General features: G+C 41.1%; 3 protein-coding genes and 1 long non-coding RNA gene across 5 annotated transcripts; 1 reads left to right on the top strand and 3 right to left on the bottom strand.

Annotated features, from left to right (window-relative positions):
• Nucleotides 1–728: 728 nt before the first annotated feature.
• Nucleotides 729–17,166, bottom strand: LOC101476997 (uncharacterized). The gene is made up of 10 exons (XM_004552000.4): nucleotides 17,061–17,166; nucleotides 8,397–16,428; nucleotides 8,251–8,317; nucleotides 7,050–7,107; nucleotides 6,840–6,948; nucleotides 6,544–6,675; nucleotides 5,897–5,986; nucleotides 2,774–2,917; nucleotides 2,312–2,496; nucleotides 729–2,197 (listed from the first exon to the last, which is right to left on the bottom strand). Exons 2-10 carry the CDS (start codon nucleotides 16,425–16,427, stop codon nucleotides 2,029–2,031), a joined length of 8,985 nt encoding a protein of 2,994 aa, XP_004552057.3. The 5' UTR covers nucleotide 16,428; nucleotides 17,061–17,166; the 3' UTR covers nucleotides 729–2,028.
• Nucleotides 16,746–118,465, top strand: pou6f2 (POU class 6 homeobox 2). Of its 2 annotated transcripts, XM_004551996.5 has the most exons (13): nucleotides 16,746–17,029; nucleotides 29,884–30,042; nucleotides 41,888–41,985; nucleotides 44,739–44,899; nucleotides 47,574–47,761; nucleotides 63,586–63,683; nucleotides 69,571–69,790; nucleotides 86,090–86,436; nucleotides 99,166–99,303; nucleotides 104,531–104,740; nucleotides 106,496–106,649; nucleotides 110,544–110,712; nucleotides 115,022–118,465. In XM_004551996.5, exons 5-13 carry the CDS (start codon nucleotides 47,590–47,592, stop codon nucleotides 115,527–115,529), a joined length of 2,016 nt encoding a protein of 671 aa, XP_004552053.1. In that variant the 5' UTR covers nucleotides 16,746–17,029; nucleotides 29,884–30,042; nucleotides 41,888–41,985; nucleotides 44,739–44,899; nucleotides 47,574–47,589; the 3' UTR covers nucleotides 115,530–118,465. The 2 variants fall into 2 exon arrangements, with proteins under 2 accessions (XP_004552053.1, XP_004552052.1); XM_004551995.5 differs by lacking the exons at nucleotides 16,746–17,029; nucleotides 29,884–30,042; nucleotides 41,888–41,985; nucleotides 44,739–44,899 and adding an exon at nucleotides 46,559–46,747.
• vps41 (VPS41 subunit of HOPS complex) lies at nucleotides 18,287–40,226 on the bottom strand. The gene is made up of 28 exons (XM_004551999.3): nucleotides 40,013–40,226; nucleotides 39,687–39,725; nucleotides 34,099–34,206; nucleotides 32,555–32,632; nucleotides 29,928–30,002; nucleotides 28,866–28,928; nucleotides 28,711–28,776; nucleotides 26,878–26,997; nucleotides 26,646–26,792; nucleotides 26,492–26,558; nucleotides 25,239–25,336; nucleotides 23,835–23,964; nucleotides 23,584–23,699; nucleotides 23,364–23,482; nucleotides 22,928–23,009; nucleotides 22,705–22,797; nucleotides 22,494–22,621; nucleotides 21,741–21,885; nucleotides 21,599–21,640; nucleotides 21,459–21,509; nucleotides 21,237–21,374; nucleotides 21,104–21,158; nucleotides 20,883–21,023; nucleotides 20,647–20,783; nucleotides 18,989–19,088; nucleotides 18,856–18,900; nucleotides 18,683–18,762; nucleotides 18,287–18,571 (listed from the first exon to the last, which is right to left on the bottom strand). Exons 1-28 carry the CDS (start codon nucleotides 40,031–40,033, stop codon nucleotides 18,491–18,493), a joined length of 2,565 nt encoding a protein of 854 aa, XP_004552056.1. The 5' UTR covers nucleotides 40,034–40,226; the 3' UTR covers nucleotides 18,287–18,490.
• Nucleotides 69,653–72,957, bottom strand: LOC143420314 (uncharacterized). The gene is made up of 3 exons (XR_013100139.1): nucleotides 72,738–72,957; nucleotides 72,487–72,638; nucleotides 69,653–69,783 (listed from the first exon to the last, which is right to left on the bottom strand). It is a non-coding gene; the product is annotated as an uncharacterized LOC143420314 (long non-coding RNA).
• Nucleotides 118,466–125,281: the final 6,816 nt, after the last annotated feature.

Raw genomic sequence — 125,281 nt, forward strand, 5'->3', positions numbered from 1 at the left:
TCAATCAACTTGAACATGCTGTTCAACTGTTTGTTAAGCTAAATGTCTGTTAGAGGTCAGAGGAGAATGGCCAGACTGCTCTGAGCTGACAGGAAGGAAACAATAACTCAAACACTTATTACAAGCAAGTTATGCAGAAGAGCATCTCAGAAGGACTGCAGCGGCAGAAGACCACACTCTGGAAACTGACTATACAAACAGTCTAACCAAAATCAGAAAAAGGGTTTCTGGTCTTAGGAGTTTTCATTAGGATCAGAATTTGACATAAAAATAAAAGCATGGATCCACCCCGCCTTCCAGTAACATTTCAGGCTGCTGATGGTGTGAGGATGTGGGACTTTTAATAGCAACTGGGCATCACCGAATCACCACAGAATTGCTGCTGACCATGTCCATTTGACCACAGTGTTCCCATCTTCTCATGGCTGCTTCCATGTCACAAAATTCAAATGATCACAAACATATTTCTTGAACATGACTCTTAATCAAGAGCTTGCTGAATTAAAATGGACCAAAATCTCTGAGGAATGTCGTTGATTCTAAGCCACAAAGAATTGAGGCAAAAGACTGGTAAGATGTACCCAATAAAATGGCCAGCGAGTGTATACTGACCTCGTTATTTGAAACTCTTTTAATATCAGAAGCCATGACTATAACAGCATTTACATGACAGAAAATTAGGAAAAATCCATACAAGGTCAAAAGCAGCTAATCAGAAACACCAAAAATGTTTTACATTTTACTTTTATTTAAATAAATATTTACATAACAGCTTCGTATAAATCAAATGTCTTTTTCTTACACAACCACATCGTTCTAAAATCAACCGCTTTAACAAGGAGGAAGAAGAAAATAAGAGGTGGATTACGATGATACTGTTAATCTGAAGAGAGGCGGGTTAATCTAAACCCCTCATGTTGATCACTGAGCAAATATCCCTGTTTTCAATCATAAAGGCTGAACCTGGTTGATATTTACCTTCACTCAAACACCATTTAACACGTGACACTTAAGAACTTGCCCATCTTTCATTATAAATCTTGTTATACTATGCATAAATCTACATGATAATTTGATATACATTTTAATTCATTGTTACTAAGGAATAGGAAGATGATAATCTACACTATTGGAATAAAAAAACAAAGCCAGATGCTACTTAAGAAGAACATGTGGCTAAAAAAGTAAAGAAAATAAATCAACAACTTAAGTCACACATGATTCATTCAGGCACAAACAAAGCAAAAGACAGCCTTGGTGAAATTTAAAGACACCACTCATACAGTTTAGGCTATAACGCCTCGCTAAACGGTGTACAGTATATGGCTCGGCTTGAGGGAAAAAAAGTCAGGTAATGTGATCTCAGAAGATCGGAGCACACAAATAATGCCCAAGCTACAGTTCTAACCCACATCTCTCTAATCAAGGTGTCGAAATTGTTTCTGAAATACTACAATAAAAACATGACAGTGAAATCAAAGTGTAGGAAACACAGCTTAACCCCTCAAAAGAAATTGTGCAGTTGTGCCCTTCAGGGATTATCGACGTCGCTTAAACACATCTGGAGACAACGGCAGCTTAACACACTCCACTACAGGAAACGGGTGTAAAAATGACAAAAACCGACTGAGGAACAAACTTGCAAATAACCATTTGTTTAATGCAGCAGGTTGATGGTTACGCTTCACGAGGATTCAAAAGATAAAACGATAAAATGCTCTTTGTTTTCTATTGCTGTCAGGTCATGCATGTAAACTCTATTCTCCTAATAAAACCAATTGTTTACTTAAAAATGTATAAAGAAAATACTCTTTTTCTTCAAAATACTATGCGGGGAAGGATTAAAGGGTGAAATATCATGTTTCAACAACACCTCGTTGTTTTCATCCTGAGATTTGAACCAATGTGTAACCCCTCCGAGGAGGTTTTTCTTTTTAAAACACACGTGAAGATTCAGTGTTTGGTGAGGATGTCCCACTGGTCGGTGAGCGTCTCAGATGAAGCCATCGTTACGGTATCCGAAGACCGTCATACTGCTTGGGTTTTGGGTTGGTGCGAGCGTGTCCCGCTCACAAAGTTATAAACCAAAAACTGGGAAGTGCCAAAATAATGCGTGGCGAAGAGTTTCCCGTCGGGAGTGGGGTCGGAGAAGGCGATCTCATCTTTGCTCAGGTATGAACCGTATATGAAATTATTCCTGTGCAGAAAAACAAACAAATACGAGTTGCATTAATATGACTTTGATTGTGTGTGTGTGTGTGTGTGTGTGATGATGACGATGAAATGACTGGCGGTTTGCAGCCGTACTGACCGGAGGCACTCGAGCATGCGCGAAGCGATGCCCTGACGTCTCATCACGCTGACCACCCAGATGCGACTGATGCCGCAGATGGCAGGCTCTGGCGTTGTGGAGCAGCACCAAGCTCTCTGACGTTCAAACATCAACTTCTCTCCCTCCGAACCCTCTGGCATGGGCTCTTCAATCACCCTGTACCCCTGTGAGCATGCACAATCCTCAGTAAACGTCACAGAATAAACGGACACTTACTGATAGCAGCGGTCGAACATCTGTTTATTGTATTATATCCATTTGGTCTGTCTAAATGCTCAGATACCTTAAAACTGTTACATGAGGAAGAAAGAAAGATTAGAAACACAAAACGCAATATTTTAGTTCATATTTTAAGCTATTTTAAACATCTGTATCAGCCAAGAATTTCATTTAATTTTTACATGATGATCATTCACAAATGTGCTCATCATCATCTCTTACCTCTTGTATGTGCTCAGCTATGAGACACCCAGCCACTTTCTTGTCATTAGAGATAAAGAGGAAGGTTTTGGTCTTTGAGGGACACTTGGTCTCCACCTGCTGGAAGCCGAGGTCATTGTCCACCATCTCCCGGATCTCCTCAACCTGAGGAACAGATTATTGTACATCCAAGAATCAGTATGCTAATGCAGGGATGATAAATATTGGAGCATATCTAAGGATACAGTCCAAGTGAGACTTGAGCACTTTTTTTTTTTTTTTTCAAAGGCAGGGCAGACTTGGAGTATTGGTGTCACATTTACAAATGCAAGCTGAAAAACTGAGATACCCGGTTTTAAATTTCAGGAAAATATAACGAGCTAATCCAGATCCAGGCATTCTTGTGATGTGCTTTTCAGCCTTAGCAGAGGTTATGCAGTCTGTCTGCTCACATTTCAGCTGTTTACAGCTCTTTAAATTATTAAGTGCATAAGGGTGAATTCTCTGCTCAGACTCAGACAAACGCAGCAAAGTTGGCTGCTTACGTCACACAGAGACCCACAAACATGAATGAGCATTTTACTTGCTGAAGACAAAAACTGAGCGATGAAAGACCCTACAACAGTAAATAGCTTCAGTAAAAGCTTTGAGTTTCAGACCTTAGGCCCGAGCCACACAGGCCTAGAGACTGGCAAGGGATTCCCAGGTAACTGCTCGTTGCTAGCGGAAAAAAATTACCCAATCAGTTGGCGAGTTGTTGAAGGCTATTGCTGAATGAAATGCAAACACTCACCAAAAACTCACTAAAAAAGAAAAGAAAACATCCACCTTCAAAGCAAAGCCTTCACCCTTTAAAATATATTGGTTGCACCTCGACCCAACTAGAAAGAATGGCCCAGGACAGAAATCTCTTGAGATCTACCTGTGGCACCCCATACCCTGGGAGGGGTGGCGGGCAATAGTAGTAGTAGTAAATTACGACTTTTACTTTGAAGGGGAACATTCTCTGTTTCTGGTTTGTGTCCCACTTTCTCAAGTTTAACTTCAGCTTAGTGCTCAGTTATCAATTTGCAGGCAAGTCAACGTCTTCCTGTGTGATACTGCAAATGTTGGTATTGAACCAATACTAAGTAAATACAGAGCCAATACTAGCGATACCAATACTGATACTATTAACTTAAAAAAGCAGCTTATGTAAGGAACAGCAATGTGTCGCGATTTATGAGTCGAATCATCACTAATTTATAAATTCTGAACACATTTTAATGGCCACTAAATTGCTGTGATTTTTACTTTCCAAAGTACAAGCCACTTAGTAATACACACCTTTCAGTTTTTCATGCATTTTGAAACAGTTTGGTGTTTTTTTAGAAATGTAGAATTTAAATGCCTTCTGTTCTTTAAATGTGCTATAGGCTAGGGATGGGTATCGAAAACCGGTTCTTGTTGAGAACCGGTTCCACTGTTTCAATTCCTTGCAATTTTTTGCCATTTTTGCAAACGATTCCCTTATCGATTCCAGTCGCCCCAAATGACGTCACCACATTGCGGAGTGTCATTTACCTGGCAGGAAACATGGCGGCTCAAACGCTAAAAAGTTTGGTTATACTTTACGAGAACGGATTACAACAGGGCGCCTTGCAATACTTGCAAAGTAGATATTTCATTTAAGGGAGGAAACACTACGAATATGCAAAAGCATTTGCTCACAAAACACGTGATGACCTTAAATGAATGTCATGTTTTTAATTCCGCTCCGGACTCGTGAATCTCAACCCAGCAGCAGCGGTAACGTTTGCACGTCCTCTCCCTTTAATGCAGCAGGTAAATCATCAACTAACAGTGCATATTATGTTAGCGCGATCTGCCTTATTACAAAACCTGCCATTACTGTGCATTTAGGTGACCATGATGAGAGAGACAGAGTCTGGCTGGCTCAGATGCTGGCAGTTCTCGCTGCAGTCTGCCGGTAGCGTCTCCTTTCAGGCCAGGATAGACGAATGTCACCGAGCAGTGACTAAGTTTGTGGTAAAAGGCTTGCACCCATTTGCCACAGCAGATGCCCCCGATTTTCGGTAAGTGAATGTGTTTAATTGTAGGCAGGGACATTACTGGATATTCTTGTGTAATTGCTACAGAATAATTTATGTTATACTTTGTTATTGCTACAGAAGAATATTTATTTTATTATTTTACATTTACAACTTTTTTTCATGGGGACCCTGTGACACCCCATTGAAGAGCCATAGGCTGGATCTCTTAAGACCTCACTGTTGGGTTTGTAAGGCCATGCTACTCCTAAATTTCTATCTTGTTCAAAGAGAAGATATAAAACAAAGTTCTAAGCTAATCGACCTTAGTCGATTAGCTTAGAACTTTGTCTGAAACTCCTTTTTAAAAAAAAGAATCGATAAAGAATCGAATCGTTAAACAGAATCGAAAATGGAATCGGAATCGTGTAAATCTTGTCAATACCCATCCCTACTATAGGCTATAAATAAAATTTTAGTGCATGCTTGAGGTTTGTGTTTTTTCCATTTCCCCCAAAAATAATTTAACGCAATGCAGTGTGACACATACTGAACTTAGAGAGTGGAAACAAAATATCGATCATATCGTGCTAGTATCGATCTGATACCAATACCAGTGTTGGGATCGACACTATCAACACATTTGGATTGACCTGCCCACCTCTAGTGATCATGGGAATCTACTAGCAAGCAAAGCAATTGCAAGATTTTTGGTGCAGTACCTTCTTTGCAACACAAAGCAACCACTTGGCAACATGTCAGGGAATACACATTTTTCCCTAGTGGAGAAAAGTACCTATTGTTACCTTTTGCTAGGCCCGTGTGACTGCTACCTCAGACAGTCACTCCCTGCAAAGGATTCTCAAAAGAGTATTTTATTTAAATGTATTTATACTTATTATTCTGTTACACTTGAGGAGGTTGTTGCAACCTGTAGAATTACAGCAGTCTGTAATTCAACTGCATGCTGGCTATTTCATGTTAACTCGGTGGCAGTAAAAGACGGAGCCAAAAAATATAAAAACTGGGAACTTCTTGTTTTGGGGACCTAACTATCAATCCAGACATATAAGCCCTGAAGAGTTCACGCTAGCAAACGCTGGTGTAAACATACCTTCTTCAGAGCATATTTGGGATCATCTGGCAGGACGAGAATGATCTTGCCATCTGGAAACTCAGACAAAATCCTCTCCTTTTTCCAACCCTGACAAAAAAAAGGAAAGCAAAAAGAATAGAAAATATTTAATTATGTCATCTAAATGTCCTAAGTAGGTATTAATCCATTTTCTATATGCAGTCACTCCCAATCTTGGACAATTTTGGCAAATAGGCGCAAAACATTCCAGGTAATAAATCTTCTTATAAGCCGACAGAATCATTTGACGTAAACCAAATAAAATTACATTTTCAATTTAACTTTATTTACTGTCTCTTCTGCCACCAGAAAAGTCAGTAAAAATAAATCACACTTGAACTGAATAAACAAAGAGCTGTGCTGACCTACTTTTCTAGAGGTGGGAAGTTAGAAAATGTCCAACGGGCAATCCTAAGGAGGAATCTTATCAAATACCTGCAGTCTTGCTCACTGTAGTGCAGCATAGAGTGGAAGACGAGGGTCAAGACTCCCTTTATCAAGAATCCTCAGTTGTCCCTGCACTGCATTGTATATTTTTTGTAAACCATATCTATAAATTTGTTGGCATTTATTGCTCTGATCCAGGGAGTCAGTTTAACAGGCATAGGCATGTGACTTTCCCTCACCACATATTTGACGGCGCTGATGAACTGGTTGTGAAACAGCAAATGCTGAGATTCATCCTCGGGGTTGGCAGCAGAGTAGAGCATCCCACACACACTGCAGGCCACTGCTCCAAAATGCTTCTGTCCTGCATCCTGCGAGAACAAAGCAAAGCAATAAGCTCACTCTCAAGAATTCAATTTCACTTAGTTTTCCAGAGTGACAGAACACAGAAAGAACCCAACTTATGATCCATGTTTTCCATTGCAAAAGCGCAGGATTTAAAATGAGGTCAGAGGAAACTATCTCGTTCACTCACAATAACTGTTTGGGTGCCATCTTTGTCAGCCTCCTTTAGCTTCTTGACTTCTTTTTGCAGGCAAGCTTCGGAGAGAGGAGCCCCGCCATCCTGTGGCTTCACAGCTTTGCTGCGATTCAAAAACACATCGGGTTACTGAAGGTTTCAACCGCTAAGAGGCAAAAAAACCCAAAATAAAACATGTCAAACAACTTTAGAAAAGCTTCTTACTCTTGACAAGGCTTTCCTGGTGTCTGCTCTGCTTCCTTCAAGCTTTCTGCTTTACTCTCTGGAGAAAGATCAACGTATAAAAGAAAGGATTTTACACAGCAACATAATTATACACACATTTAAGAAGGTTGTTGACAAAATACAATAAAAATAAAAAAAACTTAAAATATAAATTCCTAATTTACTTAAACAACATATTGAGAGTAAAATAAATAAATAAATAACATTTAGCGCTGATCTTGGAAAAGTTAATGCTTTGAAACATTAGTCAAAGATCCAAGACTGGACTTATATGACAACATGTGCTGCACTCGCGGTTAACTGATGAAAGAAGCTGAAATCTGAGGTGGACATAGTTTTATTGCCGTTTTTACCCTTTAAAGGAACGTGACCTTGTGGGTAACCTGTTCAGGTCCAGTGTTCGGCGACGTGAGACATAACACTACCAGCACAAAGCTGCAGACGCAACTAAGTGCACGCTGACAGGGGTGCTTACCTTAATGTAATCAGTATTTAGAGGCCTGAATTTCAACCTAACAGCTATCCAAACACTGCATGTTGTGTTTGCTGTCCTATAAGCAGGCAGATAAGAACCACGTTTATGCAACAGTGTCGGCCTGCCAGGAAGAATAAGCTGGTTAAAGATGAGAGATGTGAATTTCACTTTTTTAAAACATTTCTATGCATTTATTTTGATTAAGGTGAAGTAAGAAACAACCTAAAAGAGCAGGATTTAAAATGTGTGTTGCTTGCCTCATTATTTTGATAAATTATTCTAGTCTATGGCCTAATTCAAATCTGAATGATAAAAATTAACTTTTTTTTCTCATAAAAAATTGTGGATCGTACACTGGTAGTGCAGCCCTCTACCATAACTGAAAATACAGACTCTCTGGATGCTTGATCCAGATTAACTGGAGGTATTTTCAAGAAACCAAGATGATGCCTCCCAACTTTTCTTTTTTCCATTTCACATGTATTTGTGAAGCTTATGTTTTCTATTTTTCCTCAAAATAATAAAGAGTCTGAATCTGAATTAATCACGTCTACGTTGGGACACTTCTGGTAGCACTTTCAGGCAAACCTCTCCATGACTTTTTGAGTAATCCTGCTAGCAGACACTGGCACAGACAGGTAGACAATCTGGACGAGCTGATGGAGGTAAATCTGAGTCAGGATTGCAATTAATATACACAGATACCTGTAAGCTTGTCAGACACTTTGGCGCTCTCTTCAGGTGGAGCTGATGAAAGTGGATGAGCTGCATTCTGTGTATGAAAGAAAAAAGGTAAGTAACATGTACAGCGCCTGTGACACTGATCATAGAATAATTTATTTCTGACTTACCTTGCACTTGTCGTTTTCTTTACATGCGGGATCTGTGGGTCTCTGAGGCACTGAAATTGCACCAGCCTTAGAGGCAGCAGGCTTCATCCCAGATGTGGCTGCAACAGCAGGCCGAGCTGCAGGTGAAGCAGATGGTTTCAGCTGTGTTAGATTTGCATCGGCACCTGCAGTCTTCAGCTGAGGTGAAACAGAAGCTGCAGGCTTGGACTGAGCTGGAGCTGAAACAACTTTAGACTGAGTTGCAGTCGGGACTGGAGACTTTAACGGAGCATTCGCTGAAGAAGCAAGTTTGGATGAAGCTGCAGTTGCAGCTGTGGCCTTAGACTGTGTTGCTGGTGCAACAGCTGGGTTTAACTGTGCGGGCTTTAACTGAGCTGGAGCTGCAACAGAGGGCTTTGACTGACCTGAGATCTGCCCAGCAGGCTTGGTCTGAGCTTTGAGTTTTGCCTGGTTGGCAAGTTGCGCTGTGAGCGTGGGCTTTGATAGTAGAGTGGGTTTAGGCTGAGCCGAAGGGTTTGACTGGAGGCCGGGTGGTTTCGGCTTTGCTGGTAATGGGTCATCATCCAGCTCAAAATCGTCAGGAGAATATTTCGGCCTGGGTCTGTATGGCTTGTACTCAACTTCCATTTTCAGTTTCTGAGCATTAAGTCCGTTGGGCATGGGAGGTGGTATTGCTGGGAGGGTTCTCTTGGTTCCTGATCTTGTGACTTTTGGCGCGGGCTCTGGAGTAGCTGCTGCTTTAGTAGTCTGAGCCTTGCTTTGCCGTGTAGTTCTACGGTTTTCAGTACTAGGAGGCTCCGTTTTAGAGGCTTCAGGTTTGCCAGTTTCAGTTTTAGGGGGTTCAGTTTTAGGAGTTTCAGTTATCGTTGGTTGTTTTTTGGAGGTTTCAGCTTTAGTGGGTTCAGTTTTAGTGGGTTCAGTTTTAGATGGTTCAGTTTTAGCCAGCTCAGCCTTAGGCTCATTCTTGGGAGCTTCTGCCTTCGGTGTAGCAGGTTTGCTAGATGCAGAAGGACTCAGTTGGGAGGTTGCTGGACTGGCTGCAGGTTGAGGAGGAGGTGTGGTAACAGGGCTCACTGGAAAAAGAGAGGCAGCAGAAAAAGGTGCCTGCCAATCCATGTCTGAGAACATCTGATTTGCTTGGTCAGACTTTAGTTTCTTCACACGTGCCCACGACATTTTCTCTCTCTGCAGCTCGACCTGTCTGAGTCTTTGATATCGAGTCAGCTTCTTTTTCTCGTGGACTTTCAGCGGCACTGAAATCTGCGTGATGAAGAAACGTCTCTTTGGAGGCTCGGCGGAAGGCTGAGTTTCAGCTGAATCAGCCGTTGAGGGCTGGGCTGGGGGGGCCTCAGGAGCAGGGGTCACCGAAGGAGGGGCGCATCCCTCTGGTCCAGCAGGAGTTGGGACATTAACCGTGTTGGCATCTTGCGTGTTAACAGGCGGGCGTTCCTTCTTGCTGGCTTCACTCTTGGCTGCTGCTGCTGCCGCTTGTTTTTCTTCTTCTATCCTCTTCAGCAGCATGCTGTCTGTGGCAATGTCCTCTGCGATCTCCTGACACAGGGCTAAGAGATTCAGCTGCTGCCTATTTGCACTTCTCTTAGCTGCCGCAGCCTTCTGCTCAGCCAGAGCTGCGAGGCGAGCTTTGGTTCTCGCTTGCGTGTTCATTTCTTGTTTCTTGGGTTTTTCTGGCTCTTGAGCTTTCTTTTCCTCTTCGGTCTTTTCAGCTGTGCTGTTTTGCTTCATGTCAGGCCCACTAGTGTTACATATGTACTTCTCATTCACCTTTTCCTCAGGCAGGCCTGCCTCGGCTGTTTCTTGTGGCTTTTCTACTACTGCAATGTCACTGTCTTCATCATTCTCTTCCTCCACCACTATAATCTCATGTCCGATCTCGATGTCCTCTAGAATCTGCACTTCTTGTATGTCCAGGTTATCTTGAGCATCCTCTATCACCACTACATTAATGTCTTCAATCAGGCTTTGGGGTTCAGAGTCATGGGAGGTATTCATGTCCACCATGTGAGATGACTGGTGGTCAGAAGGCTGAATAACCTGAACGTCTTCCTCCACAGGTGAAATGTTTGTCTCCTGCTCTGCTACCTCCCCTGAACTAGCCGCCGCTTCAGTAAACACAGTTTGCTCGGAACCATTTAAAGTCCTCTCACTCTCCACCTTCTCCTCCATCGACTCACTTTCTGGATTCACCTGCTCTGAAAGAGAGGCCGCCAGACCTGATTCGGTTGCAGCTTGAGTGACGATATCAAAGTGAATTTCACTCTGTGGGACTGGCTCTAAAATCACATATTCCTCAGATGCACCACCTGGTACCTCAAATTCAGTGGAGGATGTAGTCGTTGTTGGTGGAGTTGTTGTTGTTACCGTGACGCCCGCAGCTTCCTGAACGCCAGCATCGTGCTGCACCTGCTCAGAAAACTCAGTGGCTCTGATGCACTCTGAAATGCCATTTCCTTCACTTTTCACTGTCATTTCACTCTTCACTTCTGCAGCATCTCCTGAACCTCCATCTGCCACGCTCATGTCACTGCCAGAACTGATCGGTGCAACTTCTTTCACATCCACGGTAGCGTTAATCTGCTCCAACTGTGCTGGCTGCGCTTGTACTTCCATTTCAACCCCTGCCTGGCTGTCTGGGACACAAATTTCCTCCTTAGCAACTTCATTTACCAGCTGCATGCCACCAATTTCTCTGTTGTCTTCATTACTGGAAAAGTTTGTTTCCATCTGTTGAGCCTCTGTGCATTGTATATCTAATATAGAAACGGCATCGTGCTTCTCTGCTGCCGCTGCAGACACATCACGATCATCATTACTCTCTGGGCTACTAATGGGCTCGTACACTATCTGGTTTTCATGGGGCCCGACCGCTGACTGATTAACCATCTCAATCTGCTCCTCAGAAGGCTGAATTACGACATTGTTGTTGTCGGTTTGCCCACAAACAAAAAGCATTACTTCGCTGCTATCCGCTCCTCCTCCTTCAATGTTACCAACAGATCCGTCAGCCTTGACCTCATTAAACATTTGGCTCCCCGTTTCCTCTTCTAACACTGAAGCTTCCCTTTCTGTTGATTCACTTGTTATATCCACGTCAGCACGAGGCCCTCTCTGTTTCTGAATTTCTAATAAGGCTGTAGTGTCTTCATTTATTTCCTCAGTAACATTACTTTGCTGTTTTGTTAGATAAGGACTCCCTTCTGCAGTAGTTTCTAAAATGTTAACACATTCAGAAGCAGGCTCTTCCTCATTTCTAGTCTCACAGCGTGCAGACATAAGATCTTCCTGAACGTCACCGACCTCCTGATTTCCATCGTTGTGTACTTCAACGTCAGATCTTTCTTCTCCTGATTCTGTTGTCTGCACTTCCATTTCTCCTTGATTCTCAACAGCGCTTAAGTTTTCCTCGTTAACCTCGACATCCTTTTCCTCGCACTCTGTCCCGGTCAAATCTTTTTCCACTTCAGTGTCTGTAGTGAGTTCGCTGACCTCTTGACCTCTCTGATTTTGTTTATTTGTCAGATAAGTAATCTTCTCTGGTGCTTCTACTGTCTGTATTTCCATTTCTCCTGGACTCTCAGTAACACTGACACATTCAGCATCGACCTTGTCATCCTTTTCTTCAGTATTAATGAAATCTTTACCTGCCTCAGTGTCTGTTTTGAGCTCAGTGGTCTCCCGATCTTTCTTACTTTGTGTTTCTGGCACATTCTTTAGATCAGAAACCTCCTCCAGTGTTTCTGTTGTCTGCACTTCCACTTTTCTTTGACTCTCAGCAGCAATGACACAGTCGGCCTTAACCTTATCATCCTCCTCTTCACTCAGAGCATTAATAAAGTCTTTCTCTACTGTAGTGTTTATAGTCAGTTCACTGACCTCCTGACCTTTCTGGCTTGGGTTATTTGTTGGCTCAGATGTCTCCTTTGGTGCTTCTGTTGCCTCCATTTCCACCTGACTCTCAGCAGCAGTGACACAATGTGCTTTGTTGGGGTGATTTGTGGGATTCCTTAATCCTTTGTGGACTTCTTTAGATATGTCTCCCGTAGGTTCAGCGGCTTCCTGTATCTCCTGGCTGTGTGCTGAAATAGAAATATCTGCTATTAATGTATCCTGCTTTTTGTTTTCATTCTCTGCACCAGTAACAGGCTCTGTATGTACGTCTGTGCTCCGTTCACAGACATCTTTGCTCGTCTGATTTTGTATTTCCGCTGCAGGTGTGCTAGAAATCTCCTCTGATGCAGCTGCAGACTCCATGTCGACTTCATTTAGGCTGTTCTCACTTTGTATTTCCACTGAAATCTCTTGTGTCGATTTAGCCTGCTCTTCCATTTCAATTTCTCTCTCTGGGACAGCGACGGGCTGCGTATATGAATCTTCTGTGTGTTCACTGACATCCTGACTCTTCTGCTTATGCGTTTCTGCTGCTGGTGGGCTACAAAGCTCTTCTGATGTTGTTGTGGTCTCCATCTCCACTTCAGATAGACTTTTGCCGCATTGTACTTCCACTGAAATCTCTGCCTCTGATATCGATGGAGCCTGTTTTTCCATTTCATTTTCATTCTCCGAGACACTGATGGGCTGCATGAGTATGTCTGTGTTATGTTCAATGACATCCTGGCCCTTTATTTCCAATGCAGGTATGCTAGCAACCTCCTCTGGTGTTTTCTGCTCCGCATCCACTTCATTTTGACTTTGCACCAGCTGGATTTCCACTGAGGTGGATTCTTTAGGGGAGTCTGGTGTTGATGTCACTGACTGTGTATGTACATCTGTGCTATATTCTGTGATAACCTTGCTTATCTGACTTTGGATTTCCACTGCAGGTATCTTAGAAACCTCCTCTGAAGGTGCTGCAGACTCCATACCCACTTCACTCTGAATTTTCTCACTTTGTGCTTCCACTGAAGGGACCACTTCGGAAATCTCTGGTGTGGTTTTAGCCTTTTCTTCTTTTTTGTTTTCATTTTCTGCAACAGTCACAGAGTCGATCTGCATGCCTGCACCATCTTCACAGACATCCTGACTCGTCTGGGTTTCTGTTTCCACTGCAGATGTGTCAGAAACCTCCTCTGATGTTGTTGCAGTTTCCATCTCAACTTCATTTTGACTTTTCTCACTCTGTAATTCCATCATAGAGGCATGTCCGGTAAATTCTATTGGCGATTTAGGCTGATCTTCTGTTTTGTTTTCGTTCTTAGGGACAGTCACAGACTCTGTATAAACTGTGTCTGTAATATGTGCACCAACATCCTGATTCTCCTGGTTTTGTATTTGCGCTGCAGGTATGTTAGAAACCTCCTCTGATGTTGCTGCAGACTCCATCTCCACTACTTCTGGACTTTTCTCACTGTGCACTTCCACTGAATGAGCTGCTTCAGAAATCTCTGGAGTTAGTGTCACACATTTATCTTCATTCTGCACAGTTTGGAAATTTTCAATCATTGAGTCTTCTGTAATCTCTTTAGGGATGTCGTCTGTATTGCATTCATTGATTTCATGATTTTTGTGACTTTGTATTCCTGCTCCAGGTGCAATGTCAGAACTCGTCCCCAATGTGGTCTGTAGCTCCACTTCTGTTTGACTTCTCTGGATTTCCACTGAAGCGGATGGATATGAAACCTCCATTGTTAATTTTGTCTGCATTTCGACAGATTGCACATTTTCAACAATTTGATCCATGTGTGATTCAGCTGTGGTAGATTCACTGTCCACCTGGCTCATCTGATGCGTTTGCTCAATGTTACAGATCTCCACTGATGTGGTTTCAGCCTCTACATCGTCTGGTGTTTCCATTCGTTTTTCCATAGCAGCAACACATTCAGCTTCTTTGCTGCTCTCATAGTTTGCAGTCCTCAGATCTTCCTGAACTTTGTCACTCGTGGCTTCGCCGTCTGGCCTCTCCTGGTTTTGTACTTCCACTTTAGCTGCTGGATTACTAACCTCCAAAGCTGATAAGCTCTGTGTTTGTATTTTCTCTTGGCTCTCAGACCCATCAGCACATTCAAAGGTTTTAATGTTGTCAGATTTATCATCCATAACATGAACCTCTGTGGATTCGGCTGTAGTAGCGTTGCAGATTTCCTGGGTCTCAAGAATTTGCACTTCTGTATTAGAAACTTCTGAAATCACTATGTTCTGTGTTTCTATTTTAGTTTCAGTCTCAGCTCCACTACTATGTCCAAAGCTCACAGAGTGTTTGTCTTCCATAATTCTACAGTTTTCTCCCACATGATCCTCATGAAAGTTTGTAGATATGTCTGCAATAGGTTCAGGAGCATCCTGTTTTTCCTGTCTTTGTATTTCCACTACAGAAATCTCCTCTGATGCTGCTGCAGTCAGTATATCCATGTTGATCTGGCTGCTTGCTGCAGTGACACAAATCATGCTCGTGTCTCCTTCTGTGCTCTCAGAATCTTCTTTAACTCCATCATCAGGCTTTTCTGCAGTGTTGTCAAAAAGTCTGTGGTTCTCCTGATTTTGCAGATCTACGCTAGGTGCTATCTGACCGTCTGGAACTGTAAAACATTCGGAAATCACTTCTCTTTGAACAGCCTCGCAATCAGGAGTCAATATTTCAGTGCAGCTGTCAGTCATCACACAGTCATGGCTCAGTTGTCTCTCAACCAAACCTCCAGGACAAGAGACAACCTGAGTCAACTGGAAGTCAGCTTCTTTTCCATCGCTTTCTTGAAGATCTTCCTCAGACCTTATGACCATTGTTTCCACATCAACACACGTGTCGGTAACTGCAATTGGCACGTCATCCTGCGTGTCTACAAGATTTGATTCCCCGTCGGAAGTAGCGAGAGCTCTGACAATGTCTGCTTGAGTCTCATTCTCTGGAATACCACTTTCCACAAGCAGCTGTTCTGATGCAGAGTTGAATTCGTTACTAAGGGCTGCAGATATGGTGGCAGATTCAGTTGATCCCTTAGCTGTACACTGAACACTCAATTTATTCTCTCCAGAAACAAACTGTGTGGTTTCATTTGTTTTAGTTTCAGTTCTCAGACTCTCTGACATGCAAGACTGTTTTTCATCTTTACACTTTGGATCCACCTCTCCAGCAGCCAAACTTAGTGTTTCCATTGATGATGGTAGTGTTTTATCATCTAAATCCTTTTGAACGAACTCTTCCTCATCCTTCTTTTCAGCCTCGGATATGAGATGGTCTGAAATGTCTCTTGATGATGCTGGTGTTTCATTATCTACACCCTTTTGGCTTTCTACATTTTGTAATTCTTTATGTTTACTTTCATTAGCTGAAGACTCAAATTTGGTGTCTGTTACAGAGACCGTAGTTTCCTTTGACACCTCCTGTGGTGCAATAGCTGATATTTGTGGTCTCTCTTGCTCAGTAAAAGATTCTGCAGATTCTTTTTTAATGTTCTCATTTGCCTCATCTGTAGTTTCAAGACATGGTGAATCTGTGAATATACCATAATTGTGGTCCATCTGTATGGGGTCCTTAGGTGGAGAAGATAAACCTTGACTCGTATCCTCGGAGACAGAAGGAGACTCTTCCGTCTTTCGCTTGGCTTTGACTCGATTTGAGTATTTTCTGATGCAGCGGGCCTTGTCTTCATCATCCCTTTCTCTGAAGAAGTCAGCCTTACTACCATCACTACTCAACTCGTCAGAGTCCATGGAGGCAGTTCGCTTCAGGGAGGTTTTGGAGTTCGCTTTCGGTGAGGGAGCTTCTCCACAGGAGGCACTTGTGGCTTTCTGGAGCTTGGCTTTTTTGACAGGTGGGTCAGGGGAAGTTTTGCTGGAATCCTTCAGAGGCGAGCTCTGTTTGGGGGACTTGGCTAGTTTATGTCCCCCTTCCGGTGAAGCACAGAGTTTTTTCTTAGTCCGTGGGGCTGCTGTCTTTTCTTTCATATTTCCTGTGTTGTTATGTGACTGATTATTGGCGGCTGGTACAGTTTTGGATGGCGCAGCCTCTCCGTCCTCATCCAACTTCCTTATCTTGGACTGCGAGTCTGGAGGAGCCGATCCTCTCTTTGAGGCCGGCATTCTGCAAAATATTTCACAAAAACATGATAAAGCTGAGGCGAGGACTTACAAGGAAAATAATCCTGTAGTTACAAAGTAATTCACTTTTTTTCCAGCATCATGGATTTTCTCAGTAAAATGGGAACACCTCCTTTCTTGGAAATGATAAGCAATGATAAGGTAATTATAAGCAAATCCATCAACTATTACCTATTTCTTCCACAAGCAACAAAGCTGGCTAACGTTTGACATAAACAGTGATAAATCGTAAACTAGGAGGCTAACGAGTCACACAATGTACGATCTACTTTCACGCACTAATTCCCCATCTACGCGCCTTATTTCATTAGCTGTCTGGCAGCCAGCAGGTTTTACTGTCACTCGGAGTTCATCAGACACTCAGAAATGGTCAGTTAGCTAGCTGAGCGTGGCTAGCGTGCTAGCTGGAAGTCCACAGTGATGGAAGCTAACAGCTAACAGCTAACAGCTAGCAGCAGCAGCAGCCAACTCGCAACAAATGAGCGAACCGAGCCTCGCTGCTCCAAATCAGCCTAAAGAGCGGCGGGACACACCGAACACAGCCCCCACACAGTAGTCCTCACGATACTAAAGTCAGCGAACAGGTAAAGCACGGCATTCGTCCATGAAACTCACTTTGATGTTTTCTTTTTCAACAACAGCTGTTTTTTTCTTTTTTTTTCCGTGAATAAAAATTAACTGTACTTCCGGAGGGAAACGGCGGATATGACGTAGAAGCACTCATTGCGCCCGCAAAATCGAGATTTGTAGTTTTTGAAGAGGAAAATTTAATCACCCAATTCAGTCACAGCTTTAAAACGGTTTCTACTGATACTGATAATTACAGTCTAATTATTATTATTATTATTATTATTATTATTATTATTTACCGAACGTACACACAACATAAATAATGACTCAAGTGCACACATATATATTTACATATATATATTTATACTGTTTACACTGTATTTGAAACTCTATTTTTGTGTTTTGCGAATATTCTTTTCGTTGGACTGAACGGGAGAGCATAATGGGAGAGCATATTCTGATGCTTGTTCAGAAATTCTTATAATGAATGATGATTTAAAAAATCTCTACTGTGGCATATAATTTCTTGAAATACGTATTTAATTCTAATGATCATTTAAATGAGACTGGATACTAAGGAAGAAGAAAGGGACTTGTATCAATTCGAAAGGATGTGCAGCATGTTCGTGTTATTAAGGACAGAAATGGAAATATACAAACATATGAAGAAAGTGTGCAGAGAAGTAGGAAGTATTACTTTGAGGAGCTAATGAAGGAAGAAAATCAAAGAGAGAGAAGAATGGCTTGAGGACAGTTTGTGAAACAGGAAGTGCAGAAGATTAGTAGGGAGGAAGTTAGGACAGCTGAGAGGATGAAAAGTGGAAAGGCAGTTGGTCCAGATGACAAACCTGTGGCGGTATCGAGATGTCTGGGAGATAGCCCGGTGCATTTTTAATTCAGTTGTTTAATGCAATCTTGAAGAGTGAGATGAGAATTGAGAACACCTTTAGTGTGCTGGTACTGGTTTTTAAGAACAAAAGTGAAGTGCTGAAGTTTGCTAAAGTTTATGAGCCGATAACATTTTAAACTCTACTTTTCAATTCAACTCTATTTATATAGTGCCAAATCACAAAAGCACTCAGCTCAAGGCCTTTCAGCAAGCACTTGGTGACAGTGGGAAATAAAAACTCCCTTTTAATAGGAAGAAACCTCCTGTAGAATCAGGCTCGGGGAGTGGCAGCCATCTTCTACCTTTGAATACATTTCTACCCAATTAGCTTGAAGTGGATTTTAACAAAGATGTGTATAATTATCAGACACAAACCACAAACTGCTTTAATTCCATTTTAATTTTCATACAGGTTATCACACACACAACAGAAGCAAGCAGACGTAAATGTACAGAGACAGTCAAACATAAATATTTATGATTTTTGCAAGTTTAGAGTAGAGTGACTGAAGGGAAGTAATATTTATTGACCAATGCGCTGAGTTGACATGAGAGTTCAGTAATAAGACTCTAAGTACACCGTTTATTACTTTTTCATCTCAAGTATTCCGCTTCCCGGCCCTCGTCTCTTCGCACTGCAGATGTTACAAAACTGCAACCCGGGAATCTGAGACAGGAAAGAGCGAAAAGTTACAGGAAGTCATATTTGAGCTTCTCAGATAAAATACCCCAGAACCAATGTGTAAAGAGTGATACAGCATATAGAGATGTCACTTACTGTTCCTGAAGATGGCAAACACTCCTTATGAAACATGTGCCTGCAGTGGAACACCACCACGTTGAAGGTTTTGGCCATGTCTGAAACACACGTTGCAAAAATTGGCAAAGAAGAGTTTTCAAATGCAATACAACATTAAAAACAGATGAATACACCTACATTACATGACTCACCTGAGGGTAAAATTGTAGCATGACATGACTCACAAATGTTCTCCTCTGAAAAGAAAAGCAGCAACGTTCTTAAGAGTCCAGTTTAATATAGCTAATCTCAAAAGGAGCTGCACGAACACCAAAGCGCACCCACCATCAACCCTGACGCCTCTCATCTGTGTTCGATGCATCTTCTGGAGCAGGGAGAGGGAGTCGGCCACCAGGATCTTTTTGCAGCCTTCCCTTAAAAGAATCTTAGAAACAAGAAATCAAACGAGCTGTCAACAAACAGGATAAGAGGTACAGAAATCGGTGAATTGAGCAATTTAAAACCACTCTCGAATGAGGTCAAATTAAATTCTAACAGTATAGTCATATGAAAAAGAACATACATCTTTACTGAATTAAGAAGATGAGAGAGCAGCCAGGTGCTGTTAATCAAACTCACTTGATTAACTGATCATCAGTGAGTGTGAGCATATCTATAGAAGCAGAAGTTTGAGCAGTTTGCCGGTCTGGAGCATTCAGGTGTGTTAATGCTTAATGTAAGTTAATGCCAAGGAGGAAAGACATCAACAATCATGACCTTAAAGTTCAGTGTTGGAAGGTTTATAAACCAATTTCCAAAAGATTTGAGATTCATCATTCTACTGTTAGTGGAAAACATTCATCACAGCTGCTAATCTCCCCAGGACTGGACGTCCCAGCAAATTCGCTCCACAGAGCACATAGAAATAGCAAAAAACCCAATATCTACATCTTAGACTCTACGGGCCTCTGTTAGCGTGTTAAATGGGCACGCCACATGGGCACGCCACATGGGCACCTTGCAGTCATTGTTTGACCATGAACTAATCTGTAAACCAAAGTATTCCAGAGTCAAATGTGAGGCCAACTGTCTGACAGCTGAAGCTCAACTGGAACTGGGTCATGCAACACGACAATGAACCCAAGCACAGCAGCAAATCTACAAGAGAATGGCTGAAAAAGAAGAGGATCAAGGTGTTGCATTGGCCCACTCAAAGCCCAGACCTCAAGCTGACTGACATGCTGCAGTGAGTCCCTAAAAGAGCTCTGCATAAACAAATGCCCACAAAATTTAATGAACTGAACAGCGCTGTAAAGAAGAGTGGGTCAAAATTCAAGCACAATGATGTGAGAGACTGGTAAAGTTAAACAGAAAACAATTACTTCAACTTATTGATGTTAAAGGTGGTTCTACAGGCTGTACTTATTCACAGCACTGCAGTCAGACAGTTTATTAAAACCTCCAATGACTACGCCTGCAACTTAACTCAAACATATTTAAAATGTCTCTCTGGTTTTATATCTCTTTATACTCTGTATATGTCCCTTGATCTTAGAACCAACTATATTATTGAAAAGAACTGTCTTTTAAGCTTTAAATGATCGATAGGATCTTAAATCACGATTGCCCTACCAAGGGGTCTAATCCGGACTAGTGATTGGCTTTTGCAGAGTTTAAAGTTGAGGAGGACATACTGTAGTTTGCACCAAGAAGCATTGTGATGCGAGTTGTCAAGAATAGATTGCATTCTTTTCAGAACTACTTTCAGCTTTCCATACCACACCAAAGTAAGATGGTTAAGCCAAGGAGTTGTGGCAATGTATTTCTTTGAGAAAGCAGACTGACAAAATGTGGACAAACAGAAGAACTGTTGAAATTTCCTTCACTTATTTCTTAAGATATTAAAGCATATGTCCTTTATCTTATAAACGGCCCAGTAAATTTGAAATGGGCTGAAGGGTGTGGAAAAAATTTCAAGATAATCTCCGGGACGCATGTCTGACCTGTAGATTGTAGTCATGAAGGATTTTCACGAGGGAATCTCTGAGGTTTGGGATCTCCATGCCTTCCTTTATGCGTCGGATGAGCAGAATAGGATCAACATGAGTGCCGATATTATTGAGGAGACCGGTGATGAATGCTGGAGTAAATAAAGTAAAAAGCAAGAGATAACTAAAGTTCAGATTTATTGATGCACAGGTTTACCATGACTGACTCGATAGGAGATTTGGTGACATACGTGGTTTGTCAATAGAGTAAGAGATGAGATCATCCCACAGCTCTGCGTCATCCTGGTCTTTAGCAAACTCTATGGCTTTGTCAACATCTGCCAGCTCCTCCATGATCATCTGCAAGGCTCGTCTACAGTTTCCCATCCTGCCTGAGAGAAACATGTCTGATTAGCTTCTTCCTTATCTTTTCAAATGAGAGTACGAATCTTAATCCTTAATCAACACTTACTGAGCAGGAAAACTGTCTCCTCCACAAAGTTTCTCTGCTGGCAAATCTCAAGAGCCTAAGGAGGTCAACAAAATGACTTATGTTACCCAACTTCACTTCTAAAGACGAGAATTTATGATTGGATGACATGTACCTTTTCAAGAGGGCAGTGGGTGCTATCTCTCAGGAAAGGTAGCAGATTTGGCCGGTCGTATTCGGCATATAGGCCTATCTGTCTCTCGTGGTACTTCTGGCCTTTGTGGTGGTCCCGTTTGAACAGTTTGTGGAGGTACTGTGGGCAAAAGGCTGGTCAAACTCCCTGCATTATAACATCTGTTTTGAATTCAGTAACCTAAGGTGCTCAAATATAACTCACCACATGCAGAAGTTCAGGTCTGTCTGCTAGTTCTTCCACCACCTTGTCTATCTGTTGGAGTCAAAACAAAATCCATCACTTAGAATCATTTGTTTAAATCAGGAAGATAAAGAAGATTCAAAGAATTCAGGGGTACTTACTGATATCTTGTCTTCATTATCGAGAAGCATGTCAACAGCTTTCTGACAACATGAAGTCATACAGTTTAAATGGTTTAAATGTATAAGAACAACATCTATAAGTAACAAATGAAGGGGAAATCAGTCGGTGATGACTTTTTACCTCTTTGTCAAAGTCCATGAGGAGTACGATCTTGTCCTCGATGGAAGAGAAAAGGTTGTGTTTGTGGATCAGCTGGTAAACATCTTTGTGCCTCAGTCTCAGGTAGATTTCTAAGGCTCTGTCGTATCGCTGGTCGTAGGTGTACCTGAAACAGCATCGAACACCAGCAACTCACAACAAATTTAACATGATATTTAAAATCCCCATATACCAGTATCATTTCCTAAATGTTGCCAATATAAACAAAGGCAGTCGAAATTTAAGCAAAGTGTTAAAGATGAAAGACATTTTTTTAAAATTTCACCTTATTTGACCTTGAAGAAGAGGTCAGAGGTCCAAATATATCATTCTATATACTATATGTTATTAATACAAAAAGTAAGAAATATAGAATATAGTTTTAAATAGCTCTGTATAGCCTTATGATCACTTTGACCTTCAGATCAACCTTGAAGAACAGGTCAGAGGTCAAAAGTGATGTTTTAAAGACGTTTTTAAGATTTAAAATATCATGTCATGTCAAATCTTCATATGGTACTTTGTATATGTTGAGAAAACACAGCACAGGTGTAACCATAGCAGTTTCTAAGTTATATTAATGGATTGTTGACATTACCGCAATCTACACCCTTACAAAGTTTTATGAGAATTCATTGTGTTTACAGACTGAATGACACGCATGGAATTGCTCCTAAAAACTTAGCCTCCGTGCCGTAATATTCAATATTCAATATTCAAGTTAAGACCACTCACAACTCAGCCAACGTGGTGAGCAGCGTGCTGTTGGTGGGATCCCTCTTCAGGTGATCGGTGACAGCCTGAACGATGGCCATGTTATTATAAAGATCTCCCGGCCATTCCCGGATCAGGGTGGCAAAACCCTTTACAGAAAAAAGCAGCACGCACTATCAGCCGTCGTACGTTCATCACGCCAAGACTGCACACGGGTGGGGGTGTAACTTACCTCATAGTCAGTTTTCAGGAATTCATGAAGGATCATTTCATAAATGGCCGGCCTGAGACGCAGATCTCCTCTTGGCAAATACTGACTGATGGCCTGAAACATGACAGAAGTGGCACCACATACAGCATAAGAGACACAACTTTCCACAGGGCAAGCGTCGCACTTCATTGCAACGTTATAACCACTTTAGTGATGCCTTCAAAGCACAGCCGTTAAAACCTACCTTGAGCTGTCCAATGGTCTTGAACCTGTACACTTCATTCTCCCACAGTTCCATGTTTTTCCCCAGGACCTTTTGACACTTTCTGAATAAAAGTAAATAAATAAATACATTTAAATTAAAAACAAAACACTTGAATCATTTAAATGATAAAAAGAAGATTCTGATTTTTACATTTGGTCTTTTGAAGAGAAAGCATAAGTGGTCCAATTATATGAATAAAGATACAACATTTTAGTTTGTAATACTTCAAGCTCTAAGTCAAAGGTCAGGGTCACACAAATTAGGAAAAAGCGTTATGTTCTATGGGATCACCTCCAAATTTTAGAGCAGTCACTGAGGGACTTAAGCACTTTCTTTGGTTGAGCTCCTAAAACATTATCTTGTTCTTTACATATCTCATGCCAACACTGCTCACCTGCAAACATGCAGGACTTACCTCGCAGCGCTGTCATAGTCTCTCGTGTTCACCAAGTGGTTGATGTATTCCATTCCAATCTTCTGAACGTCGTGCCTCTTAATGTTTTTGAAGCTAATCTCCGCGGCCATCAGTGCCTCCTGATGTCATGGTTAAAAGCGCAGTAACAGGACACAAAATCAAACTCTGACCTTGCAGCCGTTAACCTTTAGCAACCCTCATGAAATTCAACAACACAAACCTCGTATTTCTTCTTTTGGACCAGCCAATCAATATGGTCGTCCTGGTCTCGCTCCTTTGCCACAACGATGTCTTTGGGACTGATGATATAGAAGAGTGACTCTCCCTCTGAATGCTCTGTTGATGAAAATACATTTATTCCTCTGCGTACTCCCACATTACAGCTGACATTTGATAATCGATGCATAATGAAATCAGGCTGCAGTAAAAGGCAGCGTGACATTTCTCTGGGAGCAGATTTTACAGTCTCACCGAGGCGGTAGTCTCTGCACTCATTGTCCTGGAAGTTGCGCACCGTCAGCGCGTCTGAAGAGATCTCCTCACAGCTCTCGGGGAGAGGCTGGATGATGTCGAGACGAGGCCGCGCACATAACTCCTCATCCTGCGAACATATGTAATGATTTTATATCTGACTTAGGTTTTTGAACACCTACACATTTGTTGTGCACACTTTTGCAGACTTTCAGCTTTAATTTAAGGGTTTAACAAAAACTTTTGCATTAATTGTTTAGAAATTACAGCTATTCTTATACAATCAACAGTAATTGTAAAACAAAAATTATAATTTTAAAAATTTGGATTGTTTTTAACACCTGGGTAAAAATCCTTTGTAGTCAAAGACTAAAAAAAAAAAGAAGGGTTACTTTTGCAGTTTGCTTTGGACCGCTGTCCATTTTCAATATGAAGTTCTCTCCAATCAGTTTTGCAGCATTTGAATGAATCTGAGTATAGAGTGTTGTCCTGCACACCTCACAATTCATCCTGCTACTTCTATCAGCAGTCACATCATCAATAAACACTAGTGCCCTGGTTCCACTGGCAGTCATACATGCCTATGCCATAACACCGCCTCCACCGTGTTGGACAGATGATCTGGTATGCTTCAGATCATGAGTTGTTTCTCTTCCCATCATTCTGGTAAAAGTTCATTTTGATTTCATACCTCCATTTCTTTTTTATGACTCTTTTAGATATTTTCCAAAAAGTCTAATCTGGCCTTCTTCTTGAGTGTAACCAGTGGTTTGCACCTTGTTGTAAACACACTATATTTACATTCATGAAGGCATCTCTTGATGGTAGACCATGACAACGACACATTCATTGCCTTGAGAGTGTTTCCGACATGGTTACATGTCGCAAAGTTCTTTTTCATAACCATAGAAATAACTTATCATCAACGTCTTCTTTGGTCTCTCAGCCTTTTGGTGCTGCTCAGCCGGGCAGTGGATTCCTTCTTTTTAAGAATGAACCAGATTGAATTTAGTTATTCCTAAGGTTTTTGCTTTTTAGCCTAATGATGACCACTTTGGCACATCTTTGGACTTCATATTGAGAATTCCACTAAAAAGATACCACATAAAAGTTCAACGCTTGGAATCAACTACAGATCTTTTATCTGCTTAATTTCTCATGGAGTGATGAGGGGTACAGGCCTCACCTGGCAATGAAACTCGCTGTCACTCTGAAAATTAGGTACTATGAATAAAACAGTAATACAACCTTTCTGGAAAACCCACTGATTTAAAGCTTAAAGTATGCACTTCCATCTTGACTGTTGAATTTACAATCCAGTGTCATAGACAGATGCAAAGATGCACAAAAAATGCCTAACACCTTATTGACTTTCTTGTATGTTAAAAGAAAAAATATTGTTACCATTTGATCAGAGTTTTCCTTCACAAAGAACAGAGTGACCAGCTGATCTGCCAGTGGTGCCAACCCACAGATGAAAAACTCGGTCTCAAAAGCAGAAACTAAAAGAAACAAAATATCAACAATCCACATTTAAAGAAAGTGAGTGAGAACAAGGTGAAATATTTCTTCCCTTTAATGCCTCACATTTTTGTGTAGTTATACGCAAGTGTCCTTCTGTTTTCATACATCGATTGAACTTAAAAGGATACGTGCATAACGCAGCCTTTAGCTTTACAACTACTAAAGTAAGCAACTATTAAACTTTTTTGTTTCTCAGTTAAAGACTTTAGAAAGCAGAAAAAGGAGATGAAATGCATTTATTTCATTTAATTGTTTTTCCATCTTAAAAGTATGCACAGACTGAACCTGAGCGCCATTTCAATTTATCTAAAGCCATCTGAACAACAGGACCCTTTCTTCTTGCAGCACTGCCTTCTTCTGCAGTTGACGTGGTAGAAATTTCCCATAATATCATATTTACATCTATACTTTGTGCCCCGATCAGCCCCAAGCTTTAAAACCAAGCCACTCCCAAAAAGTTTTTGCAGTGTGAGCCTTTGTCTTGCCAGAGGAGCATGAACTGCAATTTAAGTTTTCAGGCCTTGGGAAACAACGTCATTCACATTCCCTGAATTTTTACAATCATCACTATATAAACTGAAACAAAAAGCCCCACAGAAGTACCTAAAATTCCATTTTCAATTCAATTAAGTTTAATTTATATAACGCTAATTCACTGCAGTCATCTCAAGGCGCTTAACATTACCAAGGACGCCAAGAGAGGGCTCTTTAATTCAGCATTTGGGCCATGTTAATAAAAAAAATTGATTTACAAAGAGATGACAAAAGAACCGAGAAGATAAAACTGAAGAGAGGCTGCTGCCATCGGAGAAGTATTGCCATGAGAGTGTTTTTGGTCTGCAACAACGCTGAGCTGAGAGGTATGTGTTAAAGTACGATGCACGTAAATGCCAGAAGTTTTCCTCAGAAGCACAATCAATAATATAGGATTAACTAGGATGATCAATATCGTAACCACACGATTTCAACGATATGTAAAATTAGAGCTAAATTACGAGGCACAGAGGACGTTTGCAATCTCTAACTTATGTAAAAATATTACTCAGTGCACAGATTTCATTAACTCTGTGACTCAGAGTGTGCACATTTTTCAGTGGTCTCATATGTGGAAGACGAAATGGGGTGCTCTGTACCTATTTCCACATAGCGGCTGGGCAGGTCTCTCATTTCAGTTGGATTTCGCTCTTTCACAACACAAATCTGAAGAGAAATAAGAAGATTAGACTGAACGCACGCCACAGCCGGCGCCTGTGATTAATATTAACACGAGCAGGAAACAAAGCAAACCTTAATGGAAGAACCCCAGCCGACAATGAGAGTGGTGTTGTCCTTCCAGCACAGGCTGCACGGGTACATGTCGGGCCTCAAACTCACATTATCCCTCAACACATTGGTGATCCTCTGCTTTGTGCTGATGTCATATATTTTTACTCCCTGAAGGTAAACAAGCAGCATTTTTACATACGAAGCTGTGCATACAGAAGGATCGGGGTTTGCTTAACTGTCGCGGAGATCTCACCACATTGTTGGCCCATGCAATCAGGTTAGCTCTCCATTTGATATTAGTGATTGTTCCCTCGCCCTCATGTAGAACTGAAGTCTTCCAGCGATTCAGCCAGTTTCTCTCATACAGAAGGAGCTTGAAGGGGGGAAAAAAGTAAGGACATTTAATTCAAGGGTGCAATATTACACCCCAGCCTACAGAGGGCAGTAGATGAACAGTGTATTATACTGGAACAAGCAGTTAGGAAGCTATGTCTGATAAAATCATGAAGTAAAGCCCTATTTTCCTCCACATGTGCAGACTTAATCCCACTTTGGAGCATTTAAGCACAAAGAAAATAAAGATGGATGGCTCAACGTGAGTCAACCTGAGGGAGAAGCTTCACCAGCTCCACTGGTGGACGAAAACATTAAACATCCACATGGCCGAGATCATTTGTGAAGATGGTGTTGAAAATATGAGGCATTACAGTTTTGATTTAATACATAAGTTTTCTTCGTCCCACTCCTTTTTCAGGCAATTTTTGTTTTTTGTTTTGTACATTTTATGTTCAATATAGGTATTTGTTGTGCCTGAAAATGAACAAATAACCAAATGAATGAATGAATCCTTCTCATCATAACATGGATACACGGCATTAACATAAGGTGCCGTGGATAACAATTTAAGATACACGAATAAGTAAGTTCATTACTTTTTGCGTGCACCATCTTTACTCTTGTGCCGTCTCGAAAAAGCTGTGAAAGCTCCGAGAGAGCTTTGAGTGATGTGCGTGGCTTGTGTGCTTTTAACCACAATGCAATGTGGCATTGACAGCCCTGAGAGCTATTTCATGAATTAAAGCTTAAGTTAAGTTTTCAGGCCTTGCACCGCACCTTCTGTGGAGGACAAAGTCGTTCACATTCCCTGCATTGTTGCGGTTCTCACTATATAAAGTGATACAAAAAGCCCCCCAAAAGTGCATATTATTACCAAGGCGGCCGGGAGAAATTTGTATAGGCTCTTTAATTCAACATTTGGCCTATGTTAATAAACAGTTTGCTCGACAAAAAGATGATATGACAAAAGAACTGGGGAAACAAAATTGAATTTCCTTTGACAGAATGTGGCTCCCGTTGAGGGGTATTGATTTTCATCACAGGCAACTTGTGGAGGCCTTCACAACTTGGAACTGAGAGAAATCAGTGCCAATTGAAAGAAAATAGCAAAGTAACAATAACAATGGAGTTTTGTGGTAAAAGTTTTTCCTCGCCCCTGTTGTATAAATGTCAGCACACTTTATTTATAGGTGGTTTGTGCAATGGCGCCACATCGGTGCAGCTTGTAGTAGTGTAATAGGCAAGCGCTAGTAGGTAGCTGTTTTTACCTCAAAGATGAAGAAAAAAAACAGAAAATGACAAATCTAATGTCTAATATGCTTTTCACCTTCCGCGATGACATACCCAGCGGAGGCAACTTCCAGAGAGAGATCACCATATGTGCCTGGAAATCCTAAGACTATGTACCCTCTTGATAATGACATCTATTTGCTGTGCTTGTGAAGCATTGCCTTTCAAACACTGTTGAGCGAACAGCACTTTGTGAAAATGGGCAGCTCTCCCGAGAGCACTCCAGCGAAAAGACAGAAAAGTAAGAGCCTTTCACACCAGACAAAGGCCTGCGCGTCGCCCTCAGCCGAGCCAAAGCGAGACAGTGTGCAGGATTCGGTTTCACCCGGACACAATCAGGACGCATTATTGCGGCAGGAAATGTCTTGAAAATGGCGGTTTTAAAAAAATAAAACCCCAAAAAAACAAAACAAAAGTGGGTGTAACAAGCGCACAAGTAAAAAGTACTACTCAAACCTACCTTGTTGCCCCCGGTGACAAACTGCTTATAGTTGGATCTGGTGAACTGAGGGTGTAATGCGACCACCTGTGAAGAACGTTTAACAGTTTAGAAGAGCGAAATCTATTCATTCTATTTTCCATCCTATAACACTGCAAGTCTGCAGAAAAACTTACTTTGATGGGACAGTCAAAGTTCTCGTGGAAGCCCTCTCTTGTGTAGAGGCCGAATACTTGAACCTGGAACAGAGACGGTGCAGCAGAACAGCAAGCAAAGGTGAATAACTCAAAATTTCTCCTTTAATTGCTGCCTCTGCAACTATCTGAGGCCAGCGGGGGAAAGTGTGGTCAGAAAAGACTTTTGATTGGCTCCCTACTTCTCCGCTGGGTCACCAATTAGTGGGGCCAGTTGATTCTTCGAACCCTGCAGGGTTTACAGCAGAAATCCTAATCGTGGACTGACCACAGCCTCAGTTGGCTACAGTAGCCTTTAATGTACCATTAGAGTACATGACGCCCACTTTTCCTCTACCTGAAGCCCCCCCACCACCACCAAAAAAAGATGGGGAAATAATATAAAACTCTGACGCTATCTCATCTCTTGAACCGCAGCAGTGGTTAAGGATTAAGTTAGATTTCAAAGGATTATCAGCCAGCTGAATTGGTGAGGGCAAACAATTGCTATAGCATTGATTTTAATTGTCTGCTCCACTTTTTTTGCGCGACAAGATCTTGTTTTTGCCACCAGAGTGCTGGAAGCAGGGGGAGGGCGATATCAGAAAGCATATCTTGACTGCAAAATCCATGAAGGATGGTGGTAATGATGAGAAGAGACAAGATAACAGCAAGGTGGAGAACATGGAGAGGGTATCCATAGATGGGCTGATGGCTGACTGACAGCTCAACGGATCTGAGTGCAATCCTTCCCTCCCACCCCTCCCCACGCTTCAAAATTGTTACAAGCTTTTTATAAATTCCCGCATCATGAAAAAAATATGGGGCTTATGTGTAGATATGGAGAAGATAAAACTCCAGGTTAATGCACCGAGTGCGGAGGAAGTGCCGTCTAAAAATTCGCTGCTAGTTCCAAATCATTATGATAAAGTTTCAGGCTGATAAGGCGAGTTTATATGAATCAGAGGATGAATTATGAAAGATGAGAAGCACTGATTGGTGATTTCATTTTTTGCTGCAGGCCCAGAGATCACTAGCCAGCGGTGATGAGTGGAGAGATCTCACCTTCCCATCCTCGGAGCAGATGCCCACATGCTCTCCACTTTCATCCAGACTGATCTGGTTGATCTTCACTGAACTCTGCGGAGACACAATATCACGGCATCGTTTTTTTAAAGAGGTGGGCGAGTATCATAGTGGATGGCCAAATGTTGCTAGCTGACATTTTACCCCAACTAAGTGAAATGCCAGGAAAAAGAAAAAAAAGGCAATGGATGCATGGTCCCATATGTGTCAATGCATAGAGAGTGCATTAATACTGAAAATGTTAGGGGTCCCTCTGCTGCAGATGCTTTTAAATTTAGGGCTCTTAAGATAAAAGGATCAACTAAATGGCATAAATTACAGCAAATGTTACTTTAAAAACGTCCCTAAAGTGAGGACGGTGCCTCAGTGTAGACTTGAAGAGGAAAGAAGTTGTTTTGCTTATCATAGATTTCCAATTTTTCCAAAGCAGTTGCTTCAGCTATTTGGTAATCATATTAAATCCAACAGCTAGAGCACAGCTGTGTCTCTCCTGTTCTGTGAAACAACCTCACTGTTTCGGGTTATGATTTTTTTTAAAAACTGGCAGTAAGTTTCTCTGGTAAGTAGCACTTGAATCAACATGCTCAGCAGGCGCACGACATTTGGAAACACGAGTGCAGGTACAGTAATGTAAACCCACTCCTCCCTGCCTACCAAATCAGCCCTGATTACTGAGTTTTTGTTTTTTGTTTTGTTTGGGGGGGTTTTTTGGTTTTGTTTTTTTGACTTGTAAATTAAATTATTGTTCAGAGTTCATTCCCTCCAGATCAGTGGAAGTAATGTAGTAAAATAGTAGGAGTAAATTAGAGAGAGGCAAGCTCATTTCTGGGTGTGAAATCTTCCTTCAGGGTACTACGTGAAATCTCAAAATATCTCCTTTTGCTTCCACATGGGATCTAAACTGTATTATTTTGTCTGCAGGGCCCGAGTTAACACTGTTGACTGTTAGGTATTTTTTTCAGGAATATAAAAGTTTCATCAGCCAGGAGGAGAATTGCATTTTTACAATGAAAAAAAAAACCCAAAAACACCTCTTTGGGTATCTGATCAGCCAGTTGTGGTTTTCGACTCAGTGTTTACCTTTATTATGATTCCATACATACTCCACTTAGACCTTTAATGATTTAACAGCAGTATCAGTCTTGACCACAGCACTGTCTGTCTCACTACTAAAGCTTTCTGCGTCATTCATATAACAAAATACAGTTTCTGAAGACAGCAGAACTAAAAACAATGGCTAAAAATGGGGTTGCAAAAATCTATGTTATCCAGTCGTAAGCTTCCTCGAGCTGTGACCTCAGTAAACACTTTCTTGATGAGTTTGTGGTCTAATTTGTCAGTTTCCTATCTTATTTGTGTAGCTTGCCATCACCAGTGTGTGAATGTGTGTGTGAGTGGGTGGATGACTGGTTGTGTAAAGCGCTTTGGGGTCCTTAGGGACTAGTAAAGCGCTATACAAATACAGGCCATTTACCATTTATTTATTAGCTAATGATGTTCTTTGGTAAACTCTGGCTCCTTTTAGAGTCAAGAATGATAACAAAGCATGACGTGCTTATTTTGTTATTAACAAGTGTGCAGGGTACTTGATTGCTCTGGAATATCCATGTTTCTTTCATGTTTTAAAAAGCTAAAGGAAAATTTATAGTGCTGCTTTGAATTACTAATGCTGATGTCTCTTACATATTGATGTGTGCTGGTGTGCATGACTCAGGAGTGAAACTGAACTGAGCATGTTGGAGCTAATACATCTTAAACAGCAGCTACTAAAATGTTGGAGCTCCAACAGGTTAGGAAATGCATGGAGGAATGAAGACTTCAGTCTAAACACATACTCTCAGAGCTCGTAATAAAACAACTGTCTACACTGGCAGGAAAGTAGCTATTTTATTAATAATAATAATGATAATAATGGATTGGATTTATATAGCACTTTTCAAGGCACCTTACAATGCCACTATTCATTCACTCTCACATTCACACACTGGTGGAGGCAGCTACAGTTGTAGCCACAGCTGCCCTGGGGCAGACTGACAGAAGCGAGGCTGCCATTTTGCGCCATCGGCCCCTCTGGCCAACACCAGTAGGCGGTAGGGTAAAGTGTCTTGCCCAAGGACACAACGACCAGGACAGAGAGCCCGGGAATCGAACCGGCGACCTTCCGGTTACAGATACGCTTCCCAACCCCCTGAGCCACGGTCGCCCCTAGTTTTTTTTAACTTTATTTTAACATGTTTGTTTTTTGGCTCAATTCTTTATTTCATGTGTTTAATATGTCTTGGAGTAAAAGTAGAATTGAATTCCAAGTACAGCAGATGAGTATCACTTTGATTTTACAGGTATTTAGTTACACAAGAAAGTAAATTCAGATTTCTAACTGATGACATCACTGGATGAAAGGTTAAAGTTACAGAAATCTCAGCGTTATTAAAACGTTTCCTCTCGGGACCATGACTGCCAACTGATAAACAAATAGAACAACAATATAATGTAGTTAGTAACATAAACAGCAGACTCTCATTGCATCCACTGAGCTAACAAGGCTAAAAAGTGTTTTAAATTAAAGTAATTGGTTAATGTAACCCAAAGCATTTTAATGTACTCACAATCTCAAACTTCTGAGTAATATTTCCTTGGATGTCCAACAGGAAGACCTTTCCAAAATGAGTACCTAAGGCAAGAAACTGAAAGGAGACAAATGTAATGTAAATTAAACCAGAAGACACCTGAAATCAATTCCAGATTTTCCAGAAAAAAAAAAATCTTGTGTTTATGACGGCTGTGGGAGAGGATAAAAAAAATATTTCCTGGATCTGCAGTGGCATGGGCAAAGTGGGGATTGGGTGGGCTTGGAGGCAAAACTGTGAAATTGCAGGGGGTGGAAAAGCCCTATTTATTAAAGCAGACAGTGTGAAATGGCATTTTTTTCCCCTCAAATTAAAATGCTTAAGCATAATAAATGCACTGTACATCTGACTTCTTCCCATGCAACCCAATCACCTCCCTGCCCAGCACAAGGCTATTATTTCTACTGAGCAGCAACTGGTTTCCGTGTCTTGTGCTTCGGCAGAAGCGCACGTGTGCATATGTATGTGTGCGTGCGAGTGTGTACACGAGTCCACTGGGACAAAAAAATTATAGAAACCGGGGGCTTTGGCATTAGATTAAGTGTGTGTTCTTCCACCCCAGCCCCTGCTCCATGCCCTCCTCCTAATCCCCCTCCCTTCTAGACCAGCATGTGGATGTGCGGCGAGGCCAGCATGCTTCAGTGCAGTCTATAATGAAATGCTTATATTTACAGGCACAGCTGAGCATGTCAGACAGAGCCCCTGCAATCTCCCCAAATAAAATAACCAAAAATAAATAAATAAAGGGTTCAACCTTGTGAGGCGGAGCGACTTTTAAAGGGATTTATCAGAATGGAATTGTTCAAATGAAATTCCGATTCAGACACTTAAAATATGAGGCAACATAAGGCAGTATGTGCTGTCGGTGGCTTTTAGGGTTGTGGGAGTTTGCCACAGAAGAGGAGGGTGGGGGAGGGTAGTGGTGGTGTGACCACACAGGTAGCTGGATGGCAAAAAGTACATAAGCATAGAAATCCCAAGAAGAAAGACAAGTCAGATCAAATTTTAATTTTCAGCAAAGCAGTCTCTCTCTCTGTGGCACAGTTGCTGTTTTTAGGTTAAAAGAAGGAAAAAAGGGGGAACAGAATCCTCAAAGTACAAACAAATACACGAACATCAATAGTGGTTAATAAAACATCAGGTGAGGAGACATAACTGGGTATGACTTTTGCTCTGCTCAGGCGTGCAAGTGTGCCGCTGGTGCCACGATGATTAACCATCTCGCCGAGAGTGGCCCTCTTAAAAAACAAAGGGAGACGAGGAGCAAAAAATATGTAAGAGTGGGAATAAAAAGAGGAGAAGACAATGGTGCCTGATGCCTTCTGATTCACCTCCCTGAGAGGGAAAAGCAGGGGAAGGTGAGAAAATAATGGGTCTGCCTTTACAGATTCAACAGAAGGGAAGAAATCCACCTTTGAAGCTGACGTCTCTCAAATGTGTACCTAAACAATGTGAAATGTCTGCGCGAGATGGGTGAACCTGACACGGAAATGCCCCTGCGGGTGGTGGATCATAACCTCTACCTTGTCATGGACGGTCATACAGCTGGCTGCATCGTTCTGGAGAATTTCTGTCATCCCGTTGGAGAGCCTCTCATACTTCAGCTTGGGCTCCTCCTCACTGTCCTCCTCCTGGTGAAGAAAGCAGTCTCTTAATGATATTTTCCAACCGCTATTCTTGTTCCCTAAAACCCCCCAAATCATCACTGCAGTGAAAAGAAATATGCAAAATCTCCACCCAACCTGATGTTGTATATTAAAATCAGATTTTTATGAAACACGTGCTACAAAATATGACAAAAATCCCTATTTGTCCAACGTTACATCTTAAAGGTGCCTTATTTAGTTTTTGACCACTAGGGGCTCTATGGAGCAACATTTTTACACGCGAGTCCCTGATTTGCATCTTTTTTTATGCAAGCACACAAAAGGGTATAAAAAGATGTGCACCACAATACCAACAGACATAAAGACCATTTTACACCATTTTTATCCTTTTTGACAGAAAACAAATGCAGAGATGTGTGAACTAAGATAACAGAGGAGAAACACATCATTACTCTAGAAGACAAATTGAGCTTGTTTTTATGAGAAACAGTGAATGTCACTGTTACAAAAACAATCAAGAGGGCACCAAAAATGGTTAAATACTTGTTTTGGTTATAGTGATATGACTAATGTAAGCAAAATCACTTGAAGGTCAGTGAATTTACCTGTGCTTCTCAGAAGATACAAATAAAATAATAGATATCATAGTCTGTACATAGGCTGCAAGTCACCTGCCAACACAATTTGAAATGAATTTTATAAAGCAGTTTATGTTTAAGTAAATGAAATAATAATTTTGTTTTTATTTTCACCACGGTATTTAAATGGGCATTGAGAATCATTTAATACATTTGGTATTGGAACTACTCAATTTCTGGTATTGTGACATCCCTGCTTAATGTTTTTCTAAACTGATTAGAATTGGAGTTTATCACTTATCACACTTATCATAATGAAGTACTAACAGCCGATCAACAAATTGCTGCAAATTATTAGTTTTTGCATGAATTCCTAATAGCTGAACGAGACGATGATTACGTGGAAACACATTCATCTTCATTCAATTTGAAAATAATAAAATATTCATTTAAAATAGAGATGCACCGATATTCTTTCCCACACATCATTATCTCACTATAATCACATAATCATCTTATTATCATTATATGCCACTTCAAGCCAAATAGGGTTATATTAACCTAACCCTTAAAAGACACTGAGATAAAGAGTTGAATGATGTTTTTTTTAGTTATTATAAAGAGCATTTCCTTTTATTCCTTTTCCCTTGGTACAATTGGAGGAATAAATAACAACAAAATGACACAAACACCCAAAATTTCTATTGTAGCCCAATCAGGTTTTTTTTTTTACTTTGAATTATTATTCTGTTCATCAAAAGTGAGAAAACAGTTAAAAATATGACAACACTATAACAACAGCTATTTCAATCACTGAATTACATTATACTTAATGATGAAATGATGAATAAGATCCTCACATTGGAGAACCTAAAAGCAGACAAAATTGTCAAATGTTTGGCAGTTTTGCTTTAACCGATCTAATTTAATTCACTGCTATTTATCCATTTCTAATATGCAGGTAATGCACAAATTTACTGTATAAGCATAACTGGGATTCCTTTCAGCAGCATTTATTGCAGCTTTCAGTCTCCAATAACTGTGATTAATCCATTTTTGAAGCCTGTGTACATGAACATATGTGTATAGAGGGATGTATGCACAAAGACAAAATTTCCATCACCTTGCATGAAATGCTTGATAAAACAATAAAAGCAACATCTTTTCATGACACTGTTCATCCCCAGTGAAATACATGAATTTATAGTCTTTTCATAAAGCAAACTTAAGGTATTATACTGTGTTACACTTTCCAGCCTGAGTCAACATTTGCGGCCAGTCACAGCCTGAATATTACTCATAATTCAGTTTATAACCAATGCTGCACAGTCTGTGGCTGCCCAGAGGGTGCATCAACTCAAAACATTGTCTGCCATTATGTGCTACTGGGTTGGAGGTGGGGGACAATAGCGTGGAAAAAATGTTATTTTCAAAAACAATCCTTTCCCACTCAACAACGCCATATCTAGGCTATTTCCTGTGTATTCTGGTTGTGAGATTTCTGATGCGAGGGCATTTGTCACGGGTTTCAAAGGCGTATCAAACAACAAAGGCAAACTTCATCCCCACAGAGAAACTACCCATTTTAAAACTTTTGCCATCTCTTGTAAGTTGCTCTTTGTTTTGTCAACTACTCAGCTGGCCTTGATGTTGTAACCATTTTTGCCATTTTCTTTTAGTATTGGCTGTTAAAATAGAGCATGAAGGAAAACATTCAGCTTTAAATATACTGCACAGCGAGGACCACACTAGTTGGAGAAACGAAGGCGTGTACCCAGTATTATTAAGACAAACAACAAATCATCATGTGTCATAAACACAGTTTACACACAGGTGGCAAAGTAAGGGAAAGATCAACACATAGTATATATAAAAATTATATTAATCACATGCTGCAGCCTTTAAAGTCAACTCAACACAGCAGGCCATACACAGTGCTCTCCACCAAGATTGTCAAACCACCTCACTGAGTATTTCTGCTTCTAGGCATTGTGCTTGATCATAAATTATGATAGAAAAGACGCACTGCTACAGGTTTTTCGTTATCATTTTTTGCATGTTAACAACAATAAATAATTAATAACAGTAATCAACTGGGTATATTAAAAGATTACGTAACATATCGCTCACTTCCCACATTTCTTATTGCGAGGACTGACCTTTAATACAAAACAAATTCAATCCATTATTACAGAAAACAGCCACATGCATTATTAACACGGCTGGTTATTAGGTTCACACTGATCCACTGAATGATTCAGTTTATTTAAAATAATGCAAACAATATTCAAACCGAAGTCACTCATTTGCTGTTTGTTTTGTTTCTTTCCGGTTGATTAAGAAGGGAACGAATATCACTAAAAGAAGATTTTTGACCAAACAGTTTCAGGACAAGGTGCTTATGACACACTGTTACACAGTAATAACAGTTTTACAACTGTCATATATAAACTATCAATTTACATTTAAAAATATGATCTTCGATGAATTATGGCATTCAGAAACGTAGCATTTAGACACAAACTAATGAGCTATACATGTCACACCTGGGCATGTACAGGATAAAATACACAAAGTTAACATTATCATGTACCCTAGTTAAGCACACCTTGTATGTTTCAGTGCTTGCGTGGGTTCCTGCCTATATCAAACAAAATCAAGAGTCTGGTAATAATTTTTTTCCATCATTATATTTGCTTGTTTCAGTCCACTTGGGTGGATTAAAGCCATTTCTTTACAGCTCTGAAACCAATGTTTTCTAACTTTGCCCATTTGTTTGCAGGACTGTTCTTGTTTTTAAATAACTGGAGATCATACCTTTATCCTGATCATAACATCAGTGGCAGCTTTATACTGCCCACGATCCCAAATTCAGTAATAGACTTGTCAAATTCATACATCATCATTTCCTGTCAGTCTCGCAACCTGCAGTATATTAACAGTGGCTGTCTTGATGTCATTATCAACATCTATATTGAACTTAACTGCATTTATGAATTTCAATCCTAGCACGCATGCTGGTGGCACTCCCACCAAACTCCTGATTTGCATGGGTCGTGTCCAAAGACCTACGTTTATGAAACCAGCATATAACATGCTATAAAAACTTTGCTTAAACTGTTTTCCCAGCTGACATCAGCTTGGTCCTTTGTCCATAAAATGAAAGTGTGTTCATAATGCTGTTTAACAAATTAGCTTTTAGATTTTGGTACTCAAAGTGAACTTCTAGTGTTGAGGTTAAATTATTGAAAATTGCTAAAATGAATTTAATTAATTTGCTTTTTCTTTTCCAACAGTAGCACAAAGACATCATCAATTATTGACACTTGAGGGTGTGAATGATTATGTTGTTCCCATTTATTCTTTCTGGAAATAAAAGATCGCAGTCTAGGCTTACAGAAGCGTTGCTTCTGCCTGATTCTGTTCAGTCACTACATGGTGCAGAGATCCTGATTTATTGTGTGCTGTTTACACTGTCTGTGCAATATGTGATGACTGAATAAAACTAAACTAAGCTAAAATATGCATTAAACCATTTCATTTGCTTCTAAAGGAGTGGCAGAATCATGTAGAGCACTTAGAGCCTTATAGTGGTCCAGCAAGTTGCTAAAAATACAATGCATGATGTCTTTTCTTCCATTTATTACCCTTCATTCTCTACCTTTTATGTGCTTTCGGGACCACAAAAGTACATTTTTTGACAGGCTTTTATGGAACTCACCCTGGGGTTTCTTTTGATTTGTAACCATTTTTGCCATATTCTCCATCTACTGACAGCTGAGCTAAATGAGACTCCTCGTGTCATCATCTAGCTTAATGTTCAAGGTTCAAGCAAGACTCGCCCATTTGTCTGCTTTTAAGGGGAACGCTGTAGCTGTTAAATCTAACCATGTTAGTTTGTTTGAGGCAGAAAGAGGGGGAAATTGGTGCAATCAGTCAACTAATATGTTGCTTAAATCTATCGTTTTAAGGGTTTGATCCGCTGAGCATACTAAAAAGCACTTACAAATCAGGCTTATTATTGTATTATGTTATTACAAATTAGACTAATCTAACCAAATCATGACGTTGATGAAGAGAATGCCTCTGACTTTCCAGAGCCACTGCTCAGACAGATTGTTACCCTGCTCATCTCTTCTGTTAGTAGAGTGTAGAGCAAACAGCCCCTCGCTGCCTTCATCTAGCGAGGCTGCTGTCAAGCTGGTAACAACAGCAGCCAGCTACAGTATATTGCAATATTGTAAGCAAATAATCACCTGTTTGCAGCAGCCACTCAGAGGAGACTTGCAATCCCACAGTCCAGTGAGTGTTTGTCCATGACTACTGAACACATGGTGCACAGACAGACCACTATTTACAAGTCTGGTTTATTTTCTTGAGAAAAAAAAGTAGTAGCTTGAGAAAGGTGCAGGTGTCCAAAATGCAGCATATATCTTATATATGATTCCATCCTCTGCTACCGATGAAGAAAAATTCTCCTTCCTGTCAGCGTGATGTGTAATGTTATATTTTATTCAGCCCATGTGAGATCCTCCGAAGCACAGGTGTACTGTAACATGCCAGAGTTCAGTCATAATATTGATGGATCTGGAAAGCTATATGTAATTCATGAGTGTTTGACACCTCTCAGAACCTGACAAAGATCCTTTAGGGATCAAGCTGTGCTGATAAAGGCTATGTTATGTATTACAGCCCCTTCAGTAGGCAGAGATTTCAAAAAGCATCCAAACCTGACAGAAATATGAACACTTCTGTCACTGACAGTATATTATTGGTGATGCATGTCTACACTGACATACTGGTGCAACTGCATGACACATTCAAGTCCATTTTTTCCAGTTATTATTTTTTTAAATATATATCAAGATTTCTTAAAATAAATTCATCTTAGATGAGCTAAAATGATGAGGTATTTTTGATTCTTACCTCAGACTCATCTGTGGTTTCCTCACTTGGATGTCTGACCTAAAAGCAGAAAAATGTTGGGTTGCTTTAAAAAAATATATTAATGTTAAAGCTTGGTTTCAAAGGCCATGACTATTTATTTAGAGATTAAATATATACCAAACAACTGCAAAGCTAAATTAGCACCTAAAATGTTAGCTTTCCAAGCAGAGAATGGCTTGATGAGAAGCTAAATCAAATGAAACCACAGCAGACAGCTCTCACAGGCACACTTTGAATGCATTTTTGATGTAAGTGCGTTTAAAACAGAAACATTTAGCTAGCTAGCTTTAGCATTTTGAGCTTACCTGCTCCTCCACTTCCGCCATTGTGATATTATTTAGCGATATATCCAAAGGTAACAGCTATAATACTTTAACAAATATTTTTTAAAATATCCGTTAAATCTCCGCTAAAGGTTCGTTTCGTCTCAGAAACACCCGCTGTTACGTGACAGCAAAGTGATGTTTGTTGTCGAAACCTGCTTCCAGTCATAAGCTAAATCACATGACTTGAATTCGAGTATCAAGGCGTTATGGGTAATGAAGTCATTCAGATAGAGAAACGACAACGCGGATACTCCGACAGAATAAAAGGAGACGATTATTTAAAAAACGATGCCAGGTGACAGTTCATATGTTTTTCGTGGCAAATACTTGTAGCAAGTTTTATTGGGTTTTAACAATCCAAGTGTCTCTTTTCTTAAGTGTCAGACGGCAAACTTGTGAAGAAAATGTCTTTTTTTTCAGTTGAAGCTAACAGTCTTGAAACTGCAGCCAAATAACCCGCAGTAAAGCTAGGTATAACCATAAAGCACATCTTCACTGACAACATTAATAGACCAACCTTAAAAATTTGAACGGTCGCCAGATACAATAAATTAACCTGGACTAAAAGTCCTCCAAACTTTCCCCAAGGGGGATGATAAAAAGGCTGATTTCTGCTGTCATTAAAAGGTATTCAAATAAGAGGCTAAAAGGAGCCAGCTAAATCCACCCCCTTGTATACAGCTGAGTATTTTAATTTGTTGTATTAATTGTCTGAAACATATCAGTGGCAAATAGTGTAGTTTACTGCCACTAGCCAGATATACAGAAGAATGTGAGGTAAAATACACAAAATGTTCTTCTAATAATTGAGCACTAAATGAAGCAATAATCTCAAAATGATAACTTACAAGACTTTAAATTCATTCACAATCTCTCTTTGTCTTAATTAAGACAATTTGAATAAAACAGGACAAACAACACTAACTGAAATGATTAAGACTATTCGATTTAAGTATGTCCAGATTTGTCTGAACGTAGTGGCTAAATTAACCCTTCAGCTATTGTTTGAGTCCCCTGGTTTCAGAAGAATATTAAATTATAATTATATATATTTTGATACTTTAAATATGCATTTTACTGCCAAGACTGCATTGAAGATTCAAGACACTTTATTATCATTAAGCAAACATAACGAAATCAGGTAATACTTGCTAAGATGGTGAAAAAAAGCTTAGATAAAATAAACATTTTACATAAATACATAATATAAATATTATAAATATAAAATACAACATTTACTGACAAGCATTAAAGAGTAAAAAGTATTGGGACTTAATATTGCATGGTTGGACTGAACATGAGTTATTTATTTACAGGCTGTGCATCTGTCTGTGTAATGTATATGCCTTAGGGTTGTAATTGTGTGAAGCTGAGCAGTACAAAAGTGCACTTTACATGAGTTATTTTACATATTATAAAATGTACACAGTGAGGTATGTCCCGAGTTATGGGATGTGGAATTGGGTAGTGGAATATTGCACATGAGGGTTGTACATAATTACTGTCACATGGTGTTTAGCAGTGTTACAGTTGTAGGAAGGAAGCTAAATATGTATATGGGTGCATCTTTACTCTTGATGGTAAAGAATATGAATACTTTGTCCACTTGGTAATAAGCAGTAATTGCATCCAGATTGTGCGTTATTATGATGAGAAATAGCAGCTGAAAGTATTTATTGTGCCTCTTTTTGAAGTAAAATCTGTGGTAGATTTATATACAATTAAAAGTACAGTACTTTTCTGAGGTTGTTTCCTATGCCTGCCTTAATAAAGGAATGTGCATTCACTAATAAAGCAAACACAGTCAGCAAGACTTCCAGTAATAATTAGGCTATTTGTTTTATATATTTGCAGACTTCTCTGAACATGGTGGCTTCGGATATTGGTCGACTCGCCCGGTCCTCCGTCACTCTGCTGACAGCTGCTTGCCTGAGTCCAGATGAATGCCAAAGGTATGATTTGCCTCTTCTTTATTGAGATTGTCTCACACCCCTGTCTTGCCTCATCCATCCTCAGGAGAATCCTAATGCACTGATACCAAGGGGGAATAATTTTTTTTTCTTTACAATCTGCTTAGCAATGATTTATTGATTGCGGCTTCCACCCTCACAGAGAATTACCGATCCTTTTTGGGAAATCAGATTTTCACACCTTTCATGAGTGTGTATGTGGCGCAGGTCTCCAGAGACAGTGTGAGGGGAAACTGACTTTGAGGAGCAGCAGTGTGTGAATCTCTGCGGTGTCGCTCCTCTGCTGCTGCCAGTGGTACGCCCAATGGATGGCCCTGTGATTCTCTGTTTCTCTCTCCATCTCTCTCTCTATAGTTTTGCATTATTTATCACTCGATAAATACAGTATCCAAGCTTGATTTGTTTTCATTCCCTTTCAAACCTCCAAAACATATGCTTTGCCCGCTCTCCCATCATGCAACATGCAAGAGCCCCATCTAAAGTTTAAGCACCTCATGGACAAAAAAGTAAAATAGTAAAAACAACCCTCGCCCTCATAGGAGGAGTCAGATTAGTGCACCGAAAGCTTTGATGCTCCAGAATGTCAGCTCGGTGGATCGATCCAGCAGAAAACACACACACACACACACACACACACCTGACCAATCAGAGGCGTCTATCTGTTGTGGACCTGCTGGGCACTGTGGTTTACAAGCTTCAAAGAGCTCCTTTTAATACACTGCTTTGATAGTCCTCAGCCTTCACTGACCCGCCGACCGTCCGCTGGGGAGCGTTTTAGCTTTAGTGGAGGAGAGAGGGATAACTGTTGATCATATTAACGAGCGCGAAAAGAAAAATCATCTCAAGTCTCAGATATTTACACCCCTGACCCCACGAGTCCCGATAACAGTCTGTTAGATCAGCTGCAGATAAAATAATACAAATTGGCTGCATTTTTCCGAGAGTAATTTAACACTATTAACAGCACTTGTTGAGATTTAGATGCACAAAGGCATGAAGTGAAAGCATAGACAGAAGAACAGTTTGGTTAATAACCCTAAGGGGGAGACAAATCATCACCTAACAAACCACATTACACATCTCCATATGCTCGGCCATCACAGCACATCCACATATTCATAAAATATATAATGATCGCTTCAAAAAGTGTCGATACATTATTTCAGTGTAGACATTATATGTTTCATTTAAGGTGGAAAATAAAATGATTTACAAAATGTTAAAGAAACCTTATTTTAATCTTAAAGCAGATGAATACTCGCCGATATCAGGCGTTATTAATCTGAGCGTATGTGTCTGTTTGCATTACACAGGTCCAAAGAAAAATCAGATACTTAAAGTATTTACGTGCCTTTTACGTCACTCATAGCAGCAAATGAAGCTGTTGTGTGTGATTTCTCAGAGATTGGAGAACATTTGTCACCTCGGAAAGTCGTGTTAACTTACAGAGCGAGCTGATGGTTTGACGTTACATTAATGTTTAAGGACAAAGAAAGCATGAAAGAGAATTTTGTCTTTCGGGTGGATTATAAACCTCATTCTGTCGTGCGTTTTTCAGAGCAGGCTGGTGTCCTGCAGCCTGTCCCAGGTTGAAATCACCCTGCATATGCCTCCAGTATGTTGGAGATCATTTGAAGCTATTGAACTGTGCTTTAATTCCACACCTAATAATTACTCTAAACATGTTTTAACCTCTTGAATATTCTTCGTAATGCTGCTCAATAAAGTGTTTTGTAATTTTTTAAGTAGCGTGTGCCCATTGTTCAAACATAATATTTAGATTTTATACTTTTCTGGTTCAACTAATCCCAAATAGCTAGGAGAAATTAAAAATGCATCCCAAACAAGAGCTCGGGTCTCAGGAGGTTAAATATTTATATATGTACAAAATTAACCATAGTTGTTAAAGTTTCAACAGACTGTGTGGTTCTTTTGCACTTTTCTTCCACAATGCAACTTTTAAAAAAACAAAGAAGCTTCAGAAGATTACAGAATATTTAATCTCCAGGGTTTTTTCAGTCTCACTTCATAAGGCTGGTTTTGTGAGAGAAAAGTTTGTTTTGAGACATGTGGCTGCCACTAATGATCATTTTCATCATCAGTTTATCTCTAATATCTCTAACTTATTTCCTTTAATATTAAAATAATCACTAATTGCAAGGAAATACTGAGTGGTCCCACAGTGGGGTATATTACACGTTCACCTAATAAGTGAAAGAGACCCAGTTTAATCCCAGGAGGAGACACAAACCTCTTTGGTGTTGTGACTGGAAGAGCATCCGGCGTAAAAAGGAGCTACCTGCTGTGGCGACCCCTAGCTTTTTAAATACATGCACATGTTGAACATTTGAAATGTCTCAGAATCTGTGTATAGCAAACAAAAGGATACAATTCTTACATTTAAAAATTCTGATCAGCAAATTTTTGCTGAACTAATCAAACTAATCTACCATCAGACAGCTGCTTTTCAAATGGACTTTCTACCTTTGTTTATGTCATTACACAGTAACTATGTAACATCTTTTTTGTTCAGTTTTAATTTGACACTATTCCTGTTTCTGAAACATCTTCATTTGTTGCTTTTTTCCGCTGTTGATAAGAAAATAATGCGGTTTTGGAGTCACATATAATTTGGTATACTTTAAAACTACCGGAGATCATTTATTAATATAAAATGATGCCATGACAGTTACACAGGGTGTTATTTATTTATCTTTTCTTTCTTTGTGAACCAGGAGTGTTCACCTTGAGTGTTCGATCACATGCTGAAGACCGCCACCCAGTGACGTCTCACACTGGAACGGCACTGGTAAAACCACCAGCTCTAAGCTTGGATATCTGATGACACTCGGGACGCTCTGCTAACCACCGATTCTCCACCCACTGAGGGCTTTTGGTGAGCGTGAGGCGAAGAGCAGGGCATCAAGTGCTTTTTCTTGTTTCTGCGACCTGTTCCCGAGCCGAGGCCAGACTGGGTGAGGAGACAAACCTTCTCCAGTCTGTCCATGTCTGCTCTTGCCATCAGTAGCTCACGTTATTGCTAATCACAGGTCTCAGAGCTACTTATAATAATGAAGATAATCCGTTACATCCTTAGAAGCAGCAATGCAATTTCTGATGTCAACTTTTTAAATATCCCTTTTTTTAGTACGTATTATTGTAACAAGATTAGCGTTATCTCATTACTCACTCAGCTTAAACGAGTCAAAAACATGCACTTTGGTTGGAGTGACTGCAATAAAGCAAAGCTGGCTGTTTTGAAGTAATTAACAGCTGTGTGAGATGGTGAGAGATGTGTTGCCCCCTTATCCTGGAGCCTCAGAGGCCAGGGGAAGATTAGAGCTCTGATCTCATTCCCAGCACTTGTTTGGAGTCTGTCAGGAAGAGAAATGCCAGCATTAGAGAGGTAGCGCCACACTCCTGATATGATGAAATAAGGAGAAAAAGGGAAAGGGAAAAAGATGGAGGGATGGACAGAAAGGACCCTGCCCTTCTCTGAAGTGTCAGTAGCTTGTTTATTCTATTTTTCATCGTAGCTGCTGGGGCAAAGATTCCCATTTTTCCTTTTATTTCCCCCCCCCCCCCCCCCCCCCCCCCCCACCTCCTAACAAAAACCACTGCTCTCATTTTTTATAGGTCTTGCAAACTCTCATGCCCCAGTGAAAATTACATTGTGAAACGGTAGAAATTTCAGGGCTGCCTGTGCTCTCCGCTGTCCCTCTGAGCTTTCAAACAGTCAACAGACTGTGAAGAATAAATAATAAAAAACTATTGATTATTTTGATGACTGCAAGATTCAATTAGGTATTAATTTTGCCCTCCAGTGGACCTATCAAGCAACTCAAAGGAGAGGAGCTAGGAGGTGGAGGTTGGGGGGGTGGACCCACATGCATGCAGAGTGCGGCCAAGCTCAGACAGAGGGGAAAATGTGTTTACCTCGGCGGGCCGAGAGGTGCATTGATGCGCAGTGTCCCACATTTAAGTGCTGCACAAATGAAGCCCTGATGACTAGTGACATTGTTACCGGGGATATGAGTATTGACCAGTCGGCTCACGTTTTTTTAACGACAGCCTAAACTACCCCTATTGATTAACATTTTCATAGATTATCATGTGTCATATCAAAGAGGGCAGATTCTCGTGATGAGCACATTAAAAAGGCCCCTCTGGGTAGGAATTCATTGACCACCCTAATAGACGTTGTGGGGGTTGCTGATGGGTGCAGGGGGCGAGATAAGGCTCACCCTTCTTTTTCTTTTTTTCCTTTTCTGCGCCTGTATGAGCCGCATGGTCACCTGTCCTTTGCTCAGACGTATTTAGGTTGTACTCGATTCATAAATAAGAAAGAAGGCCGTAGTCCTGCTGCTCCGTGTCTGCGCCTCAGAGCCTGAGGTGGGATGAACGCTGTCTGAGGAGCTTTCCAGTGCGAAGACACAAGGAGGAAGGGACAGAGAGGGAGGGAGAGTGTGTGTGTGTGTGTGTGAACAAGAGAGGGAGAGAGAGGGAGGGAGGAGGTGACATCTCCAGGGTTTGTCTTAGGAAGCTACCTCAGGCTTGAACCTGTGGTGGCCATTCAAATGCAGGAAGGTTGAGGAGGCTGCTTCTGGTTCAGTAGAAAGCATGCAATAGCCAGTCCCTGTGCTGTGGTGGTTTTAGCAGGTTTTAGCTGCTGCTTTGACTCTTTTCAACATTTGGACTTTCATTAAACACTTTTTCCCATCTTTTCTGCTGGAGCTTTGTCTTGGTAAGAGAAGTTTTTCCTTTTTAAGAAAGTTTTCCATAAAATGAAAACAAAAAACAGACTTAAATAGGCGCAAGTGCTGCTGCTAAATTATGTATTTTTAGCACACTGTGTATTTTCCTCAGTTTAGGCTAATACTTTAATCGCGTCACGTTGATGCTTCTCATTTTTGTTTTGAAGTGTTGACAAAAGAAAAAGAAAAGATAATAATTGGGATAAAAATTTGGGAACATCGGCGACTTCATCTCTTGTTTAGATCAGGCCTTAAGTTCACGTTGTCCCACTCTGCTGCGCGGTGTCACCCTTAATCTCATCTGTTGTCGCAAACTATGTGAAAATTGATATAATCAGCGGTGTGTACTGTCGCTCATATGTTCCTTTTAGATGTAGAATTAGATTTATTTCATTTATTTATCAGCGCACAGTCCATGGACCTCTTTGTAGACTGCTGTCAGCTTAGTGTTTGCTGAAGATGAGGCACATGTCAGGTAGTAATGAGCCCTTGGAGATGGATGTATCACTGTTTTAGGACTGCAGGGTATAATGGCAAAGCCACGCGATCCGTAACAGTTCTTCACCAGGCAGCAGCCGGCAGTATCAGCGGGGTAGCACCAGCCTCAGATAAAAGAGAGAGCTGGAGAGGGAGGGAGCAGGAGAGAGAGGGAGAGTGATGAGTGAGCCATAGAAAGGAGAAGCTGGGTAGAGAGAGAGTGAGTAGAGGCATAGAGAAGGAGCCGGTGAGGGTGAGACCACGAAGCACATCTAACCAGGGGCATTTTCTCTTTTTTTCCCCCCCCCTCTCCTCCCTGTTTCCCACCTGGGCTTTCAGCTCCCTCTAGGATCCGATGATTACAGGGCAGCTGAGCAAGCCGCTGCTCTCCCTGCGCAGCGACATGAGCGTGGCAGAACTCCGGGCGGACGACAAAGCGGCCACCCCAGACAGCGATCTGAACGACGAGCCCCTGCTCCTGCCCTCCGAGGCCACGGACAGAGAGGGCACTCCCAACAAGCTTTACGGTAAGTCAACTTACACCTCACGTCCGTCCGTTCTCCTCCACAAAGCTGCTGGATGAGGTCTGGGTGAGAACTGGTACAAGCAGAGGGCTTCCAGTGCTGGGACAGGTGTCAGCAGCGGCAAACTAAGTGCAGCAACGAGCAAGTGCTTAGATTTGTTAATGGTTAAATTAGTGTTAATAGAATTCATTCACCTACAGACTTCAGAAAATGTGCACAAGTATTTAAGCTGCAGTATATTTTTATTTTATTGCATGTTAGTCCTGAATAAGTTATGATTGGAGGGAAAAAGTATTTAATATTGTTGTGTATTTTATGAAAGCAGCATTTTATGGGTCTCTTCTATTATAAAGTCAATTAAAAAGTTGATCTCAAACTGACTAATTTTTTCCAGTTAGAATATTTTTTGCTTTCACTCCAACTTCACATCTCTGAGAGTGTCTGATAATGTAATACAGTTCATCTTTAATCTAAATGGAGAAACTCTTGATTATTTATAATTTAAACAATGATGAATTTTATGCAACTGATCCTAATTATAACATGCATTCTTCCCAAAATTATTGTATTAATTCTTAGCACATCACATATAAAATCTAGCATCTGCATAATTGCTGAGACCTCTATTTTTTTTAATGCTGCTTGTTTTTAGTCTAGAAGTTGGGAATTGTGTTCAAAATTAGACAATTTCTCAGTCAGCATGCTCATTATTTCTGCAGTTATCTCATTAATTGAGTGTTGAGACTGTTTGGGCTGTGTTTAGATAAGTGTGTGCTTTTAAAAAAAAAAACTCAATCACCAAGCCTCGTCATAAATCAATAAGCATAATGACAGAAATAATCATTTTAGCTAGTTTTCTAATTATAATTTGTAATGAAAAAATGAAAATTAGCTCTAAACGTTTGTTTTTCATCATTGCTTTTATTATCTGAATATTTGAAGATCTATTATTATTTTTTCTGTCACACAGAGGCAAATTGAGATTACAGAATTCAATGAGAATTATGTACTTTTATCCATATTTGTGAGTTTTATCCATCTTCACATATTAAATTATTATATTATGGAGTTTATTTATTCTGCTTGATTCTTTTTTTGCAAAAGACCTTTTAAAATGTTCTAGAAAGACATCTGAAGGATTTAAAAAGCTGATTATGTCATCATCTTAGCATTTGACCTTTTTATCTTTATTTTAATATTAGTTTATTATATTCTTTCTTTTTCCTTTTTCTTGATGTGGAAGAAAGCAAGTGACAAAATTCTCCTCTAATGGCTTCAGATGTTGGCACTGAATATGTATTCAAACTTCTCCTCAGCTTTTGATGGTCTGGAAGTTAGGCTGTCTCTGTATTTGTGGAAGTGGGTTTTGTGTGTGAGTGATTTTGATATGTAATTGCTTTTTCTGGTGCAGTAAACAGTGCAACTTTTTTTAATAAGAGGCGTTAATATGTTGAATATGTGCGTCTCTATCTGAATGTGTGTGTGTGAGTGTTGGAGGGGGGTGTGGAAGAAAGTATAACAGCATGCCTATAGAGTGATGTTGCCAAATATTTGTGAATGAAGCAAAATATGAATTTAGAGGAGGGCGAGCCAAATTTTACTCTCAGACCCAATCTGAGAGAGTTCGGTTGTCTTTTAAATCCTTATTTCAAGAATAACCCGAGGCTAGTCTTCTAAACAAGGACTGCGTTCTGCAGGATTTGTCTCAAAAGTGTTGCAATTTGGTTTAATAAGCATCAAGTTTCTCCTTTTTTCTTCCTTTCTGATCAGTTCTGAGTCCTCTCACTGCTTTTTATTTGTCTTTTTCTCTCACGTGTGTACACCAAAATATAAGCAGATGCATTGCTAGTTTTTTTTTTTTTTATATTTATTTGATGCTATTAATTTGCTTTGTTAATGGAGCAAATGCTTAGAAAAACATGCATAGATCCAGTAATTCCTGGAGCACTGCTTGATGTTTGCTGACGGTCTGTCATCATCGGACATGTGTCTAGTCGGAGCCGCTCTTCTTTAACTTGTGAATTTCGAGGAGACGTTTCCTCTCTGCCCGGTGGCAGAGCCCTGGGCTGTGCCAGCAGCAGGTTGAGTTTGGGAACCGCTGCCCACACGACCTGTCAGGGAATGGCGAGGAGAAGTGGCATAGTCATGTCCTCTGCTGTGAGGAAGAAAGTGGAAAGAGTGGGGGTGAGGGTAGGGGTGAGGGGTTGGAGAGGAAGAAGAGAATCAGCATCTTTCTTTCTTGAAACGCTTCAGGACTGAAAAGGAAAGGCATGGTGTGGTGGTAATTTATGCTCCTGCAAATGTAACTTTTTGGTATTTTTTAGTTTTTAAGTAATTCTTTTTTGGTATTTGCCATTAAGATTCATAACAACATCTCTGATGCTTCTCCCAAGTCATCTTAGTCTAACACGTGTGCCCAGAAAGGTTTAAATAAACTAGACTGTTTAACTTAATTCCTTAAAAGGTGACAAATTTGACCAATTTTGAGTGGATGAATAGTTTAAAGAGAGAAAGATCTTCACCAGTAATTAACAACTACAGCTTTTGTTGTCATTATGAGCTACATTTGCTTATACCCGTGTTTGCAGGGAACTCTCGTGGCTGCAGAGAGATTGTATTATGTATTATGTATTATGATTATAAATGCTCCAACCTTGAGACAGGCCTTTAAACTCAGCCTTATATTTTCCAATGCTTTTCTTTATGTGTTTCAACTCTGTGTGGCGAGGAAGCGAGATAATGGCATACTTTCATTCCTCACATTCACAAGAAGAAAATACGACTTTGTTCTGTTTTACGCCTCTTATTTTGAAAAAATCCCTGACAGAATTGCTCCAGTTTTTTGATTGACAGACGTGCACGAATAGACGGCGCACTAATAGTTTCAAGGGAATGTAAATCATGTTGAGACTTCATTTGTTCCCCTGTAATTTAACCGAGTCTTTCGATTCATGATTCAAACAGTTTGAAATATAGTGACAGACTCCAGGTTATACAAGATGTTTTTTTTGTTTGTTTGCTGTTTTTTGGGGGGGGTGGGGGTGGGGGGAGGACTGTTGATAGCAAACAGCTTTTGCTGAGTATCAATATTAATGAGCGTCTGCACTGAGATGTGGTTACATGTGCCATTTATGTGTTTTTATATTTGTAAGGACGACAAAAAGCTAACTTTTCTTTCCCGTAGGCCTCGTGTATGACTTTTTCATTGTAGCCTTAATAGTGTTTAAAAGAGTTTGTGCCAGAAGAAGTCAGGGGGAGACAATGACAGTAGCGGTCATGTTTGTCTACAGTAAATTGTCCATCTTCTACACCCACCACATGCTTACTGCAGTTGTGAAAGGGTCGTTCTCCTCCTAAAAGCTTGCCTGTGCAAATAGTCTTCCACTTCAGGTAACAGGGGCTACGAGGCACCACAAACATCCTGCTGCCTTGTATTTATTCCAAGTAGAAGTGGACATTAGGTGGGAAAGCTGTGGTTAGTAGGGCAAGCAATCTTTTTTTTTTTTCCAGAGGACGAGATGGTGTTGGATGCGTACAGTTTCTGTCTTCTCTTCTCAAGCAAATCTCCCCCTTTCAGACATCAACAGACAAGATAATAAGACACTCAGAGCACAATTCGGTATTATATTCAGCAACCAAAGGCTCATCTCTTGTCAGTTTGCATTTACTCTCCCAAGGATGTGACGCTTCTATCATCATGCTGTCAAAGAGAGCCAGGCTGGAACGACAGGAGCACTCATTTCATACACTTACTGTCTACATGAAATGGTCTGCACTTATACGGATTCTGGCAAAATGGTGGAACATTTTCACAAAGGTCACCTAGAGGCACGCCCCCCTCCCCAAAAGAACAAAACGAATCTTCATTGATTCCCAGCGCTGGAGGTCATTCGGAACAGAAAGTCCAACCCGAACGGTACGTCTGCTGTAACGCTCCAGCGTGCTGTTGGGTGTTTTCGTTCCCATCTATAATCAGATTGGACTCTGGATTACTGATGCTAATTTCATCTGGACTAAAGTCCGACCACTAGTGGACTTTTGAAAAATGTGATTTTCATAGAAACATTTCTTTAAATGTATATTGAGAAAGGAAAATCATAGTATACTTCAGTATACTTTAGTTAGACAGTGGCATTGTTGGATAACTAGAATCAGCAAATCTGTGATAAATCACTTGGGCTCTATTCTGTACAGTTTAACACTTATACTCAAAAACATCAACCAAAACAAAACAGTCTCAGCTAACTGAAAGAGGTCCAATCTGCTCGATTAACAACACTGGCCATCATAACTGAGGGTAACCTTCTTATGTTAAAAAAGACTTTAATAAGGTCAGTGTGAAGCAGCCTATAGTCAAGTGTTGATCCCAGCAAGGGATGATTTAGGAATAATCCCAAACTAGAGTAGGGAATTCACATCCAGCTTGGTTATGGTTGCAGCTGTTGCTGCTACTTGCAGACACAGGAAACACAGGAAGTTGTTACTTTGTCTTATAAAACATACTGAACGGTGCCATTTCTGATATGTTCACTTTTAAAGTAAAAAGGAAGAACATCGTAATTTCTCCTTGAGATGTTTTCCCATTCTAGTCGCTGAGCTGTAATTTGGACGCCTATTTCCAAAAATAACATTTACACTTTAAAAAAAAATGAAGCCACACTCGAAGCTTCTTTGACAGGGCGTCAAGTCAGGTAGGAGGCAAATATGAGTAAACATTTAGTAAATGCAATGAAATTAAATTAAGCATGAAAATATTTTAAAAAGGATGTTTTTCTTCCGGAACACTTTTTCTGCTTATTTACAGCATCACAGGTAAACATATCGATTTGATGTAATTTCATTTTAACTACTTTTTAAAGAATTTTAATGTATCTGTTATCTCCAAGAAACTCAAAGAAAGCATCTCACAGTTCTCTGATTCATGTTTTCCATCCATAGAGCCCCTCAGACAAATCTAATTTGAATCCAGGAAAGAAATCATATCCACTGATTATTGATTTGTGTCATTACAGATATTGTAGTACTCCTATTTTAATCACATTTTGCAAACCAAAGGTTTCATCAGATTTTCTCTTTAACCTTTTCATGATGTTAGCTTCACATATTTTGAGTTTGACGATATTTTACCCCAAATTCATAATTTTACTTGATTGTTAAATGCTTGTAATTGTCACTGAAATTGAAGTTGGCATTTTGAAATGTATTTTAGGTCCTTTTGATGGAAAAGTGTTTCTCAGTGTAGTGGACATGTGAAAATATGACAATTAAAACGAATAAATAGCGAGCAGAGGTGAATCCTCTTCAAGAATTCTTAGAAAACAACCCAGAATAATGTTTTCAACTGGATTTGTAGATTGGACCTTGTTTCTCTGAATGCTTCCATACTTGGTGATAGATATATTTTGCAGCTATGAGACAAAACAACTGTGTTGTGTAAAAAAATCTCTTTCATGCACACATATAATCACACAAAGGGGCGTGCACAAGCGCACACTGCTCGAGGCACGGGTTCTTATTATTTTTGTGTAATCAGCTTAGCGAGCGGGATGCATGGTGTGAAAGGCAGCTTGCTGATGCAGAGAGCCTCGTAACGTTGTGTGGTGAGGTTAAGTAATAAAGTGGCGCAAACCCGCCGTTGAATGGGCCACGCTGAGTAAATAAGAGTGGATAAAGGAGGCCGACAGGGAACAAGTCTCTCCCCGGGAGGTGGATCTCATTATGGGGATTTCAGCTGTCTGCGCAAACTCTAAAACAAGCTTAATGCATGCCTGTAAAGCAGGTGTAATACATTGGCCAATGTGCCCGCAGAGCCCGTGGCTAGCGCAACACAATCAGTGCATGGCGAGGAGGACAGGGAGGGAGGATGAGCGCAAGGCGGACTTCTTGTTTTTGCTACGAGCAGCAGCAAAGGTCATCACGTTTCTGATGCTTGTTTATGCAGAAATGACTTTGAGCAAAATGTAGAACTTCAAAATATCTGCCAGTTTAATTCTTCCCCATTCTTTGTTGGCTTAAAGTTGAGAAGATTGACTAGATTACAAGATCTATAGGTGGGCATCTGGGGAGAAAACAAATTGAATTTGAGTATGCATTTATTTTAGTTATCCACGTTCTTTAAGTTGGCAAATAATTTTCAAAAAAACAAAACAAACCATGCATGTGTTGCATCCACTCCATAACCAATATCTCTAAGCCTTTCATGTAGAGCTAACAAAGAGGCATCACATCTCCTGGCACGGACACGGTTTGTGTTGTTGAGATGTAATTGAAGCTGCAAGGGTCACATTTTCGGAATAGAAATTACAGTCTTGTCTTTGACTTGTGTGGCGTGAACTAGAGATGCATCCCAGAGCCCCTGTGTCCTTCACAAGCCTTTATTATTTATAACGCTCGCTCTTTGAGCAATGACCAGTACTAATGCATAACCTTCTGTCCTTCTGGCTGATTCGCTTCCTTTGAAACCAAAGATTGAGGCAGGAGAAGTGGGTGTATGGTGGATGAGGCAGGGGTGTGGGCGGGCGACGGGGGAGAGCTAGTATAGGGCAGTGGAGATCCAGGCTATCGAGAAGTTATTATGTTTTTTTTCCTTTATATCTGAGGATGAGGAATAACACTGTGATGCTTCTTTCCTCCAGAACAGAGTTATGGACTTCAAAGCAATACTATTTCCTGACGTCCCTCCTTCCACTATTTGTCTGCTCCACCAGAATAATGTGCTGGGAGTGGTGGGCTGGGGTGGGGTGCCTTTTAGCTGTATGATTATTTGCTTGTTTCCACCTGTACCCACTCAGCTCTGTAAATATGGCCACAACAGGGCAATACAGTAAGAACTAATACTTTGGCCAGATAAACTCATTTCTAGATAAACTCCGTTTAGCTCAGGTTCAGTGGAGGTAAGATATACTTTTGTGCAGCCCGTATCACCTGATGTTATCCTGTGGTGATTGAGCCTGTGCTGCAGCGCTGCTGTGATCCATTGTTATTATACCTCTATGACAGAAGAAACGGGTGAGGAGTGGGGGAGGAGGAGAGGAGGCATTGAGGGGCAAGGGGTAGAAAGTGGGACATAGGCAGCATTAGCGCCAGATAGCCTGGGGGGCCGAGGCTGATGTGTCAGGCATGACATGTGGGTGTCTAGCCCCCCACACGTGCACACACAACTCATACACACCACGCTGGATTGGGCTCGCACCCCACCGGCTACTTCTATATGTCCTGCAGTTTACCAGATGCAGGTTTAAAAAAACAAAAGCCTCCTCTTAACCCGATCGTAGTGTGAAGATACAAGTTTGAAGCTCTTTAAGTGGGATGCATCAAAGTTTTTGTTATTTACTGCCCTCAGTTTACTTTAAAGTCAAAGACAAGGCTGCAGCTAAAAGTTGCTTCCAGTTGCTAATTTATTGGTGTAAAATCATCAGCAAATAGTAAAAAAGGAGTCATCACAGAAATTAAGGTTTAAATCTCTTGTTTTGTTCAACCAGTGACTTAAAATCCAGATTTATTCGTTTCACATGATAAAAAAAACAAAGAGAAGCTGAAATAGTTCGCAATAAACAGCTCAAGTCTCTATTTATTTATTGCAATTTTTTTGCTTTAAAATGTTTTTAGCTTTACTTTAAGAGCTGTAGGTTTACTATGTGGGTTTGTCTATAAAAACAAAGTAGAGTGGTATGATACTGAGTGCAAGGAAGGCCTTTTTTCATCACTGGCTTGCAGGCTGCAGGCGGGAGAATCCTATTTACAGCAAATATCATTTAAGTAATTTAAGAGGAGGAGCAATAGTGAAGCAGGCATCTCCTAAAAGGCTTACAGCTCTCTAAGACTAGTCTTCATCGCAGCGTCCCTCCTTTACTGATGGCCTTAAAAGGATGAAGAATAATTTAGATTGTTATTTGCCTCTTTCAACCCTGAGCTAATCAGGTTGACATTGCTTTGGGAATGAGGAGGACGCTCCATAACAGATGTGCTCATGTGCAAAGTGTCCCAAGTCCCCTGTGAGGATGCAACACAAAAGCCCTCTTTTCCCCTTCTTTTTCTTCTCCTCCTCCTCCTCCTCTTCCCTTCTCCTGCTTCCTCTCGTCATCACACCATCTCTCCTTCTTGACCTTTGAAATGGGCATTGCCTCTTCTCACCAATTTACCTCCCTCTGGTCCCTCTTGTGCTTGTGCCGCTTCCATCCCCACTCCAGCATCAAGGAAGAGACAGGTAAGAGCCGAAGCAGAGCACTCTCATGTCAGAGAGCCTTTTGGTGAAGACCTGTGGCCATGAGTGAGAGCGTAAGTGTTGGCGCACATGACCCTCGCTGCTTTAAGCATTGTTTACATGCATATTCCTCACCCGTTCATCACAAACTGCAGGCTTTCTTCTACAAACTGAAGTGCACTGTTTTCTGTTGTTTTCATACATAACCTGTCGCCTTCGTTTTTCATCCACTTCCTCTTTGTCTGTCCTTTGAGATCTTCCTCATCTGCTTCTGGCTTAAACATGGCCTCAGAACAAGTCGCAGAACTGCTGAGGTGTAAAATCCTTTCTGTTTGGCACCACCTCCGACGTAATTCCCTAACTCCATAATTCCACTTTGTGCCAGAATAACGAATGAGGTAGATTTTTTTTCTCCCCTGTAAGGTCTCCGCCCTTGCGCGATGAGGAATCAGGCTTTAATGCGGGAGGCCCGGAGAGATTGCCGTGGCCTCTTCTCCCTCTTGCCCCTCGCTGTGCTCTTAATTAAGGAAATGACAGCTCTCCTAGCGGCAGCAGTAGCCATAATGTAGCTAATAGTGTTACCGGCAGACACTCAAAAGTCAGTCCCTGGTGATTTTCTATCCCCAGAAACACTATTGACCTATCCCTTGCAGCTTCTCCACCCCAGCCTCTAAACAGAGTATTACTTCCCTGCAGGTCCAGAGGGAGCCATCTGACTAAGAGCACCTGGAGTTATTGGCAGAAGATTATGCCCTGTGTTATTGTTGAGGGCTTTGGTGGGAGTAATGAAACACTGAGCTAAATCACTGGTGATTTTGGCTCTCTTGCATTCTACAAGGAGTTAAGTAAATCACTATAAAGCTCGCACTGCATATTACAGGCTGCTCTCTTCTATAAAGCACTGTGCCTTGGGTGTAACATTACTTTTTAGACTTTATTCCACGCTGCTTGAGATAGAAAAATGAAAGTGAAATGGTCTGTCTCTCTCGGCTCTCAGCGCAATGCCACATCAACTTTCCAAGTGGTATTAACAAAATCAATGGTCAAACAATCTGGGACAATTGGTTGTGTATTGATGGAATTAAACCTTGTGTATGATGTGGCTTGTTGTCTATTCGCGCTCATCCTTTACGCTCCGACAGCCCGCATATCCCCGTCCAACATAAATGCTCCAAGTCAGCAGCGCAACACACTTTTGATGATGAAAACCGTATTATAGTGTCGCGTGTTGTCGCAGCGCCGCAGCAGCTCCGCTCAGCAAACAATTAAGGACATAATTAACTTTTAATCTTCACTCTTTTTTTTTTTTTTTTTTTTTAAATGTGAAATTATTTTCCATGGATTAGATTTCAGTGGAAAAATGATTGACAACATCTTAATAGCAAACACACGCACTCAGCCAGACATTTTCAAAAGGACCATTATAAAAATGGGGGCCGGCTATTCATTCTGAAGAGCCTGAATCGTTACCGGGCCTCTCGTACATTTGACAACTTACATAATGCATTTCCACTAAAATAGCTTAAGTGTTAAAGCTTCTTTTATGGGCAAAAATTGATTCATAAATGCACTGAGGCGAAAGCTAACGTGAACACAAAGCTTTCAATAACACCCACTTTATACAGACTGTCAATGTGTGAAGCGGTTGCATTAGACAAGGTGGCGTGCTGATTGCTTTATGAAATCCAGGCTAATTGTTTTGTGGTGCAGTCCTTGGGGCTCGCTGCATTAAGACAGGCCGAATGAAGTCAAATAAATATAGCTCTTTGCCCCCCTGCCACCCTCCCTCCCTCAGCACCCACGTAGCCCTGAGAGGCCTTCTGCCTTGTGTGGCATTGAAAGTCACTCTCCAGTGGCCACTTTGGTGATCAATGAGAGAGAATTTATATAGTGGTGGATATTGGCAATATTTCCATGGCATAACTCACATCCAGCTGCACTCAGTGCTCTGTAAGAAACATAATTATTCCGCTTACATTTTTTTAAAAGAGCGAATTTGCTCTGATGTTCCCGTCATGTCACCGTCAGAAAGAGTTTGAATTTAATAAAGACTGCTTCGTGTAAGCAGTCAAGGCCACGAAGCCATGCATGTATGTACATTTGTGGGCTAAAGGGTGCTTTTGTTTCTCCAGATGAAGCTGTATTTTAAAGGCACTTTGCGCAGTTACAACGGCAATTAAAGCTGCTTAGGAATTCATAAAGTAAAAAAGGAGATGTACCCTGAATGTCCTAGATAAATGTAAAGCTATGCTGAATGCACGACGCTTGTTCTTTCATCCGTTTGGCCTCTTCTTTCATCTCTCCTCACATCAATACATCCATTCATTCCATTTTATCCATTGTGTGACCTGTGTATAATCACGGCATCAAAGGCGTTTCTTTTCAGTAAAGGTTTGTTCGAGATATACTCTATTTTTCCTCTTCTGTATGCAGCATTAGTCTCCATCTGGAAATACATTTAAGAATCATTCACGTTGGACAAGAAGATTTTTTAAATTTATTTATTTATTTATTTTAGGGAAAGAAAAGCCAAACGTGTACGTGAGATTTTAGTAATAAAGAAGAATTGAAGATTGACTCCCCGGGTATTTCTTCTGTCAGCTATTTAATTTAGTTAAAGAAATTACACAAATCCTTTGGGGGGAGATGTGCATGTGTATTTATTTATTATCGATTTCTTCCCCAGCGATAAACATGTTAACGTTACAGATATTTGCAAGGGGGATGAAGCTCTCTAAGTTATTGTGAAATGATGCAATGAAAGGCATCAACGAATCGTTATTCATTAAGTCTCCCGCACTGTTTATCAGATAGAATCTATTATTCACAACCAGTATCTTAACTACAGTCATCAGCCCCACTCTCTGGAGCTTATAGGTGATTTTATAAAGTGTTGTTCTTTCATTATTAGATGAATATCCTCATTTTGCTAATTGACTTTGTTATGATGGTAATTGGATAATTCACTGGCGGAGAAGTTGCTCAGTAGCACTACTGGGTGTGTTATTGTTATCACAGCGTGGCAGCTGCATTTAGAGAATTGCTTTGAGATGCTTGGAAAGTTTGAGTTGCAGTAAATGAAAATAAGGCCGTTTCAAGTCTAGAGGAAGGAAAATTGCTTTCATTTGATAAGGTTCAAACTGAGAATTAACTGCTTGGAGACAATACGGCTAATGACATCCAGTGCAACAATTTATGGTCCTGTAATATTTATTCTCTGCTTTTCCAAATAAATAACAGCAGATTATGACGGCTTTTGTAGTATCTCTGCTTTTTATTGACTGTAATACAGCCACAAAGTATTTCCTGTATGTTCAGACTGATCTTAATTCCAGATACTGAGTGCACAGGGTGGGGCCGGGCACGGCATGATCTGTAATGGGTGAAATAATTGGTGAAAAGAGACTGGCTTGTCAAAAAAGCCACTGCGTCGCGAGGTTGATAAGCGAGAGGATGTGGACCTTTATCGGGAAGCAGGGCCAGCCAGCCAGAGGTAGAAACCAGCTAGAAAAGCAGGCTCCCCCTTGGGCTTTCACATCAACCATCAAATGCTTGAGGTTCATTTGTTGGGTCATGCCATTCACCAATTATTTGGATTTTATGCAAAGATGAAATGATTTTAGTTGGCGGAGGAGAGTTTTAAAATGTACTGCATAAATATACTTGACAGGCAATAAGATCTTGCTGGCAAGGCTATTGAATAGTACGTTTTGTATGAGGCTTTTATAAAAGTACTAGAAACCACTGCATGCCCAGTATATTTAACAAAAAACGAAAGGCCGTGAATAAAAAGACACAATGCATCAGGGATGTATTCTTTATTTAAAAGCTGTGATATTCCATTGAAGAAAATCAATTTTTGGAGTGGAAATGTGATTAATTTTTTTTTTTTCAATTCATTGCCGACATTGTGCAGTTTAGCAAGGTTTTGTGGCCTTCAAAACCATTTCCACATGATTGGTTTGATTTCATCTACCATTATATTCAGGGGAAGACTTGTTTTATGAGGAATAAAGTGCATTTAAAGAGATGTGTTAACTTTTTGGGAGGCCTTTTGTATCTTACATTCAAAACATGGTCGGGTTTATTAAATTCCACATGACATGTAACCTCTTTTTGTGTACATCTGAAATAAGTAAGTCAGTTTTATTGTGCCTGTAAATTTACTTGGTAACTATGAGTAATAGAAGTATGAAAACCTTTCAATTTTAAAGCTCATCAAAAAAACAGGAACATTTTAGTCTATTGAGAGTCTACAAAAAAAAGTATTTTTCTTTCTTTCCACCACAGGTTGTCCAGTCCAGTAGCATTGCAACATATTCAACACATAGTTCAGCTTTCAGATGTTGGTTAAATTATGCAGACACACAGCTCTTAAGTCTGTTTAAGGATCAGCAGAATAGCAAGACTCATTCAGTTTTCTCATAACAAACAACAGCTGCTAGCAGGGCAATATCAGAATATCAGATTTTCTCTTGTAGCCAAAAGACTGCATGAAAACAACATTTTCCTCAGATGAGTCACCTTTAATGTTGTTTATTGTCTATTTGCTTTCATTTCTGCAAGTGATTCACACTCATAATACGAGTGTAGGGAGAGATTCTGTGAGTATAACAGTGCATAAGAGCAATAATTATCATAACTGTATTGTTAACATCAAATCACCATTTAATTTTCTAATATCATGGTTATTGTCACTTCTGGTATAACACAAGCCCGCTGACTGATGCCTGTCCAGAGAAATATGACACATTTGTGGACAAATTGACAAAGTGTCTACGACCCTCAAAGTTAAACGGTCTCTTTTGGGGTGGAGATACAAGTTTTATATTGTCTAGCCAATAAAAAGAGGCAAAACTGGAAGTGACAGATTTTAAAATGTTTAGATTTTCTTTGGGAGAGGATTAGATGCTCAGGTTAAGTGTTTTGGAGACAAAGTTAGAGACAGAGGATTCATGGATGTAGGGAAGGAGTACATGCAGAGAGTTGATGTGACCGAAGGCGATGCTTGGGATATAGAGAGATGGAGGCAAAGGGAAAGGGAGCAGCCAAATGAAGAAGAAGATCCAATGAGATGTCAAGATGAAGAAAAATATCATTTTCACAGGAAACATGAAGCAGGTGGTCAATGTTTGGTTTGCGGGGCTCTAAATGACCTTCAAACCAGCCAGCTAGCAAAACCTGGTTGCTTTGGAAGCATGGTAGCTGTCTCTCATGGTACCATGGCTGCTGGCTCGGTCCAGGATTTGTTCAAAAAACAGCAGTTTACCCGCAACATCCTGAGTGCAAATGAAATATATAAAATCAAAAGTTTATTTATTCAAAAGATTATTCTTTAAGAAAAATATACTTCCATATACTTCCAGATTCCATATTTTTGGCATAAATATGTTTTTGAGTGTAGAAAAATAAAGTACTGCTTATACAAAGTAAATATTTTCTTCATGCTCAGCATATAATTGTAAGCACAAGACTGGATTTTATTATGAATTAGCCACAAAACTTAAAATGCATAGCGTTAGCGAGCACTTACACCTAAGTTCATCCAAAAAGAAAACATCAAACATAACATCAACATTATCTTTTTTTGTATTTCTCCACTGTGGACAATGTGAAATATTGCAGGAAGTGACACAGCCACAGTGCAACAAAGGGCAATTATTGCCACACGTCTTTATTTTTAAAAAAAAGACACCGTCTTTGACATAATGTGACATATTTGTGACTAAAAATAAGCAGCTGTCAGTTCATGGTGAAGCTTTTTCAGGCCTTTATTTAGAAAAATCAGACTTGAAAAGAAGTGAGCCATTTCGCCTCATTGAGATAGGGTGGGTACAGTTGTTCAGATCTAATGAGAAACCTAAGCAGACATCAGTTTTGAATCAAATATTGCTGAACCCTAACTGATGCATGATAGCATGAGGCATCTAGTTTGTCCCAAAAGTGTCTGCTTCAACTCAAAAAGATGAGCAGAAAAAAATAATATGAATACAGAAATCTCTCAGGTGAAATCCACAGAGCTGATTTAACTTTGGCAGAGAAAGGAAGTTCTCACATACACTCCAACCCGTAAGTTGCAAAATAAGAAAATTCATGACATGGTTTTCATGACCTGTAGACTAATTTATAAGACACTTTTAATTTTAAAAAATCATGTATTAATTATCTGCACACATGGTACTCAGAGGAAGCGCGCACATTTTCCATAGTTTTTAGAAACTACTAAACTAAACTTTGTAAAAAGAGACAAAAAAAAATGTCCTTTACATACAAATCAATCAGAGCTGAAAAGGAAAGGACAGGATGTCACGCTGATGACATTTTTTTCTTCAAATTATTATACAATGTATAAAAGAAAAAGAAAAATCCTCTAAGAAACCATCACTTGATAAAGATGTCTCCAAATAGAACTCGCAAATACCTCGAATAAGAGCTTGAAGGTCAATCAGAGGCAGCTTTGTTCACTCAGGTTAAGGTTAATATAATAAAACGTGCCATCAATAAGATTAATCTATGAGTAGAAATCTACTGTATTGACAGGAAGACTGTAAGAAAGTGAGGGACCTTGTTTGTAATAGTTTTGCAAGATTACGTTTCTGCAGCGCTACACGTTCACTTTAACCAACTTATTCAAAACACATTAATCCTCTGAACCATGAAACTGCTTCTTTTCAACTCTCATATTTGAAGTCTTCTCATGAAAATCAATAGAAGGTTACTGTGTGTGTTGGGCCTTGTTTATCAGGTGTTTGTCAGCTTCTTTGATGTTGTTTTTAAGATCGTGTAATTGTAAAATCCGCACTTCTTGCTGCACTTTATCCTGATTTTTACTGCAGAGTCTTTCGTTTGTTTGTTTTTCTTTTTAAATCACCAGAGTCGGATAGTAAATATTTAGGATCATTTAAGATTTTTCAAGAAGTGCCCTTAAGTCTTTGTGTCAATATTAAGGCATCACATGATCTCCATATCATCAGGGTCAAAGGGTGAGGGTCAAATCAGCCTTTTGGACCTTTTAGAGCAGTCCACACTCAGAGGACTGCTGGGAGATTCTCTCAGATAGGGATTGCTTTGATAACCAATCATCGGTGCCTTTTATTTTCCCTGCAGCCATCAGCAAGCTTATTATCATGTCCCTGTCTGCTCCGCTCCACTCTGCCCTCATAGCAAACAGGTCTAATTGTGTCTCATGGCTGCAGGCCCAGAGCAGGGGGGGTGGTGGTGGGTTTAGATGAGTGATACTCAGTGATGTAAATGGCTGAATAATGTGGCCCCTGCATTTGTGGTGGAGCTCTATCTCTCAGCGGTAATCTAGGCCATCGGGGACCCGCCAGTATGCATCATCCCCCATCAATGAGCCTCTCCGCTGGTTGGTAATTTATTCAGTGCTACAGCGGTTATTGATAAAGCACTTAAATACAAATTCCACCCCCCCTCTTTCCCCAGCTGCCCTCTTCTGTTCTGTACGAGACTCTATGTTGTAACATCGCAGTGCACCGTGTGCTGTGCATTTATCTACTTATCCAGCCTGCCTCTATCTCAGGTGGATTTCATTTTTGTTTCTTTGTTTTGTTCCCTTTTTCTTTGGACTCTGCTACATGGCTCTCTCTGCCTGTTGCTCTTTCAGGAGCTCGTGACGGATCGGTTCAATCTGACGCCAGCAGCAGTCCCTCCGAGCAGAGTCAGCTGGGCCAGACTCACCCAGCATACCCAATGGGTCCACAGGTGAGTGAGAAGATACACAAAAATCTGAACACAGGCTTGATGAAAACCTTTATTATCTTAAAAGTTAAAGACATTTACACAGTGCAAGCTGGGATACTCAGCTAAAAAAGTTGGATTTCTCATAAAGCTGACAGACTGTAGGTAAGATTTAATTAAAGGAAAACTAATAAGATATTAGACAAATAAAAGTAAAGGCATTTGCACTTTTCTGGCATTTGGTGAAGTAGTATCAGGAAATACGCTGACAAAAATAAAGGTAAACGAGGCTCTTCAAATGCACAAAGAACATATAACCCCCCCCCCCGAGAACCTTCCTTCAAATGTTAATTGTTCTTGAAATCATCCAGTTTAATTAAATAATCCAGACACAATGCCTTAAAAAAATAGAGATCTTTAGTTATTGTTTGCTAAGAATTAAACGCTCAAATGTCTCCCCCATCTTGACTGTTTCATTAGTTTTCACTGACTGACTGCACTTTAATTAAATATTATAAAGAATTAGGCATGAAGCATATGTATGGTACCTTAGATAACTTACAGAAGTACAGAAAAAAAACTCCCCATTTCTTCTAGTTAGATGCTGAAGGCTTTATTTTTGCTGTATTTACAACTGCGGTGCCAAATTTCCAACCAGTTCTATACATTTCCACTCATTTTTTTTTTGCCACTGGTGCTGATGATGTCAGAGGCTGTAGGAGGAGCTGCTGCAAGAAATTCATTAACAGTTTGAAAGATGAAGCCTAAAACTTCTGCTACATAATGCTGTGTACTGTTCAGTTCTCAAGCCTGTTCTCAAAAGGAACCATCTCAGTGGATAAGAGATAACTCTACGTCCTTGACAGCTTTAATTAGACTCAGAGTCTCTAAAAATGATCCTTTTTTAAATTAATTGATCTATTTTCTTTGTATTTTTAGTAAGCGGGACAATTTCCGTGGCCAATAATGTCTTTCTATCTATTTTATAAGGCACGCTTTTATTTTCTTAAGTATACCAACTTTCATCAGAGTCACGGGTCTTCTAGTTATGTGTACTCGGATTACACACCCAGATTGAGATTGAGTCTTAGGCTACGTTCACACTGCAGGTCTTAATGCTCAATTCCGATTTTTTGATCAAATCCGATTTTTTTGTCTGCTCGTTCACACTACAAATAAAATGCGACAGCAAACGCGCTCCAGTGTGAACGCTCAAAGCGGCCCGCATGCGCAAAAGAAGATGTCACACACAACGCGCTCTGTTTAGACCCAGAGCAAACTATATTGTTTGATAGATGGCCCTTAATATAAAGACTTTGGACTTTATGTTTCCCAATTTTTGCTTTAAGTTATTTTGTTATCTACATAATAATGTAGATAACCTAATAATTATCCTTATTGCTGTTTTAGAGAGGAGCGGTGCTTCAAAGGATAGTTGCAGATTTCTGTAAGAGTCTGCAGATTATGCAGTACAAATAAAATGTTCACGTTTCTCCAACGTTGTCTTCCCAACAGTTTCACTGACATCTACACGGGATGGCCAGGAAGCGTTCGCGATGTCTTCTCAGGCGCTTCTCCAGCGCTGATAATTGACGTCTGTCTTGTATCAGTGACGTAAAAGACGGATTTAATGCGACTTGACCATTCACACAGCAGTCGCTTTCTGAAACATCGGATATATATCGGATTCAGTACCACATACAAAAGTGACCCAGATCGGATTTGAAAATATCGAATTTGTGCCGTTCACACTGTCATAGCATGATCGGATATGGGTCGCATAGGGTCAAAAAAATCGGATTTGATGCGCTTTCGCCTGCAGTGTGAACGTAGCCTTATTATCTCAATGCATGTGATGACTGAAACACGCCTGAGCTGAATCCTCTGAATTCTTTTCAGCAAAATTATGAAATTGTGAAGTATTTAATCAGCACACATCATCTTCAAATGTTATTGAGTTGTGGCACTAATGAGCTGACAATACAGGGCCTGTCAAAACAACGTTGGGAGCAAAGAGCCTGAGCCTGCAGCCTTGTTAATAGCTCAATCAGGCATTGTCCTATTTGATTGGATTTATTGGCCTGGTGGCTCTGCGATGTTTAATGAACATCTATCTCATTAGCGTTGCTCAATGTCACCGCTCAACACACATGCACACTCGCAGAGTGTCAGGTTTCCTCCACCAGCTTTAATAAGGCCATTCTCCCTGCACTCAGTGTTAGTCAATGACAGTCAGTCCTCATCAGGAGAGACAAAAGAGGAAACATGAGACGTTGGGAGAGCAATTCAGGTCTGTTGGGAAGGTTTGCAGGGTGAGGAATCTCGAGTGAAAGACTCAGTCTGCGTAAGTGGCGATAAAAAATGTCCTTAATTAAAAGCGCTGTTCTGATAACATACCCTCCCTGGTCAAATCTGCTGTTTTACTATTAGATAAGAAATAAACAGAAGAATAAACAGTGGAAAGAAAGCTTCTCAAGCAGGCAGCAGTTACAGTCTGAGCCTCAGCAGGCGGCTCTCAACAGTCACCATCTAATATATTAATGCTGTCAGTACAGTCTCTGTGAAGCTAACACTTTTCAGAAACAAAGGCGCTCCGCATGCCATACCCAATTCTCTTGTTCCAGGATCAATATGTTTTGATAGATTCTCGCTCCAGAGCCGGATATTGTTCGAACAACCATTATCCGATGGTAGTTTACCCAACATGAATCTACCTTCCTTCTGTTTCCCACTCGCAGTTAGGATGACAAAAGTCTGCTATCTGGGTGATTATGGGCAATTTCTCAGTGCCAGAGCTGCCAAGCAGATAGAAGGGCCTATTCTCCCCTGATGGGCAGAGAGGCTGGGTACCACATCGAGTCCTGAGTGGGGCTGCTTCCCCTTCCAGAGCCGAACACACACACCCGGTCCGTGCGCCTGTGCGGCCCCTGGGAGACCACTTCTCAACACTCAGCTGTCAGGTCTGCCAAGCACTGTACAGCAGCTTTCCAGCAGCACCTATGGAGAAGACGAGTGAGAGGATCAGGTGAAAAGGCAGAGGGTGAACTGCCTGTAAAATCCGGATAAGCGACGCAGGGGATTCGCTCGCTGCGTGGCTGCAAAGCTGAGCTAATTATGTTCTCGCTAACTTCTTTCTCATCTCAGATTTTGACACGCACATATGCAGCCCTCGCACGGCAGATGAAGATCATAATCAGGCTTAAACTGGCGCAACAAACAGCCTAAACACCCAGAGCTCACTCGTGCTTTAAAGAATCTCCACAGTGCTTTCTCTTCAGCGCTGCCTCTGTGCCTAACAGCTGTCTGCTTCTCCAGAGCTGCCGGTAATGATAAATAAATCAGGGCTACATCTGATAATTGCAGAATTGTCTTTTAATGTTATTCCCTTCCATGTGAGGCTGTCTTTACTGTCAAGCCTGGCAATCTCATTTTGTTTGATTCAGAGATGAAATGTTCAAAGAGCGTCTTTGATTATGCGCCGCTTCGATTTGAGATTAAATTGAGTTAAAAAACTGAGATTAAACACGTGTCACTTGCAGCTAACAAACGCGTCGCCTTTGTTAGTGTCCTTTGAGGATTCTTTGAGCTCCCGAATTATTAATTCATTTTTTAAAGTTAATGGCAAATGTCATTTCGAATGCTGTCAGAAGCGTCAGTTTGTCATATGCTATGCACTGTTGCTGCGTATCAAAGCAAATGTTGAGAAAGAGGAATCCTTTACAGCGTGCGTGTGAAAACTCCTGCCAGCAGCGTTCACCTCTACAAGCTTTTCTCTTTTTTTTTTATCCTTTTAACGGCTCAGAAACACAAACTGGTGTTCATTTGTCTCTTAGTGCGGATATTTTAGCCATGCTTTTTGGCTTTAAACCAACGTGACCTTGTACCTCTTAAACTGCGATCACATGTACGTCGGAGTGGGAGCGGGCGTTATGCACCACACAAGGTTATCACAGTGACACGCCTGTCACCTATGAGCACCAGGCTCGAGAGCAGGGTGGGCCCGCTTCACACCAGTCAGCTCGTTCTGCATCCTGTGCAAGCTGCAGACACACCATGCAAAACACAAGCAGATAGCTGACAATTGGAGTTAAAGCTTTGTGAACTTAAAGTCGCACCACAGCGCGCCCAGACTCACCTACTAATGTCCAAAGCAGCCTGCTTTGTTGGGGACACAACACAAAGTGACAACGCGCTTTTATTATTTGACTCCCAAACAACTCAAATTCCACGTTTAAATGTTCTCAGTCCAATTTTAATCAATGATTAATGACAATAAATGCAAATTAATGTGTAATTTTGTGTGTATTCGTAGAGCCATGGCACAAACCTTCCTACTTTGGGCTCAAAACTCTCAACGATAAATGTGTAGGTGTATTTTTCCCAGCCCCACTTCCTCGGAAAATACATGAAGAGAGCTTCAAGTGTGCAAAATATCTCAGAGCGATACTTGTGATAACTTATCTTTTCTTCTATGGGTATGACTGCAGCGATTCCACTTTAACTAATATGAATGAATGGATACATGAAGAGACGAGAGTGATGTGTTATAGCACTCATCAAAAGGGCAAAGTACTGCTACGTTATAAAAAAAAAAGACTGTGTATTTCAAGCACATTATTCCGTGGTACCAGGGATTTGTTCAGTGGGATGAAACATGAATCACTGCATTTCTGTGAAAGGAAAAAAATCACAGCTCTTTCACAAAGATGGGGTTTGATTTCTGTCAGTACCAACAGCAGTGTGTTTTGACTGTCAGTCTGTGACACAGCAGAGCAGCACAGCTTTCAGCTGCAAAACAGCTGCATTCATCAGAACACACTGATTGGTTATGAAGTCAAGAAACATCTGCTGCACTTGTCTCCATTAAGCATGTCAGGATTTTAAAATAGCCCGTATGTTCAGCACTTAATATGCAGAGTCTTTATTTTCTGGGAAATAGGTGCAGTAATATATTGAAACACCTTCAAATATACATGGAAAAGTCGCATATAAGGTAAAAACAGAGTCAAGCTTAAAACTGCATATTTGGTGTGACCAACACAGTCTGAACTCTCTTAGGCAGCTGTTATTGTAATTTCTAAATAGGCTTCAAAGCTCTACTTGGGATTTTAGCTCCAGTTTGTTCTCTGTAAAGATCCCACGCTGCTTCAATAACCTTAAAGTCCGAGCTCTGGGGAGGCCGGTCCATGACTCTTTGGGGTCATTGTCGTGCTGAAAAACAAATTTGTTGCCAATCAGATGCTTTCCAGATAGTACTGGATAGTATATCAAAATGAGATGATACTTTTCATTGTTCATAATTCTATCGGTTTAGACAAGATCTCCAACACCACCGCAGCCTCAAACCATGACAGAGCCTCCACCATGTTTTACAGATAGCTATAGACACTCTGTGCTTTTCTCCTGACATCCTTTCATTGATTTCAAAGGATGACATGATGACATGGAAGTCTGACACCTTGAAAGCGAAATCTAAAGAAACAAGGGCCTCAAGATTTTAGCACAGTCCTGTGTCTTAACAATACGTTTAACCATATCACACTAAATGTTTTACTGTTTGCTTTATGAAATCATTTTTGGCATTAGTGTCTTCTAAAGTGGGTCTAAATAAAAAACTATAGCTTAAAGTTGCAACTTTAATCAAAATACTGATGTAAATTTATAATATTCATGCAGACTTTGATTGGTGTGTGTGTGTGTGTGTGTCGGTGTGTGTGTGTGTGTGTAAAATCTGAAATAACTGCAAGTAATAAGATCATAAACACAATTTATTTCGCACAAACATAGAAATATATCGAATGATGTATTAAACCTTACTTTTATAACATTTTAAAGAAAAGCATCTGCGATTATCTGACCTATGATGTTATGCGTGTGTGTGTGTGTGTGTTTTTATGTGTGCCCTCTTCAGTCTCTCCTGGTGGCGCAGCAACTGGCTAACGCGGTAGGTGGCGTGATGTCCGGGGCGGCGCCAGGCCTGAACCAGCCCATCCTCATTCCTTTCAACGCAGGCGGGCACCTGGGCGGGCAGCAGGGCCTGGTGCTCTCCCTGCCCACCGCCAACATCCAGAGCCTGGTGGCTGCTGCTGCTGCGGGGGGCATCATGACGCTCCCCCTCCAGAACCTGCAAGGTGAGAAAAAGGGAGCTGTAGACAAGAAGCTGCAGAAAAATGACCCAGCTACTCTCAGGAATTGTTATTGCCTCGTATTCGTGTAGAGCAGACGATTCGGGAATTATTAGTAATACATAAAACAAGTAAGAGTTTTGTGCGCATTCATTTTAAGCCACTGAACAATGTTTTTTCCCCAACAAAATGCTTTAGAGGTCTCGGCCAGGTAATAGTCCTTGAGGGGTTTAGATCCCAAAAAGCAGCTATCCTCGACTTGCCCAGAGGAACCAACCATATTAATTACAGGTCAGCGTTTTGCAGTGCAGCACAGAAGCACTTTATGCCTCTTTCCTGTGCATAAGAGTGCACTGTACTTCACTTTTTTATCTCTTTTCCACCTCATCTGTCCATCCACATGGCTGTACTTATCCTTGCCTTTTAAACTTTAATGCCCAAGTGTTCTCTTTTGATCATAGTTGTAAATGGTTTTCATTTTAATGTTTAAAACATTGTCTCTTTTATACCATTAGATTGAGGGATGGATGGGGAAACCGTCAGCCATAAATCTTAGATGAGAGAGCCGCACTAATGTAAAAAGATGCCAGGCTACATGTAAAGCAGTGTGTTTTTAGGAGGGAGATTACAATAATGCCAGTGCAGCACAAAGTGCAGGGAAGTCTCCCTTCATGTGGGGGAAATGGATGGACAGATGCCCTGAGTGAGGAAATGTGGAGGTAGAGGCCTAATGGACACAAACATGCATAAATAACAGCAGCCATCGCTGTGGGCAGAGCTTTTAATAAACCCGCATCTATCCAGCGAGCCCTTCAATGTATCCGTCAGTAGTGGACGATAATGGGCCCAGCAGGCCCGTCTGACTCACACTTCAACACATCTTCCTCGTGGTGTGTGAGGGACAACCCAGAGGCTTCAGCGATCCGATGAACTGATCGACAAACACATTGTCAGGGTGTCAGAACACCAAAACAAACACCTCTCAGTCATCCATATTGTCCACTGCCAAACAAACCAACAAAGAATCTGAGTCCAATGTCCTGATAAAATTCTACAGCCATCAGAGACACAAAGAGAGAGACAGAGGGGAAAAAAACTGTTGTGGAGAAATGCCTCTGTGGCAGATCTTTTTTTAAGCGTGCAGACTGACAGACTGCCTGTTCGCACGTCCTCTTATCTGAAGGGGATTCATTGAAGGGACCTCCGTGGAGAGAAAGTGACACAAGTCACGAGTGAAGCTAAATGTCTTGACTGTGTCCGGGCCCCTCTAGCCACGCTGCGCTCCTCCACTCTCCCCTGTCTGAGTTCATCACAGCTCCGCTGAATGAGGCCTGCTGGCACAGCACCTCTGTCAGACAACTGCAGCTCTGGCCTCTGCCCCCGTGTCCCCCTCGCTCCCCCTCCCAGACCCTCCAGGCCTGATTAATCACACATATAATACGATGCCGCACTGTCGCCAGGGAGCAGTCAGCTCATTTCACGACTTTGGGAGCGAGTGTAGTTTACAGCGTTCACACTGCTCGCTAATTAGTGTCAGATCAGACAGAAGACAACAGTGAGGCACAGTAATGAGACTCTGGGAGGAGCCCAGCCAATGGCTGTATTTAAATGTAATGAGGCAGCTAATGACCAACTAATAAGGCTGTTTGTCTTGTGGAGTGGGCGGTGTAGGACAGAGGATATTAGATACATTAAATCTCTGTACATTGTCAGGATGTCATGTTTCACTAGCTATATTAGATGAAATGAGGGATTTCAGTGCATGCACTTTTTGCATTTTTATATTAACCTTTAATGAGGGAAATGAAGTAAAAAGAGAAACAGTAACCGCAGCGTTTTTGATCAGGCTAATCAAAGCTGGCTCTGTGAGAATAAATGTTGACAGAAGGGAACCGACTGGACTTGTACTAGCTTTAGGAGGGCAGCTCTCTCAGACTGTGATGAATAACTATCACTGTAATGGGGTTGTGCTATAAAGTTGGAGCAGTTGCTTAAATAAAACTGAGCAGCATCTTGTGGCAGACTCAGTAAACACAAGCACCAGTGTAACTGGTTATTTGTCAGAATGATTTATGCCTGCAAACATGCAGTAAAAACAAATCCCCAATGAAACTAAACAAGGGAGAAAGTTATCTTTTGTGACAGAGTGCACACAATTCTAGCTGACTTCACAGAGGCAAAAACTAGGTTGGGTCATGCTAGAGGTCTGTAAATATGACGGCTGATAGGAATAAAAATAAAAGAAAATCATACATGATTTTCACAATTTCAGATCTAAGTATGCACGACTGATGCAGACATCTGCAGATTTCTGGTCTTGAATATGACGCTACCTTTCTGCTGCATTTTTAATAGGCCTTTACTTCATAACAAGCAAAGCATGATTACCATACTTGTAAAACTAGTTGTTTCAAAGCTCTATACATGTAATGCTCATTGGGAGGAAGCAGAACAAAGTCTCATCTGTCTACTCCTCTCCTCTACGACTCACTCAAAGGTAATGCAAGAAGCTAGTTTACCGGAGCGCTTTCATATTAATAAGCATATCCCATCTTATTTGCTCTCAGCAGAAAGCCAGGGAGCACATCACATCAGAGAGCCGAGTTCTAATGGTGAGGTGAGAGCATTGTTCCTCTGTACTCGTCCGCAGGAAACACAAAACAGCACTCAAGCTTCCTGATAAAGGTCGGCATCCCACTCACCTGCAGTAATGAGACCCCGTGTCAGTGCCAATCAAAGGCATGTCTGCCGTTTTGATGAAAACGCTCAGCGGTGTCGTTCGCAGGTTGTGGGTTTTGCCGTGATACAAATTAGGGAAATCACTCTGCTCATTACACCACCAAAGGGTGGGCTCCTGGGGGGGAAGAGCCAAATGTTTCCACACTAGTTAGACATGTCAGATTGCATCTCTTCTGCCTCAGCTGACTGCTGCTCCTTTAAGAGGTTAGCTCACCGGGCCAGGCCGCTGACTACCTCTGCCTCCTCTGTCCTCTGTGGGAATGCCTCCGTGTCCCTTTAGCCATTACATTAGCAGAGCCGGAGAGTTTCAGATATTCTTTTTGGGCTTGTTACAAACACAGCAGCCGTTCATTGTGCGGCTGCTTTTCTCTTGTGTATGTTTCAAATCATTTTGGGGGGTAGAAGAGAAAAGAAACGAGCCGCTGCTGTTTGTGGGCACATTCAGCCAGTAGAAGAGTGCATTAGGAAGCGCCACGCGCAAGCGGTTCACACTTCCTCACCCGCATCTGCCATCTTAACACAATAGAGGCTAAACCCATCCCTTCTCCCTTATCACTGTTTAATTTGAAGTGTTCTCGAGCAGTATGTATTCCACGTCGTCCTTTAATGATTTAACTTTGCTGTGGTTGTAAGATGACTCGCAGGGGAGAGAGCCGCATTAAATAAATAACAGTGATAAAATGTAGACCTCATACATTTCAAAGCTAATGCAACTAGCGGTGCAATAGGAGCAGCTGCACACAGTCCTGGAGCGGTAATTTGATTGATTTGTTGTGACAGCAGCCAAATAATTGAGAGTGAGAGGTGCTGCTGGAGATGAAGCGCAGGCAGAGGTAGGTTCGCCAGCCAGTCCCAGCAGATATGGCACCCGAGTTCTCATCTCTGCCATTGATATCTGCCAGTGGTTTATTGTTTGTCTTCAATAAGAAGCTCCGAAACGTGCCGGGTTAGTGCCTTCGTGACAGTTTGGCGACAGAAAGGAGAAAAGAGGGGGAAAAATCGCCAATCAGAACAAACAGCAGAGCATTAAGAGGGTTAGGATCAACCACACGGGTTTGATGCACATATAAACACACACACTCGCTCTCTCCCATGAGGCTCATTTATACTCTGATGTCTGTTTTCAAGCTGAGATGTAAGTAAATTTCACCTCCTGCTGCTTCACTTGTTGCAGCCATGCTAATCATTTGTTCTGTATTCAAGTTACATATTTTCCATAATTGCTTAAAAAAACAACGATCCTCTGTGTTTCTTGAATATACAGTATGATTTTTTTTTATGTATGCATCCCCAGACATTTCTGTGTTTTGTGTCTGGTAAGAAACCGTTGTTTTGTGTGTGTGTGTGTGTGTGTGTGTGTGTGTGTGTGTGTGTGTGTGTGTGTGTGTGTGTGTGTGTGTGTGTGTGTGTGTGTGTGTGTGTGTGTCTGTTAACCTTCTGGCTCTTGGCTCGTTTTTTGTTTCTATGGATGGTGGCGGTGTCACTCTGGTTCAGCCATGCCACAGGACAGCACGCTGCCAGAGCCCGAAATAGAAAGAAAGGAAAGAAAAAAGGGGGAGGCTTGGAGAGGAGGGGAGAGGGGAGGGGATGAGTCTTTATGGCGGTGTGGAGGAGGACAATAATATTGTTAATCAGATGTGGCTGTGTCTGCTCCTCCACAGCAAACCCTGACATCTGCCCTCACTGGTAAACACTGAGGGAGGCTCTTTGCAAAACCACCTGCCATAAACACACAGTCTACAAGGCGGTCGCTCACCATCGCACAGTGTCCGTCTGCGCTGTGTGTGCAGGCAGTGTGATGCATTCATTTTAATGGATTTTACTCAGGGTGGCAATAAAGCAGCATGGATTAGGAGAGGATCGTTTTCCGAATTAGGAGGCGGAATTTCTAGATGGCAAATTCTGAAATTAGCTTCCAGTTATGTGAATAATCAAAAACACGTGGAGCAATCCGGCTATACGCTATTCCCCGAGCTCCGGAGCTAAAAGAGATTACCCTCTAGCTGCTGTAATTAAGTGTCTAAATGTGAAACAGCCACACTGCTGGCTTCATTTAGCCAAATTAACCGTTTTTGAATAAAATCTCAATTATCTAATCCTAACACTCTCAATGAAATCATCTTACACCATGATAGCTGTGCATGTTGATTAATATTCTAAACAATTATGCACAATCAATAGAGTTCATCTGTTTTAATCGTTCCCGTCGAGTGGACCAGTTAAATGAGGGAATATTGAATGGGGTATAAATTACAATACATTGTTTTCGTGGCATTTCAGCACTTGTAAAGTCTTTCCAGTAAATGCCTTGACCACTCGGCCCCAGAGTTGTTTGTGGAAATTACATCTTACTTTTAGCCTCCCTCCTCTGACCACACCGCTTCCGAAAGATTTGCTAAAGGTCTGCCATATTGCTGAGGCGCAATTCAGGAGCTTTCAGCAACAATCTGTAGTCAAGCATTTTAAATGAAAATTGATTTGTGATTTACATGGTCAGTGAGGGGAAAATGAACTTATGAAATGTTGTAAATGAAATATTAGACAAGGTGCAGTGGGAGAGAGCAGACAAAGATGGTAATCTTGTGGAACTGGAAGTCCTGCCTGGCAGAACTGGGTGACATTTTACATTTATCTGTGTTCTGCATGAGTTGTAATGTTAATGGTAATTTTATGGGACTGAACTGGAATGAAAATGGTGTTATCACCGATTGCTTCAAATGTGGAATTGTGTAAAGCAGCACAGCGGCATCCTTTATTTCCCATTCCCCAATAATGTGAGTTATTGCGTGATGTGTCCTCTGAGGTTGAACTTGTGTGTTCAGCCTGTTTTTTATCAGTCAGGGTGCCTTATATCACATACCTGTGCCACCGGATGAAGCGTGCACGCTGCTGTGTTTTGATATTAGTAGAAAGGGCACAAATGTTTCTCCCAGATTTATTCAGCAGGTCTATTCTGCTTTTTCTTAATGATTTCCAAAGGTATTTGTGTTGTCACTGTTATGTTTTATACCTATCTGCATAATTGACTCACAGTAAGTACATATGTACATAACATTATAATATAAAGTAAAATGTTATCAAAACAGATCTATAATGGACTTAATAATACTAGCAAATCAATGTAGCATTACGCGCTGATCAATACTCCTTACACTGGGCCCAGACGTTTTAATTTTGTTCAATAACTTGTGCAGTGAACGTTTCCTGTTCCCGCTCTGACCGTGTACAACATGTATGGATTTTCATAGAGCTCGCTCTTTCGTGTTTGAAAGAGAAAAGAAGCAAAAAACCTGAGAGAAGAACAAACAAAGTGATCCTGCAGCAGCGGCGGCGGCAGTAGAGGAGCTGTGGGAGTCTGGATCACACAGAGGTCACTTTTAAACACAGCTCTCCGGTTCCCCGCGTGTGAAACCAAAGAGTCCGTGGTGACATTTGTCAGCAGATGGTGTGGAACCAAACCCCTCACCAGCTAAAAGCTATCTGTGGTTACTAATTGCTGACCAGGGCCTAATTACCTTAATTAATGGCTGAGGTATCTTGGGGCCAGATTTGTGGGGGCTTTTATCAGTATCAATGCAGCTTAAAAGGTCCCGCAGGAGGCCTGAGGAGTGCGCAAGTCCCGCGGGTGCTATTCCTGGACTAACTGCAGACACATCACAGATGGATCCCATGGCATCAGTACAGGACGGCATGTTTGGAGAGAGGTATCTGATACTTACAGATCATAAGAAAGACTCACTAAGTACATGTGAGGGTATAGAGGGGAGGGGAAAAAAAGGCTTTTCTTGCATTTTTTTTCTCTTTTTCCTCTGGACATTTTTTCCTACTCTTGTCTGTCATACACAAGGCTGTTTCCTGAATTACACTGCCGTAATTCACAATGACAAAGTAGACTTAGCACCTTTTGCCACAGACCGTGGGGGGTTTTGTTCAGTGAGCTCTCACTGTGAAATTAGCCCTGGTACTTTCATTTTCCAGCTGCAGTGAAATGGTTAAAAGACACAGATCAGCCAGTATGGAAATAGAACTGATTCAACAAAATCTGCTGCTGCTGCTTCCCATTGCTTTGCTCTTCACCCATCCAGGAAAAAAAGAAGAAGGAAAAAAAAAGGAAAACCCTCCCCTCTTTTCTCTCCAGCCACCCCCCTCTCTTTTTCTCCTTACTATCCCCTCCGCCTCTCCCTTCCCCCAACCCCGTCAGGCACCTTGTCCGCATCCGAAGAAGGCTTGTAAGTTTCGGGTGCATACATTTCTTTTGATGATATATTGTCCTGGTGCGGAATTTCATTTACTGCCGCTGCCCTTTGCTGAACCTGTTGCTAGTCAGTGAGCACGATAAGCGTATAAGTAGCATGCTACTTCATTCATCATACATCGTTCTGGGCTCTCAAATATCTCATATGCGATTCAGGAAGAAACTACTAAACCGGCACAAAGGATCCCACCAGGATCAGCTGTGGTTCCATTAAATGCTGTGTGCAAAAATAAAGCACACTGGGCCGCTTGTTATCGTTGCATCTACAAAACATTAGCCTTCATTTTGCGGTGTACACATTGTTTATGTAGCAAGGAAAAGACAAAAAAAGGGGGGGGGGGGGGGGGGGGTGTATCTCAAGTGCTCAGTGCTCATGTAGTACATAATTCCATTCACATTGCATTTTGAATGCATGCATTTTGAAATCTGTTTTTTCCCTCAGTCATAGTGGCTGCTCTGTGTTGTATTAAACAGCATTAATAATCACAAGAGGCTCAGTGTCACTCAGAAGTCTCCACATCACTAAGGCAGACAGTGTTGTGCTGCTGGGCATGTTGTGCTGTGTGAAAGTGCTTACACGCTCCCTCAGACAACCAAAGGGAATAATTAAAGACAGAAGATGGAGGCAGAAGAATGGAAAGCAAATCCCATTGTTTGGGGTTATTTCATCCCACTGAATTTCTTTTTCTCACTTTCTTTTCGCTCTCTTCTCACATTCCTCCCCAAATGCACTGTGGGTATGTGGCACGTTATCAAAAGCATATGTAAGCGAAGCAGCGCAGAACAAAAGCCCTGTGATGTCCTCCTCATACCCACATTGTCTTTTGATTATTCTACAATCATTTTTATATCTGTGTAAGTTGGGAAGGAAGGGAAGGCTTAATAACCCCGTAATATACAATACTGTAGCTGCTCAGAAGTCACAATGCAAGATGTGCTCGAGACGATTTGGAAACAATCCTGCTTAGTCCTCTTTTTAATCTAATGGAGTAATTCTTCAACCCCTCAGTATTCAAGTTGTTACCAAAATAATCCACAATGAAATTCAAATTTAAGGTGAACTAGACTATTAGAGCGACTCTACTCCACTCCATTTCTGGAGCAGTAAATGCAGCCCCTCAATCTCTCTCAGCTTTTACTGTCAGTCAGAGAGCACTCAGTCATCTCCGTGCATCAGGCCCGCAATATTGATTTTTCCACCCACTGAAACAGCCGCATGAACATAAATTTTGCATGAGGCTTTTACTCGCGGCCTCCGCTTTGGTCTGACGACACATGATGGGACCATGAACACGCTGTAATAACCCGGTCTGTCCTGCCAGGCAGACAGGCTCTTTTCAGGAAGGGGGAGCGCGGGTGGGGGGGGGGGCTCAACACCTTCTGGACTTTGAAGGACAAAAGCAGGAGACCCCATACTGGGTTTCACTGCATTACATACTGTTTATGTGGAGTGTGTTTGAATGGAGCCTGAAAATATCTCAGAATGTGAAGGTTTGGTCATAAATGAAGCCGTTGTAGTTGCTTTAGACAAAATAAAGTATTTCTTTTATTTATTCAAAGAGATTTTAATGAGACAGCTATAAAAAATGTTTGAAACCAGGATTAGTGCAGAAAGTTTGCCACTTAATTTAAGAAACTTTCAAGCAAAGCGAGATAAACTAATTAGTCGCTTTGGTTTAATCTTTAAAAACCCTCACCTGTAAGATCACTGCACAAAAATGAAAAAATAAAAATCTTAAGGATTGAAATCAGAGGGAAAATAAACTCGGTCTCTCTCTTTTTGCTTGGGACCTCCTGGAACTTTATCGGGACCCCCCCCCCCTCCCCAGAGGTTCCCGGACCACACTTTGGAAATCAATAACAAAGCGTAAGCAACACCAAAAGGGCAACATTATCGAGCACACGGGGATTTTCTTGTATGTGTAACAACTCCATGGAGAGGATTTGATTCTTTGAAATGCTTCCCCCAGAGTGAGAATCCTGCAACACTGCTTGATATTGCCTTGCATCACAAAGTGAAAGCATTATCTCTGGATCCCTACAAGCGATGTGGTTTACTCTCCAAAATCCTGTAACTGCGACTCCGCTCAAATCTTAACTACCTATATTTTTTTTCTCTCTCTTTCTTTTTTGTAGTCGCTGAGTTCCTCCTGCAGCTGAAATGCTGATATTGACTGCTGTGGCTCTCTGAGTAATGTTTTTATTCAGTAGTTCTCCAGCTCCTTTAACGTTTCATTTTCCACGTGTTCATTCCAGCCATTGCCAACGCAGGTATCTATTCTCCATCCCCTTAACGTGATTACCAGCTGTATGCACTCGCCGGTGAAGGAATGTAACACAAATATGTTGCAAGCTGTAAAAAAAAGAAGCTCTGAGTGAGAACGTGTGTTTGTTTTTCTAAGCCTTTTTCTTTCTAACTCTAGCTAAACTTTTATTTCAGGGATTTAGGCACAAATATGAGATACTTCACTTGATTATTTGCATTTTTTTGCCAAAATACCAAACTAGATTGTTGCGTTTCATGGCCTTTAAGACTAAATGGGCCACTCGATGATTCGTAATTTCTTTACTCAAGGAAAGAGACGTTATTAATGCCAGCTGGTTGCTGCATGGAAAAATCGTAGTGTTTTCTGAAAGAAAAACCTTCACTTTAGCAGCAACATGTACAAACGCACTGAACAACTTTGACAAGCAGTTTGCAGCAAATAGATCAAACTAAATAGAAGCAAGCCTGAACAGGTGGGTCTAAAGTTTATTATTAAAGGTATCAACGGTGTCCACCGGGATCCGCAAACTCAAAAGCACCATCACCTTTGTCTTTAAGTTGGATCTAATTACAGCCAACAAGTATTGATCAGCAGACATTAGAGATGTAGACAACAACAATGAATTAATATATAAAACTTTAATTAGCATTGTTATCATAGTTTCCACTGTATGAGGTGTAAACTATGAAGTATTAAGTATTTCATACTTTTACTTTTTAATACAGAGCTAGTATTGAAGTATTTTCAGTATTGCTGCCTTTATTTGACAGTCTAAATCAAGGGTATCAAACATAAAGTCCAGGGGCCAGAACTGGCCTTCCTAAGACTCTAATTCGGCCCACTGGATGTGCTTTAGAACAAGTGAAGGAAGGTACTGAATGAATTTTTGAAGTTTTAACTGTATTTTCATAAGTTTTACAGCTTTTCCCACCAATAAAGACCTTCCCAATGGTCGTTCATACTAAACCAAAGCAATTAAATGATTGATAAATAATTCAATGACATAAAAATTCATTTTCACTATTTACTATATACATTTCATATTTTTACAATGAGACTACAGTGGGAAAAAGAAATAGGAGGTTTTATGGCTAATGAACTCTTCCTGTAATTTTACATGTGGATTTCTAACTATTTAAGTCCAAAGAGTCATGCTGGCAGATTTCTTTCTTTACTACAGCAGCATTTCTTGATCATGTAGAAAAACGGAGACACACTGCTGAAAGTGCACTGCTAAACTAAACGTTTACCTAAACATCTATACACAAAGGGGAGTTTAGCTGGTTCGGCACATTTAAGATCAGAGTTTATGGGTGTATGTGGCCCACGGTTTAAACACTGACACTCCTGGTCTAAGTGTTTCTACCAAAACTGAACCAGATATGCTGCAAACCACACACGGGCAAAATACAGCCTGCGGGCCATCTCAGTCCAGCCTGCAGTGTCTTAAAAAACTGATTAAAACCAACCATTGTGTTAATAAATTTTAAGGTGAATGATTGTAATGAGTCTGTGCTACTTATTAAAAAAGGAAGCAATGATCCTCAGAAATGATCCATTATTCCTTTATTCATAAATAGTAAATGTAAGTCTAATTTCTACTTGATTCAGCGATGCAGGTCTGTATATTAAAGCTCAAGTCAGAGTAAAACAGTTGACGCAATATTTATAATGTATCGTGTTTCATGCAAGCAGTGGTCCATTGTCAGAAAATTAGATAGATGTAGGTGAATTTAAATGTTAGCATGATAGTTATGATAAGTGGATTGTTTTATGCAAGTCAGATTTTCATTTTGAACTCAGTGGGCACCAAATGAATGCTTTATGAAACATAAAGTATTTCCAGACTCTGAAAAAGCTATAAAATATTCTAGCATTTGTATTAAATGCAGGAAGTTTAAGATAACTGACCTCTATTGTTTGCTTATCTCACCAGTATGGCCTTTAGGAAACAAAAATAAATGTTTCCTGTGCTAAACTGTGTCAATTTACACAAATTCATGCCTTTTGTCATTTATCAGGTTAATACTAAATGCTCCACCTCTGATGCCACTTTCTTTTCATCTTTCTGTGTTTTAATAAATCACTTTTGAATTAAAAAAAAGACAGACAGAATGACCAGTGATAGAAATAATTACCTTGACGCGTAATCAGTGTTATGAAAGTGAACTAAAAGTTAACATTTCACAAAGGAAATGAGAGCAGAAACAGTGATGTTATCCCCTTCATCAGTGTGCGAGCGCGCCGATCTAATCCACAGAGTAAAAAATGACCTTCCCTTGACCACCTTCATAATTACCAGATCTCATAGAGTCTAAATCTCCTTACCTCCAGTGGAGTAATTATCAGTGTGACTCACTGAAAAGGCAATTGAGACAGTGGTTTATGGACTCCCATAGAGGAACGTGAGGCAGAGCAGTAATGGGGAGCTTGTTTGTCCCCCCCTCACCTCTCTCGTCGGAGAATGACAGCCGTGTTTAGAGACGAGAGCAGTTCCTAAAGATACAGGGTGGGTCACATAGGACAATTTCATCAACCTGGAAAGGCTCCTCTGTAGCTTCTGATTAGCTCTTAATTTACTGCACTCCTCTCCTAAGTGAGGCTAAAGACATCCAGATAGTGCAGCAGTGTATAAGCAGCTAGATGAAAAACTTTTTCTTGGCTTTAAAGGAAGAGATGCATATGAAAGCCAGTGTGCATGCATGAATATACAAAAGGTACCATTAGATTTTATTCAGTCCTGAAACTCAGTACATTCTGTCCAAGCTTTGTGAACTATCGTTTCCTTTTTAACGGCTAGAAATACTGAATGCCTCCAACATGAGATCATCGTCTCCGACTCCTGTCCATACTTTATGCAACACAGATCACGTGCGGTTTGATAGAACGAATGATAGTCAAAGTCCCTTTGTGTAGATGTGATTGCTATGACCCTGCAATCACTCTTCATGCTGGCCTTGCCCGGGTCTTTTCTAAGCGCTATAACATGACGACCACCTATTTTTTGCTTTTCAGAAAGGCTAAATGCATCAACAGATGTTTTCATATTTCATTTAACTCGAAAAATGCACTGTGGATGTTAGGATGACACGATACCAACAGGTAGCCAGACTCATTTACATATGCACAAACAAGCACACAGGCAAAGGGTGTATAAGGCAATTCAAGGGAAATAGTTACAAAGGCAGGTGTTGTACATTGGGAGGAAAACAAGGAGCTTGAATCAGCCCCAGAGAGAAAAGTGCTGTAATAGGTGGGTTGGCAGTGACTACTGAGATAGCGCTGGTAATGAGAGAGCAGACTGCCCGCCCTCCCACCCCACTACTCAACCGCACAGGAAACAAAAATAGCATTTTGTCTGACGAACGAGCCGGCTTTGACCTAGCCTTTCGACCTCTGACAATCAGTCTCGCTTCGTCCTCCACTACTTCACAAGCCTGGGCCAGGACAGTCAGAGATAACAGTTGATTTCTACTGTGGCACTAAAGCGAAAAAAAAGAAAAAGAAGAAGAAGCTCTGAAAGAGAGATGGCAGACAGTTTCTCAAAGCGCTGAGGTTGAAGGCCTGAGACTTCTCAGCGCTGGTGTCTCGGAGTCCCAAATGATTGTTGTTAAAAGTTTAAAATTGAGTTTCGTTTGCATCTGATCATTGCGCCGCATGATCTGGCTCATTCCTCATTAGAAACATTAACATAGGCAAGTTGTGACAACACTGAAAGTGAGACCCTTGCTCTTCCACCCCTCAGGCGCGATGACTAAGTGGGAGCGCTGACTGCATCGCAGCAGACGAGAACTAGTGAATATGAAACACAACAAAGAGACAGTGGGAGATATAATGAGCTCTATAGGATCCCGGCACCCTTTTGCCCTCTCTCCATCACAAGTGAAGCTCCCGCTCTCATCCTCGGCCCTGTGTCTGCTGGAGGAAGGAGCACAAACAATTAGTTGAGACAAGCTGTTTGGATTATGTGCTCAACCAAAGCAATCAGACAGCTGTGGTTAAAAGAATGAGCTTCAAAATGCCAGTTGCCCAGTTAGAGAGGAAGGGAGGGTCAGTGGTCCTGACAGTCTTAACAAGATGACAGAATTTATAAAGCACTGCTGTTAAAGAATATAGTTACCTGCAGTGTAGCCCTTATAATAAGGCCACATGGGGCTTCTTCCATATTCCCTCTGTATTTGTTTTCTTCTGCTTCATATTCTTTTGTTGTGCCTCGTGTTCCTTGGCGTAATGGTTGGCGCTGGAGGAAATTCTTCAATCGTCTTTGATCTTCGCCTGGTTTCGATAATTTTTTGACAGAAATCTCATTTTGCCCCCCTTTTGTTTTCTCCGTCTTTGTTCCCTTTTATTCCATCTTTAAATGGGGCTCAACATTTTGTCGTTGTGAAGTTGCAAAGGAAAAGAGCCGGTCCTGTCAGGGGCTCAGCGCTTGCTAGACAACTTGCCCCAACATTTCAAGTGCGAATTGGACTCTTGCCGTTTGCACAGATGATATATAATTCATGGTGGGGGTGTGAGAGAGGTGTCAATGTGTCAGGAGGTAGAAGAAATGTAAAAGTGTGCTGTTTACTGGCCGAGAGATGCCGGCTCTCTTTGGCTGGGCTTCTGCAGAGTGAGGAAAGAGGAGGATGATCTGATCTTCATCAAATGTTCATCTGTGCCTGTCCTGGAGACGAAGTGACCATGCTAATCAAAGACTTGTCTGCCCTGATGTTTTATTCATCTTTTATGAGACAAGCATACTTAAATAATTTAAGTGCATTGATTCGGTGTGTGTACAAGCTTGTCTACGATGTGTTCACAATTGCTGGGCCGTATTATCAATAGATGTTCACAAGTCATTTTCCAGTGTTTGTTATCAGGGCCTTTGTGTTATAGACACTGTAAATATTTAGCTTAGCTTAGTTCGGCCGTGTATGTTAATATAGTATAAATACATTATCTGCGACACTTTATATGTTTTTCAGAATGACATCACAGTTTACACCCTAGTTTGTGGATTTTTAGTTTTAAAGCATGAACATTTGACTTAAAAGAGGCAAACGTAGTTAATTTAGTTATTAATAGAAGTTTAATTGAAGTATTTATTTAGTCTTTATTTTCCTAATTCTAAAAACAGGAAGTGTATTTTTCGCAAAACTTGTTAATTTAGCTTGTTTAGACAGCATATGCTTTACTCAGCATAATTACCTTGCTTTTTAGTATATGAGATTTTAAAGACCGATACCGATATTTGGTGATTTAAAAATCCGAAATTTTTTAAATTCAGACACACAACGCAGAATTATATGGAGTAATTTAATAGTGTAGTCTAAGATAACGAAAGTGATGTTTAAAAAGTAATTTTGCTGTTACAACAACTCGTGGATTATTCGTTTACCACCGCCCGATAGTTCTTGAATCAACTGCCTGTTGTGGTTGTTGCAACCCAGAGACATATTGTAGAGTGCCCTCTGGTGGGCAAACTATGCAACATCAACACTCATAGCATGATTGAAGGGTGTTTTTCTGTGTTTACATTTTCATTTTTCTGATGTTTTAAGCACTTTGAGGCGACTGTTGATGGGATTTGTAAATAAACTGAATTGAATGGAATTGAAATGCTAGTACTGAAAGATCAGAGTCTACTTTCCATCCAAAGAAGTTGTAGGTTTTAAGATTATTTTTTGACTTTTTTTAAGAACTGAAGCGGCTCTATAGTGCAGTAGTTTACACCTTTGCCTAACAAGCAAATGAGGCTGAATTCAATTTTGGGAGGAGAAACAAACTCTTTTGTGGGTTGTGTTAAGAAGGGCAAATCAAACATGCAGAGCTACCTGCTGTGGTCACCCTCTTCTGAATAAGTGAGCAGCTGAAAGTAACTTTAACTGTGGAAACAATTACATAGGGCAGAAATGTCTTTTTATTGTGCACTACACTGTAAAAAGCTAGATGAAATATCTCCATACAGATCAGTCCTGTCTCCACTAAACCCAAATTATCTTTTGCAGCACAGAAACAGTCAAATGTTGATTTCACTCTTTTCTTTTCTGTCTAAGGCTGTGTAGCATCACCGAGCAGTCCACAGCAGTCTGCTGGAAGTCAAGCGTAGCAATGATATGTTCTGATATGTAAAGTTGTTTTTAAGCGGTTGAACTGTCAACATGTTAAGACATACACCGGTTTTAAAAAGTCTCTTCTATCCATCACATCTGTGTGTAAACTCAGTTTGTCCTTTCTTCTGTTTAGGGTGTGAAGGTCAGCTTAGATGTTGTTGTTTTTAGCCCATTTCGCACATATGGTGTTACGGTTGATTCCTTTAGTAGAAATCATTCGTTGTCTGTGTTGTGCTGTGGCTTTCGTCTGACATTCAAACATAAAGTGTGTGTTTGTGTGTGTGAAATGACAGAAGATCCACCAAGTTGTGTATTCGGGTGTTTGGAGTGAACTGCACAGCGGTCACACCAACATGTTTTTACATTTGTTTTATGTCAGGTGTGCTCTCTGGGTACTTGGTAGTATCTGCATGTCTGGTGTGGCTGCAGCTTGAGTGTTAACTGATTTTTTTTTTAAACAGCATAAAAATTTATAAGCATTTAAATGTTGGAATTACTTTCTAATGGCACGCTATTATTGGATCCAATTAGTTAATGGGTTTATTTCTGAACTCTTACAGAGAAGATGGATGTCTCTTTCTTATGAGATTTTGAGCCATTAAACCAAAGATTCTTTCTTTCTCCGAGTGACAATGACGACTTTTGGCTCCGGAGAGCAATTATATCAGTCAGGCTTGATAGCTTTGTCCTCCAACTAGCTAAATTGAATTCAGTGACTCCATCATGCAGGCTAAAAACCCAGGAGGACCTTGTTGTGGCTCCATGCAATTTACATCTGTCTTTCACTGTTTACCCTATGCATCCCACACTCTATGTGTGCATGTGTTTCTGTCTTTGGTGTGAAAATATTCTTCAGATAATGAAGGCCTCTTGTTTATGTGCTGAAACACTTCTGCAGCGTGTGGCTCAGACACTACGAAGAATCAAACTCCTGTCCTTTCATCAACAGCTACCTCATCACTGAACTCCCAGCTCCAGCACCTGCAGCAGCTCCAACAGATGCAGCAGCACCACCACCAGCAGCAGCAACAACAGCAGCAGCAGCAACAGCAACATCAGCAGCAGCAACAGCAGCACCACCATCACCAACAGTCTCACTCCCATAACCAGAACCAGCTGTCATCCCAGCATCACATGACCCCACCCAGCCAGCAGCAGCAGCAGACCTCCGTCCCGTCTCCAGCCTCCACCTGCTCCTCCACCTCCGGGCAGCCGCAGCAGTCCCCGCCGCACCGACCCAACCAGTCTCCAGCCCGCAGCCTCCCGTCACCCGTCACTCCACCCATGCCTTTGCCCGTGAGTCCACAAACTAACATGTATTTGTAGATAAGCACAGGTCCAGCTTCTCCTCTCTCTAAAACAACTTCTAATTCAGCACACTCTATTTGGATTTTTGGCTGGAGGTTGCTGGAAAATTAATTGCTAAGCCCCAGATACGTAAAAAATGTGTACTCCCTGACAAGTTAATGAGTGATTGGTGGAGGCCACTTGGTGTCACTAGGCAAAATCGGTCTTAAAGACATATGCAGTGTCAAAGACATAGGCGAGTGATTGGTGTCGTTAGATTAAATAAATCGCAAAGAAGGTGCAGCACCAAAATCCTCCTTGTGATTGCTTTGGCTGCTAGCAGATTCACATGTAAGATGATGACTTGTCTGCAAAGTCTCTCTAACAAACTGGAAATGGAAAACCACTTAAACTAGCATGTTTTAAAAAACCGAGCTTTTACTTTGAAGGCGAAGTTGGCAAGTTGGCATCTTCCTTGCAAACTACATCAATCTTCTAGTAACCAAAACAATCATGAGGTTTTTGGTGCCGCACACTTTGAGATCTATCTATTCCAGCAACAGCAACCACTTGCCAACCATTCAGGGAATATACATTTGTCCTTGTCTCTAGAGGTTGCCAGGGGGTTGCCAACTGGTATGAGTGAGGGTAGATCTAAAGAGGATTTGGCACTTCTGATTGGTTTTAATCCAACCTGTTCACCTACATCAGTACTCTTATATTTACGTGGATTGAGGTTTCATTTTTGGTCTTTATTAGTTCTGTTTTGGTTTAGAATGTAAATATTTAAAGGCTATTTTAAATTACATCAGAACAGAGTTAAAACGTATTTATCATCATGTCACTGCCGTTGCCCATTAATTTGTTCTTTTTATTAATACAGATTATCTACGTCAACCATAGTAACAATAGCTCTGCTCACTGATCTTGCAGTAAGGCCAAGAAGTGTTTCTTTTTAAAAAGAAAAGTGCTTCATGAGCTGACATGTGGATGGGAATCGCATCATTGTGGCCTTTACCAGCAGCTGTATACTCTGCGCTCGATTGTTTGTCTGCAGATGATCTTTATCAAGTGGTGTCCATGTGGACCTATTAGAATATGCATGTTTTTATTGAAGCCTTGACGCACTTGAGCACATCCAACCTCACAGCCAGGCGAGACGCATTAATCGTATCCTGCTGCTGCAGATCGAGGAGGGATTCTGAGGTTATCTATCCTTAGGCTTTCCAGTCGTAATCAGTCCTTTAATCTTTGCTGCTCTTCCCACTCAACCTCCTTTTTAGTCATTTTGTCTGTCCATCCATCTCTGCCCTTCTGTCCGTCTGCCTGTCACTGTGTGACGATAATAACCTATTTTATATCCCTGTGGTTTCATTTCTGGTGGAGACTGGCCAGGGTCGCCTTTCTGTCCCTGGTCACATTCATCAGCGTCAGACCCTTATTGGGTTGTGGTGCAAGCTTCTTTATGGCCAGGATGAGTTGGGCTATTTGTTTCCCCTCGCAGCCCTCTCCGGCCCTGTCACGGCCTAGTGAGACTCAGCAGGAAAAACAGCCTCTGGATTTAATGGGCTCCAAAGGCTGGCCGCTACATCGCGCCAAACAGGCTGTCCGGTCTGACTGTGGATACAAGAGCTCCTGACCAACATACAGATCCACACATTAAGCTTGCATCAGACAGTGTGTAAACACCTTAAGTAACAGATACTCTCTTAAGCTTTAATATGCTAGGAAACCACCACTTGGTTAAATTTCCAAGAATCTAAACAAAAGCAGCAGAACCATTGTTATTTCGAAACAAGCTCACTGCGTGTCTGAGTTCCCGAGCTTTATCGAGGTGGTGTTTCTGTGAAGGAAGCAGGGTTGCTGATTACGATGGCTGAGGACAGACCTTCTTTGAGGGGGCCAGAGGGGCCACATCGGGTATCATTAAGATATTGCCTCATCAAATAGGATTATAGTGTGTGTGTGTGTGTGTGTGTGTGTGTGTGTGTGTGTGTGTGTGTGTGTGTGTGTGTGTGTGTGTGTGTGTGTGGAAGAAGAAGAAGCAAAATGGCCATAAAAGGTTTAGTTTCTCTGGGTCATTGCTGGGATTTTCAAGGGGTGAGTTACACAGGGAGGGGCTCTCTGAAGGACAGGCCGCGGCCTCAGCACCCTCTCATGGCTGCAATAGGATTTAAACAGCAGCTCCGCCTCCCTCCGCCGCTTGGGTCAGTGATTGGATTTTCAGTCCCACGTCTCTGGTTCATTTACAGAAGTTTTTAAATTCAAAGCACTTCCCCGAGTGGAGACTTTCTCGTGCGCACGTGAGCACCGTCACCCCGATCGTGCTTTTGTATGTTTTAATGAACAGCACAGAAGGGCATTTCTGGTGTTTCTGTGTTTTACCCAGAGGAACCAGTGTGTGCAGTAAAGTGGAGTCATAATTACCATAATACAATGAGCATTTTGCAGATAACACCCCTATTTCCTACCGTCATTATTCAAACAAGTAGAATCACTCAGCCATTCAACTATTTGCAGAAAAGACTGCACAGCGCCGCAGAGAGACAAACACTCATTATGTTCCAATTAATGTCCCATTGTAATTCTCTTCTCATGGGAGGTGTGTGATATTCTTTGTAAACTCACAGAGAAGAAATCCTAAGCCTTCATTACATCCCTGGTGTTTTTGAGGGTTTGGCATTTTTTAATTTGTGAGTCAAATTTCATTAATTAGCTCATTAATACTCGTATTAGACTACAAATCGTACGGCAGCAGACCGAACCCCCTCGAGTCGGTGTTTTAAACTTATATTAGTGAAGCTAATGTGGTTAAATGAAGGGAGAATTTACCTTCCTACACCTTTCACACACTCTGTCTGCAGCTCCCCAACATGCAGAGTGCAGTCAGAGGCAGCCTGGAGCTGCCTGAAATAGCCACCACAGTGATGACAAATAGACAGAGGAAGATTATGAAATTTGCTTAAGTGCGTTAATGGGCTGATTGTGGGAGCCCGCTGGATTTTGCTGGAAGTTGATTGATTAGAGCTGCGGGTTTTCTCCACGCCCGGAGAGCTCAGGGATTTGACGGGGTAAAGGCGCGCCAAGTCTGTTACACCGGAATTGATCTTAATTAGATCTGAAAGACCTGCCACAGCAGAATGGTCTCGGCGATTAAAATGAAAAACAGGAGAAATTACTGATCAAATTAATCATAATGTCGGGCTACAGCTGTAGGTCTGGTGTAATTTGCCACTCCAGTGAGTTACATCAGCCCAGGCAGGGGAAAGGAGAGGCAGTACATACTGATCCATGGCAGCGGGAAGCTTAGGCCAGCCTATCAAATGTCTTATTCCTCCTGACCCTGCTGCGCCATCCAGCGGAGGCCCGGCATCCGTCTCTTTGTGCCTCTAATCTAATTAGTTTCTTTTTATTGCCCCTTTTTTCCCCCTTCTACATTATGTCTTCCTCCATCCAGAAACTGCACCCTTTACAGTGCTGCTGTTCTTGTCATGGCTGTCTTGTCACCAGCGTGTTGTGTGTTCACTAATAGCTTCTGACCTTGGTCCAGTGTCTGGCTGGCTGGTTTTCGGGGGGCCTGGCGGAGGTGGAGGCGTCCTGTCTTCCTCCTCCGTCAGACTCCCGCCGTCTGTCTCTCTCCCCTTCGTAGTCGTCTCCTTGATCGCTGTCAGAGCCCCACACTGGGCCTGTCCACTCTCCATCCACACACTCATAGGGGTAATTACAGCCTAGGGGCCTGCCTCCTATCCCTGTGCTCCACAATTTACCACCAAAGCGTCCACAGACATCTCTCTTCTTCCCCACTGCACCCCGACATCACAAGACTGCAGGGCCTCAACCCACAAGTGCTGCAATTACCTGAGTCTCTCCTCAATCCTTTTCTCTCTCCCTCTCCTCTCTCTCTCCCCCCTCCACGCTCTCCTCTCCACCCCTTTGGCTCCCTCACTATTCCCTGGCAATCAGCCTTCATTAGAAGCCTCTGGTGAAAACCCATCGTCACCAAGGTCAGCCGCTGCCAACCACAACGGCCTTTCAGAGGCCTGGCTGTCTGCACTCTCCATCTTTCCTCACCTCCTTGCCATCCTCCCATTCCTCCTCCTCCTCCTTTTCCTCCCCATTCCTGCTCACTCCACCATCCTCCTCAAATCTCGGGCCCATCACTGCTGCTTTTGTCTCCAGCTGAGGCCCCTTCAGACACTCATGTCACTGTTTTCCGCTGCAGTGCACTTTTACTTATGTCAACCACTGTTAAAATCACCACTGTCCAATTTGCTCCAAATGTCTCCCTTTTTTTTTTGTAGGGGGGGGGACATTTTTCCCATTATATTATCATGTGTATTAAATGAGTCTTGCACATCGATTAATTGATTTTCCAGATCAGCTCCGTGCTCATTGAATTTAGCAAAGAGGGAGCCGCCGTCATTCTGCAGGATATTAACTCAAAATTAAAATGACATGCTTAAATGTGGGCCCAGTGGCGCACGCTGGGCAGCGTTTACGTTAAAAGGGAAAAGTCGCTCTTAAATGTTGAAATAAAAAGAATTACAAAAACACATTATTTGAAATGATTTCTTCCAGTAAAAAGTGTTTTGAGTGTCTTTTTTCTGCCAGTTTTGGCGAGGAAGATACAATTAATGGAAATGACAATTAAAAAGACCATTTAAAAATATTTATGCATGAGAATAAAAGTTGGGCGTTCTTCTCTTATAATTTTACTTTCATGTAGAAGCTTTAAAGTGTCCTCACGTCCTGGCATTATCCGCAATAACACCTGCTTTAAATCCCCAGATTTCAAATAAAACTTTTAAATATATACTCGCGGTATATGATGGCAGGCTGTGTGTTTAAATGGCTGCTGGTAGCTGCGTGGTTTTAGAGCATGAGCGGGCCCTCGGCTCTCCAGCAGCTCAGCCTAGCCTCTTATTAATGCACAGGAGATCCGGCTCTTAAGAAGGCAGAAAATTGCCTTACATAACAAGCGCTCCACAATTTAGAAATACAAATGTGCACTGTTGACTGAAGCAGAAAATAAGACTGTTGCCCATCAACAGCACCACATTTCATATGAATAATTATAAAGCATGGGAGCTAGATGAGGAAAACAACCTGACCATGACAGCTCTACTACTTTTATTTACTTCAAATGAGGGATTAGGCAGGGAGAAAATCTAGAGACTTAAGGAGCGACGATGAGCCTTGAATTTCTAAATAAGGCGAAAGTTAAATTTATCATATTTCGCAAGGATCCTCTGGAAAACTGTGAGGGCACTTTCACTTTTAAAACTGCACCCACATTGCACCTTGCACTTACTTTTTGGCTTTTCTGGTTTTGTTGAGTTTTCAGAGCTCGCCAAGTTGATATTTCCGTCACTTTTTCTTTTTTTTCTTTTTTTAAATCTGCAATCCTTCTAAGCCTGGCCCCATTACTCTCGAGGTGGGCAGAGGGCTTGCAGCTCAGACACCCAGCAGAAAGGCACAGCTCCCTGATCAGCCCACATGGACACTGGGGGCAACACGCATTAGACGCCCACAGGGGAGCCCTCAGATGGAGCACTGAGCTAGGGCTCACCTAACAGTGGAAAAGGAATAGGGTTTCTTTAATTATGAGGCAGGGCTGTGACATTGAGTTCCCCCCTTTCTCCTCCAGCAGCCTCCCAGACACCGTCTAAGTGCTCCGCTCTGCTGAGGAGGCCAGTCCCCCCGCGGGGCGCGATTCCACTGCCTGTAATTTCTGATGCCCATTAGTGACCGCAAACAGAGCACCGGGCTCGCACGAGGAATACAGCTGCGCGGCTCTGCCACGCTGTAAAAAGGCCCTTTTAATGCAATGTTATTGCATTATACCCTCCTCATAGAGCAAGTCAAAAGTCCCATTTGTGGTCTCTGCAGAATATTATCAGAAATTCTTCTCTGCAGTGTTTCCAGTCGTAGTAAGCCGAGGCTGGATTTGGTGTATATTTTTGTAATATGAAGTGGGCTGTGTGGGTTTAAATTCCTTTCATTTGCACCTGCACTCTCTGAGGAGCTTTTTTGCATTTTCTCCCAACCCCAACCCCCACCTCCTCTGTCTACCTGCCCTTTTTCATTATTAGCGGGAATGTACAATTGATGGGTTTTGTAAATAGACTCAACTGGAATCCAAGAAAAGTGCACTTCCTTGAGTCAACTCCTCAAAGGTGGGGGGAAACCTTTGAAGTCGAAACTGAGATAATCAATACAAATACGGCGGCATATTTCATCAATTCACTTCTCCACTTATGCTGATTTAGCTCATGCCAACAACTCTGTATTTGTTTCTTTTTCTTTTTTTTCTTTTTTGGGGGGGAGGGATGCGGGGGGGGGGGGGGGGGGAGCGAAGGAGACATGGACGGAGGGGAGGGAGGGTGGTGGATTTATTGATCAAGAGTGACCACATCTCAGCCACAGAGCCCCTCTCTCGTGATTAATCTTAGGGCTCAGAGTTGGCCAATGACACATGACAGGCCTCCTCCTCAAACTCCTCCATTTCTCTTCATTACTGGCCGTATTTTTGGACACCACTGTGGAGAGTAATCATTTACCTTTATTGTGTTTATAAAGCTGCGGCATGGATGACCCTTCCTATATTGAATTGAGGACATCAAAAGATCACTGGACATTGATTAGGAAGATATTAAAGTCATTCAAATGCTATATTTATATGTCAAACAACAGCAGAGTGAAAAGAGATGCCATTTCCACCTAAACGAAAAGCAATGGGATGTAATCAGTCCAGTGGAAATACAACTCAAGAATCAAGAAATATGGTTTATTAAACATTGAATATTTGAGGTAATGCTCATCTAAAGGCTGCAAAGAGTCTTTGTTGATTCTCCACAGTCGGTCGCCTAATGATTTGATTTTTCATTTTCTCCCGTGGCCAGGTACCCACTTTAAGAAATCATAGCCGGAGCAGCAGTATATTTTCCCGCAACGCTGGTCGCGGCTGTAATTTCCAGCCCAGCGCTAGTATGGTACAGAAATAACTGCACCAAATATGTCACATCATGAGCTGAAATGGTCAGCACTTTCCTGTAGATACTTAATCACCAAGTAGTTTCAAATTTAATACATCTGGAAACAGCTAAATATTATAGATCATTCTCCAGGAAGAGGAATAGTGTTGGAGGACTGTAGTATAACTTATATTTTTACTCTCCGAGTGTCCCCTAACCAGTGGAAATATACTGCTGCGGTGATTAATGACAAGGAACCCGCTCTGAACCGCCGTGCCTCACAATTATCAACAAATGGGCTGGAGCAGATTTTATGTAATGATTAAAGCTGCTGTTAATTTCACATGAAGGTAATGAGCGGGGAGATTGACGGCCACTGTCCGACACTCCATCATCCCTTTATAGTTAGTTTAAACGTTTTCACGACTCTTTTCCTCCCTCATTTGCATTTCGCCTCATTAGATATGGCCATTTCTGAGACCGCCTGCGATATCCATTTCCTGGAGTTAATGCATTTTATTTGATCAGCCAAACCGCCTCAGTTAACTAGCTGTCATTCTGGTCTTCCATATGACATCACTCCATTAGCACCCGCCGTGCCACCTCGGCCACCTCCACGTCCACACCCGCTGCCACCACCATCCCTACGCTGCCTTAAGCAATTACAATGCCCGACTGTCACCGGATGCAGCGTTATTGTATTTTGCCGGGTGTTATCTGCCCCAGTTGTTCTATCTGTCTTTCACGTTCCAATATTTCTCCTCAAAAATGGCTCTTTTTGGGGTTTATTTTTCACAACGGCTGGAGCTGAGGCCCAGTGGTGAGCAATATTTGGCGCTGGGAGGGCTCAGAGTGCACAACCACGGTGCGAGGCCCCCGCCAACCAAGGGACTAGAGGTGTTTTGGAGGGCCTAATGGCATTTTGATGTTCATAAGCACAGCAGATGTGAGGAAGGGGAGACAGGGAGGTGGGCGAGAGGCTTTTTTGGGGGAGGAGGGGAGTCAGCAGAGGACTGTCAGCGGAAGACTTGCAGAGTCCTGACAGACACAGAACGTGTTTTCTCATGTCACAGCTGATTACATTCACTCCGGAGTGGGAAAAGAGCAGGGAGGAGACAGAGATGTGGGGCGAGGACGGACGAGGGAAGCTTCTATGTTGCTCCAGATAAAGGACATTCTCCTCATACAGAAACAATAGTGGTATTGACTGATGATTTACCCTGCTGGGTCCACTTTGATTCAGCTGTGGCTGGATGATTGAGGGTAAAACTTTCCGATATTTTTGTAGATGATTGTTTCTACCTGTAAAAAGTTTGTATGTAACCACTTTCAGCATCGGGTCAATTCTCTTTGAAATTTCCCTGTTAGGTTAAACGCACGTTTGATTCTTTTCTTGACTCACAGATGAGCAGAAAATACGCTTCGCACAAATCCCCGAGCCCGAGCGTAGACAAATCTGCCCCCCCTTCTTGCTTGCACCTCCACCACTTGTCCATTTATCTTTGCTCTTTTTTTGTCTAGTGCAGGCCCCGAAAAGGGGGGGGAAAAGCAATTAAGTTTAAAACGGCCACATGAAAAGAGCAAAAACCAAGAATAAACTCCAGTTGTTCGTGTCAGACGATTTTATTTTCAGGGGTCTCTCCACGGTTTGCGGGGACACTATTTTTCCCTCTATTCCTGAGATTACACGGGTTGCTGCACCAGGTGACCCTCATGGTCAAACAAGGCGACGGAGAGCCCGGCGGAGTTTAAAGACTCCCCCCTTCATACCGAAAAAGATGCATTTTTAACAATTTGCAGGCTTTTTTTTTCCTCCCCGCCAGACACATTTATTTTGTGTGTGTTTATCCCCGTGTATCCTTGCAAGTTTGCCTATATTAAACCAGGAGAGCGAAGCAGCTAGAGGGGGCTAAAGGTGACAAAATGTTGTCACATGATATAATGGAGGCTTTGAATTTGCTGGCTTGAATTTTACCTTAAAACTGTTAGTTGTTTTTTTTTTTAAATAAACACACCGACGTGAGCTTATTTCAACACTTGCGTTAAACCGGAGCATCCCGATCTGCCAAAAATCTTCTCAGACGCCCTTTTTCGTAGCGAATGAAAAGAATAAACCACAATGGTTAACATGCAGGCTCTACAAACTGGATGATCACTGTTTATCTCTTCCAACACATGCAATCAGTACAAATGCTAGGCCAGCTCTGTCATTTTGTGCCTCCCGCCGAGGTGTTGAGAGGAGTCACCGTGGCGGAAAATCACCTGTTTAGGTGTTGAACACAGCCTCGCCTCTCCTTATTCCTTGCTCTCCTTCCAACTGCTATCCATATTATCCCGTGCCAGAGACGCGGCAATAAAGCCTGCTCTCTTTTCACCTAGATTTACCCGAATAACATAGCATCTGAAAGGCCTATCATCGAATGAGGCTCAATGATAATATTTCAGATAAATCTGAAAGCTTCTCCAACAACCCATCACTCACACAATGACGCCGAGCGCAGCAGATTTTCAGGCAGACTCTGGGCGTGCTCGCCTGAGCAGATCACATTATCTGTGTGTTGATCTGTAGCCTCTGTTTAACTCTGTTTAACTGACCGTGTTGGCTCTTCTCTGTGTCCCCATTCACAATCGCAGCACCCTCAGTGCTGTGTTTTCACCCAAACGGCTCAAAGAACTCTCAAGTCAGCATTTTACATTCACAGCCTGTCTCACCTGGGCTACCACAGCGGCCGGAGCAGCTTTTATTTCTTCTTCAGGTAGACGAGGGGAGGAGATCGTCTGCCTCTCAGTTTCTCAGTCTCGCTACAAGTCGCTTCATACTTGTGGTATTTTTCAGGATTAGCAGTTTTTAGGCTTTGCTGCTGATGATAACGTGGGCGATAATGCTGCTTTATGTGCGTTCTGTGTGAAAGACAAAGCTGGTCAAATAGATCACGCCCTGTGATCTCCATTTCTTTTCTTTTTTTTTTTTGCTTTTCTTTTTTTGTTTTTGTTTTTGAAAAGACATTTTAAAAGCCAAGAAAGCACTACTGGGAGCAGCATGCCAGAGGAGGATGTGGAGCCGTTTCAGCTTTCATGTGTCACCGACTTTTCAAAACATTCTCGACTGATTCTCAAAGTTTTTCCACAACAATCATCAATTCACATTCGCCTTTGAGCGTATACGAAGTCAGCGGTGATGACTCCTTTTTATCCCTCTTCCAGGAAAGCATTACTGCTGTTATTTTTTCATCACAATAAAGGTACTTTTGCTACGAATCTCTCTACAATTTTTGCTTTTGTATAATGATAGTAATAAAGGTAAAAGTATAATCAAAGCTTTTCCAGACACAAAATTGGGCTCCATACGGCACAGTTATTTTTTTGGCTATATAATTAATAAAATTTCATCTTATCCTATCGAGACTCTTCATCCTCTTATGGGAACATTACATTTTGGCTTTTCTGCCTCTTATACTTCCTTCTAATCAATAAATACAGTTTTTAAACAACGGTGACAGAGCTGTGCTATGCTGTAAAATAAACCCACTGTCCCCATCTGTGTCTGTTTAAATTTGATGCTCAGTTTTTATCTTTATAAGGTCCAACTAATGTCAAATAGCTAGAGGAAATTATAAATGCACCCCAAACAAGAGCTCAGGCCTCCGGAGGATAAGCTTGAGTAAATTAAACCCCACTTAAAAGTTGCATCTGGAAAGCCAAAACCTGTTTAGTGGGAGCCAAAGTTTTCTGTACATAGAAAAAAATCCATGTGTAATATAACCACTTACACTTTTATCAGGATATGCCATTTGTCAGTACAGTCACCGTTATAAATCAGGTTTTTCCTGGGTTATGTAGGAGCCTCTGGGGGGCTACTTTGTACCTAAGCACAATCGGTGTGTATGCAGTAAAGGCAGTGAGTCTGTGTTACTTGAAAGAAAACTGTGTTTCCCTGTTATTTATGACTGTCTGACAAAATGAAACCCAATTAACAAAGCTGGTTAAATAACAATAATGTTGGTTTTATTTAAAACCGCTGCAAAAAATTAAACATTTTTGCATGAAAAATCCTTTAAATATGTCACTGATAAGTAGTCACGTATAAAACCTAATTAATTGCTTACAGTGCCAAATGCTTCTAGCCCCTTGAGATTATTAATGTGCACATGAAATTTGAATTATAATTTATCAGTGTTTAGCAAGGATGTGGGTCAAAGGGCAGTTTAGTAAAAGCAAATGCATCTTTTAGAGAAAATATAAGAGTAAAGTCTTACTCTTGTTTTTTATCTTCTAATGGGGACATAATGGAGATTCAAACATACTAAAAATGACACATTGTGTAAGAAATACTGGCTGCCATATGATACGTACATGCATCTCCCATTGTTGCTTCTGTACATTGATGCTCTTTAATGTAGCAGCACTGTAAACTCAGATAATCCTGCCTGTAGTCGATGTGCTGTAGCTGTGCTGCTTAGGTTAGTCTTTATTTCAGCTTGAATTCTCTTATGCTACATATATACAGCTAAAAGTAGGCGCGCAGTTTTTCAGCGTTTTGAGATGTTCAGATATCCAAAGGACAACTGCTGGACACATAAAAGACAATCTTGCGATTATCGAGGAAAAACTGGATGACTTTCAGACGAGAGGAGGCAATATCAATCACGGCCAATTTGAGGCCACCAACATGAAATATGATTTCATAAGACAAATGCAGTGTCATTCTTAATGTGCTTAACCTTTACTGTCAATGAAAAAGTATCGATCGCTCGGTGGCATTTTTTCATCATTTGATTTCGAAAAGTGTAATAATATATATATGGTGGTGGGGTACGGTAAAAGATGAATGGCGACTGGGTGATCTCAGATGAACAGAGCTGAATTCCCTGCAGAGAAAGTGTGGAAAAGTTGATGTTTCTGGGGAGACTTTTTGTCGCAGCATGCTGTATTTTAAATCTTGTAAATAAACCCTGCTTTTAATTTAAGCATGTACCCGACCAGCATTAGCAGCGGGGAGCGGGCAGCCTGCTTCTTAAGCAGTGTTTCTATTATTTCTCTATTCTGTTGAGTAATTGGGAGGTCTCCTATCTCTTCTTGGTCTTTGATCTACTTACTCAACCTAATAAGACTTTGCTCTGCTGCACTACAACCAAATCAGCAGTGCATTTTCAGCCCCCTAATAAGTGGTTAGCTTGATTTATATGGGTAATCTCAGCAATGTGGCAGAGCTCTACAACCTCTCCCTGATGCACCGAGCCTCTTTTCACAACCACAGGCCAGACCAGATGACTCCATTACAGCGAGGGCAAAGGCGGTCATTTTAACCCTCCTTTGCTTCAGCTGTAACAGTGAGTCAGAGGATTTCTGAGTCGAAGCATATTGAAGCGGTTTTACGATACAGTGATGCATGGCCACGCCGCCTGGCTCTATTGTGAGAGCGGGAAGCTGTTGGGTCATTGCTGCGGGTGGAAAGACTCGGCTCGGCCCGTGGGGAGCCCCGGGGGCCAGAGAAAGCACTTAGAGTGGTAAAATGGCCACTTATTCACAGCCGCCCTCCTGTTTTCGCTGCTCCTCCCTACCCTCGAGCCTCCCACTGGGTCCAGGAGCACAGACCTCTGGGAACTATATGATGGACTGTGCAGCCCTCACTGCAGTTGGCCTATTCTGGCCCCACAAACAATAAACAAAAGTGTGACGCCTGTAAACCTGCATCTGTAGGAATCTGTATTGTGCTGTAAACATCTGCACTGGTGCCATCAAACAATGTCTTCGCCCTCTCCAGATGAATCCTCTGGCCAGCCAGGCGGCGGTAGCGGCAGCAGCAGCCATGGGATCCATCGCCGGCTCACAGGTGTTTGGCAACGCCCTGTCAAACCTGCAAGGGGCCACCGGGCAGCTGGTCACCAACGCACAAGGACAGGTGAGTGCAACGAGCTTAAATATAGGGCTGAATAAAAACTCCAGAGAGCTCTAGAAGATGCTGGGAGTTCATCTATCACGTATAAAAAAGTGCAGCTCAGAATAAACAGTCTGATCTTTCCACGCAGACTTCTAGTAGCTAGTCTTAAAGTTGTTTGTCTACAATCCAGTAGCCGCCCCACATCATGTTAAGCATTTTGGGAATAAACAAAGCCCTTCCTTCTTTTATCCTCACGCGCAGCAAAACGCTGACCTTGTCATATTCACAGGGTGGCTGCAGAATTGTTCCATCAGTAGCCAGAGGCTTGAACGATGATGCTTGTCATTGCAGGGCCTTATCTAATGAATCATCTTATCTCAGGTGCACACAGCACATATTAAAGGAAGATTGTATGGACCGCGTGCCCTTTCGTGCCACATCGTGTTATTTACTTTAACCCCTGTTTCATCGCTGTTTCACACTTGCACTGTATGCTGATGTTGAAGCATTTCTTAGCACAAAAACATGCTGGATTTTAAAATTAACCGACTGCAGGAGCATTTCAGAGCCACCAGTTCGACCGCGCTTCACTGCGTATAGTAAAGTGTGTCCGAACTCTTGATGCTAAACGTTGCTAATGAGACAGTATGGACTTCCCTGGCTCACAAGGTGCCTGGAGCACTGGGAACAGATCACTGTGGATATGGACTTGACGGGATGCTCTGTGCTTTTGTAGTGTCTTGGTGGCTGACACTCCCTGACATAATCAGGTCACAGAGACGGTCAAAGCCTTAGGCTACATCCTTTGCTCCCCACCTCATTATTCCTCAGCATTATTCAGACGGAGGGCTCTGAAACATGCACTGCCCTATCAGAAGGTCCTGCCCCTCCTCCCCCCAACCACAGAAAATATTATACAGGCTAATGCGTACCTCAAACAAGGCTGGAGGTCTAACAAACACACACAGCGGCTTTATTTTGTCTTTACTAGAGAGCAGCTATTATCTTTAAGATGTGTCTTAAACTGAATTTAGGGACAAGTTATGTGTCATGTCTGTAATACATGAGTAAAAAGTTACCTTTCCTTGAATTTAAATTGTGCCTCTGTGCCGCTTCCTCTGCCAACTCTCCCAAAAGACCTTTTCATAAGCAAGCGTTCTGAGAACCTTGAGAAGTGTCAGACCTGGTGGATGTTTGGAGTTCAGTATGTTTTTAAATCTTAATTATATTGGCCCAAGCTTTTTTTTATTCTCCAAGGGAAATCAATGAGGCTCTTTTATCCTCACTGCCTCTGCAACAGTGATTAACAGTTGCGGATAAAAGGCACAATTATTAAGTCACTGTCACTCCTGAGATCTTTTTTTTCTTTTTAAACAAATCTCTGGCCGTTTTTGAACCTCTTCTCTTCGGTGCAAATTCTTTTCTCACTGTTTTAAAATGCAGTTAAAACTGCATTGAGCACTGGGGACATTAAGGGCTGTTTCCTGACTTAAATCCCTGAAACGATCCTGGTATGGTTAGGACAGATTCCTTGGCTTTGTGCATGAACATCACATCTCTCCCAGCATCTTCTACCTTTCACGACATGTGCTGACGCAACAGGTAAGAGTTGCACTTGCTGTTAACCTGAAAAGTTAGTTAAAACAGGTGAAGCTGAGCCACAATACCATATAGGGTTAATTGTATATGAATACAGGAAATAGTGATAGAATAGAGGCAGATAGGAAACAGGAAATATCTTCTGTGGTGCACCATTATTAGTCTGCTGTTTGAAGCTTTAATTTGCTGTAAGCGCTAGCTTTCTTTAGACTTGTATGTTGACACAAGTCCAAACTTCCCAAACATTTTCCTTCCCGAGTTTCAATTCACTGCATGAACAGTGGTGGAGAGAAAATGGGCAGAGATATTGCCTGGCCACCATGGCTAAAGACACAGATTGCCCTGGCCGGAGAGATGAGATGGCATTTCTGCGGAAACAAGAGCAGCATAATCTTAATGAGTTCTGCTGGGTGGATAGAGGCACGTTTCTCACATGTCATTCCACGAACTGGAAAGGGAAGCAAACATGGGAAGCCAAATAAAGGCGAGAAAACGGAAAGGCATGCGAGGAGAGGGAGTTAGCAGTGAATGGGAGGAGTACCTGAAGGCTGCGTATTTATGTCTGTGAAGGTTCTCAGTCATCCAGGTCATCATAGTCAAAGGAGCTTGCAAAGAAAAGCGTCTGGACTTCTTTAAGTTGCTTGAAGACGTTTCACCTCTCATCCGAGAAGCTTCTTCAGTTCTAAGGTCAAATGGTGGAGAGTCCCAGATATAAACCTAGTGGGAGAGACCCCCCACAGGCGATTAGAGGATCATCAGGGGGTCCTTTTGTCCCTCTGTGGGGGGTCACTCCCACTAGGTTTATATCTGGGACTCTCCACCATTTGACCTTAGAACTGAAGAAGCTTCTCGGATGAGAGGTGAAACGTCTTCAAGCAACTTAAAGAAGTCCAGACGCTTTTCTTTGCAAGCTCCTTTGGCTGCGTATTTATGAAATGGTTGTGTGATGAAAGAAACCGACAGCTGGACATTTTCAAATAGGAAATGAGTTTATTTATCCATGAAATTCAGGCTAGCTGTAGAGTAAGAGAATTCACTTCTGGTTGCTTCAGGGGACTGCAGGTTTGGAAGTACACAGTCAGAAAACATGAGCAGAGTAGCTTCATATATAAATATATTATCATAATAGCTTTAGCAATTGCTAAAAAAAGACTCAAAAACAGGACTTTAACTGTGCTGTTAACTAGATAAATTAGTTTGTCACATAAAAACATTTTCTAGCTTCACTACTAGAGTACCTTTGGTTGAATCATAGTTCAGCTCCCTCCCCCTGCTCTTTAAGCCGCCTTTCTTCTGATTGGCTGTCCCTTACAAACAGAAGATCTGAAGTGCTGGTGGGTGGGGCTTCTATGCTCACTGCCAGAGATAACGTCATTCACTCATTCACTAACTCGTGTGTAGAAGTATGTTTTGGAAAAATGTAGCTTTCAATTTGTAAAACGTGCACCACTCAGTTTTGTTCACAACCAATTAACTTATGCTTGCTACCTGCAGTCTGCACGATGCCATCCCCACATTTTGTTATATATGGAAAAAGTTGTTCCAATAACCAAGCCTAAGGCAAAAACGCAGGAGAACTGAAGAAACGAAAACAACTGTGTCTGAGGAGAAAGACAGAAAAGGTGCATATTTTCCAGGTGTTTCCTGAGGAGTGATAATGATTAGAAGGAAAAAAGTTGCTTTGACTGACAGAGATCACTCACACATAAACTGACCTAATTGTTTGGGACTCTTGTTTTTTAAGGTAAATAAGGAAAAAGAGAGGTTCCTTTTCCTCTACTACAACAAAGTGTCTCTTGCATTACGGTTAAATGATGGCCTTTGACCAAAGCGTTCTGCTCAACACTCACTGCTAAAAGATTAATTGTGGTCATAAAAAAATCATTGAGGCTCAGTGCTCAGAAATGAAAAATAAATAGGATTAGTTGATTCAGGACTTCCCATAAGCTTATACAACAAAGCCCTCCCTCCTGACCATAAGTTAACACCGAGGTACTTCACTACACTGTCACATCCCTGCCCTGCCCTTCCAGCCTGAGTGAAGAGTTGTGACAGCGCCACGAAACATCTGCCTGAGATATGCAGATGGTGAAGGATGGCATAGCGGGACGGGGATGAGAGCTAAGCTGTCAGTCGCCTGCTCTTTTATTATGCTTATAGAACAACCACTTAGTCCAATGACGATGAATAATTGAGCGGAACAAGTTCCCTGCCACCGTGGCATGCAAAGCGGGATCAGTGGGACTCAGGAGACACAAGCGTCAGGCAGGGCAATAAAATATGCTAAGTGGCAGAAGAGCATTGCAGAGAATTTGTAAAGCCAGCGCAGAGAGAGAGATAAATTATCTCTCCCCTAATGCGAAGCAACGTAAGCAAATGAGCCGTGGCAGGGATGAATTACAGATTGTCGGCCCACCTTTCTCTCGCTGATCCCTCCCTATTATGTCAAAGAGACGGGGGTAGGGGGAAGGGGGAGGCGGACCGTGCGCTAAAACACATTAGCGGTGGTGGAAACAGGAGCTAGGGACCAGAGAAGCCTGTGCCTCTGCTTTGCTCTGGGCTGAGGTGCAGAAGCTCGGACTGAAATATAAACATAAAAAGAAAGCGTCCAAGACAGTGCAATCTTAGCAAAAGTAGCTCTTTGCCCGGTTGCCAAATAACAGAATTTAGAATGATGGGCGTCTCATCCGTGTTGAGCTGCTCTCTGGTGTAATGAGGCTTGGTGGAGGAGGGCGGCCAGCGGGGGGGCCAGGGCGACTGCTGCTCAGGAGCTGCCCAGAACCAGTCCCCAGATGACATTAACCTTCATCATGGTGAAGAGGCGCTAAGTCCCCCCTAAAGCGCCACTCTTGGCCACACTCTGGCAGCTCTGAGAGCTAAAATGTTGCAGTGACACTCTGCTGCCCCCTTTGATCTGCCCTTCCTGATTACAGCCACAGAGGAGAGGAGAGCAGGGGATGGAGGGAGGGAGGAGGAGGGGTGAAGTACCCCTGGGACCCTGAGAGTTGAATTAGAGACACGGGGTCCTGTCTCACTCTCTGCTGCTCCTCTTCTCTCCTCTTATTGTTTCTTTTCTTACTTGTTCTCTCCACTTCTTCCTCCCTGGCCTGGTGTGTGTGTGAGTGGGTGAAATGGGGGTCTCTGTCTCTCAGCAGCCTCACTGCTTCTCACCAGAGACAGACAAAGACACTTAAGCACAAACACACACACACACACACACACACACTCACAATCATCCCAGTCTTGGCCTGGTGATGGATAATACACTCAGTGGTGTGCACCATCACACACACAGGTATTCAGCGCTGACCTTTGCAGTGCGCTCCCAGCAGTCTGCTTTGGCTTCACTTGCTCTAGGCTGTAAAACCACCTCAGTGACAGATGATCAGTGGACACTTCTGCATGTTTTTTCCTCCCCGAATCACAAACAGACCAGCTCAAAAGCAGAGCGCTCTCATTAACCACAGAACATGAGATATGACCAGTTTAAACTTCATTTCCAATCAGAAACACATAAAAAAAAAGCCTAAAGACTCACAGCAGTAGATATCATTACAACTGATACCTCCAGTAGCATTTAGCCTCTCCGCTCTTTCTACTTTTTAAAACCACCCAGCTGATTTTGTCTCCTCTCTTACCCCCTTTGTAGATAATTGGAACAATCCCACTGATGCCCAACTCTGCAGGGCCCTCCAGCCAATCAGGGGGTGGCAACCCAGCACTGCAGGTACAGCCAATTACACCTCAGCTTCTGACCAACGCTCAAGGCCAGATCATCGCCACAGTGATCGGCAATCAGATCCTGCCTGTCATCAACACCCAGGGAATCACGCTGTCACCAATCAAGCCTGGACAGCAGGTAACATATATGCTCATGTACAAACACACTCTCACACACACGTATAAAAAGGAGGAAGGCTTGCAGAGCAGCTTATTACATTCTTAAACTCGTACTCCTCAAGTGATCACGAGCTGTGTTTTAAAAACTGTCGAATGAGCAACACCTAGTGGAGTCAAACTAGAGTTAGCCTGTTTATTCATGAAAGCAAAAGCCAAGGCAGCTCTGTTTTATGATAAACACCTCATATTTTTCCCACTTCAACACTCATAATGCTCATTTGCATCACTCCACTTGGAAAATTGTAGCTCCTGGTACAATTTTCACAATGCATGCATGTGTGTGTGTGTGTGTGTGCTTGTCAACCAACCTTTCAGCTTCAGTCTCAGCGAGACTGCTAAACCCCTGCAGAGCCCAACATAAGAAAAAAAAACACACCACTTTTCATCACCCCACTTAAAACTGAAACACTCCTCGCTCTGTTTTCCACCTGCTTTCCGTTTCACTCACCCTCCTCCTCCTGCCTCAGTCACACTCTCCATCCTTACGATTTGTCCTTTCTGACCTGAACATGAAACATTTTGTTTTATTTAAAGAGAGACACACAAAAAACCCCAGCTCTGTTTTTTCCTTTTTGTTTGAGTTCACACTGTAAGTAGGAACACTCGAGCAAACACCTCCTCCCAATTTCGGCGAACGCGTGCAGCACCAGATGCATTCACGCCGACAGTGAAAAGTTATTGACTTGATAATGATGATGTCAGGGCTGAATTATAGGGTAAAAGTTCACATTGAAGGCCTCTACAGTCCAGGATGGATGAACTCTTAGCGGGCGGACACCTAATTGTGGGTCCCTCCCCCCCCCCCGAGAACGGCAGATCATACTCTTGAATGAATTAATGCATTTGTAATAATGTTTATGCTTTTGTCTCCACTTCAAAGCCCCGCATGTACACATTGTTCCGCGGGCATAATTTACGGTTGTCACAGCCTGCAGTCTCGAATATTTCCAGTGAAGCTAGATAATTCTCTGAGCCTGTCAACAGTCCTGACAGTGTGTGCATTGCTGTTGACACCCCCCACCATCCAAACAAACACATGCCACAGAGAAAATAATTAATAGCACAGAAGGAGAAGAAGAAGCCTGCCCAGTTTATGGCGGAGACAGCTTTTAAGAGTGGAGACACACCATCTTGATCTTGTAAAAGCAATTCAAATGTGCATAAAACATGAAAATACACTGTTTCTTTTTTTTTTTTCATCAGAGCACGTAGCCTGCAGATCATGAATTATGTTTGATATGGGGACTGCTGTGTCCACATGTTTTTATTTAGGATTCAGGCTGCCGTTATTAGTATCAAGATACAGAGCAGAAGAAGATTCTTAATTGTTTTTCTGCAGATAGGCGATTATAAAGCTCACAGAGACAGTGGAGTGCCTGAGCTGAACAAGCTTCCTTTTAGACCCTCACTGCCAAATACAGTGGTAAACTACTGCTCTAGTCTATTGAGCAGACTATTGGCACTATTGTCTGCTCTGTCAGTGCAAATACTGCAGGCAGTAATCATCAGGTACAAGGTAAATCTAATTATATTCACCTTCTAAGTGGCTAATTTAATAGCTGCTGATTAATTGATTAGATTTGATATTGTGGCCCAATCACCATAATGACATGATTACTGTAAATTCTGATTATTGTGACGATGTGCACAGAGAGTAAAACATGCTGTCAGTATATCGTGTCAGCTCTCTCTCTCTCTGTGTGTTTGTGTCCAGCTGCCTCAGGCTCAGCAGGGTCAGACAGGCCCCGCATCATCTCAGCCCAACCTGCTCCACATGCCCCACAGACAGAGTCCTCTCCACCAGGCCTCTTCTTCCTCCTCCACCTCCTCCTCTTCCTCGGCTCTCAGCGTGGGGCAGCTGGTCAGCAGTAAGTGTCCAACACAGCTCAGCTCACAGCATTTTATAATGTGATTTATAACGAGAGGAATTACACAACTAGCGGAACGTAGCCATGGAAATATTTTTCTGTCATTCAATACAACCGAGGTGGAAGGTTGTCGATCGCTGAAAGAGCAATGTGTTGTCATTATCCCCGGTGTTTCATGCCACATAACACTGCGGATTTCTCCAATTGTCAGAGATGTTTTTATTTCAAGTTGAGGCATGCTCTTATTTTCTTAAAGAATAAAAGTAACAACATTCCGTGTGTTAGTTCACATCTCAGCACTTTGTGACAAAGGTCTCTACAAAGGTCTATATCAAATGCTTTGTGTGGTTGCATTACATTATTGCATCGTTCTATACCTACAATCTTTATTTATTATATGTTTATTTAACTTTTTTGCTCAATATAAGTCCATTTATAAGGAAATAAAAGTAGAAATAATATATTTAGATGTCGACAGAATTTAGTGAAACTGAGAGAAGATAAGCACGTCACAATGATAAAATGAAATAAAGAAAAACAGAAAATGAAGTCAGCATCTAAGCGAAGGCAAGAACTAAAAAACAACCTTAAATATGCATAAATATGATTAAAAACAGGGAATAGTGCCATTATTGAACTATATATAAAAAAGTTAACCATAAGAGTTTGACTATGCTCTGAACTTGCAGTTTAAGAAATACCAACCATAACGTACTGTAATACACAAAATCTCTGTCTGCAAACTAAGCAACCTGATGTGGTAAACAGGTACATCTGAAGGTTCTCATCTATACTATACATCAATACTATGGCAGTACATTGCCTAGCAACACAGCCTATGAACTACCTAACAACAGGCTAACATGACTCATTTTTAGCATTTATGCACATATAACACCTATAAACATTGTAGAGTTTTCATTTTGTTACAGTAAAATCAAAAACAACTACCTAACAATAGGCTAAAAACACAGGGCAAACAAAACCATAAAGTGGGCGTGTACCAGTCGCAATAACACACAACTACTGAAAACTGATCTAAAGCAGCATTTTTAAACAATCAAAACCAAACCAAAACAAGGAAATCCAATACAGAAACCAAAATTGAGGACCAAATTTAAAGCTGCGGATTAAAACATTTGGTGTTCTAGTTGGAATTTAAAGCAGCTGGATTTATATATGAATAACCAATAATAAAAAGATTTAACGATCAGGAGTTAACATAAGCTGACACAAACTCAAACTTGTAAACTGTTGCAATCTAATATGAACAGAATAAATATATATAATAGAAAACTATTTAACAAATAGTCCCTTTCAAATAAATAGAATCACTGAAAGAGATGTTAATTTAAATTTTTTGCCCAATACTGCAACATCAATGACAGAAATCTCAGAAACAAATATATTAAAACCAGAGAAAATAAAAACAAAATCTGCGTTGCTGCATTAACTACATGTTTCTCCTTTTTTTCTAATTCTAATAAACAAACCTTTAGCATCGCTACTTCACATCTTCATTACTCTCAGTGTAGACAGCTTTTGACTGATCCCTGCCTGCTAGGATTGTTTTATTTTTTCCTTTACTGTCATTTCTTTGGTTTATTAGACAATCTAAACTGGCGTCTGTTATGTAAAATGAGCATAAGTTTCATTCTGCCAGCGCGTGGGCTTTGGCAGGGCCTTATAAATCACTGGTCCACAGCCTGTCAGCGTGCAGCTATTGCCTTTAAAAACTCTGTTTTATTCAGATAAATTTCATTTGTCAGAGTCGATTCTCTTAAGCTCCATGTAAAATCATTTCAAAGGCAGCTACAATGCCACTGAATCTAATTTAAAAAAAAGTCGCCATTGATCAACTTGTTGTGGACTTTGTGTTTAGTTTATGTTTACTTGCAGCTCAGAAAATATCTTATGAGGACAAAAATCATAGCGGGCCACTTGTATGGTAAATGAAATTAATGTTTTATGCTGAGTGCGAGCCATATCACTTCCTCTCAATATCACTTACAGCATTCATAGGCAAAGCAAAATCCCGTGACAGAATCAGAGCGACAGAAGCATTCGCTGGCCAAAAACAAAGTGCCAGAAACAGATTGAAAACCTCAGGATTTCTGTTAATAGAAGGACTAACGCCAGCAATATTTTTTATTGAGTTTGTTTTAATTTTTTTTATTTGGAGTGGAGAAGGACAGCTAAGCTATTGAAGCAGAAAAAAGTGCTCTCCTTAATATAATCTGGAAGAGTGTTAGGATTCATTTAAGCTAATGCAGGTGTGGATGCATATATTGCGATCAGACAGCTATTTGGAGGAGTAATGATCATTGATCACCTTCCTAATTTGAAGTAGACATTATTGGGTTTTGTGAACAAGAAACAGTTAATCAGAGTACTATTAAGCAGATACTGTAGATTCATCATCGTAAGCAACAACAATAACATTGTTTTTACATCATATCCATACAGCTGCTTCCAGAACAAAGATGCTTAAATAGCTTAAACCTTTTTGCGATTGCAGAGGCCCGTGGGATCAAATCACGTGTTCGGATAAATAGGATGTCTGATCATCAGGTTTGCCTGGTGTTTGCACTTTTCTGAGTCATGTTTTCCAAATTTCTACACTACAAACTTCATCATCAGTTATTAGCACTTCAAGTAAAAATAAAAGCATAAAAGAAGTATTTTTCTGCTAAACTGAAAGAAAAACATTGGCACATAATAGCACAAGTCTAGCCTGTAATTTATGGAGGCAGCATTTTCTTCCTAATTTTCCTTTCAAGCAGATACATTGATTGCTTCACTTGTTTTTGTCCTGTCGTAATTATTAAGAGTAAAAAGTGTATTACTGTTGTAAAGAAAAGTCAGCCTCCTTTTCTTTGTTTCAGTGCTTTTAAAACTGAGCCTTTTGTCCACTAATCTGTCTGTTTTTGTGAGGCCTCTCATTATTGCGAGGTAAATGAGAAGGTCTTTAATCTTAAATCGTGTTTGGGTAAAGAAAAATATGGATCCGGCTGCCGCTAGTCTTTCAAACCGCTACGCAAATAGGCTCCAGTGGGAATGATGGGAGGATGCTCATCACTGTGAAGATGATAGGAAGCTGCGAGTCCTCTGTGTGTTCACACGTATGGAGCACGGCGCATACGCTACACGTCACTTATGAGGCACAGCGAGATGGCAGGCCCATAGATTTTTGCTTAAATACGCTTGGAGGATTCCTTTAATAATTCATTGATAATGACCAGGATGAATAATTCAGAGGCACAAACTTTGCTTTAGTAAGCAGGATGCCAGGGCACCTGACATTGATGTACAACGTGAAATCACTTTTTATTAGCGGAGAAATTCTTCAGTGAAGTTTTCAAATGTGGAGCTTCGCAAACAGCCTCTCTTTGTGTAAAAGCAGGGTATCGTTTGTGAGCGAGGCTCGCCGCTGCTTTGTAGGCTTGAACTGTGTTGACTTGGGGGGTCAGATGGGTGAAATAATTTCTTTATACATTCTTTAATGTTTTTCTGAGAAAGCCAGCTTCAAAATATATGTGTATTCATACAGAGAGCTATAGTAGCACAGCACCTATCTGTCTTTCCTTTGAATTAACAAGCCATGTGTCGTCTGTTTTTTGTCCATATGCTTTTATACGTGAGATTAAAGATTTACACTTGCCAAAGCCGAAGCCACAACACGCCTGTATTCAAACCTCAGATGAGTTTATTCTTCAAAACATTTCTCAGATATGTGTAGAGAGAAATAATAAGTTCTGACCCAGAGCAGGACTATTTTTTTTAAAGTTGTTTAGAGGCATCATGATCGCATATGGTTGGATGTTTGCCTCATTCACTCTGAAAAATAAGGTGAGCAGAGGGCTAATAAAATGAGATGTGTGTGTTGTATTGTAGACCCGCAAACCGCCCCCAGCGAGGTGGACGGGGTCAACCTGGAGGAGATTCGTGAATTTGCCAAAGCATTCAAGATCCGCCGGCTGTCCCTGGGCCTGACACAGACTCAGGTGGGCCAGGCGCTCAGCGCAGCCGAGGGGCCAGCTTACAGCCAGTCTGCCATCTGCAGGTAAGGACAAACGCAGGGGGAAAAAATAAAAACAACTCGACTACTATTGTCTACCTGTATTTCTAATCAGTGAAAGCAGCGCAGCTGCAATGAGCTGTCGGGTGCTCTCATCCGTGTTTTAACAGGCATCGTTAACATATTAAAATATATAATTGGCTGACAAACGAAGCTCTCATGTCTCTACTTAAACTCCTTCCCCTGACATGACAGCTGGCCGTCACTTATGCAAAATACATACACAAGTATTACACGGAGCACTTAAAGCATTTAATAATTACTAAGGCCCGGTGCTGTTCGCTCTGGCTGAACATGAGGGAGCTTGACGGCGATGATGTATTAATAAGACTGCCGTGTCTTACTGCTTCCACGAGGACAGTTTAGTCATAAATGGGACATTATACATTCATGAGACTATCAGACAATCAGTGTTTCATTCCTCCTGTTGTTCCACTTGACTAACGTTTTGCATGCAGATACCAAATGAGCCACGTTTCCATTTCGAGACAGAATAATTGGGCCACATGGTGTCCAAATATTGCTTTTAAAAGAGAACTAAACGGTGTAAAATAGAAAACAAAAGTATTTTAAGTGTCCAGATTAGATATGGAAGTTAACGCTAACTGGGTTTTGTTTTCCTCAAATCTAATCTTCTCTTGTTTTGCATCCATCTCTTTCAATAAAAGTCCCTAATCTTGTTTCTGTATTAAATTTAATGTCCCTTCAAAGTGCATGTGCATTTGCTGATGACCTGTACTGTTTATGTGACACGGCACTGCCACGCACCTTTAAAAATTTCATCACATCAACATCAAACAGCCGATAAAATGTGAAACACTACAGGAGCGGGGGGTTCTTATGAGGCCCGCACTAATGTTTAAAGTCATCAAATCACACATGAAATATTTACAGCCAGACATAATTCAAATATTTATAACACACATTAAAAGCCATTAGCTTCAAAAATAAACACTCTGTGGGCTGTTATTCATGCCGTTAAGACAATTTTTTTGTTGTTTGTATGACACTGGACATGATGTCCTGATGTTTTAAGTAGTGGGGCTAACTTCACATGCTTTAGTTTAGTTAACATCAACATAGACATGAAGTTTGAGGAGGAAACGGGACGTCACAGGAGCTCTGGGGCTGCGGCTCCCGACGTAGACAGTGAACAGACACTGACAGATGCTTCCATCTTGTCTGCTTTCATTGCTCACAATGTTTCCAGGCACTTTATTAGTTTATCTAAACAGGCACAGGCTTTACATGAGGGTAACATCAAGCCAGGGATGTGCCTGAGTGGCCCCTTTTGGGAAAATACGCTAAATGAAAACTTAAAGTAAATAAAATCGCTATCTTTTGTTTTTATTACAGGGTTTAAGATGGATATTTTGAATTGTTTCAAACTGCTGAGCTCAGGTTTAAAATATTTGATGGTTTAAACATATTTTTTATCCAGATATGAACAAACAGTTAATAAAAATAAAGAAGAACACCAGTCATATATATAGTTTTATATGGCTCATATGAGAGCTATAAACTAAATTCAGATTTCCGTAATGGTTCAACAAACGTAGCCAAACATTTTAACATCAACATAATGCAGCCTTAACAACGACACAATCGAAATCAATCTAAACAAGCCGAGCAACATGAGCAGTGTTAGTCTTTGAATAATTATGATGGTAACTGTCAAGATACATCATTTTGCAACAATTTTGCATTTAGAGTTTAAAAGGAAACAAGAACACAAAGTCTGGACTTGTAATAAACCTGACGTAAAATGAGAGTAGAGTGAGGCGAGCCTGATTGTATGTATGTCCCACTCAGATAGCTCTCTGTGGGTATTGAATGTAAACCCTGCAGCAAACGGTAACTCAGTCCAAACATGCAGCATGTCTAAGCAGAGCTCCTTAGGTACTTTTAAGAAGAGCCAGAGAGGCTCGCTCCCTCGTGCTGATGCACTAGAGGAGGGGAGTGCATACCCCAGCTGAGCAGCTCTCAACTCATTTTAGTATCCGCGGTTCCTGTTGATCCATGAAATGTCCTGTCTCTGGTGACTCTTCATATTTACTAATGTATTCCCCTCAGTATGGAGCCCTCCTCTTTTTCCTGTGTTTAGGAGGAGGACGGGGTTATAAATAATACCGCCTGTCGACAAAGAGGAATGCACCAACGAGGTGTAGAAACAGAGAAAGTTCATGCATGCATGGGCATCTGGGCCTCTGTTTCCCTCGCTATTAAAAACCGTCTCTTTTTGCATTGTTTGCTCCACAGAGAGCAGTGCTTCAGTGTAGCTTTCTTTCTAGAGTTATTTCACTGAAAAACATTTGAAACCAACACTTTCTGTCCCCATTTATCCAATAATGTTTGGAAGTGATGCTTTTAAGAGTTGATGTTGTTAGTACCAAATCATCTGTAGACCTTATTTATTGGGTATGTAGTTAAATTTAAGGTTAACTAAAACCATAACCACAGCATCTCTGGTTTGAGACTAAATTTTGGTATGTTTCATCTTGCTACCTAAATTTTTGCTGCTTTCTGTAATCTGCTATCAAATAAAAGCAAAAATCCTGAGATAATCCAGAGAATGCTCAAATCACCAGTGCAAAGATTAATGGAAAGAGGTAAAAGTGATAAAGATTTTTATTTTCCTGGAACAGAGAAATAAAAATATTGTAATTAAACATCCTGATTTTCTCCTTGAATAAAAACTGCTGATACTGGACTACTTTAAATGGACATGCATTTGGAAACATGGTGAAAGTGTCGTGTCCGTGACTTTCTTTCTTGTCAAAATGAGAAATAGCCACAAAACCGCACTACAGCTTTTTTGGTACAGTTAACCTTTGTAGGTTTTTAGACTAAAAAACATTTGAAAATAACACTTGTGTCTATCATGTTCCCATAATGTTTGGGAATAAGGCCTTTAAGAGTAACTGTTATTAGAACTGAATCATGTGTCGTTATGTCTCATCTCACTATCTAAATTTCTGCCACTTTCCATAACCTGCTATTAAAAAAATTATGACATACTTTGAAGAAATAAATGGAAATTACCATGCTAATATCACTAGTGCAAGGAACTGCTCATAGCGGTGTACTGTAATTGGACACTTGTTGGAAACTTATTAAAACTGCAGCGTCTGCCGTTTCTTCTCATGTTTTTTTGTCAACGTGACAAATAGCCACAAAACATTGTCACTTCAGCTTTGTTGATCAAGTTTTTATGTCCAAATAATATCTTCGGCAAATATTAGCCGCCCGGTTTGTGGTTTCTTTTATTAGAAATATGTACATTTTCATACGATCACCTTTGTAATGATTACAGAACACAAACTGTCGTAAGGCTCGCAAAGTCCACAGTCATGGATATTTCTTTCAAAAACTTGTTAAAGTACTAGTGTCTTTAACAAAAAGGCAAATGTGCTGTTAGTTTATTAACAGATTTTCCAAACTCTGTCATGTCTTTCTTATCAAATACTTACCTCAAACTGCACTGTTGTTATTCAGTTCCATACAAGGAAAAAAGCAGTGAACACACTGATATTTGGGCTGTTGCCATTCAAACTCCTGAACAAAATGACATGATGTTGAATCCTAAATAGTTGTTCTTCCATTCTTAGTAAACATCATCTAATTCAGACTTCATATCATGTCCAAACTGCACCCGACAGTCGCTGAGCTGCCAGCTAGCATTGCTTTTTAAAACTCTGCCTTCCTCTCGTCTTACTTCCTGTGACTTGAGAAATGCAGAGAAATGGCTGAATTATGAGTAAAGTTGCAGGACTTGTAAATGTATTCTTATTAAATATAAAATGAGAGGTTGTTAGAAGATGAAAGAAAGGTTAAAAATGTATTAAATGTACATTTTGATGAATAATTCAAGCTCTTTTTGTAAATAAATGATGGTGCCATATTTAACTGCATGCATAAGTGGATTTTTGGGGGGAAGATGGGGTGGGGGTTTATTTCACCTGAGCAGAAGATTTTTGTGATTTTGGTTCATGAGAAATATTTAAAAGAGCAAATATTTCGATTGCTAGCCATTGGCAATATCTCCTTGTTCCACTATTGCCAGTTTGGGACAGAGAACCAGAGCCTCGTCCAGAAAATTAACACATCACTGGCAAAGCATCGCCTCGAGCTGCTGCAGCTCAGGTGTGTCCAGGTGCAGGATGCAGAGTTTGTTCACCTGGATGTTAGTCTCAGTCCCTGTGGCATTCTGGTTGAGGAGACTTAAAGGCAGGCAGCTTATCCCTTGTTCTGGCAGGGCACCTAAGTAAGATTGTTTTTTCTCAATTCTCCCCAGACACACCATCCTGAGAAGCCACTTTTTCCTACCACAGGAAGCCCAAGAGAACACTATAGGTAACAGTCTTACAGGCAAACTGAACCCTGGCCTTTTATATCCTGCCAGGTTTGAGAAGTTGGACATCACCCCTAAAAGCGCCCAGAAGATTAAGCCCGTTCTGGAGCGCTGGATGGCCGAGGCTGAAGCCCGCCACCGATCCGGCATGCAGAACCTGACTGAGTTTATCGGCAGCGAACCTTCGAAAAAACGCAAGCGGAGGACCTCTTTCACCCCACAGGCGCTCGAGATCCTCAACAGCCACTTTGAGAAGAACACGCACCCCTCCGGACAGGAAATGACGGAAATAGCGGAGAAACTGAACTATGACAGGGAGGTGGTGCGTGTCTGGTTCTGCAACAAGAGGCAAGCCTTGAAAAACACAATAAAGCGTTTGAAACAGCCCGACCTCGGCGCTGCCGCACCAATGGACCCTCTCACTGATTCTCTAGAGGAGCTCCCGAAATGAACGAGCTCTCTGACCAAACAGTGGAGTGGAAAAGTGGCAGCCATTAAAAACAACAAAAGGTGGATGAACTCCTCTCGAAATGAGAACTGACAAAATGTTGCCCAAGTCACCCGGATGGACAGTCATGAGTTTGCAAACGAAAAACTATGTGTTGTCAGTGTGATTACCACAATTATGTAAATTACCTTGGCGAAACCAAAAACATGAAAAAAGAGATTAATATCTGAGAATTATGTAAAAAACATACGGTGTGCTGTTTCAAAGAGTTTTTAGATTCTGGCCTTACAGACCAGACTGTCGCCCAAATTTTGGTTCCCACCAGGAGGGATTTAGTAGAGAGATCATACCAAATCGAAACACTATTTACCAAAGTCTGTTGCATCTGAATAATTTTGTAATGTAAATGTGCTCTAAATTTTTACATTTGTACTGGCAGAATCTAAGCTATATCTGTGAGGTTGAGTATACATTTTATCTTTGTCTCGCTTACTTTTTTCTTCATTGTTTGTATGTAAATACTTAAAAAAGGGAAAAAAGAAAAATGCTGTCTTCAAATTGAAATCACGCTGATTAAAAAAAAAAATCTCTTTTTGGACATAAAAAAAATTTAACCGTTGCTGTTAAACAATTGCATAATAATGTTGTTTGCCTCCGACTTGTGTTTCATCTGCAAATATTTTCAGTCACGGTGTAACTTTGTACAACTTTTACAGGTATTTATTAATGAGTTAATGAGATGGATTCGAAGGATGGACTTAAGAAACTATGGATTGTCACATGATAACTATGACGATGATGAGGAGGAGGGGTTTCGGTGTCTGTCAAGTCTACTGCAGCTTTGTTTCGAGCTACTGTGTCATTCTATTGCCAAAGCCTGATAGCCAAAGAACACACACAACTTCAGCTCAAGGACTGGGGGAAAATGTTACCTTTTTATTTATCTGTTCCCACGACTTTCTCTCCCCTTTTTCTAAAGTGTTTTATTCTGTGGGTCAAGTTCAACGAAACAACAAAAAAAGAGTCAAAACTGTCATGTCAAACAGCTCCAAAAAGTGTCTGCCGTGATGAAAATGTATTTTCTTTTTGAGCCGATTTGCTACTGCATGCTTCAAATCGCACCACATGATAAGATAGTGTATATGAATTTCACCAGGAAGGCCAAAATTAACATTAAAAATCAGAATTTTCATAATTATTTTACATGAAATGAGCCAAACGTGTGGTTGAAGCATTTTTTGTTGCCACTGACTAAACATCAGTGTGTTCTTTTGCAAAGATAAATTGCTCTTTTTCCACTGTATTTTGCATTCCTTTCAACTAAGTCAATGTCATGCTCATAAAATCAAAAAATACACCATCCTTTATCTTACACCTTTTAATTTAAGAGGTTAACTTGAAGAGTTCAATTTCAGTCCACTGATTTTTTGAGTAATTCACACTCCATTCCTGCGCGCTCTTACTTTGTCAGAAACGTCAATAATCCAGGGGGGAAAAAAGAAAAGAGAAAGAAAACCCTCTTAAACCGTCACTGCAAATATTTGGCTCCTGCAAAAACCCTCATATGAAAAAAAAAATAGGTGAATGCTGAGAATAAGTGTCACATGTCAGAGTGAGTGAACTTAATTTGAAGTGAGGTGAAATTTGATGCAATTTATTCAGAATCATGTGTCTGCTCGATATATGTCCTTTCATGTCACATTGGTTATCTCAGTTTTTCACTCCTTTTTGTGAACTGCCAGGTTCTTCTGCGCTGCCTGGAAAACACACACCCACTGTAAATGGTAGAAAAACACTTGAAAAAGCTTTACATGTCTGTGTTTTTAAAGAAATCACTGAGGTTGTCTTGAAAAGGCAGAAAAGGCAATTGCAGACTGTGGAGAATTTCACTAAATTTTCATCTGCACATCCACAGCAGCTCCTGCTGTACTTCTTTTCACAGATATTTGTTTTGTTTTTCTTTTCGATGCATTCACACTTACAGATTTTGTGCATTTTTATTTTGCTTCTAGAAGAAGAAAAAACACTTAACTTCAGGCAAACCTTTGGCCAAGAAATAAACCTCTGCACAGATGTTAGAAAGCAGCAGTGGATCCGTTGTGACGCTTAACAATAAAAGCTGTAACCAAAACAAAAAAAATAAAGGACGACACAGAAAGGAGTCATGCCTTTGCTCAACTTTTCAATGCTGGACCAAAGCTCTATAGTTATGCACATTGTACAGAGAAATAGATTCATGATGTTGACAATCTTTAAAATCTGAGAAGAAAAGGATTGAAGAGTAGAATTGTACATTAGTTCATCCAAGGTTTACCTCAGTACTGTTCTTGTGAGAATCATAAAAATGCCATACAAGCATCCGCAGGTCAGTAGAAAAGATGAAAAAGATGACAACTCTGCACTGTGTGTGTCCATGTTCACCTTCAATGGGAAGGAGACGCTTGTGGGTTTTCTTTTTATTACGTGACACATGATTGTTTTATTTTTGTGAAGTGGTCTCCTGAGCCACATGTGACTCATCTTTTATATTGTTGTAGTATTATTTCTTTTTTTTTGTGCCATACGTTCACCTCTCAGTTTCCACAGCTCTGTAGACCTACATAGAGGGAAAAGGAGATTACAGTAATGTTGCTCTTAGCTCAATTAGGATTATTTGTTTACCACCCTTAAATACGTTTGTGAAATTTTACTAACACAGACAAACTGGCTTGAAATTTTGTTCATAGTCAAAGAACTAGAAACCAAAGCTGAAGAGCCTGCAGAGGTTGATTTATTTTATTTTCGTTTTTATATATAGACTGAAAACTGTAATCTATAGAGCAATATCTGTTTGGTCAGTTAAGCAGCACTTTGTGTATTTCTAAAAAACAAAAATAAAAAAAAAAGCTTCAAGTCTGTCACATTGATTTGTACCATAATTAGTAATAAACAATTGTTTGACATGACTTTTGTGTTTGTGTGTTATGATAGAATCTGTCATTTAAGGCCAGAACATAGTAACGTGTGGGAACCTGTGATTGTTTTAGCTAATATAGTTATGCTTTTTCTATGAAACGACGTCCAAAATAGCCACTAGAAATATGATTGGCAGGAACTGACATTGCTAATGTGCTCAATTAATTCATAAAAATTTATTTTGCGCCACACTCTAACTTCTCTACATCACATTTTGACCAAGGTCGTTAGTAAGAGAAAACTCATCTGTTGAGATGATGATGCTGTTTGCACACAAAGCAGAGATGCTAACAGATCTCAGAACAGTGAAAGCAGCTAGTGGCAGCTTGCCAAGCAGCTAGTGGCAGCTTGGCTAGCATGCTGGTCTCTCATCAGTTTCCAATCAAATACAAGAGGTTTATCCACAATGCATATGTGCAAACAAGCCTCTCAGCTTGAATAGCTCAAGCCTTTTTTAACAGGACTCAGACACTAACATAAGATTTCTGTTGTTGGATGTCAAGCAGAGTCAATCCTGCTTCCAGAGACCACAGGCAACAGCAGCCACAAGGTGACAGGAAAAACACCCAATAAGCACTATAACAGAACAATGTTTGAGAACAAAGGAGAGAGAACATGTTCACAGTGGTAAAATTGTCTACTTTTAGATTTCACTAGGCAAGTGCCTTGCTTGCCTCAATGGAAATTGCACTGATGTTTTTAAAATGTGCCTTTCTGACTAGAGAAATGTTTTCAATTTCACAAAACAGCTATCCGACGCACAATTATGTGCAAACCCTGCCTGTAATAAATCTGTAGTAGGACAGGAGGCTGAGCATGAGCCTGAAAATTATGCTCAGTGGTTTTTTTTATGGGAATTTTCTTTTGTATACATACTGTAATTTCCTGTCACCACCTGTTTTGTTCTTGGTCTCCCCCTGTGCCATACTATTAAAAAACACCCTGGAAGTCCCCCTTATGGCAGATAAATTTTCTTATGATGTAGAAAAAAAACGTTCACCTAACTAGCTTAGTAATGCTGATTATGCCAGCTCTAAATATTGCTTTATATTTAAATTGGCTGGGGATTAAAATAGAAATAGGACAGCAATATTGAAGTTTAATGCATTATTTAGTTCAGTCTAGGCAAGTAAGTGTTTTATTACACATTAATACAAAACATACCACTTTCTTTAAAAGCACTTTAAAAACCAACAACGAGACTGTTCAAAGAGCTATGCAGTGAAACCAAACATTAAGGACAAACACAGGCCAAGATAAAAGATATGGGGCTGCAAAGAAGCTAAATAAAAGAGTACATAAAAACTGAATTAAATTCACAGTCAGCACTGGGTCAAAAGTCAGGAAGTAATTTATAACTTTATTTAATACACTATTATATCTACATGGCAGAAACTCAATTCATTTAGGCTTGTAAAAACGGTAAATAAGATCTGCTGAAGTTCACACTGTGTATCAGAAATGTTCAGGGGATGAAAGGTGATTTAAGCGAGTTGGTTGTTGGTGCTGGCCGTTCTGACTATTCCCACACAACCATCTCAGGGTTTAAAGAGGATGGTATAAGAGAAAATATCCAGTGAGCGTAGGTTCTCTGGACAAAAACCTTTCACTGACATCACAGGTCAATTTCAATTTCACAACCTTAAAACAGCTGCTAAATTATCTGCGGGGGGGCTGGAGCCTATCATATCGCTACCATAGGGCGAGAGGCAGGGTACACCCTGAACAGGTCACCAGTCTGTCGCAGGGCTAACACAGAGAGGCAGACAACCATTTGCACTCACATTCACACCTACGGGCAATTTAGAATCACCAGCTAACCTAACCCCACTTACTGCATGTCTTTTGGACTGTACCAGGAGAAAACCCACGCAAACACATGCAAAGTCCACATAAAACAGCTCAGGCCTGATGGTGGAATTAAATTCAGGAGCTTCTTGCTGTAAGGCAACAGTATTAACCACCGTGGCACTGTGCTGCTCTGCTGCTAAATTAAAAATTCTAGCTAACCTCCAGCTAACGGCAACTAGCATAGGCGAGTAGCAGTTATAAGCCACATTAGCTTATGTCTCTAGTGCAATTTATGCAGTTTAGATTGATTTTGATAGATTGCCTATTTATTTCCCTGTTGGTTAACCTGTTTGTTATCGTACATCTTTTAATTGAAATTAGGTCATTATGGAGGAAAAAATGTAACAAGCTAGCAGAGGGTAGTAACATCAGCAACCATTTTGGCTTTGTAGCTACAGTTTGCTCTATTTATACACAAAATATTTAAACGATACCAATCATTGACAGTAAATACTCTGAATAAATGTAATCAAGTTGAAACAAATTTTTTTGTTACACTATATTTTCTCCCAAATACCGTTGAGCTATTTTGTGTTTCAGGGCACAAGGTGCTGTCGAGTTCAAAGTTTTGAGCAACATACAAATATGTTTTTTAAAAACATCTCTGATTCTCCTTTCATCTTTTCAAAGTCGGAGTTATTGAGAGTGCCAAATAAAATCACTTGTCCTGACTCTCTCTCTTTGGGAGGTCATGGTCAAGTGCATCTTGAATCACCCCGAACAAACTTCCACATCAGAGGTGATGTAGAGTTATTTGACCCGTTTGACCTATTGTTAATGGAAGGGTGGGTGAATGCATGTAACTGGCCATTTAAAGTGTTTTGATGAGAGAAGACGCTGTAAAAAAAAGAGGCGCGTATTTTAATACTTACCTCTTTATTTGCATTTGCTTGGGGTCACCAGAGAAGAATACGTGTCAGGTTTGCTTCTCATCAAAGCTTCATGTGTTCGCCTCACCAAATAACAACAAGACAAGTGTAAAGAAGGAGAAATATATAAATAAACAGGGAGAAAGCCTTTTGAAACTAAACTCAAAAGTTTGATACAGCTTCCCTGTCCATGATGCCTTTGAAAAATGGGCAGGCTGCTGAAAAGAAAGTAGTAAATAAATAAATAATAATAATAAAAAGCACAGACAACATAAATTATTAACATTAGACTGAAAACTGATGTTCAAGATGCTTTTTCGTCTTCCTTTCAGCCCTCTCTCTCACTCCCTCTCCGCCCTTCATTTCAAAACGCTGGATGTATTTTTGAGTAGCGATGGCTGAGGTGTACGCAGCTCGAGCGAGTTATTTGATATTCTTTTGTTTTCCATCCGCGCCATTTTCATTGTCTTTGCCATTAACAATGTAATTGTGCAGATGCAGCTCCTGACCCATATCTGTTTTCTCGAGCTGTTTGTATTCTGCTGCTGATAAAAGTTTACTTTCCATCCTCTCTCTGCAGCAGTACCGCACGGCTTTTGATTGAAGTCTAACGGCTCAGTTAAAAGGAGCTCTCATCATATATTATGGAGTAAATGTCGAGCTTTTTATCAGTCATGAATCGGTCGTGAATAGGGTATGAATGTGTCACGCTGACAGGTTTTGTTCGTATTTGTGCGCAATTTTTAAGTTTTAACCACTTAAATCTTGTTGAATCAAGAACGCTGAATCCTATTGCTAAAGCCTGTCTGTTGTTGATGCTCTTCATCCTTTTTGTAAAGGGACTCAAACTATGTTGAGACATCACAAACATTTGAAAGCGTTTTTTTTTATTTATTAGCTGATCAAAGGAATGTATACAAAGGAATCTCCTCACACTCACAAAACTTTTCAAAAAATGATACGAATGCACTTAGAGCACCTTTATTAATGCTCTTTCAGTTTCAGCTTAGGATACTGTATGTCAGAATAAGACAAAACAGACGATAAAAAGAAAAAGAAAAGAGCAAAATCAAAGGTTAAAATGTACAAAGCTGATCATCTTCACAAGACAACCTCTTCTTCTACGCTTGCCAGCCAATTTTACCTGTTCAACTGCTCATTTATGTAAAAATTTAATCAGCCAGTCACATGGCATCAGTTAAATGCATTTAGGCATGTGGACATGATCAAGATGACTTGCTAAATTTCAAACTGAGCATCAGAAAGGGAAGGAAAGGTCATTTAAGTGCTTTTGAACGTGATGTGCTCCAGTGAAAAATATCCAGTGAGTTGCATCTCTCTGGATGAACATGCCTGTTGATGTCAGAGGAGAAGAGGTCAAACTGTTTCAAGCTGATAGGTTGGTAGGTCAAATTACCACTCTTTGTAACCAGAGTAACAAATAGCTATTTGAGTTTGTTACAAAAGTAACAAGTGGCATCTGGTGTGGTGTTCTGCAGCAGCAGCAGAACACCACACCAGATGACACTCCAGTTAACTAAGAACAGGAAACTGAGGTTACAATTCATTATGGGTCACCAAACTGGAGAGTAACACATTGGAAAATCTTTCCTGGCGTAATGAGTCTTGATTTCTGCTGTCACATTCAGATGGTAGGGAATTTAGTGTAAGCACGAAAGCATGGATGCATCCTGCTTTATATCATCGGTGTAGGGGATATTTTCTTGGCACATTTTGGGCCCCTTAGCACCAACTAAGCATTTTTAAAACTCTACGGCACATTGGATATGAAGCCAACCTATCTGCAGCAACTGTGTGATGCTCTAATGTCAATATGGACCAAAATCTCTGACAAATGTTGTCCAGCACCTTGTTGAATCTAAACAAGGTTTAGAAATTAAGACAGATCTAAAAAAAAAAACAAAAGTGCCTGACCAGGTACTAGAATGGTGAAAAATAAGGTAGGTTTGTTGCCCCTGGTAACTGAGTATGCAATAAAGCTGAAACAGTTAGTCAAAAAACTAATAAATAAGTTATTGTAAAATGATTTTTGTAGATTTTTAAAAAACAAAAACTCCCATAATCTAACCTTTTTTTCCAGCTTCCTTTCTAACTTTAGATTTTAGAAAAAGACCAAAGACCTAACTGATTACATGGATTAGTAATGTCTTCATTAAAAGTATATTAAAATAATACTTAAAAATTAAATTTGAACATGCTTACTTTAGTGTGGGTCAAGATTCTGACATCTTTTATATTTTAAACTTCCCAAACCTAACAAATATAATTCTGTACTGTATTTATGTTTTTCATCAACAAACACTTCTGAGCGTTTAGGATTTTATAGTAGATTGAGTTATAAGCGAACTCCTCTGAGTGTCTAATGAAGGATATTACGCATAATAAGTGAAAATGCTTTTACAGTGTTTCACAAACTCTCTCTCACATGCCCAAATTCATAAGCCAAAAAAAGTTCACACTCTCCAATTTTTAGCATTTGTTAACAATAAAAAAATCAAATAAGTTGTGTTTTTTGGTGAAATATCATTTTGTTTTCTCTTCGTGTTTTACCCCCCCGGTCATCCACGCCCCACCAGTGGGGCCCCTGCACCCCACAGTTTGAGAACCACTGGCTTGGAGAAATACACAGTAAAACAAAAGGAAGACTCAACACGTATTTTGAAGAAAACTCTTGGAAAACCTACATTTGATTCTTTTCTTCTTTCTTTGCTAAGATCTAAGTGCAGAATACAGTAGTCAGAGGCCTTTGTGGTGTGTGATGTTTCTAGTAAAGACAGTCGCCCAGTAAAGACGAGTTTTGATCTCGGAATCTTTGTGAATGATTGTTTTTTATATATAAATATATATATATATATTTATTTCTGAACCTGCAGAAGCTAGCAGGAGCAGCTGAGGTCTCCTTAAGAAGAATTTAAAGTAAAACTGTAAGTCCTGTTTTTGTATCTCAGTTTTTTGGGGAGTTTCTTTTTTTTGTCTTCTGAGCAGATTCAAAGTGAAGACTCTTGACTGTCTGACTGGTTGAAATAAAACATTCCTGTTCAACCTGCAGCCACCTGAAATTGTCCTGAATGGGGAGAGGGAGCAGAAATATAATGACACGTCGGCGCTCCAAATGGATTATGTTTCAATATCAGTCAGGACACAGAAACAGAAAGGTGGAGGGAGAGAGTGCATGTGTTGGATGCAGATGGTTTTAAATTGCTGCCTTTGTTTTCCATCAGGCATGATGCATTCACTTTCCTTATCTTTCAGACAATGCGCGGTGGGCTGATGTTCTGGGTAAATGAACTGTCTGTATATCCCTCACCCTCCGCTCCTCCGCCTTCTTGTTTTCACTTCCTCCTCGGGGTTGAGATGTTGGTACACTGACTGTGAAGCCCGAGCTGCTCAGGCGTCTCCCACTTTGCTACTCTGCACACCCAGATGCCTCTGGGGGTGCAATTACCAATCCTCACATGCAATCGAAGTTGGCCATGCATATGATCCCTTTTGCTTTCACTCTTGTTTCTGTTTTGGGTTTTTTTCCCCCTGCCCTTTTTTTCAGCATTATTAGCAATGACACAATGCAAGGTATTTGCAGGTAGAGGAGTTAATAGCCTGGTCTTTACAGAGACACCTGTCTGACTTGAGCAGCTGATTGCATCGGCCCATTTAACTTTCTAGCAGCCCGGGTTTTGAATGCATGTCTATAGGCTGTGATGTCTCTGTTTTAGAGCAGGAGCGTGTTTGCAAAGTACCACGAGCAAACCTGGGGAGAAGCTGCAGCTGCGCGCCTGCTCACTCTGCTTCCCACCTGCTTCACACAAACACGATCTATAAAGAAAATGGTCAATAACGCTTCAATGAATAGTTCACATCCAGCTCTTTAATACAAGCTTTTAGCCGTAAAAATACAAATACTGAATGCATCACTTTGAACAGAGTAAGCAGCCAGACACTTGGATATTTGGCAAAAATAAAATAAAATAAAACCTTTATGTGTAATATAGCTAAAGGCCCCATCACGAACTCGTTTTTGCTCCTGATTAAATACATAATGTTACTTTGACCTTGCGTTAT

Source organism: Maylandia zebra, linkage group LG9, assembly GCF_041146795.1.
Source record: "Maylandia zebra isolate NMK-2024a linkage group LG9, Mzebra_GT3a, whole genome shotgun sequence".
Lineage (NCBI taxonomy): Eukaryota > Metazoa > Chordata > Actinopteri > Cichliformes > Cichlidae > Maylandia > Maylandia zebra.

Coding starts and splice junctions, on each gene's coding strand:
- LOC101476997 (XM_004552000.4), bottom strand. CDS start 16,427: ATGCCGGCCTCAAAGAGAGGATCGGCTCCTCCAGACTCGCAGTCCAAG. Junction 6,949..7,049: donor CCAGGAAAGCCTTGTCAAGA/GTAAGAAGCTTT, acceptor TTTGAATCGCAG/CAAAGCTGTGAAGCCACAGG. Junction 5,987..6,543: donor TCAGCGCCGTCAAATATGTG/GTGAGGGAAAGT, acceptor TTTTTTTGTCAG/GGTTGGAAAAAGGAGAGGAT.
- vps41 (XM_004551999.3), bottom strand. CDS start 40,033: ATGGCGGAAGTGGAGGAGCAG. Junction 23,483..23,583: donor TCCAAAAGAAGAAATACGAG/GTTTGTGTTGTT, acceptor CCATGACATCAG/GAGGCACTGATGGCCGCGGA. Junction 18,763..18,855: donor TGCTACAATTTTACCCTCAG/GTGAGTCATGTA, acceptor CGTGTGTTTCAG/ACATGGCCAAAACCTTCAAC.
- pou6f2 (XM_004551996.5), top strand. CDS start 47,590: ATGATTACAGGGCAGCTGAGCAAGCCGCTGCTCTCCCTGCGCAGCGAC. Junction 99,304..104,530: donor TCACCAACGCACAAGGACAG/GTGAGTGCAACG, acceptor CCCCCTTTGTAG/ATAATTGGAACAATCCCACT. Junction 104,741..106,495: donor CAATCAAGCCTGGACAGCAG/GTAACATATATG, acceptor GTTTGTGTCCAG/CTGCCTCAGGCTCAGCAGGG.